The sequence below is a fragment of the Echiichthys vipera genome, assembly GCF_963691815.1.
Source record: "Echiichthys vipera genome assembly, chromosome: 2".
Lineage (NCBI taxonomy): Eukaryota > Metazoa > Chordata > Actinopteri > Perciformes > Trachinidae > Echiichthys > Echiichthys vipera.
This window is the reverse complement of record NC_139827.1, coordinates 29558122-29681048: the sequence shown is the minus strand read 5'-3', so window position 1 is coordinate 29681048 and position 122927 is coordinate 29558122. Positions and strand designations below refer to the sequence as shown.

The window sequence follows — 122927 nt, the reverse complement described above, 5'->3', positions numbered from 1 at the left end:
AAGGTCATACATGTAGCTATGATACAGGAAACATGGTTGTCTTCAAAAACAAAACTGTATTTAGAAAAACATTGACGTCTGGTTACCCTTAGAGACTTAGACTTCTCTTTATTGATCCCTTTTCCCGCAAGGAAATTGAATTTCCAGCAGCTTACAAAAACACAAGGAAGGTAGATGAGGGAGATAAACAATAACTCTTAGCTAAATAAATACAGAAAGTATATTTTTTGAAAAACAATAAACTCTTAAACATATGTATGAGGTAGATGTAAGAATACAGGTCAAATAAAAGTCACAGAAAATGAAACCAGATAGGTTAAATGTAGAGGAAATGAACAAGATAGCCTATGTATGATGACTGTATATGACAGAAATGAGCAGTAAGATTAAATGATTGCAACCCCGTGATATGTGATGTAGGCTATGATAGGTATTTCGCAAACCACACACTATAAATATGATAGAGAAGCAGAAACATAGGGGCAGTAAAGTCAGCAATTTTAATAATTTGCAAAAACATATCTCTCTCTCACACACACACACACACACACACACACACACACACACACACACACACACACACACACACACACACACACACACACACACACACACACACACACACACACACACACACACACACACACACACACACACACACACACACACACACACACACACACACACACACACACACACACACACACACACACACACACACACACACACACACACACACACACACACACACACACACACACACACACACACACACACACACACACACACACACACACACACACACACACACACACACACACACACACACACACACACACACTATATATATAAAATACGATCAACCTTGAGGACCGATATGAGCTGGAGAGCAGAAAGGAGGATGAGGAGTGGTTCAAAAGGTCAACGTTTGTGTTGGCTCTGCAAGCTATTGCTGCCACAATGACAAAAAAAGGAGATCCTTTTCATGTTAAACACAATCTGATGATAGTTGAAATTACATATGTATCTGTTATTAATACATGTCAAATTATTCTTTTCAATAGTCTGAACAAATGACACAATGGAAATGTTTACATTGTGCAATATTACATTAATTTAGAATTTAGAAGAAAGGATGCGTATCTCAGAGCGTCCTGAAATGTTTTCTGACAAATAAAACCACCAGGATTTTTCACATTGTTAGCTGTAATATAGGCTGCAGCCTCTGGGGACCAATACCATGGCTTTAAACTGTCTTATTCATGTGCACAGATAATACAATAAAAAAACATCATGATGGAAATAAAAGATGCCAGTACACTCCTCAGAGTTAATGGTTGATGGTCTCTCCCAACATACCTTTCTCACATTGGACCAAAAATAAGTTGTACAACATGAAAGCAGACACTGCAACTCATTGAACAAAAAAACAAAGTCAGACCTACAAACTCTGGAGTGGTGAAAGAGGTGACAACATAGAAAACTAAAACCCCTTATTCACTTCTACTGCCCTGGTTGACATAAAAAAGGTGACTGTAACCAAAAGGTGAGCAGTTTGCAGGTGTGCAAACGTTCCAATCAAGCAACATCGGTCCCACTGTTTCCATTACCCATGTCTACAAAACCAGACAAGGACTCAGTATGTGGATTATATTGCACATGTTAATGAACATGGCATCCAACACATAACAGTTAAACACATATTTAGTCTGATCCCCCTGGCATCTTCTCTCCAGCAGATCCAGCATCATCTCGTCAGGCCAGGCTTGGCATCCACCGAACGCAGCCACCTGCACACAAAAAAATGAGATGAAGCTATTTCACATGTTGGCATCAGTAATTTCCAAAAATTTAATTGAAAAACATCAAGCCTACCTTTGTGATGCATGTGGATGAGGGAGGGGAAAATGCAAAGTCTCTCTGAGAGGCCGATCCAAGCTGACATTGGGCAACCACCACACCACAGTGCCGCCCCTGTTGGAGGTATACTAAGAAATATAAAGTAACAATAGAATGCAGAACTGCTCTATGGGCTGAGACCGACATGTCCACTGATGAAAATACAGGCAAAAGTGCTCAAAATCAATAATGCAAACACCGAAATATGGAGTACCTCAGGGCTCCATTCTTAGCCCTCTACTCTTTTTTTGTTTCACTTCCATGAGGATGGTATTGTGCTATATGTGCCCATAAAGGCAAATGGTCACACCACTGTTTGACTGAAAAATGGATGACGCATAACTTATTTTTTCTAAGTTCTGAAAAAAAGTGAGTTACTGGGTCATTGGCTCTGATCCACAGGCATAATTTTAACAGGATTTCTTCAAAACTGTTTGATCTTGCAATGTTTGACAGCCAAGAATCTCACTGTTGCTTTTGATCCTTCTCTATCCTTTGATCTACACCTTAGAAAGTCAATAGTACTCCTTTGTGGAACTGACTAGTAGAATAGAATCTAGAAGGGAAAAAGAGAGACTGCAATTTGCAATGCGATTCAGGTCAATGGGGACAGATTCTCTTTTGTTCTATAGTTATTGAAATCAGTGATGCAGCAAACATGAAAACCATTTTTTATGAGTCTAATTAACAAGTCAGTAAAAGAATAATACAGGGACGTGGTGATTACAAAATGAGACACAAAACAAAATGAATGTGGCACAAGTGCATGTATTTTCTCATAATTCAAGTTTAATGTTTTCAAAAAATGTAAAGGTGCCATATTCTCATTAATCCAAACACTTTTTTACATTATTCCTCACATCAAGGTAAAGAGAAGATATGCAATGATGTCAGAGCAGGAAACAGAGACATAGAGTCAAAACAAACAGTTACAGCCCTCCTTTGTTAATGAGATCTTGTGTACATGCTGTAAGAGCTAGAGTCAGAGAGGCAGCAGCTCATGGAAGGTTTCTGGTATGTGCAATTAATTAAATTAAAACAGAAATGAAACAACAACATCTGATGTGAGTATCGTTATGCCCATGGCGTTAATAAAGGTCCACTCTGATATACGCAATGAAAAGTGTTAGAAAGCAAAACTGGAGTGTACAAGTGACAAAGAGTTGAGAAAGAAAGAAAAGGGAACTATAAGAGTAGTTTGGTCTGGAACTAACCAGTCAAACTATTGAAGAAATGGAGCCTCCTGTAGGAATAACCAGGTAAAGGACAGTTAGTGGTGTGATTCTAGCTTCAGAAAGTGAGAAGAGGCCGAGTAGAGAAACACACCTGCTGTGCGGGGCAGGGGGAGTGTTTACACATTTACAGGCATTTCCCCCCCCCCCACTGTTCCCAACATTCATCCTTTTACACCATCACACACACACGTTTAATAGCCCACAGTCCGAGGAGGTCCCTTATCTCACTAAAGCATTTCATGTTATTGCAGTTAATGACATACAGTTTCCACAAGTTAACCCTTGACCTTTCATGATAAGTTACAAAAACAAGCAGCTTCAGGTATGAAAAACAACACGCAGGGCCGGTATTTTGAGGTGTCCGATTCCAAAACAAGGAACAGGCCTCCGTCTTATCTTTTTTTTTTTATTATTCTTTTCGCTGTGAGCTACACTTGGTAACGATGGAAGCGCAAGAATGACTCTTGGCAATGGCGATCATTTCTGACCTCTACGGGGAGTCATCAGCGCTAACCGACCAAATAAAGTGTATTAAAAACTGTTGCATGGGTGTGTTGCATTTGGAAATGTTTGTTCAACTCACAATGTATTACAGTAGTGACCTTGAAAAAGCAGGTACGTTTCTAAGTGATGCTTACAAAGGCTAAAATGGTATTTGTTGACACATGACTCTCAAAATGGCTATATATATTTATATATATTAATGTTTAAATAATATATCTGTAAACCCAATCACCACATGAGCATGCAGTAACACACCACACTGCTTCAACCCATCAAGTATTCGTCTCCAACAGACAGTAACAAACTCCGTTCAACATTAATACAGTATTAATATGTCGTCTACTGGCGCACCGTCAAATGATAATCACAAAGTAACATTCATCCGTAATGCACACTGAAATCTACTTCATCTGAAATAAAAATATGGAGCAGATGATGGCAGCTCTGCCCAATTATATCGCAACCCATCCAAATTCTGGCATTTCATTGGTTGGGGAGCACTAGCCAATCAGTAGCACATTCACAAATCAGTGACAAGGCAAGTCCTTCACCACTTGATTTTGACCCGAGTTCCTAAATCGTGCGGACGCAGGGACATTCCAAAGGAAAATAACAAAAAAGGTGTCCAGGAGAAAATCTGGTGAGTTATTTTTGTTTTTCTCCCGACAGAATGTTTACAGAGACAAGAAAGTGAATGTTGGTGCCACAGAACTTTGTTGTTTACTGGCTCAGTTTGTCCGTTTGTCTGCCTGTGCACAACTTAAAACAAGCAGCACCCATGATCGTCCACATACATCTTAATGATAAATAGAAATGTTTTCACACAGTAGAAAGTCAAACTCGTGTTATTGCTTCTAGCGGATTTACTTCGCCAACAGTCAGACCCGGGTCAAATATTCAAATGCTTTTCAAGGTGTGATAAAGCCGGGCGGGTGGGGTTTGCCACATGAGACAATGAAATGAAAGGACAGAAAGCTCACACAGCTGAGGGGGAAAATAAGCTGAATGTTATTTTCCGCGTCAGCTGGGGACTCCGCTGCACCCTCTGCACTGTCTTGATTCAGTAAGCTCCACTCGCCCCGTAGCTCCATGACGATTGAAAGACAAATTATTTGCAGATGACCTTTGATCCAGATCCAGTTCAGAGCCTCCCCCCCTCCCCCCTCCCCTTGACCTATAAACAATTCACCAGATTGAAGAAACCCCTCTGGTAATATGGCAAACACTGTTATCTTTTTGCGTGTCATCAAACATCCGCGTGTTTGTCGGCATGGGTGGTTGTGTTTGAATGTAACAGCACGTCCAGTTTTTCAGAGAGCGCACATGAATGAGGTATGCGTCGTCTCAGCACTGTATATGTGGGTGTGAATGTAAATGCATATATGTAACAGCGCCTCCAGTGTCTTCATCCGGTCCAGGATGAAAATATTGCTTCTTCCAGCTTCTGGTGCGACAAAGGCACCGCAATTCACCTCCTGACCTTTGACATTTCCACACACATTCTGCCAACGTTCTGATTCAAACTGCTGCCCGGCAGAGATGCCAGGCACAAAAAATATATCATCTTTGTGCAAATATCAGCCCTTTAAATTGTACACACGGTTTTTAAACTTTTTGCTTCAGATTTTTTCAGATTCTTTGTCTTCTGTTTGTGCAAGCATGCTTCAGTTCCATAGAGACTAGCTGTGCAATAAGAACAGAGTCCAAAGACGACAAGGAAGGGCAGGGTGATGATGTTAGGGGGGGATTGGGATTGGGATTGGGATTGAAGTTCTCCGCTTCTACCTGGAGATCATCGAGCTGGACTGGGATTGGCTGGAAGAGGTGGTGGCGGCGCTGAGCTGAGAGAAGCCGCTGTGGCTCGACTCCAGGCTGGTCATGGAACCCCTGAGGTAACAGACAGAGAAGATGTGAGCGGACACGAACTTCACGCCCTCCGGCTCAATTCACACGTGAGTTCAACCACAGTCTGCCACTGAACAACTGAATGCTTTCTGAGGGCACGACTTGCTCATGCTCATGATGCAGAACCATGCAGCCAGATGAGGGAGATCAATTCACTCTGTGTGGCACACCACGCTCAGGCGGCAGTAACCAACATTGTATCAGGTAAAACTCTTGACCTGTGAGAGGATCAAAATGGAAAGTACAGTATTTTGCTTTAGGGGGAATTGAGGATGTTTTGTTGAGGGCAGAAGCGGATCCACTCAGGCTCACATGTGAAACCAAAGAAGCCTTTAGTGTTATGGCCTATAAAGCATGAAGCGGTTTGTTCTTTTCCCTGTCTTTTTTTACATTAATTTTACATGAATGATTTAATGTGGGAGTCTTGACAAGAGTTTACCAATATACTCTGAAGGCTGCTTGGTGCTTGTTTGGATCAAAGAGCCAATTTACTGACATACATTTTGACAATACCTTCTATCATGGCCGTGTCTATAATGTAATATACATATCTACATAAAGCATAACACATGAAAATGCACAAGGATGTTGTACCAAGCATTAAAGGGACATACAAATAGAATATTGAAAATAATATTTTGATTGAGAAGGTCAAGTATGAGAATTTCCTCTTTTGGCATGAAAGGTTAAAGTCTTACTGGAGGGCAGCGATAACCACACTCTCCATTGATTACATTCAGAGAAAGCACTTGGATGTTAACAAGGCATATCTTTAAAATGTTTGGGAGGGGCGGCCAGTGGCACAGTGTTTAGAGCAGTCGCCCCACGTTAGAAGGCTGAAGATCCTTGAGGCAGCTGCCTTGAATCTTTAAACAGTAAGAATGACTGTCCTGACACTTATTATGAAAGCTTGGTGTACAAACGATCAGGTAAAAGCTCCTCATGTTTAGCCTACGCAGGAGAAATCAGCTGTCTCTAACTCACGTGATTTGGTTGCCTAGAGTAAGGACTCTCCTCTCGCGAAATCATCAGTTGATCGTAACTTTTTCATAATGTCCTTCCTTCAGTGTTATATTTGGAGCAAATAGCTTTTGGAAAATAAGGTGTGCCAAAGTCAGTAGTCTACTGTTATTTCAATGTGTTTACATTCATCTTTTCGTGCACCAACTCTGTGGAACCGTCTGCCTCTTGACAAAGCTAAAGAACCACTTACATATGCTTCCTGAGTTGTGTTGTAGTGTTTTGTTTTTTAATTGTAATTTTACTCTGAATGTTTCTTTCTGAACTGTTCATTATTTTTATTAAATTGTTTTTAATTTTGTCGTTTTTACTATATATATAGTATATTGTATAATAATGTTGAATATTCTTTATATGTTTAGGAAAGCAGCCTTCTGAGCACCTTTGCAGAGTCATATGGTCAAATCCACAGAGAAAAGGTCTATTTGCATTACAGCAGGTTCATTACAAGTTCAAAAGCTGCCATATTGGTTATCAGTTAGTATTTCCCTCTAAATCGGTATTGGTCTTAAAGATCCCATATCTGTCGAGCCCTATTATATAGTTATGATATAAAACAGCAAAAAAACATCAGCAAACCATCACATTTGAGAAGCTGGAACCATAAATGTTTGGCATTCTTAGTTAATTCATTATTTCAAAGGATCACTCGATTATGACAATTCATTTCCGTGGACTGACTATTATTCTCTGTAGTATTATCATCATATTTGTAATGCTTGGTTGCCATTAGCTATCCTATTGCAGTGGTTCCAACAAGTAACAAGTTAAAAACAAAAGTTGTGAACTAACCGTCCTAATGCATTATGAATGCTTGGCATGTGTTCATAGACTGTGCAGGTACATTACAGACATGGCAAGATAAAGAGTTAATTCCACATTCTTAGTTCAGGTTGGTGTTTACCATATTTAGAAACTTTCATCTCACTCAGTAAGTCAACAATCAGCAAAAAAATACTGTTAAATGATACTGAAATGAGTTAGAAGTTGATCTCAAGTCTGTTTCTGAAGCCAAAGTAAAATGAAACAGCGGGTGCACTGAAAGCAAAGTGAGATTCAGTAAGTCGGTAGTAAAAATGGATGAGTGACGTAAAACAGGTGCTAATGCCAGGAAATGTCTCTGTTAGAAGGTAAAAGTGTACATATTGGTGTACACTTGGATATAAAGCAGTCGAGTCCTAGTGTGCTGAACCTTACCCAGCCTAGGATTCCTGATATTGTTAGTCATGCAGGCAGGGTGACTGAAGCCGGCAAGTAGACTGTAGTATCAGTGCAATGAGTCTTTGCTAGCAAATGCTTACAAAAGCTGGGAGTTACAACGGATGCAAACAAGCATCTTTTTGCTGCATCAGAAGCGTGACTGCTGCTCAAATTAGCTGCACTGACAATGAGCTAGTGCTAAAGGAAAAGGGGCAAACACTGAGCCACTTACAAACTCTGCACATCACAGCAAGCCGTTCTTCAGAGGAAGAAGACAGAGCGGGAGGAAAAGAGGGTTGTGACAGAAAAAGCTGGATTAAAAAAAAGGAGTCTCTGAGGGAGGGAAGCATTTCATAACTCTGGGCCTAAAAAACTCTTGATACTCTTAAGGCTCTTCATTGTGTCATTTTAGCAACATTACAGATTGAATTCATTCAAATATCAAATGTCATACGTTGCACTATGTGGTAGATTGTAGAGGGGGACTGAATATGAGCATAATCATAAAGAATAATGTTTGAAATTAAAACACAACCTCATGGTAAAACATTAAAAGAGCAAAAATATGGACACATACATACACTTCACGTATAAAGCATGGACACATATGTATGTCTTTGTCTTTCACTTGTACACACAAACTCAGTTACTCACCTGAAGTCCTCAGAGCCCAACACCTCAGTGTAGAACATGACTTTGCATTTGTGCGAGGAGACCTGCAATGTGGCCAGCACGTCGTCCACTCGGGGCAGGTTAGTGGCCGAGCAGGCCGGCATGCTGTGGAACTTCCACTGGAGGATGTAGAAACCTGGCCACCGGGTTATATGGGAGCCCTGAGGAGAAGACCAATGACATTAGAGACTAAAGCAAAAACAGCCCATAAATGACATTTAAAGTTCAAGTTCACAATCCTGGAACCTCACCTGTACACTCTCGCCCTCCTTGCAGGTGAGCGGGGACTCCACCATGCTGTAATCTTGCCCCAGAGTCCATGACTTGTCGATAAGCTGGACATTGTTGCCTACTGGGGAGGTGATGCCGTGGGCTCCCAGGGGGTCTTTACGCGGAGGCTGGGGGGCCCGCTTAGAGTGGTAGATGTTGAAAATCACGTCGCCTTTGCACATGTCAAAATCCCAGGTGATGACCGAGGAGGCGTCAATGATCTCGATCAGAAGCTGGTTGAAGGAGAGAGGGAAGGTTGGCCAGATATTGAAACTGAGACAGGAGAGAATCCCAAGAACTAAACCAAACTAAAGTGAAAGATTCCCCCTCTCTTTGCTGTTATTTTTATTAACATACATCCGTTCTTGGTGACAGGAATAATGCCAGAGCGCTATAGCTGTCTCACACTCTTTATTACAGTCATCCAGAAGAGTGGTGTACTTAGTGAAACTCTACAAGATGTAGAAGGTTTGCGTTGTGATTTGCATAGTATGACATAAAGCATGTCTTAGCTATTGTTATTCGAGTATAACTTGTTTGTTGAGCCATATTTGATTTTACGCAGTTTAAGTTGTCTTTTAGCCACATGCTAAACAAGTACATCGAAAATAGAAGAATGTAGGTTTCAAATGCAGCCTACATTCATGGAACCCCAGAAAAGATGGTGGTTGAAATACTGAAGCACCAGTGTGACAAAGAGCAGTGAGAGAAAACTGAACATCTGTTTGTGAGGATTTGAGCTCAAATAAAAATCATTGCCAGACGGGTGATTATGTATGACGAGGCAGCTCTCCCTTAGAAATCATGTAACATGATTAACTGCATGTCAGGCAGACAGATTACGTTGCAAAGCCATGCCACATTTGTTCCACATCTCAATTCATAAACCTTAAAGACGTCCACTATCAAATACAACCACTAGATGGCAGACCTGTCAACAAATCTTCCATGAGAGACATCATGCAGCTCTCAGTTGTCCTGCCCTACATACTCATTTAAAAACATCAGCACAGGCTGTCCATCTTTTCCTCTCACACTGGTGCTCTATGTTAAGCCTCACCTCATGCGGGGCTCCCTTGAAGATGCTGGCACTTTGATAAATTGTTTCGGTCCAAAGGCGGACGTCTTCATTCTCCAGCTCTTCTGCTGTGCGGTACATCGACTTGGGAACCAGGCCGCCCTCTGGTACCTCACACTGCAGAGCACACGCACAGACATATAACACATAGATTGGACCAGCAAAGGAGATCTCAATGTGAGTCGTATCATGCCTCTAAAAGTTCATATTCTGAAATGATAAGCTACAAGTTTAAATTTTCATCTGATACTCACCATACACTCTCCTGCCAGGAAGTCAGGGATGATCTCCTTGTCGATGTAGTCCACTAGCCCTCCAGGACCCTGGTAGTCATTGCCCGCGTAGATGAGGAACTTCTTGCGGGTGTTTTCATCGATGAATGGACTGACCTATGAGCAGAGGCAGATGTGGATATGCTTTATGGGCACACCAATTGGGTTGTATTCTACTTATTTAATGGCAAAAGCGTATGAATTTACAGCAATAACAAGAGCAGAGCAGGACGTGTGTGTTGGTTGTGACTGTGACATTTTCAGTCTATTCTATGCTTATTTTTAAAGTCAGTATATATTGAAAATGTATGTCTCCATTTATGAAAATGATGACCACACACTAGAAACATTTCAAATCTATATAAGCTGGTACTGTGAGAAGACTATGCCAGATGTAACCCCTCCTGGTTCTCACCAGTGTCCAGAGGACAGGGAAAACCCGGGGAGCTCTCAAGATAAGCAGCCGTCCCAGAGTCTCTGGGTAGTTGGCCTCCACGACTTCGATGATCCTCAGCAGCGCCTTGACTCCCGGCCGCCACAGGTGACGCATGTTCAGCCCCTCCAGATCTACCAGACAGGTCCAACAGCTACAGAGGACGAAGAGAGAGGATTAGAGCTAAACACACACTCGCAAACAACTGGGCCACAGCCTCTTTCTGACCACTTACCACCTGTCACCCTGAAGTGAGGCTTAAGTGGTGAAGGCAGTGCTTGCTAATTCTGGACCTCGCCCTCCCCCCTCCGCATCCTCCCTTTCCAACAATCTTGGCTGGCTGAGGGCTGTGACGTGATGGCCATTCATAGTTTGCGTGCCTTCCTGCGTGGCTCTTATCCCAGCCACCTCCTACTGTTTGAGAGGCTGCCAAATGACAGATACCATCTCCCTCTCACTCTCTCCATCGCCCTCTGAATCAGTGTACCCACTTGTGCATTCTTTCCATTTTGGGGGAAATAATTCCCTTCTGGACTAACGCATCACTGAATCCAACAAACTATGCTGCTTGGTATCCAAAAAATGACTTCATCATTTCATCTTTTACATAAAATGAATCCAGCATTTCTATTAATCTGCATCCACGTGTAAAACTTTTACTACACATTCACTTCAAAATTTACACTGATCTGGGGCTGCAACTTAAAATGATTTTTATTAGCGATATGAAATAGATAATAATTATCAGGAAGTCAGGACAGTGATTTATTTTTATTTTTTTAGATGATATTTTTTGGCCTTTTGTGCCTTAATTTTGCTAGTACAGATGGAGATTGACAGGAAATAAGAGAGAGAGAGAGAGAGAGAGAGAGAGAGAGAGAGAGAGAGAGAGAGAGAGAGAGAGAGAGAGAGAGAGAGAGAGAGAGAGAGAGAGAGAGAGAGAGAGAGAGAGAGAGAGAGAGAGAGAGAGAGAGAGAGAGAGAGAGAGAGAGAGACAGAGACAGAGAGAGAGAGAGAGAGAGACAGAGACAGAGAGAGAAGGGGGGAGGGGGTATTCACAGGTTGGAGTCGAATCCAGGCTGCTGCAGTGAGGACTTTTAGCCTCTGTATATGGGGCACCTGCTCTAACCACTGAGCCATCAGTGAATTCTGACCTATATAATTTTGTCCAATATAATATAGCATTCTTTATTCTAGCCTTTCTGGAATAGCTTCAAGAGTATGCCATCAAGCACCTCACTGAACATATTGTTTGAGCATATGGCAAAAAAGTTTATTTCAGAAAAAAAGTGAAAAATCACAAATTTCTCTGGCCCAAAGTTGTCTCCAAATTGCTTGTTTTGTCCAAATAGTGCTGCTTTTCCACTACATTGCATGGGTCTCAATTAACTGATTATTAAAATGACTGCTTATTCATTTCCCTTTGATAAACTAAATCCAGTAACTGTTTCAGCTTTAAATCAATCTGTGCTGAAGGTTTACCTGATTGGTCGACCAAACACCTTGGTGTTCTCCTCACAGCGTCTCAGACCCTCCTCATTAATAGACAGCACCTGAAATGACACAGCATGAACTCTGAGCTTATAGTAAGTGCAACATTATAAATAAGCACACTATTTATATACGTACTGTACAGAATACGTCCTGGTGTTAATACACTTGTCAGGAAATGCCAGCGTACATTATTTCCCTGAACTGTAATCCAACCACTGACCTATAAACTTGTTGACCTACATTGATACACACTGATACGTGCGAGGTGTGTTTGAGTTACGTACATGTCTGAGCAGAGACTCCTCTCCAAGAGCACGGACCAGTCCTTTGGTGTCCATCTGGCCCAACCTCAGGACGTACAAAGGACGACCATCTACAGGAGTAAAACAGACATTTACATGATATATCACACCATTTTCATAAGTGACTGTACACACTGAGAAATGCTGTCATGCTTGCCTCTGTTGATCCCATACACACACACACTTGTGGAAAGATTGAAATGGGAAGATAAACTGTTAACTGATGTGGGTACATGTGCATTTCATTTTGATATTCACTGGAGATCAACATTAGAGAACAAATTATAAATACTTGATTTATTCTGAAATACTGTTCTTTTTTATTGATGAGAATTTGTTAGATTATCTGCTGTGGCCATCCCACTGCTGCACTAGCATATTTTTTAAATAACCACGACACTTCGACAAAAATCTTTATTTTGTGAAAAGAAAAAAAAACAGTGAGCAAAATTCCATGGGGGGAGCCTAAAGCAGAAGATGGTGTTTTCCTATGCAAAGTGTGCAGGGACTGCATGTTGGTTTTATCAGGATGTGACTAGTAAGGAGTGTTTGCATGTAAGCGACATCCCTTGCTAAAAGGTATAATTAAATTATACTCATTATTGTTTAACAGGCTTTTGTTTTTATTCAGGCAAGTGAACATGAGCTTTTGAAACCTTAGTGTCAACCCCTGTATTTGGGTTACCGAGTACTGCCGACAAATTGGCTTCATGTTTAATTCACTTGAGTGCATGTGGTGTGTGTAATTTGAACCTATAAGAAACTGGAGAGGAACAGCGCAGGAATAGCCAGCTCTGACACAGCCTATATAAATCATAAGCATGTCTCTTTGTATGTGTGCACATGTGAGTTTGTAGAACGTTAAAACATTCTTTGAGTATGGCTGTAGACAAGAGCTTTTTTAGGGCTGGGACTTTAACGCGTAAATTAATCACAGAAAAAAATAATGCGACAAAAAGAATTACACAATTAATCGCAAGTTATTTTTGCACTCAGTGCGGAACGTTGCTCATTGCACGAGTTTCCCCCGTCCTCCCGTAATACCAACGCACAGGACGCAACACGCGATAAATGAAACCAATGAGAAGCGAGATGAGTTGTTGTTGGGTTCTAAAAAACGACCAAGTGGAAACATGGAAAAAGGCACGGCTGTGTATAAATTCACCTCCCACCGGAGCTCTTAAGCCTCCGCTCACACCCCAATGCTGAACATGCTGCAGCTAACGTTAGCACAGACAACGCTCCTAGGAGGGACCATCATTAGTTGATGGATCATTTTTGTTTGTTAAACTGTTTATTTTATGCCAAGGATATTATTCTAAATATTTTGGCAATGTTAGGTTTCCACTTTTCTTGACTATACCGTACCAAGCTCCATTTTATTTTTTATAATATATTAAGGCATATATCAAGATCCACTTAAATTGAAAAATGTTGCTACTTGTGTCAAATTATGATATTCAATTAATCGCGATTAATTAATTACGAAGCCTATAATTAATTAGATCAATTTTTTTAATCGTGTCCCACCACTTCTTTGTCTTTCCCCCTCTATCAGGGCCTACCTCTGTCATGGTGGTGCCAGCCACCAGTGTAGTAGTCCTGGAGGACCTGTGGTGAGCTCCAAGTCTCCAGCAGGTAGTCCACCTGGTGCTGCTTTCTCCAGGTCAGCGACTGGCAAAGGATCTCCCGTGACTTGTCCATGTTGAAGTCCCTTGCACGCAAGAAACGCAGTATGTGCTCGTCCTTTGGGATCTGGATAGTAAGAGGAGAGCGTTAAGCTCTACTCGTTTTGTGATCAAATCAAAAAAAAAACACAAAAGGGTGAGTGAGGTTTGAATCCATGTGTTTCTATATTTGTAATATGAGACAACCTGTAGTCTCTCTTTTGAGACGAAAATATCTTGCATCTACACTATGGCCATTGGAGAAAAGCCTGCACACTGTATTGACACATTAAATCGCATACAACATTGGTTAAGCCAGGATGTGACCTTCAACTTTACATCTGTTAGCTTGGTTAAAACCTCTTCTGTAGTTTTACCATGAATATAGATAACTGTATCATCAGCATACATTACGATATCACTTTTTCCACACACAAAAGGTAGAAAATGAATGTCCATGCTGAACAGGCGTGGACCTAGCATCGACCCCAGCGTCACGCCAGGTGATAACACTTAGCAGGTTAGATTCATAATAACCAATTCTGACAAGATGGGAGTGGAATGTTTAATAGCTGTCTAAAGTACTAACTAAAATACTATTCTGCATATGTCCCTGATAATGACAACATTTGGAGATGGACAGGAAGTCTTAGTCATTATACCTAAGACATGTTACTCTGCTTTATTCTATCATTTCAAAAACTGGAAAACAATTACCTTTCCCTTGTGCGTTTCCTGCAGCCATTTGCGAAGTCTGATCAGACAGCTCTCCTGCAGGGGGGTTAGGTCGCCTAGGTAACGTTTGATATAGTCTGCATCCAACTTATCTGAAAAACAAAAACACCTCCAATTAACTTACTTATAATGTTGTGCCATCAATGTCCCCTTTATACATTCAACATGCAAATAGGGTTCGCTCTCATTTTTCAATCATCTGTCTATCGGAAGAGACCTTCAGGTGTACCAGCCAGGATCTCTGGAAGGGTGTCTGGCTGGAGTGCGCTGCTGTCCTGCTTGGCTTCCTGAGAGATGCTGTCTTTGGCATCGGTGGGCAACGGGATAGAAACGGCAGTTGTGACCGCCAGTTTGGGGAGGACAGGAGGGCTGGTGACGAGGCTGGTTGGTCTGGGGAGAGGCAAGGGCAGGGAGGAGGGAGTCCAGCGTGGCACATGGGTGATCCCTTCGTCTTGTAACTCCTTCAGGTAGAACTCTATGATTTCTTTTCCCTGCGAGGAAGTGAAGAAATTTGTGAGAATTGTGGCAGAAATGGCTGAAGAGGCTCGCATTCAAGGACATTAGATTATTAAAAGCAGGTATTTGAAATACAGATCAACAATATTCATGATACTTCATCTTTATATGTACTTTATTCAAACCGAGAGAGGTTGAGCTCTGGGTGTTCATTTAGTATTTGAAGTGTCAGGTAATGAAAACTGGGAGAAAACGTAGGGACTGTATTCAACATTGCCCCTGTCCACTTAAAGGGACTATACAAGATTATCTATGCAACTACAGCATGAGACTGACGGACTGACTCATGCTGCAGAAACGTCTGATCTTCTGCTTAATCCATACAGCACCCAATATGCTGCCATTTGAAACTATTAATCTGTTGTGACTTTATGTTTCTGTGCATACACAGAAAGTACAAAGGAAACATGCATGTATGGATTAGGTGTAACACACACACACCTTTTTGATGCTGCTGGCATACTGCTTCATAGCAATCTTTTCCACGGTGCTCTCAAAGCCGAAGAAGGACTTGATGTCCAGGCTGGCGGTCTGTTCAAAACATGTCCAGTCCTCATTCTCAGGGTGAACCTGTACAAACACACACAAACACATACTGTAAAGATATGCAGAATAAGATGACAAAGTTACTATGGTAACCAAACACCCAGCTTCACCAGATGGTGACGCACACAGAGAGAAATGTTCACACTGTGCACTGTGAGTAGGTGTGTGTATGTGTGCGTGTGCGTGTGTGTGTGTGTGTGTGTGTGTGTGTGTGTGTGTGTGTGTGTGTGTGTGTGTGTGTGTGTGTGTGTGTGTGTGTGTGTGTGTGTGTGTGTGTGTGCGTCAGTCTGCACATATAAAATTAGCCAGGTTTTTACACATCAACAGTTTGGATCCATAAATACACACAACGACACACATGTTTCTGCTGTGTGGTGGAAAACTGACAAAACTGAAAAAGATTATCAGGATTAGCTGGTCAATATCGGTGAAATAAAGCAATACTATTTTCCATCTGATTCTAGCACAGCTCTGTGAAAAGGAAAACTCTAAAGATATATTTCATTTTAAAATCTGTATATCCTATAGGGATGTGCCGTGCCAATCCCAAGGATCTTTTTCTGAGCCGATCCAGGCATTTTAATATGAATTGGCATCTGCTAAAATAAATATTATCAAAATCTGTCTCTCCTCTCCTGTGTTTGATGCAGAGCGCTGCCCTCTATACTGTGAGGCTCTACACTGGAGTGATGGACTGTGTGAATGTGAAAAATAATTTTAGTCACACAGGTTGACTGTTCTGACACCCAGGGTGTCAAAATACGCAGATTCGCTAATCTCTATTGGTAAAAATGCATCAGCAGCAGATTATCAATTGCCCCTTACTGACATTAATCCCATGACTTGATGGAAGGATAAAATTTAACTTGGCTGTTGCGTGTGGTTTCTCTGCAGCTGTTGTCTGTAGTCTCTCAACGATGGCTTATGAGGATTTTTTTTTTTGTAGGACTTGGCTTTCACAGATTGCTTTGTATTAATATCAATTTAGGGGTCACTTTTTCCCAGTTAAAATTTTCTTATATCAGTAATTTAAGTTTGTTGACTTTATAGTTTTGAAAGAGGAAATTTAGTATTTGGACTAAGAAGCTCATGAAAGAATACGACGTGACAAAAAATGAATGTTTATTCAGACTATGAAAACATCAAAATGATGTTTAGAAAGAAGTTCCAAGAGTTTAATGCTTTCTGAAGGCACTGTTTTGGCAGATTCATTATCCTTAGCTACCAAAATATATCAGCTTTAGCCAGGTCCATTAGCTCAATCTAATTGAGCTGTCCGGTTACGATTAGCACTATGTGTTAAAGCACACAGTAAGAACCTCTGTGCAACCTTGGACCTAAAAGTAGCACTACAGTTAGTTGAAGGATAATAACGATGTGCTTGACCTCATTGACTCATTACATCCATTCATGAATTGGCAGATCTGAAGTCAGAGTTAAGCATACAGCACACAGAAGTGGGGCCGGGAGAAAAAAGAAAATATGCTGGTTTCAGATCAGTACACGTTGAGCCAGAATGTGATTGGACTGAATAATTCACAGAGCAACATGCTTAATTGATTTCTGTGCAGGGTAGAGATTAGAGGATACCCAAACATTGACATAGGTGTGCTGCCGGTAGCTTGCCATTCAGCCGCCAAACAACAGCTTTACGGAATGTTCGTGTTTGGTAATTTGTCTGAGGGAACAGAGCGTGTGGTTCTGTATAACCCAATGGGTTTAGAAAAACTGCTCTCTCTGGGTATATCTGTACTACAAATATACACGTCTGTGTGTGTGTGTTATAAGCTGCCTGTGGACAACAGTCTGCACTAAATGGCACAGAAATGTGTAAGTTACTGACCGAATAACAGCAGGTCTCATTGATGATGACCCTGTTGGAGAAGGTTTCATTATGTGAGTCGATGTGAAGTGTCCTCTCGTTTCGGTTCAGCGTGTTTTTCTGGATGAAGTAGACATAGTCCACACCTGCAATCTGCAAACACACACACACACACATCTCATGTTACAGGAAACTAAACTGACACCAGACACCAAAATAAGGGTACATCTTACTGCCTGATGTGCCACATACCCTTTTGAGCAGGCGCGGGGCGTCAACATCTAGGGCACAGCGGCGCTCAACCCTGGTGGCAGAACCGTCCTCATTGGTCTCCTCTTCCACCACGTCACTCGCCACAAACATGGGGATAAGGTGACAGGTGGGGAACCTGCGCTCATAGGCCTGAAAAGGGAAGCAGGAAAAGAATTGTCAGCCAACTCTGTGGTTTTCAATCTGAAAAGGTATCTTTTTGTTTTTGTGAATGAAGTAGGAAGAAAGGAGGCTTCAATAACACTTTTTTTCTCTCCCTCTCTCCCTCTCTCCATGCTGTGCAGTGGGTAGACAATAAAAACCCGACGGCTGTGCTTGATACACCTTCAATAGATCAGGGTTATTTTAGGGTGTCTACAGTATATTTGTTGTAGATTAAAATAGAGACAACCCTTTGGTCGCGTTCACATCAAGATGCGTCGGCAGGAAAACCATTGTTTTCCTATATTACAGCAGACCCGGTGTGAGCTCCTCTGCTGCACCGCAAGTCAAGTTTAAGCAGTTGTTAGACGTGCATAAAAGTTAATGTATTCTCAACTTTTCAGCACAAGGCACGTACTCGCACCGCTCGTCAATATTGCACTTGGCCCGGGCAGCCAATCATATCAAGTAAGAGCGGAGCTTTACTGTTTAACAACTTTATTCCTGTTTGATCCTGGTAAATAGGCATGCTAGCTTGCTATTTATCTGTTGGACTGTGAGAGAGCTAAAGCGTATGAGAGGGAAGGGAGAATTCATATGTCATATTGTGATAGTTTCATGTAAGCTTCTGTCTTTTGAGAGAGACAACAGCAATAGCTCAAAGTCTGCTTGAAACCATTTCTCCTCTCCGGTAATAGCAATACCATCTCTTTTCTGCAGAGCTCAACAGTTGCTTTCCAAATTTAACCAGCAATAAAAGAAAAATTATATGGCGGCTCAAGTTCCATTTTGGTTTTTAAACTATACACTTTCAAATTTAGGGAGTTTTTGCAGGTATTTAAGTTTTATAGCTGCTTCCTTAACATGTTTTTTTTTGGGTAGGGCTCTGAGACAGGATTTGGAAAAGATCTTATTTACAAAGGCTATGCTTATTTCAAAAACAGTTTCTTCCCATATGCAATAGAAACTCAACACAATATCACCTGTACAAAGCCATCCTGTGTGTGTACTGCATGTTGTCTGTGCTTCACGTTATGTTATGTACCACTCACTGTGTTCTTCCGTGCCTTATATTATATGTCTGTATGAATGGAACCAGCTAATTTGTAAATACTGTACTGAAAAAGAATTCCGCCAGCTTGGCTGTGGGGTCATGAAATAATGCTGAAAATCTTGAATCTTTAAAAAAACAAATTCAATACAGCTACAGGTTTTGTAATGCCAGCTTGTGAAAAATTAATTAGTAAAAAGTTCACGTGTTCTGTAAGAATGCAAGTGCTGGGCCCAGAGGGACGGAAGAATCTGAATAGGTGGGCAGAGAATAGCTGTGAGCAGCAAACAAAAGCTCCTTCAACATGCACTGTTCCAAACTACTCACTTGAGCTTAGCCACAGCAGACAATGGCCCAGACTCAACGAAAGCACTTTTTAATCCCTTTACAAAAAATACCTCAATACGCATTAAGAGCTGCTGTTCCCAAGGGTAACACCGTGTCTACAAATTATGTGTTCTCATGAATGCAAAATGCAGGTCTTGTGCAGAGGCCAGCCAGCTGTTATGCAACAGAGCCTCGGCTGGTGCAATGTGCAGCAGCAGCAGCACCCATTTATTCATTTTCTTTATCATCACCATTCTCCCATCTTGGATCTGATTGGCATGGTTGCAAAACTGTAATGAAGAAAACACCAGACTAGACTGCTAAGTAACAACAGGAAACTGTGATGTTCATGATACTGTGGACAGGAGATGGCCAAAGTTAGTCATAACACTGAGCTGGTCTGACACTCTTACATCACGCATAAACCAACAGGATTTCCTCATTTTAACTTGTGAAACTCCACTCTCCAGCATACGAATGCATGTATCCGAGTGAACAAACAAATGGGTGGATGATAGAGATTAAAAAAAACAAAAAAAAAAAAAAAAGACAGCATGCCTACATGAAGATTGCAGGGACATAGTGTGCAAGATCAACTACAATAGTGAGTGCTGCTCACTTTAAGGGCCGGCTAAGTCTGTGTCAGCTGAGTCTCGCTGATAAAGGAGCTGTTTACTGATACAGCTTTGAGCTCCTGCGAAAAGCATGAGAACAGTATTCACTGTTACATAAATGTGACAGCTGAGCAAAAATCTGAAGTTGGATGTTTGAACCAGAGACACAAGTTTTGAATGGTGGTTCGCCATTTGCATATTACTGTCAAAATGTGTCATCTTTATGACTAGTTCGAACACAAATCGCCTTGTTTAGAGCATTCCCCAAAATGAATCAAACAAGTGATGCGGAGGCTGAAAGGGTCAGCAGCAGCTTCAAATTCCTTGTTTGCACATCACCGAGGACCTCTCCTGGACACTAAACACGGACACAGCGAAGGCTTGCCAGCTCGCTTTTTCCTGAGAAGACTGAGAGGGTTTGGCACGAACACCCGCGTTCCTCACAGACTCCTGTAGATGCGCCGTTGAGAGCTTGCTGACGGGCTGCATCACAGTCTGGTACTGGAACTGTTCTGCCCACAGCACATCATTACAGAGAGCGGTGAAGGCGGCCTGCACGGCAAACCACTGGCAACTGTCTCCTGGCCATTCAGGACGTTTTCCACTAGCGGTGGAACACAGCATCATCAGGGACCACAGCCACCCAGCATGCAGACTGTTCTCCTCGTTAGCATCTAGCAGAGACAATACAGGAGTATGGCTGCATGCAGCACCACACTTAAGGACAGCTTTTACCACCAGACCATTAGCTTTCTGAAACATACTCCACATCGAACATCTGATTACCTGCCGTTTCCACTATTTACATAAAAAATAGTGTGCTTACTTTTATAATCAACCCTCATTGCCATATTGAATTGAATTGAATATGTATACAGTACTACATTTTAGTTATGTCATCCCATTTTATCTTGTCACTTTCTTATCGTCTTTCTATTTTATTAATGCCTTTCATTAGTATTGTCATCTTCTCTTATTAGTGCATTTTTACATTATTAATGTCATTTAATCTTTTTTATATGTTCTGCTGGGCAGACCTGTTCTTTTCTCAAGTACATTTAATTGTACCGTTGAACCTGTATTAATCTTGATATGACCAATAAAACTGAAACTTGTACTTGAAACAAGAGTAGATTTAGACTGTTTAGTATGTTGAACAGCAGCATCCGCTGTTGTTTTGTGTGAGTAGGTAGTCAGTAGAGTTCAGCTGCTCCTGGCATACCGCTGCCAGGGCTACGGAGCCACTCAGCTGCCCACTGTCCACTGACTGAGTGAATGCTGAGCTCTGTTTTTCAGCCCTGATGCTCTGGAAGACTGGGCGGAGGCTTTGTACTGCCGTCAGCACAACAAAACGGACTGTAAACATCAGTTTCACCCATTAAAAAACAACCACGCGTCAACAACAAACTCAACCACAAATGCCATGTGCAGTCAAAAACAATAGGCTTACATACTGTACAAAAACCTCAGGTTTACTTTACATGAGACAGTACACCAGAGAGGAACAAAAACCTCAGGCAGAGCCTTGTTCTGCTTGTTGAAAAAACAGACAAAACCAAACAAACAGCCTGACTTTTAGCTGCCCACTGAAAATAACCCACCGTTTAATGTTAAAAACAGGAAACGGGAAGGTCATAATACCAGGGATACCAAAAAGAGAGTGTAGGGGCATGGTGCTCGGCTACGTTATTTGTTTTTCAAAAGAGACCCAATCTGGTCACATGTGATAATCTGACTTACGTTTGTACTATGCTACTAACAATGAAAGTAAACCACCATAATTGAGTTGTACAAACTTACATCCTACAAATTTTGTCACATGAATCTCAGGAGGTGTCTCAAATTCAGTTCTTTGACTCATTGATCTACAAGGCATGTAGTAACTTTTGAAAGCATTAGCTGCACACTTTGTATTTACATAAGAACTTGTCTGAGTAATTAAACCTCAGCACATCCAGGATGTGTCAACTCACCTACTACAGGATCTAGTTTACATTCATCTCCTTTGATGCTCTATAAACCCCTCCTTCAGCCCCACGTTATGTTACGACCTGCACTGGATGCATGACTCACAATTCACCGCTAAATGCAACTAAGGTAACACAACACAATCAATATCAAAGTAATTTAGCACTTATCCAAATAATTATAAGTCTATATTGACCTAAAACTTAATGGTAAACAGTATGATGAGTGTAACAGAGTATTCCATTATTTTCTCCTTTTCCAACTTGGGGGTTGGGATACAGCCCTAGAACTCGCTGATGAATCCCTTAAATCTAACAATAATGGATCCAACATTGTAGAACATTGTCAGGTGTGCTGAAAGAGCTACAGCTCAACAACAATAAGCTGTACACCAGTGATGCTCTATTCACATCATCTAACATCCAAACCTGATTTCACCTGCCCTGTGGTCAGTCTTTGTGATATGGATGAGGCACTGATGACACATCAACAGAAAAAGACATGGTTAACAAACTCTGCCACAGTAATTATTCATATATGCTTTGCCTCAACTCTTTCCTGGAACACTTAAGAACACTAAAACAGTTAAAATGATAGAACAAAACAAAAGCTATCCAGTTTTCACGGGCTAGCTGAAACAACTGGACATGTGTAAAAAAAAGTCTCCATGGTGGTGAAATGTGTTTCTCATGAGTAACAGTTCCTGGAATTTTGCTGGAGATTGTATGTGTTTTCTAGGGGAACATGAGAAAAAATATAAAAAACAATACATGGTCACTTAATCCCTTCCTGCATACACAGATAATATTTCCCCTTTGGACAAGAGACAATTTGGATAAGGCCACAGGTATGGCAAACAAGACCTATTTTGCTCAGGAAGGGAGATTTAGGAAATCCAGGAGTTCCGAGCTCATACACAATACATTTTGAGACTGGCAAGCAGCCCAGCCATTATCTGGGTTAAAGTTATGGCACTTTAAAAAAAAAAGCAACTAGAGACAAATCTAGTAACCTTTTCTGAGACTTTGGAGGTGTTTTGGAGACTGATGTGGAAGCATGTATCACTCTGCAGATACTGTTACACTTTTCAGACCTTCTTAGCAACTTTATTTATAAAAAGCGACTAGCAACAAATTTAGCGACTTATTCAGATCATCAGGGAAAATTGAGACATATATGTTCGGCCGAATTCATTGAATGTAGAGTAATCCAACTCTACGGCCGCTGAGGTCCGTCTCTCCACTGATGTTGTTACTGTATGTGATGCCGCGGAGTTAGAAGTCAGAGGCAGGTTGAGAGGCAGGGTGATGATGCGGCTTTGCAGTCCAGACAACAACGCAAGGGGCACGTTTTTAGATCTACCCACTCTGGGACCTGGTTTCAGAAGATACCATTCTCAGGCTCCGATAACGCTGCCTCCATGTGGACGGTTGGAAAAAACTATACAAACGTTGTATGGTTACAGGAAAACGCATCCATGGTGGATGGGCCCTTAGTTCTACTTCTTAGGTGTGTTGCATCATAGATCATGCAATTTTCTTCAAGTCAATCCTGAGAGTGAGGTGAGGGCCATTCTGCTATGGTTAAAATGGAAAACCTAGGTCTCCTGGGACCAACGCTGATTGGAGAAGAGGTCCTCAGTAGCAGTGTCACATCTCTAGAGCTTATGAAATGTTGTGTAATAGAGACAACAGCCACCCAGAGGTCCGCCTCTGCTATTTTTAATCAGCTGGCTTTTCTGGTGGCTGGGAAATGGGAACATTTTGGTCAGGAGCACTTTTAAGATTAGGATACTTGATGAGGACAACTTAGAGATGATATCAAAACATACCGACAAACAAAGCACAGACAAGCTGAGACACAGCAGATCTGGCTGCATTCCGTACGCATTCGGAGGAAATTCCCAAGAAGAGTGACTAACGACAGAGTTGTATAACACTTGATGTGTTCTATTAATAGGTTCCATCATTTTTTTGTTTGTATACAGAAAAAACTACGCCTTTTGTTGGTGATGAATAAATGACAGAATGACTTACACATTTAGTCACAGTAAAAAAAAAAACAGTAATACACAGAAGAGGTATCAGCATACCATTATGTCAACAAGTGCTTCCTTAAACACTCAAAATTACCAGTATCTTTCAGTGTCACATGTCATTGATAAATGAGGCCAACTGTCAGACAACCTACAACAGGCTACATTATTTGGAGTGCTGCCACAGGCTTTCTCCGAAGCTGCTTTCTGAAGTTTCCATTTAAAAGAACCAATACACACCACCCTTGACGTCAGATACAAACAATCCTGGCTCTATGTGAGTTCTGCTGACAGGGGTGTGATGTCATTTAGCCAATGGTTTGGTGGCAAAAATCATTACAAGTTCCCACCCACCACCTCAGGCAACTCCAGGCCTTGACCTGTTGGGAACGTCATGACAGGAGTTGACATTCAATGTTCAATCCGTATAATATTTGTCGTTTGTATATCTGGAGTTGTGCAACATAATTCCCCCCGGGGATTATTAAAGTATTTCTGATTCTGAAGAACACTTGAGAGACTACTAGGCCTGCAGATTAGTGAGGCAGTGCTGCTGAATGAGAGATGTCACGTTCATTCATGAGATGTCAAAGACACACAACATGCTTCGCAAAATAATGGTCCGCAAAAGGCCTCGCTGGCACCTGTTTATGTCATTTGATGTGAATAGTTTATAGAGATTGAGGCATAAAGAATAGCAGATGGAGAGGAAAAATCCTCCTGGTTTTCATTTCAGAGAGTGAAGCTATAAACTCCAAACTAGGTCAAAGACGAGAATGAGTGGGGAGGACAAGAGGAAAGTTAGCGAGCAGGCAGTTTGAAAATTCAGTTTCTTTATACTGACTCAAATGCACAGGGAAATGTAGAGGTGAAAAAACCCACTGTTATGTGATTCCCTAAGATATCTTTATACATGAAATTTAGCAGGTTACAATTGAGATTCAGGCTAGGGGTACTAGTGATATTTATGAAGAAGCAAAAGGTATCATCCTCGGTGTAAACGTGAAATCAAGAAGAGAGAACTCTCAGTTCTGTGATTGGATTTCATATTTTAGCATATGTTTTGTCGGGATGCAAATTTTAAAGATTTTAAAGGTTTATATAAACAATGGACATAAGCCATTTACACAGTACAAATAATATAATAATATATATAAACTGCCCATTGATTTATCATTGGGGCTCACAGCTTCGCTTATTATCCTTGTCATAGTTTTGGGGGCCTGAACAATGTCAACAGGACCTCACTTTGATCCATCAGGCTTTTCAACAACACTGGTTTCGCTATGAGTCACGGCACTCTTTCAACGTGTACAAACGGAGCAATTGAATAGGGAGTCTCTCGTGAGAGCATTGGTAAAACCACTCCTATGAAAAGATCCTGTAATGTATCAAGAGTCTCCATGTCCCTGTTCTCCATTGCTGGGCCAACCAGTTCAACAGCTTTACACCGCAACGCTACAGGGATGCTGTGGACAAGGCCTCCAGTGTTTATATAGTGTAGTACTATTCTATTTGCTGTAGTTTGCTTAACATAGTATTTGCTGCACTTAATCATATTTAATGTTTTAAACTGCTGTCATCTCTAAAGAGAGATCTAGGTCAGTGTGATGGTAGGGGTTTGTCATGGTAGGGTAATCATAGCACTACCAAAAGACAGGAAAGATGCAAAGTTTCTCCAGCCATCAGGTCCGAATGCATCTGAGCTTAGGTGTAGACTGAATGTGGGGTAGGAGAGAGAACAAGCTCCTGATAGAACAAATGAAACAAAAGAGTGATTGGTCTCTGCATGCCATACCACCCACTTCTCTCCTTCTAGTGATCTCACTGCTACAGTGTGCATTGTAATGGCAGAACGTGTGAGGTTCGGCAAGCATGACTGGATATCTGTGTGCACCAGGGAATAGAAATCAGCAGGATGACCATCTGTTAGCTATCAAAAAGACATCACAGTAAGAACAAGCAATGCTGAACTAGATTTTTTCGCCGAGACATAACTCTATCAAAGTAAGCTTCAACACTGTGAGCTGCTGACACTATAATGCCAAGGACACATTTCAATGTCTGAGGACATATCTGTGAGATTCAAGTGCATTCTATCAAATCTAAATACTAGGGCTGCCCCCCGACCAAGGATTTTCTTGGTCGATCAGTGGTCATCATTTAGAGCGATTAGTCCTCCATCATATGTATATATATATATATATATATATACCCCCCCTCAGTGACTAAATGACATAACACACTAAATAAGCATTATTTTACAAGTCTTTAAGTCTGCCGCCTGTTAATGACAACAGCAAATAATTTCAGATACTAATTCTGAATGTGTCAAAAAAAGCGAGGAGACTGTGGACACGTAGCTAGACTAACGTTACTTACATGTTTAGGCAGTAGGTCATGTTCTTCGTGAACAAGTGATAGGCAAAGTTTTTTTTTTGCAAAGTTTGCATGTGACCTTCTTTGGGTCATTCTTGTTCTTTTAAATGTGATCCCATATTTTAGACATCTTTCCTGACATGATTGGCTTTTAATAGTCAACTGTCTAACCGCGATGCCAAAGGGACCTTGACCTCCATGTTAAGAAAGTGTGAGAGTGAGTGAGTGTCACGACTTCCTGTATCTGGCCCTTCAAATTGAAAGGCCCTCCAGCCTTTTAGGCCAGCCGCCAGTCACATAGATTTTCACAAGACACAGCTCCAAATGTTTGTTTTTTTCCCTACGACCAATCGACAAATGAAGCTTTGGTCAGCTAATGTTTTTTTGGTCGACCAGTGCTTGGTCAACTATTTGGAGGCAGCCCTACTAAATACAATATTGTTGTTTTCAAAAATGCTACTGATATTAACAAAACAAATAAAAATATAAATAAAAGAAGAACTTATATAGAAGAACTTAGAATATTTGTCATGTGTCATATTTTCCCTGATGTGTCCACTTGCATCCACTAACTTCAGTCCCTAAAACGGAGACATTTGGAAATGCCGCCTACACCCACATCAGTCAGTCTTATCAGTTAGGTAGGCTGACATACCTTTTATGATTTTATCCTTCTTGTGTGGGTGCTCCTTTCCCTTTGCCATGGCTTCCTCCGGTGAGGGATAATGCTCCATGTACCGCTTTGTGTCCATATTTGCTTTGCAATGACTTCAATCTACATACACGTTTTCCACCACCATTGCCGCCTTATACTCATGTGGTAATTTCAACAGCTCCATGTCGTCCTTGGTCAGAGCAAATAAATCTCTGGTCTTACTTTTCTCCATTGTTGTTCTTCCTCAAAAGTTTTTTCAATTTACACATCCATGATTTTAAACCAGAGTAACGTTAAACATTCTGCTTCCTGTTTACAGCAGCATTGGAACACCCAGTGTATGTGACTTGTCATGTGTCATGCATGTTAATATGGACGGAAATTAGTTCTGATACAGAGTTAAAACGTTTGTGGTTGGAAATAATTTTTTGTTTCAAAACACAGTTTTCAAATTTTAAAAAAAACGTTGATAAAAAATTGATAAATGATTTATTTTCTGTAGATGGTGCTCTCATATAATGTGTATCTGATCTGATGCTAACTTCCATGTACTAGTCACAAAAATGTAAAAAAAAAAACTGTTACATAGATCGTAATGCAACCACATTATGTCTTGAAACATTGAAGATGATCAACCGTTTATAACTGCACAGCCCTAGTCATCACTGTAAAGGTTCTCCACACAGGACCAAACCACTGCAGGACGAGAATTACTCATGAGCAACGAGTTAAGAGGAAACTGCAGCATTATTGATATCCTACTTTACAGTAAGGGAAAGAGAGGTGCTGGCAAAGCATATTCACTGCCAGTTCTGCCAACACTATTACAACATCCAAATAATATATTAACTGTGGCGAACCTCTTATTTCTGTAAATGCTGCTGGAGATTCCTGAGCATCTGGTTCTTTCTCTGTCTTATCACAGTAGTCCTGTGTTAACTTTTATTTGTGGGAAAATACTCTTTTTGGACAAACCTTTTATTGCCTTCAATGCACTCAAAATCAAAGTTAAAAAAAGAAGAAAAAGCTTTAATCAGCCCTACAATAAAACCACACTATCAGAAAAAACATTGCAGCAAGCATACACATACATGCAAAGACTGTCACAGGATACTGTACACACTCCTAGTAACGTCACCAAGCTGCTGCATAGATCTGAGTCATTGCGACAGTAGTATGGTTGCAGTGTAAAATATGCTAAAGGGTCATTGTGTAAGAGTATGTGCGTACACATTCATCTGTGTCTAGCAAAGCAAAGCAGGGTGGGGGAGGGGAGCTTCTGGGGCAGCATCTCGACCTTGCAGCAGAAAGAGGGTGAATGAGTGTCCTGGCGACCAGTGAATAAAATCAGCTCCAGAAATTTCTCGTAGGCTCCCAGTTTCACGAGGTAGTGTACTGCTACAGTCAGTTATTAATGCTCTTTCAAGCAGCGCGCTGGACGATAAGCTCCCCAAAGCGGGCCATAACTCTTCATTATTTTTGACTAACAGCATCCAGCAGAGTAAGTGAATTAGACACTAGAGGGGAAGCTCTGACAGATTCATTCAGAAGAGTGGATGGGAATTCTCTGAATCAGAACAGACAGGTGCGATGCTGGGAAAAGCTAATGGGAAAAGCAAACATAAACAGCTAAATCCGCAAACATTTTAATGCAATGTCCTTTGGTATTAAATCCCCCTAGAGGAGCACTGTACAAGAAGTATGAATGAAGTGTTATCATGTTTCAGTGGACCATGTTACTATGACAAGAAAGGAGGTGTGATTAAAATGACCCCATTTCTTTATTCAGGTTAGGCTGACATGGAGGTAAATCTTTGCTTGTAAATGTACGCGCCCCCGGTCGTGAGAGCATTAGATGAAATAAGCGACGACAAGCCAGCAGCTCACAGATGGATTAAAACAATAGCCCAATGAGGCTAGAATTGGCTCGCAAAAGCCTTAACCAGACCTGGCAATAAGTGGGTCAGGACATGGTGGGACAGGACGTCACCCTGGCAGGGCCATTCAGCGCTTAGCCATGCTCGACAGAGAGAAGCGGGACAGCAGTGTGAGCCAAGTTTAGAAACACTAGCTGCAGTAAACAGGCACAAAACTGAAAAATGTGCTAGGGACGACCAACGTATACACAGCTATAGGAGGCACAAGGAGCTCAAAGTAGTTCATTGTGCAAAACAGACAGACTTTGCAGATTGTACAGGATCTGAGCTCCCAGCGCCCTAGATCAAACGTAGACATTACCCCGCAGGGCTGTATGTGAGAACGCAAATGTCTGAATTGGACATCAGACAGAGTTTACCGTGCCAACATGAAACATGTAAGAGTGAAGAAGAAGGGTTATTTACACAAATGACAACAATGAAAATGTCTAACTCGAGCGACCAGATAAGCTAAGTTCAAGGAATGGCAAGAGACTTGGTTGTTGATGACCTAATTACGAACCGGCTCGGTCACTATGGTGTAATGTGTCTGGTGTCCTTCCTCCTGCATGCTCTACCCGACACCAACCCTTATCTAAATCAAACGGATATTGTTGGCTGTTCATATGAGAAAACGGCTCCGGTAACATGAACTGTTGTCTGAAAACAGCTGGGTTTCGGTGCTGTTATCTAACCAACCAACCAACCGACTGACCGACGAGCAAAACAGACAGGGATATGCACCTACTGGAACTGGAGGCATGTGCTTTCTTGCATAAAATGTTCTTATAGCTGTTTTGCATGATGAGTGCACAGATTGACTTTTATGTGTTTGCTTTCATGAACCAGTTTTTGAAAGAGACTACAGAGGAACAGAAACAAGACAGGTCAGAGCAGCAGCATAAGACACACTGGCAACGGGAATCAAAAGGCAGAACTGCTAATTACCTAGGTTTTTCCCAACAATCGACAACACTTGTGATGAAGTAGCAACACTTCAAAGATGAGGTCCCTTACCAAATCTCACGGTCTCCGTGTGACAATCAAAGTTTTTGTTCACACACTTAACTGTGTTTTAGTGCTGTTAAAATGTATTTCAGGTCAAAACATCTCGTACATACAATAACGGAACTGTGACAGAGAAATTCATGTAACCCTGGATTATAGGAAACAATCATTTTCAATAATACACTAGGGGCCTCATTAATGAGCCTTTGGTAACAACTTGTTCTTGAGCAAACAACAGGTACTATGTGTCTGAGAGGGTGTGTGCAGTGTACCCTTTCACCCCTTGCTTTCACCTGAGTTAAACAGAATGTGTAGGCCCCACAGAGAGGGAAACACTGAAATTCAGAGAATTTGAAGGTGCACAGTTGTTGCCCACAGGCTACTGGTTTGGCAGGCAGAGATTAGCCTAATAAGTGGTTTACACGGTCTGGGTCACTTTGCCTTTCCCTTTCATTCTCGTCCCTTTTGTCTGTCTTCTTGTGCCATTTCTTTATTTATTCCTGCTCTTTTTCCTCATTGTTTAGCCAACTCCTTTGAGTTTGTTCTCTTAACTTGCCTGTGAGTCTGTCCAACATAAAGTTGTACAAACAAAAACACATGATTGCTCTTTGATGACTATTTTAAAACTCACAGTATGTGGCCATGACAATATTTCATATCTTAAGTATATTTTTTTGTGTTATTGCCGGCGAGGAGAATTTAGTCCCTAAGAAGGAAATGTCCCCTGTTGTTAATGGTGCCCAGAAGGCATTACATTGGCATGGCACATCCTGTTCTTTTCCCTTTAGAAACTCCACTAGGACAGGGGCAGGACCAAAGTGCTTTGTCCTTGTGGATTAGCAACAGGCCCATACGTTTCCATGGAGCAAGTCAGGCTACGATAGGCTTTGAATCATTTAATACCCTCTCTCTGCACCATGCATACTTATTGGTGAGTTGAGGGACTTCAGATACAGTTATTGTCTTTGATGCATCAAGTTAGCAGATATTTACTATTCCAGGGTCAGCCAGTGTTTTATTCCTCTTGTGGCTACTGAAGTCATTCTTCATCTGTGCATGCGTTCAAGAAGCAACTGTCCCTTCAGGTCTGAAACAACAGCAAGAAGGACATTGTGTTGTGCTTTTGACATTCCTATGCGACTCCCTGAGGATAGACTAAAGGCTTTGAGACCGGACTGCTGCAATAATAGCAGCAACAGCACTGACAGAATTTCCTGTTGTTGAGATGCAGCAGCAGACTCAAGGGATCGCTGTGGCTGAAAAGGATTTTTTTTCAGACATTCTGCTGCTGTACTTCCTTACTTCAGTGATACAAACCAAAAAAAAAAAAAAACGGCCAACTTTGTGGAGCAATAAGAAGGCTATCAATGTCAATGATATGTGAGCGCTTGCGGGCAGCTCAAACAAACGCAGTCAGTCCACAACACTCTCATCCTTCTGAGATCTGCACTCGAGTTAACTTTATCTACAAGGGAAGTTCACAGTTTCCTACAAGGGTACATACTGTAAGTGTTGTGGTGTGTGTTTCCCTCTGAGCCATTCTAATCTAGTCAGTACATTCAGGAGCTGGCCTCCTAGTGACATGCAATTCGCAACATCAGGCATTTCTACAATAAATCACTTAGTGAGCATTACAGTGGAATCTTTAATTAAGTGGCAGGTCTAGTTCTGTCAAGTTTAGTTGTAAAGCCCTTAAGCACAAGCCAAAATCAAAACAAGTAAAGCAACAGCACTCAACCTGCTTTCTTATGTTCATAAGACGAGTGTCAAATCTGCAAAGAAGCTGGAAACACTGAGAATACTGACAATAACATGTCCAAGGCAGGGTAAAGTAACCACAGCAGAACAAAAACAGCTGAAGGGCAACTGAGATCGAAGCATGACTTTTGTAACAGTACCTGCCAGTGAGCCGGGTGGCTCTGAGAGGCCAAGTGAGGAGAGGCTGAATTTCATTTACACTAAAAGAATGCATTTAAAAGGCTTTAACGGAGGAATGTAAAGCCTCCATTTGAACCCTCGGAAGACTAAATGGGTATTTCGAAGCACTGACAGTCTCCAAACAACAGAGTCAAGTGGAGAGAGAACACCAAATTCCTCAAAGCAAATGTCAAATATAATCCCCCAACAGATGAAAGGAGGAAGCCATTACTGGCAAATATTTCAGAAGCCTCTAACAGAGGAATTGGAGGGAAGAATAACAAAGTTGAACTAAGCTATGGTTCAATGCAGTAATATGCATAATATTTAGAAGTACTCGGCATAAGGCCTAGGCATGCCTGCACAATGTGTACATATTTAATCACATGCATTGAAAAGTTAAAGTAGTCTTAATAAAATAAAGGAGGTGATTCTTGTTAACACGGCAGATTAACAGAAGCCTGTATAAATGATTCGTGGTGGTTTCAGAAGGGTTGCAAAGGTCGTTTTTACACCCGTGCTGCAATGGCAACAGACCTGCTATTAAGGAAGTGTGAGGGGGGAGACTTCACTGGGTTTTCAATAAAAAAGGACCAGCAAGTGTTGTGACACACCATTAAGTCTGCTCTGCAGTGTCTGCAAAAATACTCACTGCAGAGAAAAGTCTCAAGAAGGGAAAATAATCCAAATGCACCAAACTCTGTTAAACACTGACTGGACTGTACATTTTAACCACGTATTATTAACTCAAAACTTCACAATAGCTTCTGACCACATTACTGGTGTCTTAAACAAGTAAAAAAAAAACAAGTAAGCCTGTCCCATCTACAAAAAGCTTGTGTCATGGGTCATGTCATGCTTACAAATCATGTCAGTCTACTTTGCTATTATTACTACCCCCCCCCCCCCCCCCCTTCGGCTGCATGCTTTGACCCAGGTGTAGGTAACAGCAGTCCTCTATTTATAGCCATCCGTTTGCCCAGTGCTCAATCCAGCCTGTGCTAAGGAGATTTAGTCTTACTGCATCCTCGTTCTTGCTGGTGTAGAAAGCTGATTTCCATTTTAAGAAAACAGCACCTGCCTAGAACCTGACATGCAAAAAACGCAGGCTGTTGAAAGGAAGTAGTTCCTTACTAACTTCCTGGTGATCAGAGGTTATCTGAAATTATCAGAAGAGCAATAAAGTGTCTTTGACTGGTTAGACTGTTTGGCTGAAATGGAGAGTTGTATAATAAGGCCAGGACTCTACGGGAGTGCACTAACACCACATTACTGACAAACTGCAGCTGAGGTCAAAACACTGCTGAGTAACCATCCATCAACCGTGAGATTGTAGTTCATGATGTAGGGCGCTACAGCTTGTCAAGCTTTTCTTTACAATGTAATGAAAACAAAAACAGAGCTCACTTAAACAATACAGAGATGAGGTCTGAAAATATGTGGAGAATCTATTCTCTGATTGTCTTCCAGTGTTGTTATGAAACTACAGTAAGAAGCGACAATGTAGGGCATCAGTCAGTTTTTTACATTTGCTGGCTACTGGAGCATTTAGCCAGTTAACCTCCCAATCATCCCCTATCAGACAGCACTGGGTTAGAGACTAAGCAGCGTCGCATGGCAAACTATGTGTAGAAAAAGGGAAATTAACACAAGTTCTAAAATTTAGGGGGAGAGAACGTAGATGGGACTAGGAATGCTGTTGAAAAGACCTTTTTTTTTTTTTTTTAAAGAGAGCAAAAAGAAAGGGGAGGGACATGCAAGTCCACAGTCTCCTGCACTCAACACAGGAACTCATCCTTGAAAGCGAAGAACAACATGCAGCAAGGCGGACACTAAAATTTTTTAGAACAAATCTGAGGTAGGAGCTCAGTTTGACATGACACTGTCGTGTTGTGTATTCAGAGGGGGAGTGTGCAGATGTACAGCACCATGGTGCCACACCTCAGTGAACAAAGGGTACCTGCAGCTTTTTAAAAGTAAAGTGCAAACACTTTTCAGGCCCTTTCAAGGTCCCTAAACCAAAGCATAAAGACTTCAGATGCATTCATCGTCACATCTTAATTGTAACTATAAAATTAATTGCAAAAGGTCAGAGGACGTGTTCATTCTGAGAAAACAAACAAATATGACGATGAAGTTGTTTAATGTCAAATATTAAAATATTTTTTGTTTACATGAGTGATTGTGTAGATGAAACATCAGATTATGTTGAAAATCACCTGTTCTAATTCAAGCATATTCCTAACCTTGAAAACATAACGGATAAAATTAAGCATTATTCAAACGTTCTTTGCTTTGTACAAACCGTGTGAACATCGAACAGATCTTAAACATTGAGATGGCAGGAGGCCCGGTAGAGTAGGTTTTTTCAATAGCTCACATAACATAAGAACGTGTGTGTGGTGTGTGTCTCATGGGAATAACCTCTTGATTTACACAGTTATCCAGCTAGTTAATCCCTGGTCTGTTGTAGCAGGTTCTGCTTCTTTAATCAGAGACTTAAGCTGGGTTCATCATCATTCAGAGAGCAGCTACCCATCACCTAACCACCGTACTAGCCGTGGACATTAGAATGATGATGTGGGGAACAGGACGTAAACTGTGTGCACTGCAGTTTGACTTCAGCAACAGCATTTTGAATCTATGCGCCAATCGCATACAAGGTATATAATTCCGTGACTAACTTTGGAGGGTGACCTCTGAAGCACCCACACAACAGCATTACATAACTATGCAATATTCATGTAGACAGAGCGCTAACTAGGAATGCAGGTAAAGACACTTACCGCCATCACCAGCTCAAAGGGATGCTTGTACACCCGCACGGGTGACTGGTACTTCTGCACCATGGTGGGGATCGCAGCAACACCCACAACCTGAACCAAAAGAAGAATAAATCAGAAAAGAAACAAGGTATGATAACAGGCATTGGTGAGAAGAAAAAAAAGCTGAGATGTGAAGGGACATTTCATTCGATCTTGGCATCATCACAACAACTGTGTGCTGAGAGCCAAACTAACAGCATCATAGCTGCACCTTGTCCTACAACAGGAGAATCAGTGTGTAATTAAATAAGTGTGTGTGTGTGTGTGTGTGTGTGTGTGTGTGTGTGTGTGTGTGTGTGTGTGTGTGTGTGTGTGTGTGTGTGTGTGCGTGCGTGCGCGTGCGTGTGTTGGCAAGCAGCCCCAAGAACTATAAAACCATGTATAGTGATGGGCCGCAGAAGGGAACTCTCCTGAGCCGTGACTGAGGATGGCAGTGATCAATGGATGCAGCATGCCCAGCTCATTTATCAAACGGAGACTACACCACTGCAATGGCTTTTCACTGCAAACTACTGGGAATATAGCTAAATATATACCAACTACATATAGAATTAGGTTCATCTGGTGCCTCTGCAGATGCTCAGGTAACACATACACACAACACTTATATGTGATGATAAAAAGTCAGGTGCTGCTCATTCTTTATTATGTAAACAGCACATGGAGTGGAGGCTAGAGAACAGGGGGACACAGAGTAAAAAACATGAAACACTTGAACATAAACAGTTAGACGACAAATGCACATGTTTTACTCAAAACTATGTGCAAAGTGAGGATTGAACTCTAGGTTCTGTTTGTTCAACGTGCTGATACATGTCTGTGACTCCTGCAATGCTGCGATGGGAACAGGGCTGCAAGTACAGTAGAGGTGTGAGCTCGTGTCCCAGCACTACTTAGAGAGGGATCAGGGCAGGCAGACTAATAATAACCGGGGTAGGACTAACAGAACACGAACCACAGTATTCCTCTATGTCTAACGTTTGCTACAACAATGCATAATTACCGTCATGCTTCAGGATCTGTCAGCAAAATCAAAGAGACGTGAGAACAAGAGCATGTCTTTAGGATGTGCTGAGGTCTCAGTTGGCACACTGTCAGACACGCAAAAAGGAATCAGCTAAAACGTTTCTAACAGTTGTAACCGAGCCAAATCACGTTTTGAATATTCACATGTACTAATGTCTACATGGGTTGAAATGAAAAGTAAAACATAACATCACATATTGTTATTTTCACCCCCTTTATAGTGGTGACATAATAACAGTGCTGGCTAACGGAGACTAGCCCGCAAGCTAACTGTTAGCGGTAACTTTACAAACCGCTGTAAACTTGACATGAAATGTCATAACTGGTGCTCACCTGTGATTCGAAAAACTACAGAAAGCTGGGCTTATTCAGTCTGGTTAGTCGCGGTTTCCTCTGAAATGGATATCCGAGCGAACTGTTGCCATTCCCCTCCTCGGCTCTTCAGCTCGCCGGGTCCGGGTGTTGAGCCAGAAGCCAGAAGCTAACGAGTTAGCTTTGATGTTCTAGCTGCCCAGGAAGCTAACAAGCCAACCGTGGGATAAATCCTCCTCACAGCTCGACACTGACGGGCATAACAGCAGCGAGAGACTAAAGGCTCCCGTGTGAAATCACGCCTAAATGGATGAAGTGTCGGCACATTAGGACAGTCTCCCTCCCTCTCTCTCTCTCCTCCTCTCTCGTGCCTGTGATACTGTAGCTCCTCCCCCTTTTTCGGCACAGTTTTTTTCCACCTCCCGGGGCCACTGCCATGGAACTCCACTGCCTGCCCGCATCTGTTCATTCAACTGAAGCACACACACCAGAGCACATTCATCTATGAGCAGAGCAAATAGTCCTACATTCAACGTAGCCTCCACCGCAAGTCACGTCTTTTTGTTTCTCATCAGAAAATGTACCATTAATTACGCCTTTCATTTAATTTTTCATTTTATTGCGTTATTTAAAACAGGGACAGTAGGCTACTATACAATAAATGATCAGATATAGCCTCGCTCAATGCTTATTTTACCATATTAGATAGATAGATCTCAGTTTGTACATGTTAATGACACATCCTTTATACACACTAAAGTCAGTCACGGAGCCCCACAGGGTTCTGTCCTTGGACCAGTTCTATTCTCCTTATATATGCTTCCCCTTAGGAAATATTATAAGGAAGCACTCCATAAATTTGAATTGTTATGCTGATGATACACAATTATATTTGTCGATCAAACCAGAAGAAACCGATCCGTTAGCTAAACTTCAAATGTGCATTAAGGAAATAAAAAGCTGGATGACCTGCAATTTTCTGATGTTAAACTCAGATACAACTGAAGTCATTGTACTTGGCCCCAAACGCCTCCGAAACTCAATAGCTAAAGATAGTGTTACTCTGGATGATGTTGTGTTGTCCTCCAGCACCACAGTAAGGAATCTGGGTGTTATTTTTGATCAGGATATGTCCTTCGATTCTCACATAAAACACGACAAGGACTGCATGTTTTCACCTGCGTAATATTGTGAAAATTAGGAACATTGTGTCTCAGAAAGATGCAGAAAAACTAGTCCATGCATTTGTTACTTCTAGGCTGGACTACTGCAACTCCTTATTATCAGGCTGCTCCAATACGTATGTTAAGAGTCTCCAGTTGGCCCAAAATGCTGCAGCTCGTGTACTAACTAAAACCAATCAAACAGATCATATTTCTCCTGTATTAGCTTCTCTGCACTGGCTACATGTAAAATCTAGAATAGAATTTAAAATCCTTCTCCTTACGTACAAAGCTCTTATTGGTCAGGCTCCATCGTATCTTAAAGAGCTCATAGTACCGTATTACCTGACTAGATCTCTGCGCTCTGAGAATGCAGGGCTACTTGTCGGTCCTAGAGTCTCCAAAAGTAGAATGGGAGGCAGAGCCTTCAGCTACCAAGCTCCTCTCCTGTGGAACAAACTCCCAAATGTTATTCGGGAGGCAGACACTGTCCCCATATTTAAGAGTAAACTGAAAACTTTCCTTTTTGATAAAGCTTACAGCTAGGGCTTACGAGCCCTTAACAATGTTGTTATTTTTAAGCTGATTTTGTTCAGCTTTATGATGCTGCTATAGGCCTAGTCTGCCGGGGGATAATCATTTTCCTGATACTCTGACCATCTCCTCCTCTCCGTCTGTTTCATTCATGTCTCATCAATGCATGTTACTAATTCAGCTTCTTCCCCTGAAGTGTTTGTGCTTTGTCGTATCTCAGGTCTCTGCTGATCGTGGTGGTGCCTGCCGCCGTGGTCCTGCATGACGCTTCCTGCTACTTCTATAACTATTAGTCATATATAATGTCACTAGTCTAATAAATTATAAAATTTTAGCCATAAAAACACCATCAGTGGTTTGTCTCACTGTATCGTAGCTGCTATTGTCGCTACTCATCACTGATCATGTTTGCCACCATAATTATTATCATTTTCATATTCTGTCACCTTAGCTGTGCTTGTTTCTACTATTCTGCTATATTAACCGCCATAACATATAAGTCATATTCACATTACTATAGATATTGTTATAGTTACTTTTGCTCTTGGTTGCTTGCATCTCTGGAAGTGTCTCTGTCTCTCTGTCTTCGTATCTGTCCTTGTCTCTCTCTGTCCATCTGTCTGTCTTTTCTCTCTCTCTTCTTTTCTTCCTCTCCAACCGGTGCAGACAGATGTCCGTCCTCCACAGAGCTGGGTCTGTCTGACGTTCCTGTCTGTTATAGGGAAAGTTTTCGTTGCCACCGTACTCTACGGGGGAATTGTTGGGTCTATGTTTATCATAAATAAGTCATAGAGTGTGGTCTTTACCTACTCTGTAAAGTGTCCTGAGATAACTTTTGTTATGACTTGGCACTATAAATAAAATTGAATTGAATTGAATATTTTGTCCCTGGGTGTGTATATAATGCACATACTACAATACAATACACCTGTAGGACAGAGCAGTGAATATGAATGATCAGATACAACCCAACATGACCCATTTTAAACTGACTAAAACTAATACTCTCTTTAATTGTCTTGTATTGATAGCATGCTCACTGTTTTGTTGCTCTTATTGAAAAAGCGGTTGGAGCAAATTTGGTTGAAGAATGTTTTATATAACAGTTTTCCTTTGGTGGTGGTCTTGTTTTGCCAAGAGCTGAATACATTGTTTCAGGGTTGGAGAGGCTAAACCATGCAGTATTTAATAAAGTGAACAGATATAAGTCATAGACAAAAACAATGTAAGGCTCAAAAAGTTGTATTTTTTTCGATAATGTTATAAGTAATGTGCACAGTTTATTTGTATTTTATTTTGAAACCAGATCACAGCAGTCACCGTTAATACCATGTCTCCCAATGTTGTGTGTCTGTTGCCCACATATGACCACATATGCATGCATAGCCGCATATTTATTGCCATAAGGGGGGAATTATGTTGAACTTGAGAGTGGATAATAGTGGAAAGGATATTCTGAGTGAGCATGGACAGAAGTGGGGGATACTTTAAATTGACCTGCTGCATGGGCTACTTAAAGGGCCACTCCATCTATTTAGAGCTTTCATAAAGTCGGAAAAAATCACTGGACACACATTTTAAAAGAAGAAGAAGAAGAAGAAGAAGAAGAAGAAGAAGAAGAAGAAGAAGATGATGAAGAAGATGAAGAAGAAGAAGAAGAAGAAGAAGAAGAAGAAGAAGAAGAAGAATGGTCCATGTGGAAGCATCAGAAGCCAAGATATCATTCATTTAAACCCGCCAAACCTACATATCCCATGTTACAACCAATTTCATTACTCCAGTTTGTGACATAGGATTTCTGTTGAAAACTATGCCTGTGTCTCCAGCCTGAAATGACAAGCAAACTGATGTGTAAATGTGTATGGTAATGACATGCGTCTTTTTTGGGGCAGTGTTGTTGGTGTCATCTAACCTCAAAAGTGTGTGATCTTGGCAGGATGCCAAACCCCCAAATAACGTGTAAATGGATACTGCCATTGGAATGTGATAGTTACTGTATCACTGACATGTCAAACGAGCTTTAAGTGCTGATCCTATGAACCACACTGGAAACCCAAGACCTCTGGTGTCGTAAAAAAAAAAAAAAAAATAAACTGGAGTCAAGTGGGAAAAAAACATGATGAAAAAAACTATCACTAATTCAAGAACAATGAAATGAAATAAACTAAATTAAATTAAATGAAGTGTAAAACACACAACCCATCTAAGTGGTTCTACAATTTACTTCTGTGTGTGTGTGTGTGTGTGTGTGTGTGTGTGTGTGTGTGTGTGTGTGTGTGTGTGTGTGTGTGTGTGTGTGTGTGTGTGTCTGGACTTGTGTGGCATGTTTAGTTCACAGAGATAAATACAGTTAAATACCCTCACATCCTAATTATGTAAGAGGGTTAGCAGTGATGGCGGTGGATGATAGCATTTAGGCGATTGTGTTTCAAAGGGCAGTTGAGTTTGTACAGCTGACACCACACCAAACATTACAGAACAACAGCACTTATTAAAATGTCACATAATGTCTGGCTGCAGAATGTATTGGCGGAGGAAGTGGTAGATTGAGAATCCATAATAACAAAGTTATATACCGTGAGAATAGGGTGTGTAAGTAAATATCACAGCTTTTGCTCAGACTGAATCAAGGTCATGACTAAAAGTCATAATGTTGTGTATTGTTCAGTGGTTCAGCAAGGGGGAATTTCACCAGTATAGGCAAAAACAGAACATATCAAGGCAAATACTAAGGTACTGATACATTCTAGCTTAATTTACAGCTAGGTATTTATTCCTCACATTGTAATCCTCCTTCCTCGTATTACCTGCAACAGGGAAATATATCATCAGGTGAAGCGTGTGTGACCCATTTCTCTGCCCTCTTTCCTTCTGGAAGTCTTGTGCTCTGTGTGCTTGTTGTTGGGGATGGTTCACAGTCTATGGAGAAGGCTTAAAAAGACTTAAGACTATTCAAGTACGGATCGATATTTCTCGATAACAATCATTTTTAGAACAAAACATGACGCAGAAGCAGATGCTTGTATGTTTTTGCCGATTGGCTGTGCAGATTTTGATCAGGAGTATTTATTTTTTACTGAAAAAGACAATAGCATCTCAGGCAGAAATATTGACATGCCACAGCAGATCCATCACTCAAGTGCAGACAACAGAAAAGATTGTGTTAGTTTGGAAAAATACATGCTACTGCATTACTTGAGAGGATCTAACTTGGATATGCAGTGTCCTCTACTGGACAATGGCTGCACTTACAACAAATTGCAATTGAGGACGCACAAAAGGCAAAAAAACGGACTATTCCAAAATCCTGATGTTTTAGCCACAATATGTGCTCTATATACTATATTTGTATACACATGCACAGACAGGACCTATATACATGCAACAAATGGAGCGATGTTAGAGCGAGGGGGCTGCCAGTGACCAGGAGATGAACTGGCACCTCCAGCCACCAGTCCACACTCCATTCATGGTCCACACAGGGACTCAAACCAGCAACCCTCTGGTTCCTAGCCCAGTCACCTATGGACTGAGCTACTACCATGACACAGGCCTAGATTAGTGAGTGTGCTCCAGTATCTCTTTAAAGAAAAGGTTGGGAACTACAGCAGTAGGGTGCCCTAAAATGGAGAAAATGTGATGAATTGCCCTCTAGAGCGCCCAAAACGCAATAAAACATGATGCAGTGCCATATAGACTGCCCATGCTAGAAAACCTTTGGTTCACAGGCGTCCCACCACATGCAGTCCACCACTGACTCAGTCTCTTGGCATTGTATTTTCTAGTGAGTATGTTAGCATTTAGCTCAAAACACCATCTGCATGGCTGTAGATTGTTTGAACATTCAACAAATAGAGCATATTACAGGTCGACTTGCATAAAATTCGTTTAAGCTCCAGCACTATGAAATGGCCCCTCTCTCACTGTCAGGTCAGCGAAGACTGTACCACATATCCGATTGCTTTCTTGATCAGTCCATCAATACTTTTGTCTATAAAATGTCAGCAAATGTATGGTCTGTATAATTTCCCTTAGCTTTAGGTGACCTCTTCAAATGGCATGTTTAGTCAACAGTCCAAAAATACATTTAAAACTCTTCAGTTTACCCTCATATATCACAGAGAAGCATCACATTCTCACAAACTAATCGATTCGTCGATTAATCATTGCAGCTCTGCAGTCAATGCACATTTTCAATTTATTTGATTTCAGTACCCTAAAAAGCCACCAGAGGGCCTCATCAAAACAAGACAGAAATGTAACATCCTGTAGCTTCATACAACTAATTTGTTTTTTAATAAAATGAAAAACATGTTCATGCATCATTTGAAGTTCACTTTGAAGTTACTTAGAGAATCAGATTCGGCACAAAAAGCTGTTTTGAATCAAGTAGTTGACAATCCTATTTTTAAATGTGCATACTGTATGTAGGTACAATACGTAGAGTGCTGCAGTGGCATCAGTAACTTGTTGTCCACTTATATTTTACCATCAGGCAACAACTGACATTGACGGCATCATGCCTCACTGAGACACAGAAATATCTGCAGGTGTGTACAGGCAGAGAGCAGCATGAGCGCAGGAAGTGGTTTTCAGAGTCTGACAAACCGATTTCAGCAGGAAGTGCAGCCCTGTTTCAACAGGAAACTGATCTTAACAGTCAGTAGTCCATACACCCACAGGTATCTGATAACAGGATGCTGTTACTCTTTTACTTATAGACTGATCTGACCATGGAATTAATAATGTGTTCAAAATCATACTTAATATGAATTCTGCTAGACAGGAGGACAGCATAAAAGATAGTCCCTTGTTATTTATTACAGACAGAGGGGGGAGTAACGGTTATAAATGAATTGCATTATCCTTCATTTAAATGATCTCAGAATGTAAAACCACATTTCTCATGCTCAAAGTGTGACAGACTAAATTACTCAAGAACTGACAGACAAGCAGGTTTCCTTTGAGCAGAAGTTAGAGCTGAACACAATTCACAGATGTGTTTGAGTCTGGTTGCTGTGCAAATACAAGGCTGAATTCTTCAAATCACCAATCATCATGGGGTTAAGAAGAAGACATCAGAGAGAAAACCTTAGGTCTCAAAGCAGAACAGGAAGTAAAGAAGAACGGAAGTATTAGGTGAAAACATGGCACGCAGAAACACGTAGAGAGATCCCTGTAAATAGGTTAACTTTTCAGTGGCACTTGATGAGGAAGCAAGTGCTCTGTGGGTTACAGGATTCAGGCGCTGCAACAAAGCAACCCCAGACAGAGCAGCTACTCGCATGCTGTTTGCGGATAACGTTTTGCAAGACAGGAAGCGAAAGAAGCAGAGAGAGATAGAGAGAAAGAGAGAGAAAAATCTACCAGTGAAGGAACGGACTACATTGTCATCCTTAGCACTCACAAGAGTCTGCAAGACAACAGTAAATCAGAGGGTAAACAGGTGACGTCTCCTATGAAGGTATTTGTATTCTAATTTAGTTTGATGCGTCCTTGAGGAGAGAGAAAACTTGAGTCACACAGCCTAAAAATCTGAAATGGGCACTGAGGATAAAGATTTAGAGCCTGCAGCTCAACAACCGCCAAAGGACCAAGGATCACCGGAGAAGGAAAAGGAATCTCCTGTTGAGACCGCCCAAGGACAAACGTATGAGACCACCGACCCCCTCAACACATACAAGTGGCATACAGGCTCCAAGGGAGCGCTCAATGAAGTGAAAGAAGACAGTGAAGGAGGAGCAGCTTCTTCAACATCTACAATCGATAAGATTCAAAAGGCCTCCACCAACAAATGGAGCAAGATGCAGAACTGGCGCAAGGCCCTGAGTGAAGACCCTGGAGACAAACATTCATCCAGTGGGAAAGGTGGAGAGGGAGCCAAGCCAGATAAAGGTGGCAGAAAGAATCCGTTCAGAAGGGCCTTGTCTGAGCCTCCTGGGGCACTATTTGCAGCCATGTCCCCTTCCTCCAGCTCTGCCAGCTCAGGTCATGCAGCATCATCATCAGCTGCTACAGAGGCCTCGGGGGTCTCCTCCACAGACCCTTCACAGAGAGGAGGCGGAGGGGCGCTCTTCAAAAAGTACCTGAGGACTGTGTCCCAGAAGCTCAAAAGGCCCAGGCTGCATAGTCGCAACAGTACGCCAACATTACTGCAAGGTACTGCCACCTAATCTGAAAGTCTATATATATAGTATAGTAGTATATACTAACTTTTATTAAATGTATTGCTCAGTCAATTCCATGTTTAATATTAGTACAGTAGTTGGAATGATGTGTTAAATACATCATATGAAGATAAAATGTGACTAACATTTTGTTTACACATAGCAAAATGGTTACCCCATGTGGTTCAAGCATGATTTCCTTTTACTGTATGTAGGACCATTTGGTGGCACACTGACAGTAGGTGGGGTATATGTGTATTACTGTAAAGAGTATTTCAGCTTCTCGTGCCATATTAGACAAACTCAGTAATAAAAGACAACTTAAAAAGAGCTGGCAAACTTGAAATAAGAGGACCTGAAGGAGGAACTCCAAGACAGCTGCACTTAATTGAAGATTCTAAGTGTAACTTATCTATCTACTTATAAAAGCTACAGTTATGGTTAAATTCAGTCAATTTGGAGATAAATGGAAAACATACTTTGAAAAATCTCTAGTTAAAACTTTTTCAAGCAAAAGAGCAGATCTCAGAAAAGCCAAAGGAACTTAAAAGAAATATTAGAAGTACCAAACATCAGTGGGGTACAATATCATTGAATTTTTAAACAATTTAAACCAACTTTACTAACACCTCAATTAAATGTCATACTGTTTATTTAGTTTACAGGGTTTACAGTGTGATCAAGCCTGACCACTGTACAGAAGGATATGCATCAGGGGTAATCTTAAGAGGCAACCAGTCTTTCCAACAAATGATTTACACACAGAGTTCTGTGAATGTGAAGCAAGAGTAAAGATCCTAAGCAAGGCCCAACCCTACCCCTAATGTATGTGAATGAACATAACTGAGACTAAAGTATCAACAACAGCTGGTTTTTAAACACAGAAATCAAGTGTCTATTTTATGCAGATGATCTTGCCTTTTTCTCTCACCATGAAAAAGACTTCAGCAGAACACAGACCTTCTTTTTCAGTACTGTTTGACTCTCAAGTTGAACATGACAATGACAAAACAACTGTTTTAATTTTTTTTGTTTGTTTTTTTTAATTTACAAACCACTCTCATGAGAAACTTCTTCTCTGCTGAGAAGGAACTCAAAACTAAAGCAATATATATTTAAGCAATAGCTCACGACAGGCTGTAGTATGTTGGGATTATATCACTGCTAACAGCGTTGTTCGACTCGACGCAAAGTGAAATTTAAACATGTTCATTCTCCTCAAATTTATTGCTTGGTACCTGATTTGGTTGGTTTTAGTGAATCTTTTCGTGCTATACTGATCGTGATATAAACTTTTAGCAGATGCTATTTGGTGTCAGTAGCCAACAATGCTATTAACACCCATTTTTTTTGCCTAAACCTAACCATGTAGACCTACCATGTAGTTTTGATTTCTAAACCTAACCATGTAGTTTTGATTTCTAAACCAAACCATGTAGTTTTGAGTTCTAAACCTAACCATGTAGTTTTGATTTCTAAACCTAACCATGTAGACCTACCATGTAGTTTTGATTTCTAAACCTAACCGTGTAGTTTTGATTTCTAAACCTAACCATGTAGTTTTGATCTCTAAACCTAACCATGTAGATTTGATTTCTAAACCTAACCATGTAGTTTTGATTTCTAAACCTAACCATGTAGTCTTGAGTTCTAAACCTAACCATGTAGTTTTGATTTCTAAACCTAATCATGTAGTTTTGATTTCTAAACCTAACCATGTAGATTTGATTTCTAAACCTAACCATGTAGATTTGATTTCTAAACCTAACCATGTAGTTTTGGTTTCTAAACCTAACCATGTAGTTTTGATTTCTAAACCTAACCATGAAGATTTGATTTCTAAACCTAACCATGTAGTTTTGATTTCTAAACCTAACCATGTAGTTTTGATTTCTAAACCTAACTCAGTAGTTTTGATTTCTAAACCTAACCATGTAGTCTTGATTTCTAAACCTAACCATGTAGTTTTGATTTCTAAACCTAACTCAGTAGTTTTGATTTCTAAACCTAACCATGTAGTTGTGTTGCCTAAACCTAACTAAGTTGTTTGGATTACTAAATCCAACCATGTTAGCTACCTAACCATGAGCAACAGTGCCAGGCTACTACAACTTCTACCCATTACCTCTACCTGCTGCTGGACGATTTTGCCACGAAGGAAATTAATGTCAGCTCCAAGACAGAGCTTTGGCTTTAGCCTTTGGTTAGCAACAGTACCGCCTCCAAATAAAGCCAGCACAAACAGATCTGCCAGGGATCATAGCGTTAAAGGTTCTAACAGAAAGTTTGCTGATCCAGAGCGGAGGGGAATCGTTCTACAATTAGATCTAGATAGCTGTGACTTGTGCCTGGCTGTATCTGAAGTGCTACTATTTATATTGATCATAGCTTTTATTTCATTGCTACTTGCATTTACTTAATTGTTTTTATTAGTCTACACATCATTGTACTTGTAACAAGAAATGTAAAACATCACACCAATCAAGCTTATTAAAAAGGAGAACACTTCAATTTAAAGTACTGTGAAAATACATGTTGAAGGATGTGTACATGAAAAAAATTACAGAGGAACCACAGGATGTGTGAAGCTCATCCTGGTGTGTCATGAAAAGAGAGCGATAGCATCAGTTATCCTGGCAACTGCACAAATGGGAGTGGTCATGTGCTGTGAGAGATAAGTGCGATCAAGCCATAATGACCAAAACTAAGAAACAAACCAAGGCCAGCGTGTGCCTGAAATCATGTTCCTGCAGTATTCATACTTTATTTTACTATAGCTGATAGTTGGTTAGCCAGTGATAAATGATGTGATAAATTATATATCACAATTGAATAATATTCTTGGTGTGGAAAATCAGGCTGCAATGGTGTCAATTCAGTTAGCTACATGGTGATTTATATCAATTTGTGTGTGTGTGCGTGTGTGCGTGTGTGCCTGTGTGCGTGTGTGCGTGTGTGTGTGTGTGTGTGTGTGTGTGTGTGTGTGTGTGTGTGTGTGTGGGTTTGTGTTTACGCATGTGTTTGTTCGGCAGATGTGGGTGAGGTTGAACTGACACCCACTAAACTCCCAAGACTCCAATGGGCCCCACCTCAGGAGGTGCCCTTATGGGACATTAGCAACTGCATGCTTGAAGAAGGACAAATTCTCATTTCCCCAGATGAAGAGGTACAAACACACATACAAACCACTCACCAACTTTCCATGGTTTACCAAAAAATAAACGTGTGTCTGTGTTTGTGTGTTTCTCAGCCAATGATGTGGACCCGAAACCGTGTCAGCAGCTGCCTGTCCAACCTCAGCATGCAGAACCTTGTAGATATCGACACAGGTTATTACATCACAAATGCAGAGACACACGCACACGCGCGCACACACACACACACACACACACACACACACACACACACACATAGAACACAGACGGAGTAGAATGGGAATGGAGTGGACACTAAGCCAACCCATAGGGAATTTAGACAAGCATGACCGCCAACTACTGACATCACAGCAACACTTAGTGTGATTCTGCAGTCAGTCACAGAGGAAATAACTGAATGTTTATGCGTGCGAGTGACTGTCAAATTACTTCCTCTACATTTTTTGGGGAAGATAACATCTTGCCTGGGTATTCTTATAGTCCAATGAGAGCTTGTAGTGAGAGACGGGGCATACTCAGTATCTGCTTACAGTCAACTCTGAAGAAGTAGAAGAAGTAGAAGTCGTTATTGTCATTGTGGCAGAGCAACAACGAGATTGGCCGTTTTGCTTAGAAGAAGCTGTACAGCGGACGTGGCCGATCCTGTATTGTTTTTGGCTTGTTGGCTCAGTGTCACCATGAACATATGTTAATGAAGAGAGGAGGACAATGTTAAAGGAACAAAGATCGAAGTAACAAGACTGTGGCGCACCTCCAGACTAAATGATGGGATTTAGGCGCTGGATTGTCTGTGGTGGGGATTTTGGTAAGCACAAAGTGCAGAAAATCTGTCGGACTGTAAATTGTATACGTCTTTATTTATTTATTTGACTTTAGAGATATCCTTGCTTTATAATTGAAGGGTTAAAATATTACTATAAAGACAAATCAGGGGAAAACATGACAGAATGAGATTTTCTAATTTTATCTTCTGCAAAGCTTTAAAGGCGTTTCAGTAATAAGAATGTCTGCTAACGTATACACCATTAGGAAACTTTACTTAGATGACTGCAAGTCCAGCTGAATACCACATCCTGTACGGCCTAATCTGAAAGTATTTGCTAATATTACAGCTTTGTCTATTGTTTTGATAGTCTAGTCTGCGGGAATTAATGCAGACACTGAATTTTTAGCAAAGGGTTTGAACTCAGAGAGTGCCAATTAACCATTTGGTTTGGATGTTTGAGGCCTGAAAACTAATTATTCATATTCAAAGTAATGACCTTAAATGCAAAGAAACTATATTTATATGTGTATAATAACCTTGGCTAAACTAAGAAATGTTAACAAGAATACTAAACCATTTTCAGGTCATTGTCAATATCAAAGTGTTTATTCATTGTCATAAAAGTGTTAATTTATTCCTGATACTCAGAATGTAGCCCTGACCATGTGGGGTCACCAGGTGGCCCTCGACCAAAGAATCAAGATGGCGGTGTGAGGGTGAGTATTGTACACACCAGAGATAACAATCTGTCTGCTATCCGTTCATTTCCTGTTGATGTAATATATAATTGCCCTGTTACACCATGCTTGCCTTCTTCTCCCTTAGGCACTGATCAAACGACGTCTTGAGAACAAGGCCAAGAGGAATAGCAACACCCAACCTAACCCTATAGGACTAAACAAAGGAAGCAGGTAAAGTACACATTTTAATGTCTGTGAAGGTACTCGATAACTCAGACTTGACATGAAACCTAAAATATAAGGCTTTAGTGCAGATGTAAAGTTTTGATTTACGGCCTATCAATATTGGGTTTACTTGTACCTCTGTGTGGCGGGTTGTGGGTTATTAACAAGAGTCAAGAGCCACATCAGTGAGGCATGCTTAAGTTAATTTAATTCATTTTAATTTGATTTATAGTGCAAAATCAAAACAACAGTTATCTCAAGACATGTTACATATAGAATAGGTCTTGACCACACTATGACTTATTTATGATTTAAAGAAACCCAACAATTCATCCATGAGCAAACATCAACACTACCTGACCATGCCCTAACTATAAGCTTTATCAAAGAGGAAAGTTTTGAGTTTACTCTTAAATGTGGAGATGGCGTCTGCCTCCTGAACAACACTTAGGAGTTGGTTCCAGAGGAGAGGAGCTTGGTAGCTGAAGGCTCTGCCTCCCATTCTACTTTTAGAGACTCTAGGAACAACAAGTAGCCCTGCATTCTCAGAGCGCAGAGATCTAGTCGGGTAATACGGTACTGTGAGCTCTTTAAGATACGATGGAGCCTGACCAATAAGAGCTTTGAAGGTAAGAAGAAGGATTTTAAATGCTATTCTAGATTTTACAGGTAGCCATGCAAAGAAGCTAATACAGGAGAAATATGATCTGTTTGATTGGTTTTAGTTAGTACAAGAGCTGCAATGAAAACTTATGGAGTGCTTTATATATTTCTTACAAGAAGCATATATAAGGTGAATAGAATTGGTCTAAGGACAGAACCCTGTGGGTCTCCATGACTGACCTTGATGTACATGGAGGATTCGTCATTAATATGTACAAACTAAGATCGATCTGATAAATAAGACTCAGACCAGCTTAATGTTGTACCTTTAATACCAATTAGATGCTACAGTCCCTGTCACAGGATGGGATAAAACAATTACAGAGTCCTTCGTCTGAAGCTGTTAGAAGGCCATTAGTATTTTTACCAGTGCTCCAATGCTATGATGTGCTCTAAATCCTGACTGGAAATCTCAAATAAACTATTATTATGTGGAGAGTCACACAACTGACTTGCTGATAAAGACATTTTGAGCATATCTTGTACAGGGGTGCCAACTACGAGTAATACATCTTTAAGTAACCTAGTTGGGATGAGGTCTAAGAGACAGGTGGATGACTTGGATGACAAAATCATTATGGCTAGTTAACAGGTTTGTTTACAGACAGCTACAACCTCTGGGGATCTTGAGTGTCTGTAGAAAATGGCCCGGTAATCAAAGTTATCTCTACAAGGCCTCCTTTTTCAATTTACCACAATGACAAGGAAGACAAGATTCGGATCTATCAATACATAAATCATGTACATATATTCATGTACCTTTCATAGTATAAGCAGTGTGTGAATGTTCTACATAGAACTAAAGTCCCATGGGGCTCACCATGGTTATTACAGTATGTGACACATTTTTATCATTTCCATTTGGACTGACTTTTTCTACTTTGATAATTTCTAAGGCACTATGGTTCCCGGGAGTCTGTGTCAATTCCAGTCAGTGCAGTGGGGAGTCTAGATCTGAGTGCAGACACCAGCACTGTCATCAGGCCGGTCCACAGCTCCATTTTGGGGGAGAAATACTGCTTTGAGGTACACCTTGACTTCTGCATTATGTCTATGATACTACACTCCTCAAGGAGCATGACACAGTGCCCTCTACTGTGTTGAAAAAAGAAGCTTTCCATCCCCATAAGGCTAACATGGTCCTGTTGGTTCCAATGTAGGTGATAAACTCTGAGAACACCCACTGCTTTGGATGCTCCTCAGCTGCGGAACGAGATCGTTGGATTGAAGACCTGAGAAGGGCCGCCCAGCCCAACAAGGTAAACATTTAGCCTTTTGTTCCAAAAAAAGGTGTTGTGCAAAATCAGAATCCCAATTCAAAGAGCTAAATCTAATTTTTCACAGGATAACATCGAGCGCACAGAGAACTTCCTGAGTCTGTGGGTGAATGAAGCTAAGGATCTGCTACCCAAACGGAGTTATTACTGTGAAGTACACCTGGACGGGACCCTGTTCGCCCGCACCAGCAGCCGAGCTGTTGGCAAGCCATCTAACCGCTCCAGCCTGGCAGGTGACAACTCTACTGGCTCTTCAGGAGGCCTGGGAGCCAGTGGAGGTGCTGCTGGAGGGTGTCAGTTATTCTGGGGTGAATTCTTTGAGCTAGACAACCTGCCATGTGTCTCCCAAATCACACTGCACCTCTTCCGCGAAGAAGACCCCAAGAAAAAGCGTCACTCCCGAGATGAATCCAGCCTGCACCCACTGGGCAGTGTGGCCATACCTTTAGAAGAGATCCGAGGGAGGACCTATCAGGAGAAGTGGTATCCCATTACTCCATACAAGGTGTCAGGCACAGTGGGAAACAAAGAACTGATGGGGCCACAGGCTTCGCTGCGCATAAAGGCCCGTTTTCAGAATTTGCAAGTGCTGCCCATGGAGAAATACAAAGAGTTTGCTGAGTATGTGACGGTAGATTATGTGGAAATGTGCAGAAACCTGGAGCCACTTCTGAATGTGAAGGAGAAGGAGGAGCTGGCAGGAGCTCTGGTCCATGTACTGCAAAGCATTGGCAAAGCCAAGGTGGAGTCTCAAAAAATAAATTTAAGCAAACTGCATCATAATATGATTTCAAAAACACAAAACAAAGGAATGATCAGATGAGTTTTCTTACCTGAATGTGTATTCCTCAGGAGTTCCTCCTTGATCTGGGCAGTGCAGAGGTGGAGCGTCTTGGAGAGAGGGAGGCACTGATCTTCAGAGAGAACACATTGGCCACTAAAGCAATAGATGAATATATGAAGCTGGTTGGCCAAAAGTACCTCATTGTCACATTAGGTATGTAAGCTTAGTGGTAAAGTTGATCAGTATAGGGTAGTGCTTTGTTTTCACCTGACACCGTGCTTTCTTTTTCACTGTAGGGGACTTTATCAACCGCCTTTATGCCTTGGCGGAGAACTCTGAAGTTGACCCTCGTAAATGCCCTGCATCTGAATTGTCCAACAACCAGAAGCACTTGATGGAAGCCTGCGAGGAGGTGGTGCAGAAGATTATTGAGACCCATGGGTGAGAGAAGAGAAGAAAAAATTCTGTTTCGGCCAGTAGTAGTGTTTGAGCTGATTAAAAAGTCCAATTCCCAAAGCTGATGCTTGATTTGTCTCTTGCTTTCAGACCCTTCCCTGAAGAGTTAAACAAGATTTTTTCAAGCTGGGTTGAGCTGTGTGAAGACCAGGGCAGACCAGAGATTGGCCAGCGTCTCATATCTGCCTCCCTCTTCCTTCGATTCTTATGTCCTGCTATCCTCAGTCCTTCTCTTTTTGGTCTGACACAGCCGTATCCGGAGCCTAATACCCTGCGTACCCTCACCTTAACTGCCAAAGTAATCCAGAATCTGGCTAATTTCACCCTGTAAGTGGCTTCTTATCTGCTTCAAAATCCATTGAGAATGAAGTATCTTCTTAGTTTACCTGAATATTTTGTTTTGATTCAGGTTTGGAGAGAAGGAGGAGTACATGATCTTTATGAATGAATTCCTGCAGCAGCACTGGGACGGAATGAGGGGTTTTCTACAAACAGTTTCAAATCTAGACACAGAAATCCCAATGTCTTCCTTTGATGGCTATGTGGATCTGCCCCTGCGCTTGGCTGTGCTCCATGGCCTTCTGGTAGACATCATCTATCAGAGGGACCAGGTAGGACAGAAAACCAACGAGTCCAGTATGGTAGTTAGTTGTGACCGTTTGTGTAACTCCCAAAGTATTTAACATTTGTGTATACATTCATTTTAAGCTTGTGTATGATTGTATACAATAGTAGTCAGCACACTGGGTAGTACTATGACACACCTAAGAGGACAAGTCTCCAAATGCCTGATAAAAAAATGTGAGGTGTATCCAAATATGGATATTGGTTTGGATGTTTCATTTAAATCTGCCAGACTAGTTGTCTTATCCATGCAAGGTATCAAGCTATAGAAGTTTAAAAAGTATACTAAATGGGGCCTAACATGTAGCTTGTTTCTCCCTCAGGACACAGTTGAAAAGCTGCACCCTCTACCTTTGATTCTGAACCAGATAACAGAGTCACTGGGCCCTGAAGCACATCGGATCATAATTAGCAGGTATGTTGAAGGCCTATGTCTTATTTGACTTGTCAGCAACTTGTGATGTATTACGAACTTGAACAACTTGGTGTTGTTACATGTTACTTAAACAGGCTCTGTCTTGCAGCCAAATAGGACAAGCCAAGCCTGTGTATGTTCCTCCTAAAGACTTGGGCAAGTACAGCCCTCACCAATCATCCCTCCAGCAGCTTCCTGTGGACTCCAAAGGCCTACGAGATGGGTATGATAGTTGTATGTCTGTTCTGTACCAATGACTCATCAACTCATCTATCCATTTATCCATTTAATATCTGCCACTTATCCAGTATGGCATGTGGCTACAATGCAGGTAGGTCATAATTTGTAACCAGATTCTGGGTCGGCCCATGGGTCTCCTCTCAGTTTGACCTGCCCAGAATAATTCCACATTTAGTGTCAGGGAGACATCCTAATCAGATGCCTGAATAATTCATTTTAACCGGTCTTCTCAATAGCTGTTCACTCTATCCACTCCCATGTGTTCACAGCCTTATTCTTTCTGTCAATACCCAAAGCTCATGACCCTGCATGGAGGTTAGAAGTAGATCAATTGGTAATTAGGGCCTCATCAGACAGTGTAACAATCACCTTGGATGCTAGAATGAGGGATATGCCCCATATGCAAAATAAGTAACATTTCACTCAATAAGTCTGTGGTAAGTAAAAGGTTTAACACATATTATCAATAGACAATAGTGACTGCCAGGTATCCTTAATGCCTAGTCACACTACACGACTTTAGGCCTGATTTTCCAATCGCAGACAAAAGTCACAGATCAGAAGCTAATCAGCATTGGCTTGGCACTCCCAACACTTTGTGTGATCTGTTCAAAGAAGTAGGCCAAGAGGTTGCCAATGCATTGCAGATGCATCCCAGATATCCTGCAGGCTTAATATCTAGACCTACGGGGGGTGGTCTGTCGGGGAGATACAGCCAATAAGAGTGTAATACAAGCGTTGAGGAGAAACCTGGAGGAGGGGTCGACTGCAACGATCAGGAGTAGGAACTTTAATGTATGTGTTTCATTTGCAACACTGACCAAAGTTGTTGTTGCACCTAGGGTGAGCAGGCTATAAAAAGTAACATGTGGATACGTGGTTATTATATATACATGGTGACTACACTCACTAACCCTTCTTTTCTTTTTCTTCTTTGTGTGAAAAAGTGTGGGACCCCTTGTCTCTGGTCAGTACAGCGAACTTAAGACTTGGAAAGTCACGTAGGGGGAATGGCTTTACTGATGTGTTGATTACATATATACACATACACATACAGTACAGTGCAGATATGGGCTGGTTTAACCAGCTAACCTGATTTGAGAATTTTCCAAATGCCATTAATGGATTGTACTGTTACTTAAATAATAATAATAATAATAATAATAATAATAATAATAATAATATAATAATACACTTTATTTATTGGTGCCTTTCAAACACCCATGGTCACCTTAAATGTTAAAAAACAGAAACAAAACCAAAAAATATATTAAATACAATAGCACATATAAATACATACACATAAAGATACATTTATTATGTATGAATATTAATATCATTAATGAATACATTCATTTATTCCATCTACAGGGATTCCAAGACTCGGAGGAAGCCTGTCACCAGAACTCAGAGTGCTCCACATAGACGTCCTGGTCAGGCAAAACATACCATGAAGAGGCAGACAAGTTCTGAAACTCTGCCGATAGCTGACGATGAACAAGAGATGGAGACCAACCAACCAGTTATCACATTACCAAATACTGTGAGTACAAAGAGGAACTATCAACCGCTCTTGGCTATTTTGGCCACCCTGCTCACCAGATCATGAGTTCATGCCACTGCTATAAGTACTGCGATAAATACTTCGCCTTTTTCTAGTTGACCATCTTGAAATAATGCATTTTATAGTAATAAAGTTTGTTAACACAGAAATAGTGTGACATTCCGTGGTTAATTAGAATGTATCAGTAAGATATCTCCTTTGTTTCAGCGTGCCAGTATTAAACGTCAACCTGCACCAGTTCCATGGATTAAAGTCAGCCACAACAGGGAGTCAAGCGAGACGAAGACTGAGAATGAGCAGTTCAACGTACTAGATAGGGTATGTCAAATCTGCAACCCACTAAGGTGACCCAAATATGGCTGTAGGGTGTAAGATTTCATTATTACATTTCATAAAACGCACAGGGTAGGGAATCTGGCAGCCTTTCTGTGTAGAGTTTGCATATTTTCCTCCTGCATGCGTGTTTTTTTAATTTATTTTTTATTCACAGTGCCCTCCAAAAACCTGCAGGTTAGGTTAATCGGTGCCTCTAGTTTGTCTGTAGGTGTGAATGTGAACACTAATGGTTGTTGGCCCTGTGATTGACTGGCGACCTGTCCAGGCCGTAACGTGCCTCTTGCCCATTGTCAGCTGGGCTCGGCCCCTGTGACGCTCTAAAGAATAAGGATTTAGCTGATGGAAGGAAATTTCATTAAATATCAAATTGTCATTCACATACCAGCATGCTCAAGAGCTATCAGAGCTTCGGCTTGGGATAGATCAGGTGACAGAGCGTGAGCTGGACATGGCGAAGCGCCTGGAGGACTTCATTATCCAAAGCCAGGACCAGAATGCAATGCTGCAGGCTGAGGTGAGCGAGCTCCAGAATCAACTGGCTATGCGAGAAGAGCAGCTCGCCAGCGCCACCTTCAGGTAAGATAGTAGAGCTAAAGAGTGATGTGCATGTTCTATTTGCCAGGAAACGTGTTCAGCTTTCAAACTAAGAATATTGAATTTTGACAGCATTGTTTGTTTATTATGCACATGTGTATTAACTCTACATACTAGTACTACTAGTCCACATTCTGTAACTTTAATTTGTCTCATAAAGATTAAAGTGGTTGATACTTCAAATTGGATTGGGTGTAGAGAGAAGTAGTTAGTGTTGTGTTCTAATTGTTATTACTAATTATCAGTAAAGGATTAGATTTGTTCATATATATAATTTATTTTGGTCTTCTTGCCAACATGAGCATCTCTGTGTCTGTCACAGGCTGGGTGTGATTGAGGAGGAGAGGGAAGAAGATGAGAGGAAGCTAGGTTTTGCCATTGCAGCAGCCGAGCGAATGAACGTACTGGTAAGAAAGACACAAAAAAGCCAACTATCAGACCTCATTAAAGGGATAGTTCACCTCATAATTCAGTTTGTATTTACTCAACCCCATGTCAGTCAAAAATGCATTGAACGTTGTACAACCAATCTCACTGTAGTGTGTAGCTCCTCACTATATAAAGCCTCACTTGTAACTATTGAGTTTATCACGGATTTTGCAGCTTCAAGGTGAAGAGCAAGTATTATGTAGCTGAATATTTGTACGGTTTGTGTGATGTAACGCTAGTTTGGAGTCCTACAATCAAAATTAAATCAATTTAAGAGAGTGTTTGGCCTTATATATACGTTTGACCTGACTTGTTGAGTAGGTGATGAACTAATCTCAATTTTGGAGTTTACTATCACTTCCTGTTCACGCAAAAGGATTCAGGGAACAGTAAATGCAGGCTTTATTTCTGACACACTGTTTCACCTTAAGACAGAGCGATAAACAAACAGGCTACAAAACTCTAAGCTCCGTCAGTTCGGACGAGGGAATAAACACAAAACTAATGTGGCAAGAAACATCACACAAACAAACACTGCAAGAGGAGAAAAAACTAGGGCACAATGAAAATAAACTAGCTCCTCATGCTGACCTGAAAACTTTAAGAAACCAAAAAAAAAAAAGAGGTAAACAAGGAAACAGAAAAGTAAGTAATAATGAGACTCAAGACAAGGCTGTGGTAATGGCTGGAGGTACACGATGAGACAACAAGACAGGGGAAGACAGGACTATACACACATGAGGGAGGGAGACACAGGTGGACACAATCAGGTAATCAGGGAACACAGCAGACCGGAGATACAGGAGGAAGGGCAAGTGACCTGAAACAGAGGAGGATTACTTTTCAAAATAAAACCTGAATCTCACGAGACAAAAAACCCAAGACAGCACACCTCTCACCACGGTGTGACACACATTAATTGCACCTTTCCCATAATACTAAGGCATTCACTATTTGACTAAGAGTTTATTTCTTACTGTTTATTGTTTTTTTTTATACTTTCTGTATTAATTTAGCTAAGAGTTTATAGATCTTATACCGTATTTTTTTTATACTTCCTTTGTGTCTTTTGTAAGCTGCTGGAATATCAATTTCCTTGCGAGAGTCATCCCAAAGGAACAGTGAAGAGAAGTCTAAGTTTAAGTCTAAGTCTTTGGAGTTTATGTGGGAGAACCCCCTTTAAGGACAGTGTAAAGCAGTTGAATTGTATGAATGGCTGGATAAAAATATATAGATGGTTGTTTGTACGTGCTGACAGGAGGAGCAGTTTGCAGACCTGCTGAAGGACCTAAACCAGCTCAGCGAGGCCTACAACAGTGACCAAAACAACGTACAGCATCCGGAAAAGCCAAGCATCAACAGCAACTGAACTCTGACAGTAAAGAGGTTTACAGCTGCAGTATCACGTTTTTGTGTAAATACATACTGAGTTCATGTGGAAGCCACTGCCTGAAGGCACGGTTATGGTTTCTTGAACGGGTGGAGGTTTATTTTATGAACATCAATGGATGTGAGTGTGAAAACGTCACTTGAGGAAAACATGAAACCTACAAGATTTGTCTGCATTTTAGCTTTTGTTGCATCTCTCAGCTGTCTTTGACTTGTGAACCTTTCTCATAATAATTGAATAAAAAATAGTGTATCTCTCAGAACACTCTGCAGTGAGTTATTGTAAGTGCAGCGGTGTTAGAACAACCACTCGGCTACTTCACTTCAGTATAGTTTAGATGTTTCTATGTGGATTGTGCAAATATGACTGTAAAGGTGCTCGGAAGGCTGCTTTCCTAAAGAAATAATTCTATGAAAGAATATTTAAATTCTTATACATACAGCGTAGGCTATTACAGAAAATAAAGAAGAAATAAAGAAAAATAGATAACTTAATAAATATCACTACTGTATGTTCAGTATCAGTCAACTGCTGACGTCATCCTGCTTGACAACCTATGAAATGAGAGGATTTCTAACTCACCCCAAGCATTGTTTTTTTGCATTATATATTCTGTAAAACTGAGTTTTCATAGTGGTGCTTATCAGACCACCTATACGCCAGTGTGACATATCTGTAATAGGCTAACAACTTGGATGGCAGGAGCATGGCCAATGAGGTTCTGATTAAAGTCACAAAGGCTCACAAAGTTCTTAGCTCTACATTTTTAGATAGGCCAACAGTGATATTTTTAGCTAACTCCTTAAATTTAAATCATTTAGAAATTGCAAGTACTTCCAGCCGGGGCGGCACGGTGATGTGGTGTGCTGGTCAGCACTCTCGCCTCACAGCAAGAGGGGCCCTTCTGTGTGGAGTTTGAATGTTCTCCCCGTGTCTGCATGGGTTTTCTCTGGGTTCTCTGGTTCATTGATGACTCTAAATTGCCCGTAGGTGTGAATGTGAGCGTGAATGGTTGTCTGTCTCTGTTTCTCTCTATGTGCCCTGCCATAGACTGGCGTCCTGTCCAGGTGTTCCCAGCCTCACGCCCTATGTCAGCTGGGATCGGCTCCAGCTGACATTGGGCGTGATAGTGCCCGATAGGGACAAGAGGTTGGGTTCCGGGTTTGAAGGCCTTACAAGGAATGCTGCAAACAGCACAGAATAAATGAATGAGAGTCATTCTGAACTTGGGTCATAGGTCTCATATAGGTAGGTCACAATGTACTGAGCTCAACTGGCTCCCTGTAGAGTCTGATGTTAATATGTCTTGCTGAATATGATCCCTAAAATATTGTTTGGTAGTGTCCAACATATTTTGTCGTGTCTTATTACTAAGGTAAAGGATACACACAATGTTTGCACCTGTGGCAGTATACCAGATCTGTGTCCATATGAATTTAAGACATCTTCAGGGAAAGGAGCCTTTGCCTTTACAGGGGAAGTTCAGTGGAACAATTTAGATCGGCAATTTAAAGTCATTTTCAGCCTGAACTCTTTTAAAAGAGAATCAAGGCATGAGGCCAGCTACGGTTTCCATTTTTATTTTTATTTTAAGATCAATGTTTTTATTGATTATCATACGCTCTGTATGAGTGTAATGTCTGTCTTGTCCCGATGTTTTGTGTTCAGGACCACAATGGAAATAAGCCCTGGACTTTATCAAATCCAAATAATCAGGCCTTTTTATCAGACCTCTGACCTATATATCAGTCTGGCTCTAATATTGAGTACCTCTAACAAGAGGTGAGTTAAAATATGTTTCCCATATGTTTCTTTCTAATTCAACTGAATAAATAAATGAATAAAGGTACGGACAGCACTCCGAGTTTACTGATTTATTCAGTTGTCACACAATGTTTCAGGCCAGATGCCCGTCATCGGAATGCATTGGTAATTACTAACCTGCACAGGTGTGCTCAATGAAAGACCTCAACATCAGCGCATACTACCAGCAGAGGGAACTCTAATCTCACTTAACATTCACAGCTTAAGTGAAGGAACCTATAGAAACAGACAAAACACAGAAGCTGTTAACTCCTCCTCTTGGATGAGAAGTGAAACGTCTTCTCAGACAAATAACCCAGTCCAGTTGCTTTTGACTGAAGTTGTTTTGGGGATAACGACGACCTGGACAAATGAGAGCATTCACAGACTTATTTCTAATTCTAATAAAAGTGAAAATCTTAAATGAGCGTCTTTCTTGTGTAAACATTAAACATAGTTGTTCAGTGTAAATAAACATCTTTTTTCCCCCACACTTTTGTTAGAAAGCCCCCAAGATTTCAATGTCCGTTGTATGGGACCCAAATGGATAGGAAAAAAATGACTCTCAGAATTATGATAATAATGATTTTCAATTTTCAAACCAAAACATATCAGTAGTCTATTATTTATAGAATTGATTTCTCTTTCACACAGAAGAGTTGGTGAAGTGGAAAGTAGACAGCCAAAAAAAAGGATGTAAAGTAGGGAAGAAAGGTAAAGTGGGCGTTCTTGTACCACAACAGTGAGAGCTCCAGAAATCAGTACGGACTTCTCCAAACACACACTCAACAGGACACACACACACACACACAGCTGACAGTGCGGTGCACTCATGACTCAGCACCCCGCGCAGCATCTTTGATGAAACTAAAGCAGAACGTCATCAGTCGGAGTGAGTTACCCTGCATCTGCGCCTGCATTTCTTAAACACGAGGACTCCAGGTATTGTGGGAGAACTATCTTGTCTTTTTATTATTATTATTATTATTATTATGAGTTGCCTGTTCATGCTTTTTAAATGTATGAAACCTGAACGTCGAACTCGGCGTCGCGTTGAACGTTCAAACGTCGTCTTAAGGCAGACTACGTAGCCTAACATTTAACCTGTAAATGCGTCACCCTGACAGTCCCGTTTCACACGGTGGTTTAGCTAACTAAAAAGTGACTTCTGGGGTGTAAATGCAATCGTCAGAGGTAAAAAGGAGAACGAAACTGAACTGGTAAATGAACTACATCACCCACGGGCTTCCCACTGCTTTCGCCTGTACGGTGTGATGACGTTTGTAGTCTCGTGAGGACGCCCGTTAGAAATAACCTGTTTAAAGACACGTACGGACTTTAGATGCCGCCGTAGAACAGCGTGAGACCCGTTAAACCCGTGTTTACCACAGACCTTATTTAAGGCAGAGAACCACTCAAACAAAAAACATGACTTCGAGACAGGCGAAGGCTCGGGGCCAGAGGAAACCAAAGCCGTTTACTTTCGTTTCCATGTTAAGTTTCGTTTCTCCCTCACAGCCACGGCGCTGAAGTTGGCTTTTGATTCGTAGCAACCGACGCGCCAGTTAAGGGGAAAGTTAAGGGGAAGTTCACTTGCATTATACTGAGCGACTTCTCAGACTCTCTCTGCTCCTCTTACTGTTGTGAAAGCCTGGTACACATTTAAGGTAACGCAGGAATTAGTCTGGGACTTTTCTTAATGACACACACACACACACACACACACACACACACACACACACACACACACACACACACACACACACACACACACTCTCTCTCACAATCACTCACTCACTCTCACACACACACACATCACACACACACACTCTCTCTCACAATCACTGTCACACAGACACTCACTCACTATCACTCTCACACACACAGACACACACGTAGCCCACATTTGACCAGGACCAGAATCTAAACCACTATGCGTACCATTGTCAAACCTGCACTAGATTATCCCAGAGAGGCTAAAATTGATTTTAAACAGTTTCGGACTTGTGAAAGCTTTATTTTATTTGTTAAAATTCAAATAACATAGACTGAACAGCCCCCCATCGTAGTTAAATGAAACATGGCGGACCCACAGATCCTGATCGGTTACGTGGGGGAAGCCATTTTAAACGGCCTAATTCATCAGCCACAGCGAGAAGAGGATTTATCAAAACACAAACGGTAAATAATATACTGTATGTTTTTATAGATCATGAATAGTAGATTTTTTAAAGGACAAAAGAGAAAGCTGATATTTCTGTTTTAGCTACATAAGCTTGGTCTACCCTAATCTGAAGCACATTATCTTCCCTACCTGCTCGAAAACAGTGTTGCCCTCTGCCAAGTTGAAAAGGTCAAAGGTTATCTCATCTCGTCAACTCGTGTATTAAAACATTCTACCAGTTTCCCAGTGTAAATTACCACATGAGGGGGTATTCGTGTGCACTTTTCACATCAGAATTTGGTACTTATCCGTTTTCCATAGGACGTGGAGGCTCCAATAGACCACATTAGACTAGGTCTATACGTAGACTTTATACCCTTAGTTATGTCACTATAGGCCTGGTCTGCCGCAGGACTTCCCATGATACACTGAGCTTCTATCTCCTTTTCTCTGGCTCCGTTCACACTGCAGGTCTTAATGCACAATCTCGCCTTTTGGTTCGTCTGTTAACATTACGTCTTTAAATGTGGCCTGTCTACGGATCGCTGTGTGAACAGCTCACGCTCCTGAAGTGACCCGCATGTACAGTTGATCATTGATGACATCACACAAAAACGGTGTTTACAGATGCGAACATGGCGACGGTATTGTAGGACTTCATGGCTAAAGCTTCACCTCACTCTTCCTCCACTGGCTGCCTGCTTCTCTGCGCAGCTCAGAAGGAAGTCAAAGTCACCACACCACCATGTCGCCCCCTGCTCAAGTATGAGGAAAATTATTTCTCTGCACTGTAGGAGTGGTCACAGAGCCATTTTTCAGCATGAAGCCAATAAATTGTGGGTTGAAAAAGTTTGCCCCCATGAAAAAATGTAATGCCCCCTCTTAAATGTTTTCCTGCTGCTGGGTCTGCCATGAGGTCACTGTAGCATGCGTTTTTTTCAACAATTGGGCCATTTACTGTAGTTGTGTGTGTAATTGTTATTGCTGTGCCCACCACCACCTGCTCACCTCAGAAATCAATGGTCGTTAGTTTTTGCATTTTCATAAATGGAACAAAGCTCTCACAAGAAACCTGCGCCTCTCTGGGGGAACTAGTTTCGGTTTAAGGGTTTCATTCTGAACCTGGCTCAATGCAGTCTGCATGTGAAATCTACTTTTTTGCATTGTCATGAATGCAACTGGGATCGGCTCCAGCCCCCCGTGACCCCGACAGGGACAAGCGGTTGAAGATGAATGAATTAATGAATGAGCAAAGCTTTCAGCTTAGCAATGTCAGTTATGTTTCCTTTAACCTTCCCCCTAACTGGCGGATCGGAGGTTACGCATCTGAAACTAACTTCAGCGTCTTCTCAGAGCCTCAGTCGCCGTTTCATCATGGCCGAAATGGTCGAGAGCCACCTTTCTCTGTTGAGTCTGGAGGATGAGCTGACCTGCAGCATCTGTCTGAGTACCTTCGACTGCCCGGTGACCATCCCCTGCGGACACAACTTCTGCCAGGACTGCCTCCTCGCCACCTGGAAGGACTCCTACAGCTGTCCTCAGTGTCGGACCCACTTCGCAACCAAACCGGAGCTGAGGAAAAACACGGTCCTCGGCACCGTCGTGGACGCCTTCAACTTGAGGACGAATAAGAGCGAGTCCGGCCCGAAGGCAGAGGAGCGCGAAGCCGAGACCCAGGATGGCGTTCGCTGTGACACGTGTATGGAGGCAGAAGCGTCCCAGACCTGCTTCACCTGCATGGCCTCCTACTGCGAGGAGCACCTGCGGCCTCACCGGGAAAACCCGACTTTCCGTCTCCACCAGCTGGGCGAGCCTGTCGGCGACCTGTCGGAGCGCATCTGCCCGGACCACCACAAGCTGATGGAGCTCTTCTGCTGCCAGCACGAACGTCCCATCTGCAGCCTCTGCCTCCAGCAAGTCCACAAAGGCTGCTCCTTCTTGTCCCCTGAGGAGCAGAGGAACCTGAAAGAGGTGTGTGTGTGTGTGTGTGTGTGTGTGTGTCACAATGAAGACAGTTTCAGCCGAGCAGGATGCATTGTTGGATGTGAGCACTTGTGAAATACAACTGTGTGTCTGTCTGAATTAATGGAATGTATCTGTTTGTATGTTTGTAGTCTGAGCTGAGAGTCAAGCTGAGTTTGCTGGACGGGAAGATTACGAAGAATGAGACCACTATATCCCAGATGAGCGACCTGCAGGACAAGCTAAAGGTAACCCTTGACATTTCCTGTATTCATAAAAAAAAGTGCCAGAAAAGAAGCTTGAATTAAGACAAATATAATATAATTCCTGTTAATTTGAAATCCATATCACTGAAATTTTGCATTGTAAGGTATTTCTGTTATCTTGTCTAAGCCCTGTATTACCTACTGAACTATGGCTCATGTCATGATCCTCCCCCAGGACTCAGCGGCCAACAGAAAGAAGGCTTTGGCAGCCGAGTATCAGCAGATGCGTGACATGTTGGCCCGAGAGGAGCGCGACGCTCTGAATGCAGTGGACCGTGAGCTGGAGAGTGGTCAGACCAAATTTAAGGGTCTCTTGAAGAAGTTCACTGAGAACATTGATAGTATGAGCAAAGCTAAAGATGATGTCCACAGTCTGCTGAGTCAGTCCCAAACTCTGGCCTTTCTACAGGTGAGACAACTGTGCAGAGGCGTTTCTAGAGTCTGTTAGGGGCCGAGCCAAAAATTCACCGGGGGGCCCCCGCGAACCAGAGTTCATCACCATTACGTTGTAAATAACCTGACACAAACAAAAATTGGGAAACGTAAAAAAAAAAAATGTAACTTCCAAAGTGCACATGTTATTAATTTTCAGAGTTATGTATTTTCAAATAATGAAGATTAAAAAAACTTGTAAGTCAAGCATATTGTGGGAGTGGTGGCCTAAAGATTAGAGAAGCAAGTTTGTGACAACAGGGTTGCCGGTTCAATCCCCTGGACTGGCAGGATAAATATGGGTGGGGAAGTGAACTAGCAGCACTTGCTCCTTCCTCCATTACCACCACTGAGGTGCCCCTGAGCAAGGCCCATAACCCCAACCGCTCCGGTAGAGCTGCTCAGTAGCGAGCAGAGCAAACTGCAAAAGTCAGGTGGGGTCTCATTAGGGAGGTCATGTCTCCCTACTGTCATTGTAAACTTTGGGTTAGGGGGATCCACAGCCCTCGCTCAGTGCAAAAGTCCCCAAAGCTAATATGAGGCTAAAGCAGCCGTCTAAGTTATTTTAAATGATTTGTCTTTGTATAACATTCCCTCTTGCTTGCATGGGAACTGCATTAAAAAAAACAAAAAACGGAAGTCAGATGAGATGAGCACCACTCTCCAGCGGAAGCAAGGTTGGGCCGGTTCGTGTGAGCTAACTAACCCGATTTACTACTGTTGGCACTGTTGCTGTTAACACTCCCCATTTTCTCAACCCTGCGTCTCCCTTTGTGAGCCACTGGTCAGTAGTAACCTCCGTTTAAGCTCGATAACCACAGAAAGCAGCAGTAAGTAGCCAGTGGGAGAACCGTTGCTGTTTGCTTGCAGCATGCCACAATTATGGCACAGCTATCCCCATGTTCGTTTGTCATGTCCAAGGAGAAAGCTGCGTGTAGCCCAGACTGAATTTTGTTCAGTATTTCGAGTAAAGCACTTTTAAGACCACACATGTGACAGCACAATTCATATATACAGGAGAGGGGATGACTGAAAAAAACATTAAAAGTATAGCTTCATCTTGATTGTTTTGAATCAAACCTTGTTCCATCAAGAAAACAACATGTGTTCCTCTGCTCACAGGCTTCAGTCAACCTGCCCCCGGCCGTGAACTTTGACCCTCACACGCCTCGAATCAACCTGGACTCCAAGAAGATGACGGCAGCTCAGGCCTTTTGTGCTGCCCTAAAGGAGCATCTGACAGAGCTCCTTAAACAGCCTGTTGAGGCCAGACTGCTGATGCTTAAACCAGGTGAATGTGCAGATTCATTATGAGTGGAAGATTTTACATTTGTATAATGGGTCGTATCCAGTTTTAGTTGCAGAACTTAACACTGGCATCGTTTGATTTGGTGAGTTTGGTTCGTGGAAAATACTGGAGATGAAATCAAATGCTGTGTTTTGTGGTGGTGGGATACGCAAACCAGGGCTCTGACTTAACGTAACCACCTGAAGCCGTCCCGAAATACACTTTTTAACAAGCTTGGGGTAAAGGCTGCCCGTCCCAGTGATGAAATGATTGATTCCATAATCAAAAGTGATGTGTGGCATGAATAAAATGCCACGGAAATGATTTAAATTATACATTAGCTCACATATAATGAAAACACGTTAGGCTACATATTCATAAACTAATTCATATTGTATACATTTACATCATAAATCAACATTGTGTGCACATGTGAGAAGGCCACCTGTTTGGTGTGCTACAATGGAGAGAGAGAGAGTGTGGTTGGAGTTCCTTTCTTAGTCTTTTGTGTGATTCGTTTTTCCGGTTGGTTGGAGAGGTCTTTTCTTCGTCCCCAACCGGTGCAGACAGATGTCCGTCCTCCACAGAGCTGGGTCTGTCTGACGTTCCTGTCTGTTATAGGGAAGGTTTTCAACGCCACCGTACTCTACGGGGGAATTGTTGGGTCTATGTAAATCATAAATAAGTCATAGAGTGTGGTCTATACCTACTCTGTAAAGTGTCCTGAGATAACTTTTGTTATGATTTGGCACTATAAATAAAATAAAATTTGATTGAATTGAATTGGTGGCACCAGAACATGTAAAATTCCACCATCACTTCAGACGCCACTGTAACTGCGTCACATCTGCAGTTCATCTTCTCGCTGTGTAGCTCTCACGACAACCTTGTCAGAGATTAATGTTACGGTTAAGGTGTACCAGTTAAATTTAAAGAGGCTTTATTGGCATAAAAGTTCAAGAGCAATGTTGTCAAAGCATCAAAATACAATTTGTCCAAGTACTTTCTTGCGACCACTCCCAAATGTATTATTACGCTCCCAGCCTTATTGTGACCGACTGGGATATTCAGGGCGACTGTGGATCAGCAGGTTAAACAGGTAGCTCCAGGGTTGGCAGTTTGTTCTATAGCTCCTCCTCCTCCTCACATGTGGCAGTGTCCTTGATGAAAACACCCAAATGTGTGTGTGTGTGTGTGTGTGTGTGTGTGTGTGTGTGTGTGTGTGTGTGTGTGTGTGTGTGTGTGTGTGTGTGTGTGTGTGTGTGTGTGTGTGTGTGTGTGTGTGTGTGTGTGTGTGTGTGTGTGTGTGTGTGTGTGTGTGTGTGTGTGTGTGTGTGTGTGTGTGTGTGTGTGTGTGTGTGTGTGTGTTAGTGTGTGTGTTAGTGTGTGTGTGTGTGTGTGTGTGTGTGTGTGTGTGTGTGTGTGTGTGTTTTATTTGACAACACCAGTAATAATGCTTCACCTGAAGACTGTCATCACATACAGTGTTTCCCATACATAGACCAATGTGTTGCGCTGCGCCACAGAATCAATACTGAGCACCACAAATTGATTCCGTTTTTTGGGGGGAATTTTGAAATACTGTTCCGTTAATTCATCTCCACATAGCACTCTTTCTCCCTGTCATTCTTGTTCTCACACACACACAGATGGAGAGAGAGAGAGAGATGTGCACCTCACTGCAGCCTGCTTGTGTGCTGATGGCCTACGGTGTGTGCGCACAGTTTCGCTCTAACTTCTGGTTGGTGCTGAAATATGAGCTAGGGATGTAACGATGCATCTTGAGACAGTTAAAATTGATTGAAATGTGTGACAATTTAAATTGGTTGAGATGAAAAATAAAGAAGATGCTACTATCTACCTTGTTTGCTTAGGGTTCTCCGTCAGTCTCTCAAGATGGCGCAGCCGCAGCACGACACGCTGGTCTGTTTTATCGGTTTATGCGCTGTCAGTAAGACAGGCTGGCAGCAGTGCGGAGAAAGTTATAACGTAACTCATTTCAGGAATAGCTCAGTAAGCTACGGAGGCTAGCCTGTGTGTATGTGTGCAGAAGAAGAGAGACGGAGGATGAAGTCAGAGCAGACAGCTGTAGCTGCTGATGGTCGGAGAAGAAATAAGCAGTTAAGTTTTAGTAAATGTTTCATATTTGCTGACTGACGCTGGTGTGTTTCTGTGAACAGCGCCTCTGCTAACAGAATGGTATTCATCATGTGAATAACCTGTTCTCTGTGCTCATGTAAACACCATATCCTGAATCTGATCATAAGCCTCATACACTGGATACTCATGTCCATGTAAACGCACTCATTTGTGAATGTGCAGAGATCTCAGCTCCTGAAAATATAGATATGCTGATATTCGTAAAAAACATCTAAATTCCTAACTACTGTAGGGTTTTGTAGGCTATTCCTAACACAGGCAAAGCCTTAGTTTCTTTGTTTTTAATTCAATTCAATAGCTTTTGTTATTTAAACAAATATAAATGTTCCGTTTAACTTTTACAAAGAAAAGTAACTGTGCACTGTTGCAGTTTATACCTCAGAAATAATCATTCTTAAACTTGAAGAAGAGAATAGCCTATTTATTTGTAGACTGTATCACTTTTTGTTAAAAACATCATATTGTGAACTCAGTATCGTGTTTCTAATCCCATGGTGAGTTGAGTCAGTGTATCCTTCCATCAGAGATGGCAAGTTACGAAGTACAAATACTTTGTTACTGTACTTAAGTATAATTTATTTTTCGGACAACTTTTTACTTTTACTCAGTAAATTTTAACACGATTATCGTTACTTTCTACTCCTTACATTTCCCAAAAAGGCTTGTTACTCTGTAAAACAAACAAAAACATTTATTTATTGTTTTTGGCGCTGTGACATATGCACTGTGTTTGCTACAGGCTCCCGCCTGCCATCTTGAGAGAGGCACGGCAGAGACACGTCAGCCTGTAGCCTGCGTTTACAGGCTCCCATCCGCCATCTTGAGAGAGGCACGACAGAGACACGGCTGTCTGTCCTTCAGTAAATCAGATTGATGATTTTAAGACCCAAGAGGGCTAAGCTATGTTCCAAGAGCTTTGAAAACCTATTTCTCTTAACCCTAACCCTAACAAACAATTTTGGTACATTAGTTTTCCCTGCCTTCACATTAGACTTGCCTAAAGGGATGGGATGATGTAGTGTAGAGATGAAGATGGGGGTCTAGTATGTGTTATAGTAGTAATATTGTTGCCTGATGTGCAATTCAAAAGGTTGATTAACAGTTGGACCTACCATAATAATTTGTAACACCACAGTTTAGAAGCCAATCCTGGTCCAAAGTTTAATGTTCAGAAGTGTGATGTGTGAACCTGACGTGTACAATACAAATGCCTACAATTGACTATGGTATAGTACATTAGGATACATCTTGTGTTTGTTCAAACAATGACATTGATTAAATGGATTCCATATAAATTATCGTGGGGTTATTAGCTTTGCAGTGAATTGTGCAAAATACATACTTTTTACTTTTTAGAATGCTTTTTGAGTAAATTTCAGAGCCCGTACTTTTTACTTTTACTTGAATGAATATTTGGATCAGTACTTTCACTTTGACTTAAGTTGTTTTTTACACAGGTAGTTTTACTTCTACTCAAGTAAAGCATTGGGGTACTTTTGCCATCTCTGCCTTCCATCCCTACTGATCAGTCTGTTAAACTGTGTTTAATAACAGGCTTCTGGTCCAGCTGCAGTATTGTTATTGTAGCCCCTACCCCTCAAAAGGTCTCCGTACGGCCCTGCCCCACACATTGCTACCTGCTCTGTGGAAAACACTGCATGCACCTGCAGATCTTCAAGGATTAAATAACACAAAAAATCCCACAGGCTCATTTCCACTATAATAAATAAAAGAAAGTCCTATTCCAGTTCTCTCTAGCCTGCTTAATAGTTAACTTCAATGACTTTCAGAGATACTGGCAGTTTATTCTGAAATGATTCCTTTACTGTGTAAAGTGCTATATAAATGCAGTCCGTTTACCATTTACAGGTGAAAAATCAGTTCCTGGCTCAGCACCTGCAAGTTCTGAAAGTACTGGATCTCAGCCAGAATCTGGTATGTTCATCTCTATGAAGGTTTTATCTAAACACAGTAGCATCTAGCCAACATGTACCTCCAACATGTACCTCCAACATGTACCTAAAATGAGATATCTGCTTATGTGTATGATAAACATATACACACAAGCATCTGCACATGCTGTAACACACCTCTCAATGTGATAAAACACTTATGGGTGCACTAAATGGCTTCTCATTTCACCCTCTGTTTCAGAAGTAACCAAGCCTCAAAAGCAGAAAAAAACCCCGAGGTCCCACAGTCCTGGCCGTCCACCCATCCAGCCATCATTCCGGCCACCTCCACCTTTTGGTATGATGTCACATGGAAACCACTATCCACCCATGCATCCAGGCGGCTTCTGTAGGCCTCGATTTATGCCAAGTAAGTAAGATGTAGATGTACAGTCACAATGAGGGGACAGCGGCACATCTTCACCGCGTCTTCTGCTAGTGTGTGTCATCAGAAACAATTATAAGTGGGAAACTTTACAGCTGAAGATGCATTAGGAAGGTAAAGTGAAGCCAATATGTCAATCTTTGTTGCAGATAATAATGCTGGCATTCTTGGTAAGTTGGTTCATGGTGGAATTGGTGGAAACAGAAATCAAGAAATCACAACAATAGTTCTGATATCTTCGCCCTTTGGCTCAGGGGCCCCAAATATAGAGGCCGAAAGTCCTTAACGCAGTGGCCCTGTCCTATATATAAATAAAGGCGTGAAAAGGCCCAAAAAATAATCTAAAAAAGATAATTATATATAAATATGTAGTCTTCCCATCCACCAAACTCATTTATTCACTGGAGATCAGAATTAGAGAACAAGGTATTCATTCTTTTCCTTTTTTTAAAGATGTTTTTTTGGGCAGTTTTTCAAGCCTTTATTGTACAGGACAGACAGGAAATGGGGTGAGAGAGAGAGAGGGGGGGAGACGTGCAGCAAATGGCCGCTGGTCGGAGTCGAACCCGCGTTTGCTGCCCCGAGGACCTTCAGCCTCTTTACATGGGGCGACTGCTTGGAATTTGAAAATTTGGAAAACAGTAACCACTGTGTCAGAAGATTTCAACAATGTTTTCTTCTCTAGGATTCAAAAATGAACAGGAAGTGTAGAGGCCACAGCTTTGAATGACTTCAGCACATCTGCACCCACAGGACTCTACACTTTCTATTGATTTATTGAATTCTATAGAAGAAAACATTGTTGAAATCTTCTCTTCTGACACAGTGGTTACTGCTCTCTCACTTTTTTCCCCCCACAAAATAAAGGATTCTGTTGAAGTGCTTTGGTTATTTAAACAAAACATGCTAATACAGCATGTCCTAATAAATCAAGGATTAATCATTTCTTCTCTTATTTTGATCTCCAGTGTATATCTCCTCAAATTTGGGCTGGCTCGTGTGTTGTTGTGGTATTGGGGGTGGCTGGTTAAAGTCATGTTGATCAAAAGACTAATGTAATGCCACTATCTGACATGTTCTCAGGAGCTCATGGGGGATTTGCTCCTTTCCACCCTGGACCATACATGGAATCCGGTACGTTCATTTGTCGAACACAAATGCGTTTTATGTGTAATGTGTCAAATGTCAATCGTCTGTGAAAATGTAAATCATTTTAAGATACATGGCAGTTGATTGTGTTCAAGCATAAAAAGCCTTTTCCCGTCTCAGAGCCGCAGGGGACAGGTCCAGGTTTTCACCCCAAAGCAGGCCCAAAGAAGAAACCTCAAAGTAAGGAAATGTCTATTTATAATCACACTAATAGATAACACTCAGTTACCATTAGCTACATCTAGCTGAAACTCACCCACTCTAATGCAACAAGCCCTACATTCATTTAGGTTGCAATGTTTAGTTTGCCGAAGTGTTGATTCAACTTAATGGTCGTTGTGAAGGCTGAAGTCTACAGGTGCTATTGAACTCTAGTGGGTTATTCTGAGACATGTATAATATTTTGCCCACCCAGTTTATGTCAATAAGGTAAGACTCTCCTATAATGTGTTACTGCCTCTACCAGGCCTGTGTGTGGTGTAAGAACTGTAGTCCTTTTCACGCACTGCAAACCTGCCGTTATCTAGCAAAGCTGTATGTAAGAATGCAAATGTCTGTATCGGTTGGATCAGACATTGAACAGACTTTACCGTGCCCGCTCCCTATTAACAGTGAGTAGGTTCACACCGAGATTCTGTAACAGCACCGTGATGAGGGCAAGAGATGGTGGACTAATTGCATGCAATGTTCCTGTAAGTTATTATTAACATAGCCTACTCTGAACACTTCTTTTTGAATTTTTGACCTGCCTGTGGGTCGACTCACGTTAACTATTTTGTTGTTCGTCCTGCCAGCTTTCCCTTTCACACAGACGTCGGCTCTTCGCCGTAACGGCTCTGTGACTACCTCCGTTATCGGCTCAGAGGCGTAACGGATTTGTCCCTAATTCCGTCTCTGTTCCTTTTATACTGTACTGTGGGGCATAATAAAGGCACAATAAACCAGCAACGACAAGACAGTATGAAAGGGTCCAGTGAATGAGTGGGTGTATTGATGACGTTTCTATCATACATCAGCAAAGAAAATAAACGTGAGGATGAAGGAGGGTGATTTACATGCAGACGGCAACAAAAATGTCAAACTGGAGAGATGAGGAGATTTGGGATTTTGTGTCTGTAAGGGCTGACACCGTAATCATCAGACAAAGTGGTTGTTCCGTGACCAAATTACGAACCTACCATTAGCCTGATGTGCTACGTGTGTGAAAGGGAAACTTTAGACAATGTCCGCGCCTGATTTGTCAGACATTGTCCGTAGGTCACATGAGAAAAGGGCTTATGTTTTAATGAATGCATGTGGATTGCAATTGCCTGTCAGAATTACCATTGCAGTTGCTTAACTAACATACTATGTTTTTTTATTTTTTTATCTTAAGAACAAAAACCTCCCCAAGCCACAGAGGACAAAATGGGAAATAAGAGTCGGTCTCAATCAACGGAAAACCTGTTTGAGTCCAGTCGGAGGGAAAATCCCAGAGGCTCTACTCCTGTGGCTGATTCTAAAGGTAGACACAATCCACCATCTATTAAAAGAAGCGCTCCACCGATTTCAGTATGACAACATTGTCGGACTCATGATCAGAAACTGAATTGCTAACACAAATCCTGGGTGCCCATCTTAAAACTGTGGGAATTAGTTTGATCTTCTGTCTTGCTGGGTTAAGATGTGCGTTTGAGAGTTTGTAGGTCCTTTGCAGCAACGTCCATATTTCAAGCATTGTCTTCCGTCATGGCTACAACTTTGTATTCTGTCCTGTTCTGTTCTTTATAAAACTTTTTCACATATACATGTATACTCCCCAAAAACATATAATCCTTGGAGTTCCCTTGATTTTTAATACAAACTTTTTATCCCTGAGCCCACTGACGCATGTATTTCTTGTCTTCTGCTGTAGAAACGTCTGACATTCCTCCAAATATAACATCTGCGGAAAAAAGAGCCGAACTTCTGAAATGTAAGTGTATGAGTGTAGCAGGTATCTTCCCCTCAAATGCAAAAGGCAACCATGTTTATTTGAACGGCCTTTTTATTCTGTCCTTACCAGATGGCACGGTGCTCACTTTGGATCCAAAGACGGCCCACAAACGCATCATTCTAAGTGAGGGCTTCACCAAGGCCTCTGTGTCAGATGAACACAAAGAGTACCCCGACTGCCCTGAACGCTTCGCTGTCTGCTCCCAGGTGCTCACCTCCAAGGGTTTCTCTCGAGGCCGCCACTACTGGGAAGTCCGACTGAGCAGCAGCAACTTCATCGGCGTAGGCTTAGCTTACAGCAGCATTGACCGCAAAGGTCCCACCAGTAGACTGGGCCGCAACGCACAGTCCTGGTGTGTCGAGTGGTTTAACGTCAAGCTGTCAGCTTGGTATAACAGCAGTGAGACTGTGCTGGTCAATCCCAATCCAAAGCGCGTAGGTGTGCTGTTGGATTGTGAGGAGGGCACTGCTACGTTCTATAACGTGACAGACCGAGCATATCCCTTCCACACCTTTGTGTTCCCCTTTGCTCAAGCTGTGTATCCAGCTTTCTGGATTTTCTCAAGTGGCTCGTCCATAGCTTTGTGCAAGCTTCAGGCATGAGGAGCATATGGGACACACGTACACAGTCAGCTCTTTGCTCTAATCACCATCACCAAATCTACAAAAAGAATACTAATAGTTGTTCTTTATATAGCCAATCTCTGCTTTAAAACCAAAACAAATGAAGGAATTGATGGTTTCTCCGCTAAAACAAAGCTGGTTTTTCAACACAAAAGCAAAATGCCTTGTGTTTTTAAGTAAATAGCTGCATTCTAAGTGATTGAGATGCACATACGCGTCCCACTCACTTCATGTATTTAATGTTTTGATGGCAAAAAATGATCAGAATAAATAATCTGCCATTTTGCCTTTTTTAACTCAAAGAAATGAATGCAAAACGAATACAGCAAGTGATCCACTATATAAATAAAAAGTCAGTCACCTTCAGGCGGTGGCCTTGATGGGATGAAGCGGGGTTTTCCTTGTTTCAGTTTTGAGATTTGAGCTAGTTCCTCCTCCGCTACGATTATAACACATCACGCACTCTGTGCACTTACTGTAAACAAGTGTGTGCTAATGTGTCTCCTGTATTGTGAATGTGACTGGATAAAGAAGTGACTTAATGACATCACTCTCCAGCATATGTCGGTACAGTGTGTTCATATGAAGTCTGCATATGAATAATGTTGTTGGAGTGTAGCTCTTAAAGTGATACAGCTGGGTGATAGGGCAACAGTTTCTTCATGATATGGATCATCTCTGGTGACCTTAAAGATTTCCTACAATCCCCAATCAATCCAGCTTTTGATACCAACACAATAGCATGTGGTTGACCTTGTTAAACTGGGTTGTAAGTTCCTAGAAGATTGGTGCGAACGACCGTATTACTATGGTGTGATTGGCTAACCTGACTCCCAGAGGGAGTGATTTGCATGATTCTCATTTGCTCTACACATCCATCTGGGAAGTCTCATTTGGAGATTTTTTGGGAAGGGGTGAAAATTCTGGTTGCTGATTGGGTAAACCATTTGTCTATCACCAACATACAGGTCAAATCAACCAATCGGATCAACGAAGCGTATGACGTTGAGGCAAAGTTCAGAAAGTAAACATGTCGGTAAAGGATATTTGCCGTTTGTGTAATGCAAATTTACGGATAATTGGCACAATTTCAAGTGCCCGGTCCATATTCAACAGAAGGATCCAAGAGAAAAAAAGCGTTAGCGATAGCTGCGCTCATCTCATCCGTGAAAGCACTTAAATCCGCCTAAAAACCAACGCTGATTGGTTCGGTCGCTTGGTAAACGGCTCCAAATTTTCTCCGTTGCACGTTACCGGACTGATCTGCGAGTAAAATACAATGGACCTCGCAAGATCAGGGTGGTCTCAGGAGGCTATTGATTGGCTGTTCAATGCGGACAAGCAGTTTACCCTGCGGACAATGTACTGAACCATTTTATCATTGACTATAGCGTTCAAATCACCCAGCCCTGTATCGTCACTTCCTCAACTCTTTGAATGATTTGGCTGATGAGAAGAGAAGTCATATAGACTCTGTTTTCATCCAGATCTGATAGTCTCTTCTTTTTCCTGATTATTTTTGTGGCTTCATTTCAGTTCAAGCCAGGAAATAATGGAGAGAGACAAGGATGACATGTAGCAATGGTCCTTGGCCCAATTTGAACCTTGGATGTCATGCTTGCATGGTGTGCCCCAGAGAAATTAAATGTAATTCCACATCTGTCGGGCGCAGTAAACAGACAAGCCATCAGAATGCTCTGGTGGCTTTTGGTAAAGTGGAAGAAAAGGTAATCTAGTTTCACGGGTGTTAATTATTTGTTTTGATACAAAGTTTGTCCCGGCTTGTAAGATGTTTGCGAAAGCGTGCTAGTGACAATAGTTACAATGGCTCATTTCTGTGGCACCACAGGAGTGCACATCAGTGGTTGGTCAGTGTGCATATGATCACTTTTAATCTTACCACGATCATGCTCTCGCAGGCGCTAATAGGTGTGGGTATATGGGTGTCTACGATCGGTCTACACAGCACTCGCTAGCGTAACAGTGAAGATGGTGGTTTGAATATGGTTCTCTTTGTTCTTTTTTACAAAGATACTAACTTCACTGCATTCAAGGCGTTCAGTAGACACTCATCTGGAGGGATGTAACTGAAAAGCTGGCTCATGTGCACACTTGACTGCTGGGTTGAATTAATTGGTTCACTGTTGGTTAAAAGAAAAGAAAAGGGGAACTGAGGCATTTCCGGCAATGTTTTTTCAGGGTTTTTTTTAGGTTGCATGCAGATATTTAAAAGTACATTATAGCACTGTATATATGTCTGAACCTACATCGTGAAATCTGCGGTTTTCACTATCAACACAATGGATAATTGTGGTTTGGGACACATTGTTAAAAAAAATATTAAGAGTTTTCCCATACCATAATGAGTGGCCAAGTACGATGATTGTGTTGACACTGGTTTACTCTTACTACCAAACTTAAACACCGTAACAGGTGTGTCTATGTCTGAGTTCGGTTGATGCAACATTTTACTTTGTTGCTTACGTCTTCCTTTGTACTTGTAACATACTGTACATGAAAGCTCATCTGCAGACACCAGTGGCTTTGAGATCATTTTCTTTGTTTGCTGAATTGTTCTTTGCTTCCAGTGCATGGGGTTTTACTCAAACTGTGTGAAGTTAACCTCTAACCAACCTTTGTCTAATGCTCCAAGTTTGGTGGTTGTTTTCAGTGAACCCAGCATTAATATATAATATTCAAATTCTAAATATCATTGATGATTTAGTCTGTGAATACAAATGGACCAATTATTGCTGTTAATAAAATATTTTCTTTCAGGCACTCTGTTTCCATTTTTAAGAAGCCACCAGTGGTTAAAGAGAAACCCAATGTTTTAGGAAATTCTCTTTTGCTTTGGCCTGAACTGGGCTCAACAGACAAAATCTTTATCAACCACGAGTGTCTCAGTCAGGTGTTCCTTGTAATCTGTATTTATTTCTCAAAATGAGTTTATGTAAGTAGAGTTATAATAATAATAATAATAATAACTTGTTTAGCACCTTTTAAAAACAGCAGTTTACAAAGTGCTTTGACAGCGCAAATCAAAATACGCATACTATATATATATATATATATATATATAGTATAAACGAGAAAAATAAGAATAATAATGGTGAAATCCAGTAGGGTACAACATAACCGTATTTACACAGCATTGTATTGAAAGAAGGGGCATCATTAATGGAAAAAGGAAATTATTATTATTATTAGCTTATGGTGCTTGCAAAGAAAGATAAAAAGACGACATCACAGGAAGGCAGGTCTATAAAAATGAGTTTTAAGAAGTGACTTAAAAGAGGATACTGATTCAGCAAGCCTTTTCTCTGCGGGTAGGTCGTTCCAAAGCCTCAGGTTTTGAGCCTCGGCCTTAGAACAGTAAAGAGACCCGCAGCAAACAGGCTCATATGGGGTACGCGTGTGTGTGATGTATTCTGGGGCTAGACCTTGGCAACCCTTAAAAGTGATCAGTAAAACCTTAAAAATCTGTTCTAAAACGTACAGGGAGCCAGTGGAGTGAGACTAAAATTGGGGTGATGTGATGTCGTCTGGTAAAACCAGTGAGAAGCCTGGCTGCTGAGTTTTGTACCAGCTGGAGGCGGCAGAGGGATTCTTCGTTGATGCCAGTTAGGAGGGAGTTACAGTATTCTAGATCGGAGAATATGAGGGTTGGGACTACTTTTTCTAGGTCTGACTGTGATGGAATATTTTAGATTTTAGAGATGGTTCTGATGTGGTTCTGATTATCTAGCTATAACTGGTAGACGGTGTAGGAGATTTGTCTTGTTAAATGAACAATGAGCTTGATGTACAAATGTTTTATCTTTCTCTTATTAACCATCCCCCATGCTTCAGGTAGCTGTCGGTGGGGTGGGGGAATACCATGGTGAATCTTGTGCACAACACAGCTGGTTACTTTACATCCAGGTGTATTTACGGTGGAGAAAGCAAATTAGAGAACAAAGTATTAAAAATTGATTTAATCTGAAACACTGTTATTTTTTTATTGTTTAAAATTTGATAAAAATAGTCACTGTGGCTATACCACTGCTGTACTAGCATGTTTTTTTAAATAACCAAGGAACTTCAACAAAACCTTTTTTTGTGTGAAAAGGACGCGCACACGCCTCCTTCATGCTGCACACCAGCTCTGTATGTAGTGGGATCAAGGTGCAGATGGAGATGGGTGGCTTAAGTGTAATAAGGTATTCTTATGTCTGCATTATTACCGTTCAACATAAATCTAACTTTTAAATTAGGTGATAACCAGAAACTGACATGCACTCACTCTGTGGTTGAGCACATTTGATATACTGAAAGAAAGGCTGGCGGCAGATCTTACACTGGAGAGCAAAATTAGAGAACAAAGGATTAATACTTGATTTATTATGAAATGAGCAAACCATTGTGTCAAAAGGGAACATTTCAACAATGTTTTCTTGGGGCTATAAGATTCAAAAATGAACAAGAAGTGCAGAGGCCACAGCTTTGAATGACTTCAGCACATCTGCGGCCACAGGACATCACTAGTTTCTCACAGTGCTCTGGTTTGATCCTGGACAATTCTTCTTCACTCCCTTCCACAGTTCAGTAACTGTAGTGGGTTTTTCTTAGACATTACTGTGTTGCTGGGGATTTTCCAGAGATTCTCTATGGGGTTTAGATCTGCACTCTGACCCTTTAAAGTTTAACTGATTCTTGAGGCACTTTGGGTTCAGTCGGTTCCAGTCCAACGCCGAACATAATGCTCAAATCAGACCCAAATATAATGAAATGTCATGTCATGGTTTGGGGATGTTTTCTGCTCTTGTACAGCTACATGGCAAGGTGGATGAAAATGTTTGTGAACCTCCTTCAGCAACATCCGATCCCTTCACTGCAACTGTCTCCCATTCAGCTTGAACATTGAAACAATGAAATGGCCAGCACAGATTCCAGATCTAAACCCCATAGAGAATCTCTGGAAAATCCTTGGTGACAAAGTAATGGCTAGGAAACCCACTACAGTGTCAGTTACCGAACTGTGGAAGAGACTGCAAGAAGAATGGACCAAGACCAAACCATAGACTGTATAAAAAATGGATGTAGCCTCTCTTCACTACAGCACCATGCCACCTCAAATGTAATGGCAGACGATAGCTAAACCATCATCTTTAATGTGTAGCGGGTCCCGGCTAGGCCGCTGACCGATAGATAATCCTGACTGGAAACACAGGACAGCAATAAGTGAGACGGGACCACAACTGCTCGTTCTCCAAATCGTTCGGATTATGAGCCTCCCTTCCGCGACGCACTGTAAAGAGTCCCAGTTACGCTGCAGGTAGGTGCTGCCAACCGGTGTCCGCTTCCCGTAACTTCAAGCCATTGTGTGTTTCTCTTTCTTAGTCTTAAGGAGCAGAATAAAATAATAAAGTAAAATGATGCAAGAGCCATAAACCAAAGAGTGGAATTGAAACAATAATGGCTCAACAAATCACTTTTGTGAGTATCACAAATGCATTGCAACAGGATTTCACTTTCTCAGAGTTAATGAGGCGTGACGAAGTATCGGATGTGGCTCAAGCAAGTTCCAAGTCATTTTTTTGGGTCGAGTAGAGTCCTTAGTGAAGGCTGGTCAAGTCAGTTTAGGGCACATCAAACTCCACTTTTGCCAGTTAAACAGGACATAATCAGGGCAAAGGGGTTGTATTTAATTTCTTAATTAAACATATGTGTCTTGGGCATTACATGAACAGAACCAATCAGTGTCATCTCCCAATTCCTTTAAAACCCAGGAACAGCTGGTGCATTGCTATTTAAACAGCAGATTCAAACTCAAGATACATTTTTCTATATTTGAGTTGAGCTGTAGAAAATATAGAGATGTCACAATACTTGAATTTCAAAGTCAATACAGATACTCCATACCAGTTTTGATACCGCAGGGAGAAAATGACAAAAAAAAGGGCAGAATAAAAATGAAAACACTACAAACATCAATAACAGCCCTTTTAAAAGAAACGTTGTCTGACGTAGTGAAAATAAGAAAGAAAACACAACTGTAGGATGCACATATGACACATGTTCAAATTCCATCAAGGAAGTTAAACCTTGGATCCAGTTGGTGAATCAGTTGTTGTTAGTCAGGTTTCTCCACAGTGTAAACAGAGATCTGGTTCATGCTAATGTATTCAGATACACTCCTGATAATCTTCTGTGTTTCTGACTTGGCTCCTTATTATCGCTGCTGATTAAAAAGAATCGGTACAGTAGCTGCCACTGTTTCTGTCTCGCCGCTGGTTGACTTTTCAGACACGTCATTGTGTCTTCCTGTTAAGTTAAAGTCTTGACGTGCATTTTTAGTATCGATTATTATATATATAGAGTATGGATTTATTTTTTGGACAACCTTAAGGCCAGAATGATTAAAATTAAAAATGCTTGAAACATGTGAAATGAGTCCAGAATATAAATTTATTTTCGGAAAATTACACACGCGCACACACACACACACACACACACACACACACACACACACACACACACACACACACACACACACCCCATTTAGACTCATAAATTTCCAACTATAACCTTAACCATACCCTTAACCTTAACAACTGACCCAAAAATCAGCTGTTTTTTTTGGGGGGGGGGGGGGGACGTAGCTTTTACCCCAAACAAACCTGCTCTCAAATGTCCTGGCTATTAAGATTAGCTAGCTATAGACTGTATTTCACTGGGCATGTCTTAGGCTACCCATCAGTCATGTTTTTAGGATTTAAATGATGATTAATCTGAATGTTTTATGCATCATCATTTATTGTACCTTTCTATTTCATGTGACTTGTGAGTCTGTGTTTACTCAGAAATACCTGCAACTATCCAACTTCCTTTGTGCAATATGAGACCCAACTGCCTCCTGAAGTGTTGTTGGCCCTGCCCTGTCGTCGTGACAATACAGTTTAGGAGAGAGAGAGAGAGAGAGAGAGAGAGAGAGAGAGACTGACTCAACTCAACATTGTGTCCAGCTCATTGACTCACCTGTTGCCCTTTACTGTGAAGAGAAAGAGAGAGGGAGGGAGATGCACGAACATTAAAGGTATGTGGGGTCAAATAAATCATTGGACTACTTCGTGTAGCTCGTGTTAACAGACGTGCGTAAGAACACGTCTGTAGTTTAGCTGCGACTCAGCAAAGTAAGCTAGTAGTAAGCCTGGGCTCTATCTGAACGGCATTTTAACGGTGAGGGAATTGGTGTCCAATATAAACATAGCTAACAGTTTTACCTGGGGGCCCGGACATTCGTCAAGCAAGGGGCTTTGTCAAGTGAGGGACTTGTGTCAAGTGAGGGCCTTGTGCTCCAGGTCTGCAGCTGGATACTATTGGGACATTCACACGTTAAGTTTCGTTTCTCCCTCAGAGCCTCAGTCGCCGTTTCATCATGGCCGAAATGGTCGAGAGCCACCTTTCTCTGTTGAGTCTGGAGGATGAGCTGACCTGCAGCATCTGTCTGAGTACCTTCGACTGCCCGGTGACCATCCCCTGCGGACACAACTTCTGCCAGGACTGCCTCCTCGCCACCTGGAAGGACTCCTACAGCTGTCCTCAGTGTCGGACCCACTTCGCCACCAAACCGGAGCTGAGGAAAAACACGGTCCTCGGCACCGTCGTGGACGCCTTCAACTTGAGGACGAATAAGAGCGAGTCCGGCCCGAAGGCAGAGGAGCGCGAAGCCGAGACCCAGGATGGCGTTCGCTGTGACACGTGTATGGAGGCAGAAGCGTCCCAGACCTGCTTCACCTGCATGGCCTCCTACTGCGAGGAGCACCTGCGGCCTCACCGGGAAAACCCGACTTTCCGTCTCCACCAGCTGGGCGAGCCTGTCGGCGACCTGTCGGAGCGCATCTGCCCGGACCACCACAAGCTGATGGAGCTCTTCTGCTGCCAGCACGAACGTCCCATCTGCAGCCTCTGCCTCCAGCAAGTCCACAAAGGCTGCTCCTTCTTGTCCCCTGAGGAGCAGAGGAACCTGAAAGAGGTCTGTCTGTGTGTATGTGTGTGTGTGTGTGTGTGTGTGTGTGTGTGTGTGTGCTTTTTTGTAAGGGGTAGGGCCCTCCGAGAACAAATTTTTTTTTTTACATAATTCAGTCTCTCAACCAGTGTATTCACCCATTTTTTAATTCATGTTAAGCCCACACCACAGCAACTTCCTGGTTGCACAAAAGAGCAGTTTCTCATTGACCCCCATGTTAAACAGGCCGTTTTCACAGCATAATGAAACTTTTTTAAGGCCTGGTACAAAAAAACATTCTAGTCTGTATGTTTAGGTCATATCTTCATGACAATATTGAGGGAGGTGAATTTTTTTGTACCAGGCTTGTTTTTATTTTATTGGAGGTTAAAGTTTATGAATAATTAGGGGCATGGTCTCTTGAGTCTGGCCCTCACTTCTCCTCAGAGTTATACGTCAGCCAGATAGACGTATAACTCTGTAAACGTCAGCCAGATGGAGTATCTCCCTCCCCCCAACGTCACATACGTCAAAGTCTGACGAGATGGCGACTCCCGTAGGCGAGTACGAGTGGATCAAGTTGAGAGAACGGACCTCGACGGGTATGCTACGTCCATTTTTTATACAGTCTATTGTTATGACACTAATTACAAACAAAAATAACTTTTAAATCTAGGCTTTCCAGATTCATCCTGTCTCTAGTCAAGTCACAAGTCTTTAACTTTCAAGTTGAGTCTCAATCCATCCATTTTCTGCCAAGTCAAGTTGCAAGTCATCAAACAGTGACTTGAGTCACCTTAGGTCCAAATCTCAAGTCACATCTTTGTCTGTTGGCACAAGATATAACCTTTTAATTAGGGAGCATAAGAGTGCTAAGGTAAGGTGCTTTCCTTACCTTTGACCAGAGTCAAAAAAATCATAAACATATAAGTTAATTAGTAAGTGGATGACATAAAAAATAAAAAAAAATACTGATCTTTGAGTCATATAACATTAGACTGTATATTTTAGCAACATAAAAACACTTTAATTGTAAGAAGGTGACGCTTTATGCTGCCATTTAAAGTATAATATAGTATAGTATAGTAGTAGTATAAAGTATATTGCAGGAATAATACAGATAGTGTACATTCATTCATTCATTCATCTTCAACCGCTTATCCCGGGGTCGGGGTCGCGGGGGGGCTGGAGCCGATCCCAGCTGACATCAGGCGTGAGGCGGGGTACACCCTGGACAGGACGCCAGTCTATCACAGGGCACATAGAGACGGACAGAGACAGACAACCATTCACACCTACAGGCAATTTTTTTTTTAGAGACACCAATTAACCTAACACGTGCATGTCTTTGGACTGTGGGAGGAAACCGGAGAACCCGGAGAAAACCCACGCATACACAGGGAGAAGATGCAATTATTCTCTATGTGCTGAAGCTGTGTTCTTTATCTGTCTTTGTAGTCTGACCTCAGAGAAAAGTTGGGTTTGCTGAACGCCAAGATTGAGAAGACAGAGACTGTCATGTTTCAGATGAATGACGTGCAGAGCAAGCTGAAGGTATATCCATCTATGCATTTCCTGCTTTTCACAACAATGGGAAACCGATAGTGATTCATATACAAAGGAAAATGTCATGGCAATTCCATCATGTCAAGTTTCTCTATCCATTTCCTTGTTCCTGTATTTATAATGGCTTCCTCGTGGTTCCTTGCCTAGGACGCAGCAACCACAAAGAAGACAGCATTAGCAGCCGTGTATCAGCAGATGCGGGATATGTTGGCCCAGGAAGAACGTGAGACCCAACACGTGGTGGACCGTGAACTGGAAATTGGCCAGACGAAACTTCGAGAGCACATGAAGAGATCAACTGTGAATGCTGACAAGATGACAAAAGCTAGAGAAGTTGTCAACACTCTGCTGAGTCAATCCCAAACCATGGGCTTCCTACAGGTGGGGTGAACCTTGTCACGGGCAGATGGAGTAGGGGAGGGGAAATTGAGCTTTAGCCTTAGACAAATGTGACAGAATAGATAAAAACAGAGAGAGATCACAACTAAATTGGAGGAAAGGAAGAGGAAAGTGGTTTCAATAGTGTATACAATTGAAATATTTTCATTTATTTAAAGGACCCCTCTTCACTTGAGACAGCATGGCTGAGAAAAGATCTAGGAATTGACCTGTATAACCGTAAAGGGAATGAGTTGAACTGCCATTGAAAAGGTACCCCCATGGTTAGTCCTCTCTGTTTCCATGCAGGCAAGTCGATGGTTCCCGTATTGATTTTAAACATAGGGTTATCATGCCAGATAAGGGTGGACAGAAGGAGGTATTTTGAGGTTGATTATGTCCACCAGGCAGTGAGAGTAGTATTTAAAGTGTTATATTTGAAGCAGCTGTGGGTTTTGACTGTTTTCTCTATGAATGCAATATGTCGAATGGGAAGATCCTTACAGATGGTCTGTTCAATATCAAGCCAGGCAGACGGAGTGGTTTGTCCGGTGTCGGATATATTGAAGCTGTTGGGAAAAATGCTTTCATTTTGATCGCAACTACAAACCTGTAAAGTTTTGTGACTGCATATTACACAGTCGTGACATAATCTGTCCACAGTCAGACAGATAAACACCTGGCAAAGTATTAAAAACCACCTCTGTCGTAATTCCTACTACAGTAGGTGTCTCCAGGACCCATTTTGCCATGGTGACACGACTTGGGGAAAAAACACTTTCCGTTATAGGGGTGTGACGAGACCCTCAGCTCACAAGACGGTACACGATATTTAAATCACGAGAACGAGATAAGATTTTAACACCGTTTTTAGCTTTCAGTATTTTATTGACAGTGTGTTTGCTTTCTAGGAGAGAGCTGTGGTGTTGCTGCAGGTGTCTTTGCATAGTGCTCGTGTTAAGGGGGTGTCAGGCACTCACACCTGTAGTGTATAGACCCCCCCTGTGTCCGTTTGTGGATTACCTTCCTTGCTCGTCAATGAATCAGTTAAACACTGTTGATTTCTTCCCATGGAGCCGACATAAAAACTATTTTTGTTAAGTAAATGTCTGTCAGTCAGCTGGTGAACGTGGGTTATCCAGCAGCTGTCACTCAGCTCAGGAGCTGCTGACAGACGGCAGAAACCAAACGGTTCTTCCAACTCCTCATATACGGAGGCTTCGGGTCCTTTAGGTGCAGACACTGAACATATAACTTGTAGCCTGATGCTAAAGAAACCACAGGGGCGGCCCACGTGTTACGTGTTTGTGTTACAGGGTTACTATCTACTTACAGGGCTTACATATTGTTTGTGTCTTATCTGTCGCTCATTCATCCACTTACATATTGATATCGCAAGACAAGTTCTCACCTTGACGAGAAATATCATCAACATCGCAAGATCTTGTGGGACAATATCTTGTCACACCCGTACCCCATTAATAATTATTTCCCCCCTTTTTTCCTCACAGGCTTCATATAACTTGCCTAAAGCTGTAAATTTTGACCCTCACACGCCTCGAATCAGCCTGGACTCCAAAAAGGTGATAGCAACACAGGCCTTTTGTGCTGTCCTGAAGGAGCATCTGACAGAGCTCCTTAAACAGCCTGTTGAGGCCAGACTGCTGATACTTAAACCAGGTGAATGTCCAAGTACATTATGAGAGAGATATTTTACATTTGGATATGTATTATGAAATTATAATGAAGTCAATCATGTCCAATTTTGTTGCAGAACTGAAGACTTTCATTGCTGCATCTGGTGAGTTTGTGTTGTGAGAAATATGGATATTAAATTAAACATTGACTTTATTGATGCTTTGTGGTGGTGGGATATGGGAGTATGTCAAATGTTTCCATTGTATAATCATTGTACCTGGTTTGTTCTAAATGTATTTAATTTACCGTTCACAGATGGACGAGAAAATCTTGGCTCAGCACCTACAGGTTCGGAAAGTACTGGATCTCAGCCAGAATCTGGTATGTTCATCCCTATGGAGGTTTTTTCTAAATACAGTGGTACCTAGCCAACATGTACCTACAATAGAATATCTGCACATATGTATCATCAACACTATACTATAACACTAACACTATACTAAAAAATCATTCAATCTAATACCTCTCTGTCAGGCATATACGTGCTTTTATAGGGTGAACAAAATGCCAATTTGACAAGCATTTTGTTACACACCACTCTTAAAGGTTCTGTGTACAGTATAACTTAACGTTACAAAGCAACCAACCGAGCGTACAGGGCTTTGAGAATCACTGCATTAGCTGATAGAGTGATTTGCAACAGAAAGGTATGCGTTATTCTAAATATGATTTTAATTTATTTTATAGTAGCCTGGAAACCATACAAATCTGCCAAATTCATGTTTCATTCATTCTGGCAGATAGGTCTGACCCTTCTCCCATACGTACATATTTCCAGCCATCCTGGCCCTGTGCGGACCAATCACAACCATTTATCTCATGCGGGGTTTAAGACAATGACTGATAGCGTCACGATCCAGTCTGCAGGTCCATTCAGTGCAGTTTTTCAGTCTCACGAAACTCCAATTGATCAAACTGCCAAACTAGACAGCGCTGATCAAATGTTACTTGATATTCTGTTAGCGTATTGCCTATTTCTTGCACAAAATGTTTTCAGAAACACATTTTAGTGTACTGTTTAGCTGTAATTTAAAAACTTTTTTTGACCTTGCAGCCATTGTTTTCAACTGACCAAGCACCACCGTTTTGACCAATTGGTAGTAGGTCAAGTTACTTGCTAATTGTAATTGTGATTAGCAGTGAAACTTCCGATTGGTCTGGTGATGCTAAGCTAATTTTACAGCATTCTATCAACATGATGCCAGTCAATCATGTTCAGTCTCACTGTTTTGACCAACACTTGCCTGTGCCTACGGAGTGCGAGCACATGACCAAGAGCAACAGGATGCTGACAGCAGATTACTTAACTGCCACCAGTGCTGCTAATAACAAGGGATTTCATGGTATGACAGAGAGAACCTTGAACACTGTTATAAAACCTTTACCGTGCATTCACACCAAAATCGATGGAGGCGATGAAAGCGTCAAGCTACCATTCGAAATCAATGTACATGACGCGATGACACCGTTGTCAGAAATGTGACAAATGTGAGCAAACAAAGTGATACTCACATTCAGGGCGATTTAATCTCCTCCATGCTCCCGGTGTGAATGCACGGTTATGGGTGCACAAAATATCTTCTCATTTTACCTTTTTCTGTTTCAGAAGTAACTAAGCCTCAAAAGAATAAAAGACCGCCCAGATCCCACAGTCCTCGTCGACCACCCATCCAGCCTTTATTCCAGCCAGTTCCTGTACCTATTTATCCTTTTATGGGGTCACAAGGAGGCTGGAATAGACCCCCGTATGTCTCTTATAGGAGTCCTCCATTTATGCCAGGACAAAATACAAGTAAGTAAGATATAAACATACAATCTGACACACAATATCAAATTGTTATATTGATCATAACAGCTTGATTACAGTAGGATTGTCATGTCAAAGTCGATATCGATACCCAGGAAAATACTCGATACTCAAAACCATTTTCAATACCGCATCAAAAGGTCAAAGGGCGTTCTATGCTGTACAGCTTGTAAAGTGAGAGGCTGCTTTACTCTTGGTTTTGCATCTGCACAGGTCAAGTTTATGTGACCAAAACAGAAAATCCTGACCATCTTTAGGTGTGCTTTTTCTGTGTTCTGTTTTTCAAACCTGATACTTTGTCATGTCAGGCATATCATGTAAGCTGGTCAGTGGCAAATAATCGCTGGAGTTTGGCGTGGGTTTTTTCTAATGTTATGAATGAGTATTTACCATGAAGGTGGTGGCCCAGTATTTATCATGAAGGTGGTGGCCCAGTGCACACGTAGGTTGGTGCGTAATTCTTGGATGTTTTCCCTGTAGCATGGCATTACAAGCCTGGACAGTAGATTCTGTAAATACTCAAACAATCAATATATGTGTATACTGTGAAATTGCAAAATGTAATGTAGCAGAGTTTTTAAATATAATTTATAAATACTGAAGAAGGAGCTGGTATGAGGCAGGAAAACAGTAGAGTTGGAGCAGTGACAAGGACAACAGAATAAGCCTTCCAAATGTGTAAATGTCTTTCTTAAAGATTGTATCCATTTACCAAATTAGCATCACATGTTTGAGAGTTTGCTCAAATTACCACGTAGATGTTGACTTGAGGGACATTTGTGCTTGTACGAGTAAAAATGCTTTCATATGATATGAATGTGGCCCGAGCTGTGTTTGAAGTTTGAAGTGTGAGTTCACCCGAATTACAGAAAAATGTATTTTCATACTTGAGATGAGGTTGAACTTTCAAATATTTGTCTCTTAAGATTTCTGCTGCCAGTCCAATATAATTGAGCTAAATGTTCGTGGTGCTCACAACATTGAAAAATAACAGAGACCGATATCAGAAGATAGATAACAGAAGTGTAAATAAAGCTGTGTTTGACTTTGTTTGTCAATTGGCTGAACAATAACCAGTTGTCAGTGTAGCGTTGAATAATATGGTAACATTTAGTAGTAAGGTCAAAGTAGACGTGAGGCTAACAAGAATTAAGTACGGCTAAAACCTGCATTAACTTGTTTTTGATCACTTGTGGGCAACAACAAAAAGCTTTGAAAACAGTGACATACTTTCACCTTATGGCAAATGTGTTAGCCCACAGTTACATATTTACATATTCGGCAGACATAGAGCAACATTATCATTAATTTGCGGTACTTGTGTGTTTTTTTCCGAGTGGTGTTGTCAAACCCAGTACTGTCTCTCTGTTCATTAAAGACAGGGCAGGCACAGGTTAGAGCGAGAACAGGCACCCTCTTGGACACCATAAGCGTTTACTTTGTTTACATGTAAATATATTGTCAACATCTACATTTAAAAGAGCAAACGGTTTGGGGATTTGTTCAGGTCTCAACGTCCTGATCTCGAGGTGGACCAGATCCAGGTTTTTATGGTTTTTTCATTAGAAATGGCTACCTACTGTGCCTGGAGAACAATGTTGACGGGAACGTTGAGAGTGAACCAAAAGGTAGAGTTTGCCAAACCAAAACAATGAGCCAAAAGAAGCTGATACTCTGTAGAGAGCAGAGGGGGACTGCAGATTTGCATGAATTATCTGGGGGTTCATCATTATGAGTGTGACACTGAGATCACAAAGTGGTTTGATCCATTGTTGATGCTGACATATTGATTATAGCAGCTTTAAGGTATCTTGTCATGAACAGAGTGTACGACAAGTGGACATTTGTATCAATCATGGTTTAATAAATAATGTACCTTACCCATAGACTCTATATGGTTGTGCCACTGGCCATATACATTTGTGTTTGAATTTGAACCGTGTTCTATGAGCATTTGTGAAATTTACCTTTAAAAATGACATTTTTTAATTTGACCCTTTTTTTAATTGAAGTCGTCACTATAATCAGAATCAGAAAACCTTTAATGTCCCGCAGACGGGGAAATTCTTTTGTCACAGCAGCAACAGAGTATTACAAAATAAGATTAAAAATAGCAAAAAGAAGCAATAAAGTTAAATTTAAAAAGGGAAGAAATAGAAATAGACATATATACATATTCACATGATATAGTGCAGTTGTTATTGTTTTGTTTGTTTTGTTATAATATAATATGGAGTGAATAAATATGAGTAAATATGTCCAAATAGTGCAAAAAAACAAACAGAAGTGACCATAGTACAGGCGTATTGCACAGTGCAGGGTACAGGATGAGGTCAATAGTCTATTGGGAGCAGTGCTGATTGTAAAGTCTGACAGCAGCTCCAGGTATTTGCAGGGGGCTAGTTTGCAATGCGGTTGTTTTACTAGAAATGTTCTGATTTAGATTTCACATCAGTTTAGCTTGCTCAATCATTTCCATGTGTCACAGGTGTAGCACCTGCGTGGGCAGCATTTACCAAGGGAACCGTAGAGCTGCAGTGCCAAGGACTGAAGTTCACAGGGAACATTCAAATACAAACAACTGTTTAGAGCCCTTCTCATACTGTAGACTAACACTAACTGAATTACCTGTGTGCCAAGACTCTGAAGGTGAGTTGCATTTGTAATTGTGGCTTCACAAGCAACTTTATAAGAAGACCAAGTTTCATAATAACTACAAATTCTGTTGCCACTGTACTTTAGCTTGATATAAGTCAATTCAATTTGAGAATATTAGAATAGAGAAATGACAGTTTTTCAAGGAGCCCAACTCACTAAAACATTTTCGTATATTTCCTTCAGAACAAGAGAAAACGCCCCCCAACGCTCCAGGAAGAAAATAAGCCAAGTGGGAAAGGATCTGATTCCACCAACAAAGACAATCCCTGTCATCCACAACCGAATTAAAACATGACCAAAATATACAAGTGGTGGTAATGTGCAGATTATCAGGGAATGGCAGTGGTGGACCCTCAGGCCAGCAAGGCCTTCTCTGCTGGCCTAAACATAATCAGGAATATATTTTTAAAATATATATTCTTTCCACAAATATGTATTAAATTGTTCCCCATAGTCTATACTCTTCATTTCATAGCTTTCCTAAGTTGGTTGCTCTGCTTCCAGCCCCAGGTCGAGATCTGGGGGGGGGGGGCGTTTGAGTTTTTATCCAATCATTATTCAGCTATCATGTGTTGCCAGGGTCCCAAATCTGCCCTTACGCCTGCAGAAGCAAGATTGCAGGCGCATGGTAGCTTAAAGTCAATGATAACGGACCTGTGGCATTAACCAATCAGCGTCAAGTTGGGTTCACTGGGGCCTGCTAGCAGGCCTACAGCGTCATCGCGTGCACGTCTTCTGATTGGATACGCGATAGAGAGAGGCAGAGCTATGCAGAGCTATGCAGAGCTATGCAAAGCAGACCTGAGCACAAATGTCAATGTGATAAACGGGAAATAAGGACATTTCTAATTTGTGTAGCGCGAGTTGTTTTAGTTTATTCAACCCACAATGGCTGAAGGAGGCGAAGATAACGATTTGATCGCAGATTTAATTAAAACGCCATTCTCTAGAAAAACTTTTCAAGATAAGCTAGACACTGTAAAGAGAGGCCGTCCGGCCCTGATGCTAGCAAGCCTGACTCAGCATTATTCAAACACACTTGATCTGAGTGAGTACAAAGCACTTTATGTTTTATTAGATTTGTATGCATTTTCCCCATTTTATTAAGTCATGTTAAATAAATATTAAAAACCTAAGTTGGCAAATATTCTGTAAATTGTTTAGTTTTCCTTTGTGTGATATATAATGGCGCTTGAGCCCGTGGTGGAATACATGGAGCAAATGAACGTGACAGTGTAGCTTATAGTTGAGTTATTTTTGTATTTGAGTTGGGGACTTTTGCAGCTTTCTTTATTTAGTTAAGTTAATATTATTGTTAAAAAATATATTAACGAGTGTTTCTGTGACGCTGCTTCGGCTGCGACTTGATTGGTTGGTTGATTGAATTGATTTGACAGTGCGCTCTGCGCTGTTTTGTGAACAAACTTGTTAAAGCTCATACTGTTGGTGGAGTGAATCAAACTCAGTAGAGTAATATAACTCTGTTGTACTTGACTATATGTTAAGGTGATGCAACGCCCAGTTGTACTGTGTTTTGTTCTAAATGCATAATGTGTAGAGCCATGGCATCATAATGATGGTTTTAAGAGGTGGATTAAGCCTGGTAGGGCACCGCTGCAGGCGCAGGTCTGAAATGCACGGCGCGCCACTGGGGAATGGCACTATTTGATGTTTAAATAAACAGCATACACACACATATACGGAGAGCATGTGAGACATGGTGGCACAGTGAAATATAAGACAATGAGATACTTGGTACAGAGTTGGAGATGGCGTCACTATACTTGTTGCTGTGCATTCCTATCTGTACCTGCTGTTCCCAAAGTAACACCACCACTTTTTGAAGGAATATAAGTTAAGATAAATCTCAATGAAAATAAACATCTTGCTATTGGTATCTACAGTGGCGATCAAAACAACTAACACACCTAACACATTCTTGATTTATTTTGAAATACTGTTATTTTTTAGTGTTCATAGTTTGATCGAATATCTGCTGTGGCTATACCACTGCTGCACTTCAACAAAAGCCTTTATTTGTGGAAAAACACAGTGAGCTAAATTAGAGAACAGTAACCTATGGTATAAGAAAGTGTTCTCTAATTTTGATCGCTGCTTTTTTCACAAAATAAAGGTCGACAAATGACAGTATTTAAAGTATTCATAATTTGTTCTCTAATTTTGATCTCCCGTGTATATGTTTTTGACCATGAGGACATATTTCTGTGTAAATGATTGAATGTGGTATCATATCAGTTGCTTTGAAATAATTGGTAAGTAACTTGGTCACTTGTTACACTGGTCAATGATTAACACATCCCAATATAATGATGTCAGTGTGATGGTTTTATTCTACCCTACAGGAGCGTGTGGCTGCTGTGACTTCTGACCAGGAGTCATCAGCAGTTCTTTTCCATTTATAATGTAACTTAATTAAAACACAGAGACGCGTGGCTTAAATATGAAAATATTTATGGGAATGTCTTCAAATCCAAAACGTAATTTCATTACATTCAGTTCAATCGGAATCCGTAATAACTATCTCCCCAAACCTTCTTTACCACTCTTTTTGTAAACAGTGTTTTACATGATTGTTACCAATAAAGGCTTATTTTCTCCCAGACACAGTTTCTGTATCCATTCCTGTTTAGCAGAGGTCACATGAGATTTCCTTTTAGGACCATGTCATAGTCAAAATGAAATGATCATGTTTTCTGCACATTCTTATCAGCCTTTAGGGTTCTCTTATTTGTTTCATAGACATTTGACTGCAAAATAAAAGTAGGTATATTCAAATATATGATTAATAATTAAAGCATTTGGTTACACACAACACAGTGAAATTTGCCTTGATAAATTGGAACTATATAAATACTGTTCTATATCTGCCAAGCAAATAATAATAATAATAATAATAATAATAATAATGGATAGTAGATGGACAGGTTTGAAACGGGAACATTAAAAACAACAAGTAACATCAGTCATGTCCTTCTACCCCTAACAAAAATGCCAGGAAATACAAGTATTGGATAGTTTAAAAATGGAGGGACCACTGCTATTATTAAATCCTAACCCACTGGTGGGGAACAACCAGTGGTACAGTTGATGATGAGGTGTGTACTACTAGGTAGATGGGTAGGTTACAGAGGTGGAAGCGGATATACTCTCCTATATTTTCCAATGTTTTTTGGCTGATAGGTGGGTAAACTGTATACAGCTAGAAAAAGAGGTGAGCATACCTGCGTATACCCTCCACTACGCCACTGGGCAAAACATTTCAATGATAGCGCCAGAAAAAAGGCCATGTTTCATGAATCAGAAGGGTTACCCTCCACTCATCTTATCAGGCTCAGCCGTACACTGCCAACTTTCATTAGGCCGAAGCTGCTTTTAGGTTTTTGTTCTGGCCACTTGGGGGCATAACTCCACAACAAGCTGAACATCCCACACGTGACATATTATGGCATTATTAAGTTGCTATGTCACATTTCTTAGCAAACAAAAGCCGACGTATGCATCCAGCAGTCACAGGGCGACATTAGCATTCATTTGAAGTCATGTTTATGGCAACCTGACAACTGTTTAGTACAATGTTCACTCTTTTGGTAGCTCCTGAGGAAAATTTCTAGCTCTTTAGCCCCCTACTAGCACATTAGGTTGCCACTAGCCGGTTGCTGCTTTGTTGGTGTGCCGTCAGTGCTGGACACATGACAGCTGTGGGATTATCAGAGCTCTTTCACTGAAATCAGTTTCCTGCTTTTGCTGGCATCAACGTTGACCAGAGCGATGACCAAAACAGTGAAGCTGTAAAACCAAAACTATTAAAGATGCTAAAGCACTCCGTAAATCTGAGGGGAACTTAAAAACGTAATGACCCATTTCACATTAGTGATTGTATCCATTGTTAATATACATATATTTATGAGTGAAGCTTTAACCTGTTTTACAAACATCTGTATTTAGGTCCAAGCTAATATTTAGCATGTTAGCATGCTATCTAACATTAGTCTCAAACTACAGCTGAGGCTGAGAGAAATTCAGTCAGTAGGCTAGTTTTGGAGTCAAGAACTTCAGTGTTTGACAAGCACAATTATGACCTGTTGGTGGCGCTAACTTAATAAAAATGTTAGAATTAATTCCCATTCTCAATATCTGTACCAGATGTACACGATTCATCAAACAGTTATCAAGGTATGTCACTCTGAAACAGTGTTTTGAATGAGTCATGCTGCTAGCGTGACTTATACCTGCCAATGAACCATTTACGCAAATTCAGTGCAACACAACACCCATACGCAACTCTGGTAAACATGGATGATAAGGTACGGGATCAAACAAGTACCCTTGAGCAAGAAGACATTCACCAAACAAATAGAGGGTGATGAAACCGCAAGGCTTGGTTACCTGCCAAGGAGGTGCATATAAGCATAGGCATCACACGGCTAAAAACTGATCCCTGTTCAGCCTTATGAGCAGCAAGTTGGGTTCAGGTTCATAAAACAGCATAAACTAACATTCTACAGACATCTCTGATATGGCTGAGAGCAACAGGCAACCACTTTGGGATAAACAGGACCACCTCAAATGGTAAAATGAATCTTCCTACAAGTAGGCTAATGGACAGACAGAAACAAATGACCTCTTGCGCACATTATGCACATTACAGGAAAGATGCAACCAGCAAAACTCAACAGTCACCTGGACGCTACACAGAGAAGTACATGCAAGTAACTGATGGTATTAGAGGTTTAAGTAGAAGACCAACTCTACTTGACCTGTTTACAGAAAATACTGTCTTTAGTCTGCCACCTTGTGGTGCCTATTTGGTAAACCACAAATGAATAAATGGAAGAGGATTACTTTAACGATGTAAAATAACAACGTGGGGCAGCTTAATTTCATCAGCAGTTGTGACAAACGGCAGTGACGTCAAAGGTCAACGTTATGGTTTCATGTACATAACCTACATCCTAAGCAGTGTAAGGTATTCATCAGTGTAAGTGCCAAAACAGTGCAACAAAAATATGTAAACAGAAGAAACTATGTAAAGAGGAGGGAAAATTAAAGTTATACATCTAGGCAAACTCAATCCTCTGAACAGTTACTTGGCGGTATTTTCAAAATAAAAGTCAGGCTGTTTCCTGTAGCTCTTACAGGAAAGTTAAATGTGATTTCAGAACGGTATCTTAGTACAATCTAGCAATTTGGCGTGCTACTTGAAACGGCATCATGAAGTAAAAAAAAAAACAACATCAGTGATTGACAACACATTGCAGTTGTAACGGAGTCCTTGCTCCATCGAGATTCAGAGCCTTAGGTGACACACACACACACTCACAAGACACTTAAAAACTACCAACATTGCCATTAGGAGCCTAAAAGGAGAATTTAACGGGTATTCTGTGCCGTTTAATATTTCACACATACAAAATGTGTTTGTTTGTGCTCTTTCTGGAGTCAAAAAAAAAAAGAAGCCCCCTGCCAAGCCCCCACTTCACAATCGTGTGGCAGTACTGTTTTTTCCTTGCCTAATATCAGAATTATCAACTCATTCACGCCATTTCCATTAGTTAACGTGGTGGAGTGGGCGGATCAAAAGGTCTGGACCCAGGCAAGTTCTTTCTTATATTAATGTTAATTAATATATTAATATTCATCACCTGCTGCTGATTTAGACATAGCTTTTTGGGGGTTTGGTCACTTGAACCTGGGAAGCTTGTTAAAAATGGCTCCCTGCTCCCTGCAGGGCTACACTGTAAATACAGTATACTCAATCCAGTATAGTTGACTATATGGCACAAGGGATCAGTGCAAATAACGTAATCTTTCTCAACAACATTAACCGTCTCCTGACCGACTCACCTGTGGAGAGGGAACTGCCTGAGGTTACAATTTACAGGGAGTGTTGAGATAAAAGACCCAATGAACTCATCTCACCAGCCCATTTCTAAACGAACCTTTCTAACCCCTGTGAGCACTCTGAAAACACATGAAATGATTTCACAGGAAAATTAAAACATCTGATCTCATCAGCGTGATTTAGGATAAAGTGTGTTCAGAGATGTTAAAGGAGGGTGACTAAGTGCCGTTGCAGATAAGGGATTAATAGAAACTGGGCTGCAGAAAGAAGTCAGAAGCTAAAATAAGAGGAGCTGCAGATCACATGTGGTCTGGGCTGGGTCATGCACGAGCGGAGGCCGGCCCCGGGGGCCTGGGTGAGTCGTGAGGGGTGGGGCTCTCCGTCTCGGAGGCGCTGGATTCATCGTCGTCGTCGTCATCGTCCGTCTGCTCGGCGCTGTGGTACAGCATGAGAGCCTGGGTCTTATGGGTGATGGTGATGGTGCAGGGACCCTGGGCCCACGGCTCCCCGTCCACCTGCATGGGCATCTTTGAGCTCTTGAGAACCAGCTGCAGAGGGACAAAAAAAAACTAAAGATGAGTATGAGAGTACTCGTATCTGGTCAAAAATGGTGATTGCTCGCTGTTGTTTTTTTTCTCTATATTTTTATTTGGCAACAGAAGGTTGCCATGGTTACACCCAAGTTTACCCATTCCTTTACCTTATGCTACAGGTAGCTGTTATCCACCTGAGGGATAACGACAACCCTTGGCGTCTATTATCTCATTCGCAGGCTCCAGACTCAGCTGCAGCGTAGAAGATAACGCTCACCGTCACTCCGTAATACTCCGTTACACTTTGTAACATTCCGTTAACACTCCGTAACACTCTGTTACACTCCGTAACATTCCGTTAACATTCTGTAACACTCTGTTACACTCCGTCACACTTTGTTACACTCCGTCACACTTTGTTACACTCCGTAACACTCTGTTACACTCCGTAACACTCTGTTACACTCTGTAACACTCCGTTACACTCTGTTACACTCTGTTACACTTTGTAACATTCGGTTAACACTCCGTATCACTCCGTAACATTCCGTTAACATTCTGTAACACTCTGTTACACTCCGTTACACTCGGTATCACTCTGTCACACTCCGTAACACTCTGTAACACTCCGCTACACTCCGCTACACTCTGTAACACTCTGTAACACTCCGTTAACACTCCGTATCACTCCATAACATTCCGTTAACATTCTGTAACACTCTGTTACACTCCGTAACACTCTGTTACACTCGGTATCACTCTGTAACACTCTGTAACACTCCATTACACTCCAGTATCACTCCGTTACACTCCTGTAACACTCCATAACACTCCACAACACTCCATAACACTCCATAACACTCCATAACACTCCATAACACTCCATAACACTCCATAACACTCCATAACACTCCATAACACTCCATAACACTCTGCATTTCCTAGCTGGTGTGAATTCTTAATGTCATGCTTATGCATTACCGCCACTTAGATGTTAGCACATCTCCTCTTGCTGTCTTGGTCCACCTTCTAGTATAAGAATCTGAAACTTCACACATTACTTTGTGTTGATGACTCTTCTGTTCTCCTTAATCAAGAATAAATAAACTCCTTTCAGCATAAGACATACGGGACTCTGGCACTTTGAATTCTTTTCTGGCATCACATCAAAATTCCTCCCTGAACACTGACCATCTGATTGGTAAAACCTTCAGGGGCTGCAGGTAGCCAGACAAAAAGCTCACTTCTTGGAGTGATAAAAAAACAGAAAGAAAAAAAAGAAAACTGTCATCCTTCTCCTCTGCAATTTTTTATAACTATTTAATTTCCATTAGGATTTACATTCATAATAATAATAATAATCGCTAAAAGTCTCGTATAGATAAAGACGGTTGCATTTGATGCAGTACTCATTTTGGTTCAAGATGCAAGTATATGATCTATGTAATCAGGTCTCCATCAGTGGATCTAGATGTAATATCATTTTCAGTGGGGTTAGGCCATTAGTAACGCAGAAGGTAATACAACATTTCTGATTCTTTTGACTGCCATATTATGGAAGGCTGAAGACCAATTTCCTCATAACGTGTCATTTGGTAATCTGATACGAATGCCAACAAATGGTTTCACAAAATGTATTTTCTTTTTTAACCCTGAGTTTTTTGGTCCCGCACTTATGACATCAAACCTAAACCCTACCTTAGCATTAATGTTTTTGATAACCCTGTACATAACTATGTAAAGTATTCAAATAGTAGTCAAATTCTTTTTCCTTGTTGTGCTTCCTGGGGTTGTCATGGTCACTCAGGCTGCAGTGCTAAATAGCCATTGTTGCTGAGGGGTTTAAGATTACCATGTAAAGAGCAGAGTGAGGTGGAAACAGGCAAAGGATATGAGCACATGCACGAGAGCGTATGCTTAATCAGATTAGTTTAAAATTAGATTCTCATGTGCTGTGACGAGGCAAATGGCAGTGAGAACTAATTCAAGACCCTCATTGTGTTTCTCCTTATCCACTTATTGAGGTAAACAGGAAGCAGTGGCAGAACCGTGTGTTTGTGCGTGTGCGTCATGGTCTCACCCTGACAGTGTGGGCCTGTCCCAGCCTTACAGGATTGGCCAGCTTGACCTGAATCTGAGCACAGTGGAAAGAACCAAACACACCCACCACCTCCAGCAGACCATCATCCAGCCTGCAGAATGAGACAAGAAACATCGCTGCTGCTCACTGTCAGTTGCCACGGTAACCCATAAACAACAACTAGGGATGAATTTCCTCTTCCTCATGTTACAGTAATAATCATCTGTAACTGTCCTGTTTGTGCAGGTCTTACCGTGTGGGGGGGCAGGGTTCATCCCCCATGCCCTCCCAGAGTCTGCAGCCCCCGCCCCAGTAGCCAATGTTACAAACTATGATGCCCTCCAGACTTGGCAGGGCCACCCTCTCCCCATCCAGCTCCAACTGCAGTAGGAACACACACACACACACACACACACACACACACACACACACACACACACACACACACACACACACACACACACACACACACACACACACACACACACACACACACACACACACACACACACACACACACACACACACACACACACACACACACACACACACACACACACACACACACACACACACACACACACACACACACACACACACACACACACACACACACACACACACACACACACACACACACACACGTTGCTTAGCATAGGGCAATATGACAAAAATCTCATATCATGGTTTAGGTCATTTCATATCCCCTTAATGATATATATCACCATATGGCATTTTTTTGTAAATCAAGTGTATATGTACAGTATAATACCCAGATTAGATTTAGAGCTGGACCCGAACATTCAAATATTCTTTCATTGGGAAGGTACTCGAGTTTCATTTTCAGTATTTGTTTTTTAAATAAAAAAAAATATATTTATACTTTTTTTTTCTTCATGTAGGCTATAAATAAAGGCAAACCGCTAATTACGTTTTCCAAGTATATTCTTTGACTATTTTTTATTTTATTTTTTTAATTGCACTGTTAAGGTGTGGCAATAATAACACCTCTCATTCTGGTTGGCAGCGTGTGACACTGACGGTAGCGGGTCCCCCTGAGTCCAGTGCTGAGTGATGTGATTTCCGATTTCTGATACGGTCATCTTATTAAAAGTATTGCTACTTCAACATAAATGTGTTTTGTTTGTACCTTACTTTGACAATAACTGATGGTATATTTAGAAATGCAGTTTCACTTTCACGGCGCTGTGTCAGACTGTTGGATTGAACGTCTATAATGAGTGTAGCAGTAGGTGCAGTTTCATGACGAGTGTTAGTAGTGCTGTTGATGACATCATGTTATGAGCAGATATTCACTGTTGGTTATTACAGAATATCAAAGCTCAAAGATCGCTCAAAGATCGCTACTTCCACTGAAACACTGCAGCCTGTGCATGTCAGAGACACAGAGCCACGTTATGCCTGAGTGTGTGTGTGTGTCGTGCGTCTGGTGTGTGTAACAGTTGTTCTCTGGTGACTTAATGAAGAGAGAAACACAGTCTATGGCCGCGTGTAGGCCTAATAACGCACGGAGGGACACCTTTCAGATTTAGCCTGTAAAGTGCATGACTGATGACACTGCAAGATAAACGATGGAGCAAATTATGAAACGATAGACGTTTTTCTATCCTCCTATGATACATATCGTCATATTGCATAGCCCTTGCTTAGCATGGCATAAAGACTGGAGGAGGGAAGAAATGGCTAGTTGAAAAATAGTTCTACCAGTGTTTAATGCTGCCTTTTATTAAAGCAAATAACAATTCCCAACACTGCACTGTAACTTGTATTCTTGTTTTTATAATTGTCTTATTTTATTTGAGCTTGTTTTTATTTTATTTTCTCTATCTTGACTTTTCTGAATTGCTCTTTAAAGTTTCATGTAGAGCACTTTGAATTGTGCTATATAAATAAACCTGCCTTGTCTGCTTCCAGTCTTTATGCTAACTTTACCCTGGCTGTGTGCTCTGGGTATTTCATTCACAATCAAGCATTGTGGAGAAAAGATCAAACAGCTGCACATTCACAAGCAAGCTCAGACAGAATATAAAAAACATTGTTCTAATTTTATCACTGCCGTTTTTTCCCAGCCACATTCAAGCAAGAAAGTCAAGAGAGAAGGAAGTCCCAGTCATTTAAGTCAGCAGTCTGCGATTCTCAACCACAGTGAAAACCTTTGGCATGAAGCATCTTCACACGCACAAAGCTACTGTACCTCAATCCTCTTATCCAGATCCTTACATTCCTGCACTAAACAGTCTTTGGTGCCATACAGGAAATACACAGTCTGAGGGGAAAAAAACAAACAGAAAAGTAAACATTAACAAAAAGCACTTTGTTTCCCTGGTGTTTCTCACAATGACGAGACAGACGGACAGCACATTCAGAGGTCTCCTTTGGATCAATGCGCTAATTCAAATTCAGTCAAAACATTCAGGATTTATGTATTCAAATGAGGAGTTTCTAACTCACCTTGTTGATGATGCGACTGGAGAAGAAGGAGGGTGTTTTCTCACGGTGTGTGTGGAAGTTGAGCGCCATCAGAGCATCAGGCCCCACAGAGAAGTAGTTGTTCATGGACAGAACCTGAGGAGGATGTGAGGTATACTGTATGTGTTATATGTCTAGCTGAGTGTGTCAGTGGGCCTGGCTCACAACATATCAGCAGGTAACAATGAGACTGCATATTGATTAGAAGAATAACAAGAGATCAAACTCACCTTTGGTTTACGGAAGTAGAGGCCTTTTGAAGCCACCTGCACTTTCCACCTGAAAATGATTATGTAGGAAATTAGCAGGATAACTAACATTTTAGAAATACAGACGGACATGAATGCAGTTCTAATGATGAAAAATACTGAATCCTTCTTTTCATTAGTTATTGTTGCCTTAAGTTTGAGTTTACAAATACTTGAACCAACGTTACAATGTCATGTGTTCATATTAAATGTGGCCAAAGCTTCAAATAATGAGGTAAACACATGTGAAAGAAATCCGTGTCAGCAAAACGCTCAGATTTTATATCGTTCTGAACACTCTGCTTTCTACCCTCGGCTCGAGGTGACGTGAATCCGTCTCAGATTCCTTTATATGGTCATCTGCTCCAGGCACGCTCCTGCAGTGATTACATTTTACATTACACTGCTACATGTAGCTGCATCCAAACAGCAGGGAAAGCTGTAATCTGGCGGATGTTGTTCATTTCTCCCCAGCTGGAACATGTCCAGTTGTGTGGCTTTTGGTTTAGAAGTCTTTGCTGGAGATTTTTCACAGTAGAAAGTGCTTTTTGAACATTAAAGCATGTAAACATGCTCTAGTAGAAACTCAAAATACAAGTCTGAACCTGAAAATGAGCATAATATGGGACCTTTTAAGTGTAATTCTGGCGCAAAATCATCCCATGATCCCATCATGTCTTTGTCGGCACTTAATATAAGCCATCGAGACAGTTTTTTTCGTGTAACAACTATTAACAGAGAAATCAGGGAGAGTTGCTTACAGCCGGACGTGGCTAACACTGATTAGCTCGGGGCATTCAAGGGAAGGCATTCAACCACTAATACTGCTCAAAATAACACCAAACCCCTGCAGTAGCATAAGAAGAGTCCTTACACATTAACCGAAGAATCAATGGGCTCCTTCCTTTTGGATTGACTTTGGTAATCCACTTGAATGGACTTTACTATGAGGCCAGTAGGTAAGTCTTTAAAACACTCTTTTAATACACTCCAGGTTCTTTAACTGTGTTGTTGGTGCTTTGTTTTATGTGTAAGGACTCTTATCATGCTACTGCAGAGGTTTGGTGTTATTTTGAGCAGTTTTAGTGGTTAAAAAAGACCTTTTAATGCCTTCAGTGCATTGCCCCGAGCTAATCAGTGTTAGCCACGTCCAGCTGTTAGCCACTCTCCCGGATTTCTCTGTTAAAAGTTCATATACAAAAAGAAATGCCTTGATGGCTTATCTGATGTATGTAAATGCAAAAAAAGACCATGGGATGATTTTGTGCCAGAATTACTCTTTAAAGGTTTGGATCACCCACTCAGGGGTTTTCAGTCACTCTGGCTGATTAGACCACTGCTTGGGTTACAGGTGGGCGGAGCTTTGATTGGAATTTATGAGGTCATAATTGTCTGTCTACCACTAAGAATGATAAAGATGTACTTTGTCCCGCCTTAGCAGGTGAAACAGAGCCAACTGGAGACTCTCAATGCCACTCAATCAGTCTATACACATCCAAGCAATCCTGAGAAGAGGTCAAATAAACCAGATTAAATGGAAACACCTGGGTGTGTGTGTTCAGAGGCTTTCATGCCAGCACATTCTTCACAAAAACACCCCTCAGCATATCGGAAGATCTTCTACAGCTACTATACGGAACTTGTACTTAACGAAACAGAAATATTTCTAAGCTGATGGATTGACATCATGCTGTGGAACGCTTGTTCCCAAAGCAAAGAGCACCTCACCTGTCCATTTTGACCACCTCGGCATCAAGGATGTTACGCAGAACCTGTTCCACAGGGATCTCTCCAGCGTACCCGGCACCCCAGCCCAAAGTGTTGGAAAGGTCATTTCCTGTCCCCAGGGGCAGGATAGTGACTCTTGGCATGAACTGGTCTTGGCCCTGATACAGGAGAACAGAAGAGCAGCAGGTGTGTTATTTAAGGTTGAATATTTAGAATCTTTATTAAAAGATATATATATATACATATATATATTTTTTTTAAATAATACACCCACGTGGCGTTTTCGAATAAAAGTATCGCTTTTCCATTAAAGGAAATATATATTTAGTCTGAATTAATATTTAAAATTTCTTTTTGACAGGTTTGACAATGACTGTCTGTCGTGTTCTGTTTATATTGTAGCAGCCAATAGCGGCCGGCATTGCGGGTTGCCAGGGTTGTCTGTTGTTTGGTGCGGCTACTGTAGTCTGGCACTGGGTGAAATGGAGAAAAACGAGAGTCAATCTAGGCCAAGCATTCACTCAATGGACTGAGATAAAGGAGTTCAACCGCATTAAAATGCACGCTGAAATGGCTACGTTTCTCCTTCGGTAAGCTAACTTTCATGTTTACTTAGCTGTAACGGCTTGTTTTTTTACTTGTTTTTATTGTGCAATTTGCCGGAGGGGATGGGTTCAAACAGGCTCAAACGGACTCCAGTCTCCTGTAAGCTACTGGGCCGGGTCTGATGAACATGACAACCCGACTGCTAGAATTCTTTTTTGTTTTTGTGACTATGATCTTGAAACACTAGATGGCGGTGTTCTGCTCATTCTCCATATCCAACCTTTCACCAGGCAAATGAAGTGGCGGTACACAGGTGGATAAATTGTAAGGAAATTCCTTCTCATAGCTCAGAGACGGTCCTATCTCACCTTCAGCTTCATAGTATCAACAGCATCCAGCACCCAGCCCACTGTGCCGTCACCCCCACACACCAGCACCCGCACACTGCCGGGGGGCAGCAGGGTGCACAGCTGGAGGGCTTTGGAGGGAGTCAGCTCAGACAGGTCAAACACCTGGAGGAGAGACAAAAGACAGGATTAAATCATGTTTTGTGCTGAAACTGACATCTCGACTGATCCCCTGGCTTTAAAAAAGGGATGCCATCTAAAGGGAGAGTTAAAGGATGATTTGGTCTCACTGAAGATAACATAAGAGAAGCCCCAGCCTCACCTGCACAGGATTCAGAACACTGCGAAATTCTCCCAGCAGAGCCTCCCCCATGTTGTTACCGCTACGTGTGTTCGCCAAGACTAACACTGGAGTCCAGCCACTGCCACAGGAAGACGCCAGCTACAGAAACCCACACATATATTGCTTAACACAACTCTGGAACACCACATTAAAAAACCTACAGTACGAGCACACTGCGGTCCCAAGCAACCCAGTCATATCTGCAGCACCTTGCTGTACTCGTCGGGGTGTCTGCGGCGGAGCTTGTTGACACAGTAGAGGTAGTGAGGAGGGATGATGAGGCTGTGGAACTCGCCCAGATCGCACTGATTTAAATCCGTCAGGCTGTCAATGCAGTCATCGTGCACTACGGTCTGACACCACACACACCTGAAGGCAGAGGGACACATTGTTGTTAGAAAAGCAGGAAAATACACAGAAGCAATTCCTGCGGAAGGAAGGAAGGAAGCAAGAGCATGTATTAACTGCAGGGGTGCAGGTCCATCTCTGACACTGACCTCTGAAGCTGTGATGCTGTCATTAGGATTAGCCGAGTCATTTATCAGACAATGTGAGATTATGTCAGCTCTCAGAGAGCAGCGGCAGTCCATTAGATGAAATTAAAGACAGGTTAGAATAAAACCCCATTATGGTATGACAACCTAAGATTTTACAGGCATGATAGTATGTACTAGTGATGGACTGATACATTCGACCGGCCGATGTTGTGGGCCAATAGTTGCGTTTTTTAGGTGTCTCAGTATCGGCTGATGCAGGCTGCAGGGTTTGCCGATAGTTTTTACCCGGCATTATTTTCAGACAGGCGTCCACAGGCAGCTCTATGTTGATGGAGATGCCTTTTTTAAGTTCAATAAATGTTCCCTTTTTTAAAAATTGAGACTTGTAATCATCACTGTGTCATGTTTATGATGTAAATTGAGCGAGCAAAAGTAGTATCGGCTCCACATATCAAGAAATTCGGCAGCCCGTAATGGTCATCTGCTAAGGCTGATGAAAAAAGAAAATGGTATGGGCATCGGCCCTTAAACATCCATATGGTCGATCACTAGTATGTAACCATCTATTTGACAAATAATGCCATGGAGTTCTCCATGTGTGCAAATACCATATGATTTACACTCTCACAAAAGACTTGATAATGGACAAGACAAGTGTGGCCAGTGCCCTGGGGCCTCAGACTACCAGGGGTCCGCAAAACATTATCTGACCACTAGGGTCCCTAACTAAGGGTGCCTAACTTTGCACTTATACAGAAACAAACGTGCCCAGGTGCTTCACGACACACACACACACACGCACGCTACCTGAAGTCGCAGAGCTTCGGTTGGGTCCCACACTGCTGTTTGCATACTGCGCAGTAGCTGGCGAGGGGGACGTTTCCGCGGACCCAGCGATGTCCCATGCCTCCGCCGGGGCCAGCGGGGGCCATGATCTCCTTGCACTGTAGGCTTCGGTCGGCCCGGCGCAGGCACTGCTCGTCGGCGCACACTCCGCAGCAGTCGCAGAAAGCCCCTTGGAGGATGTGCTGGGAGCAGACGCAGCAGTAGGTGGGCTTGTTGAACAGGTCCGTGTAGTGCCAGCCGTGCTTGCTCTTGCGAAAGAAATCCTTCATGTGCGTTTTCCGCTTGGAGCGCTGCGCGCTGCACCACAGGGTGATGATGACCGGCACGATGACGGCCAGAGAGGTCCAGAACAGCAGCGTCCACTCCTCCCGAGAGCCGCAGTCGTCGCGTACCTCGTCCCCCTCCTTGTACATCGCAGCTGGACGGGTGGTGGTGCCTGATGCTAATGGGCGGAAATTAGAGAAGAGCAGAGCTGCGGTGTGTTAGCGACAGGGACGCACGCCACCTTTCCCCCGCGACACGCATGTTCACGGACACTCACGGGACCCTTGTTCTGATAGCAGCTTCGATCTCAACATTTGGATGGGGACTAGCTATAAACAAGAGGACAGCGGTGTGACGCCGAGCCAATGAGCTACCTCGCTACCTTAGCTTCGTCAGAGAGTATTTGAGTGTCAAGATAAGTCCGTTTACCAGTCAAGGGAAAAGATTAGCAACACTATAATCATAAAACTAGCCTACTCTATTGAAGGTTAAAGTCATGTATTCAATTTTTTTAAGCTGCATTGGAAAAGTATTAGTAATATAAAATGTAGCTGACCCGAGGCATTAATAAACAAACCTTTTTCTTGCAGAATGGTCCATGTCTGTGGTGGAAGAAATACTCAGATCCTCTTTGTAATGAAGAGTTTCAATACAGCATTGTAAAAATACTCTGTCTCACTGGTGTGCACTCATGGCCCAATTGTTGAAAAATGTGTGCTAAAGTGCCCCCTGGAAGCCAAAACACATACTAAAGTACGCTATTGGGAGCCAAAACATGTGCTAAAGTGTACTCTAGGAGTCCAAATGTGTGCTATAGTGTCCTATAGGAGCCAAAACGCATTCTACAGTGCCCTCTAGCAGCCAAAATGGATGCTAAAGTGCCCGCTACGAAATTAAATTGATGCTAAAGTGTTGGAGCCAAAATGTGTGCTTGAGGCGCACTCACACTGTCCGTCCCTACCGTGCCAACGCACGTTTCACAGCTTAAGTCTAGTTCGCTTGACCAGTGTGAGTGCAACCGCGATGACGTCAATCAATGCGTGTGACGTGTTACGGCGTGATGATGTATAGGCAGCAAGAAGCATTATGCCGAGGCCCAGGTAGTGTGAGTACACACAGGCCTAGGGGGGGGGGAGAGGGCGCCTTAAGTGCTCTATAGGAGTCAAAACGTGTGCTAAAGTGCCCTCTTCAGTGGCGAGGACACGCTATGTGCCCTTTTTTTCCTTTTCAAAAAGTCTGATTAGCCTACATAAATACAAGTCCTTAATTAGAAATATGACTTCATGTTGGAGAACACAGGTTTTACATACATATTCTGCAGAGAAATGTCCCTGTGGCTGATACATTGCTGTATGATTAGATTTCCGATCATGACGCATGAGCAGCATTATACTGTTGTGTTTCCAACCTAGGGTTCAGGCCCATCCAAACGGTGAAAAGATAAATCTGGGATGATTAAATAAGTCTCTCCAAATAATGATAATTAAAAAAGACTGGATCAAATGTGAGACATTTCCGTTTTATTTCCCGTTTGAACGAACACGGAAGTAACACAGAGCACCTCTCGCCGTTTCTATCATCTCTGATTCTGACCGCTGCTGCTGCTGCACACGCATGCGCTCTGCGCTGCACCGTGAGCTCATGGCGTGTTAGATAATCACATTGAGGGAACAAAAAGCTTTCTCTGCCAAAGGAATTAATCAAAGCAACATTATCATTAAAGTGCGCACACTAGGCTACTGGAGGCGCATGCGCAATGCACCGGGGGAAGCTAGAAGTAGTGGAATCGGTGACAATGACGCACAATGACGTATTTACCCATACGTCACTGGCAGTGCTGTGATCCTGCGTATGGATAAATACATAAATGGTCTGATGCGCTCTTAGTATATTTTGTCAATCAATAATTAAGTTGATGGGGGGGGGGGGGGGGGGATTCTCTGGTGATTAGTAACAAGTAAATCCATAACAATAAAAATAAATGAGCTGATATTTTGAAATAAGATAAAGCGTGTATGATTCTTGCAATGTGGCCAATGTTAATGATGATAATAACACAACAAAATCAACCATGGTGTTAAAGCAAACTGATGCACTGAAACATGAGATCCATGTTATGAACTGTTTTACCCTCTTTGCCCCCAAGTTCCCATAAATCCCTACTCCAGTGCTGAAATAATAGGCTATTCATGTGTGCTTATTAGTGGTTATTTGATTAAAGACAACTTTATCATAAATATACAAACGACATGAGACAGAGTTCCTATCGCAAAACTTTTTTCTCCTCATTTATAGTTTCATTATAGTTTCAAATGAACAAACAACATGACATTACAATCTTACAATAGACCAACAGAAGCAGGTGCATACAAATATATAACAAATGATAAATAATGAACTAATTAAGTGCTAGGCTTTGTTTGTAAATCATATTCTTTTTTCATCCGAACAAGTTTTATTACATTTTTTTTTTCACGACATTAAAAGTTTTAAAACAGAAAGTAACCGTGCAGCTAATAACAGGAAATGTCTTAAGATTTACTTTAGTGGTGCAAATCCACCCACCTACATGATCATGGATGGATAGATAGATAGATAGATAGATAGATAGATAGATAGATAGATAGATACATACATACATACATACATACATAGATACATAGATAAATCGAAACATAGATAGATACATAGATACATAGATAGATAGATAGATAGATAGATACATACATACATAAATAGATAGATAGATAGATAGATACATAGATAGATAGATAGATAGATAGATAGATACATACATACATACATACATAGATAGATAGATAGATAGATAGATAGATAGATAGATAGATAGATAGATAGATAGATAGATAGATACATACATAGATAGATAGATAGATACATAGATAGATAGATAGATAGATAGATAGATAGATAGATAGATACATACATACATAGATAGATAGATAGATAGATAGATAGATAGATAGATAGATACATACATACATAGATAGATAGATAGATAGATAGATAGATAGATAGATAGATAGATAGATAGATAGATAGATAGATACATACATAGATAGATAGATAGATAGATACATACATAGATAGATAGATAGATACATACATAGATAGATAGATAGATACATAGATAGATAGATAGATAGATAGATAGATAGATAGATACATACATACATAGATAGATAGATAGATAGATAGATAGATAGATAGATAGATAGATACATACATACATAGATAGATAGATAGATAGATAGATAGATAGATAGATAGATACATACATACATAGATAGATAGATAGATAGATACATACATAGATAGATAGATAGATAGATACATACATAGATAGATAGATAGATAGATACATAGATAGATAGATAGATAGATAGATAGATAGATAGATAGATAGATACATACATACATACATACATAGATAGATAGATAGATAGATAGATAGATAGATAGATAGATAGATAGATAGATACATACATAGATAGATAGATAGATAGATACATACATAGATAGATAGATAGATACATACATAGATAGATAGATAGATACATACATACATACATACATACATACATAGATAGATAGATAGATACATACATAGATAGATAGATAGATACATACATAGATAGATAGATACATACATACATACATACATACATACATAGATAGATAGATAGATAGATAGATACAAACATAGATAGATAGATAGATAGATAGATACATACATAGATAGATAGATAGATAGATAGATAGATAGATAGATAGATACATAGATAGATAGATAGATAGATAGATAGATAGATAGATAGATAGATAGATAGATATCACAAAGAGATCATCACTTATTGAAACGGCTCTAACAGCCTCAAATGCATCACCAATCTTCGACATTGGCTGTGTTTGCATCGCCATCTAGTGGACAGCACCCCACTTTCTTCAGCAGACCTCATACAGCAAGTGCTTTGCTGCTGCCAATTGCTCCTTCAAAATCCGTTTGGAACTTGAGAACGGTAATATGATATTATATATTATATTTCTATGTAAGTAAATGTATCATCATTAATGGTTATTTATTTTTAATCTCTTCTCAGTAGCATGAGCCGGTAATAATAATAATAATAATAAATACATTTTATTTACCTTCCAAGACCCTCAACATCACATATCAGTAATAAAACATACAACAAGCACCAATGCGCCAGTAACACACAATTAAACGTGTAATAAGCAACAAAGTAAAGTACAACAAGTTAAAAATTGATATAAAATAAGATGCAATTATTGAGAATTGAGAAGCCAGTCTAATTGAAATAGCAGGGGTGTGAAATGTTCGGTGGACTTTGAGTGTGTGTGATTAAAGGTTTGTTGGGGATGCCTTCCAGGCAGAGAGTTTTCACAGATGGAAAAGACAATCCGGTAGACATTGTTTATATGATTGGAGAAAGAAAGGGCCTATTGTTCAAGTTAACTTTTGTGGTTGAAAAGAAGTATAGCACTCTGGATCCAATTTAATTTTTTATAGTATAGTTTTGGCCCTCTGGCCTTCTTATGGATCAACATTGCAAAATAAGATAAAAATGCACTGATGTTATATAGGCCTATAGTTCACACCCAGTTGCACATCGAATGGAAATCAGACAATCAAAGTTGTGCGTTTCTTTTAAGTGACAAAAAACTGCAGCCATAGGAAGTTAAAACATGAGCTCTAGATGAACATCATTAATACTTTCATCTGCGTATCCAATATATATAGCTACTTTACAGAAAACATCTCAAGTCATAATCCATATTTAATCCACAAGGTCTTCAAACGATAGATCCAGTACTGCTTCCTCCTGGGAAGTAAAATATCCAAATGACGCCTCTCTCAATCTCAATATACTGTATCTGTAAGAGGAAAGAGGATGGTAAGGGTTGGATTTGCCACTGGATTTAACGCATAATAGTGCTTTTATGTCTAGCAATACAAGTTTTAGGTGCTCTACTCATCTTAGCAACACAATTTTGTGTGAGACATGATGATCTCTTTTATCGGGATCTTTTTACCACTTTTAAACTGTTCAAGATAACACCAAGGCTCTAACCGGTGTGGAGTCTGGTAATGGGGAGTGCCCAGATATTGATTTCTGAGACAATGAGGAGTAGTTTGGTTGTATTATTGCTGAGCTTGAGGTAGTTGTTACCTTATTTATACATCATGAAGACCGGCAGTGAGAGCGCTGGAGGGGAGACTAGAGCTGGGCTTAGTGGACACATAAAGCCGTGTATCGTCAGCATAACAATGAAAATGAATATCATGTTGCTGAAAAATATAGGAGGTAGATAGAGGAAGGTGGTAGATAATGAACTGGAGTGGCCCCAGCACTGAACCCTGTGGCTCCCCGCCCAGTAGTTCAGCAGGCTGTTATCATGCTTTTTTTTTCATGCATTTAACAAAAAGTATTGCAGTGTATATTCCACATATTTATTTTGTGTGTATTCAACGTATTGAAAGCAGGGTTCATTTCCCCTTGCCATTAATGTCCCAGACGTACTAAGCCAAATCACAAACCTTTTTCCGAACCCTAACCGTCACTTTTTGCAGGCTAAAACCGGTCACATGATAGTAGTTTTGGTTGGCCTAAACCTCACCAACACCGAAAGCAACCGTCACCATCTCATGGTCTACTTCCGTTCACCGTTTCATAAGATATGATACAAATATTTGTGCAGAGCTTTTTCGTATGATGTCCTACTAACCTGTTAAAGAGAACATTTTGAGTTCAGTGTGTTTATGAAGTGCAGAAGATAAACAAGTCAATGTAATTAAAGTGCTGAGATCTTTTGGGTTAACATGTCTGATGTTGCGGTACGGCATGATGTGACGCACCCTTTACTGAGAGTAGGTTGGTGATGAATAACGTAGCTTTGTGGTCTGAGATGGGTAGTTCAGCAGAGGTGATGTTATAAAGTGTGATGCTGGAACAGCAAGGACATGCCTCTAGGTGTGGATCGTAATGTTGACATATTGTGTCACGGTCGAAGCACATTGCATTAAAAATGATGAGTCAAAATATTGCCAGTATTGTCAGAATGGAAATAAAATCGCCCATTGGGATGATATTATGATTCCTCGCTCTAACAGTGGCTGAGAGTTCATTGATGAAATACTGAATGGCATTGGTGATCCGTACAGAACAATAAGGTTGGTGTATGTTCACAGAGCACCTTATCTGGTAGAGATAGTGATATATTAGTCTTATGTTCTTGTGATAGATCAGTGCGAGGCCACTGCCCCTGCCCAAAGAACAGCGTTTACATATGTAAACACAGCGGAACTGCTGAATTTACCTGCAGAAATTCCTCACAGGTTTCTGTGAGACAAAGAAATGAAGTCATGTGACATGTGGTAGATGACGTGCAGGAGGAGGAGAATTCCCCCTTCAGGACCCTCTGGCCTCTGAGGAACCTCAGAGCAGAGAAGACTCAGGCAGGAAAAAGGTGCAGAAGATGACGAAGCTGGTGGTGATTTTGCTCTGCCTGGTGCTGCTGACCCTCTACACAGGTAGGAAACTCTCAGGGATTCACCTGAAGAGAGCAGTGGTCTGTCACAATGAATCGTGGGGTTATATCTGAATCCAAAGAACATCCTTTTCTACTGCAGAGTGAGTAAGTCAGTGCATTCAGGTCAGTTAGGTAAAGCCAAACGAGAGAATGATGATCTTATTTAGGAAAGTCTTGCATGGATTTAGTGCATCTTGTTTTGCTGTAGTTGCATGACTAGCTATATTTAGATCCTGTAAATATGTGAATATTATTTTGTTTGCATTTCCAGTTGCATTTAATGTCAGCATGTATTCTTGCTTTGAACACGATAAACTGCTCTAAATCCAGAATGGGTGTTGTGTTTGAATGTAAAATGCTGTTTCAGGAGAGCGCCTGGTTATCTCGAGACTCAAAAGACATGAGCCTGGTTATTTTTAAAAACACGGACAAACAAGATTGTGTGAAATTTCACAACAGCTAATTTTTCTGAAAATCAAAAATCTGTCTTTCTTAATGGGATAGCTGGAGAATGTGAGTGTTGTTGCCACGTTGCTCAGAGGACCCAGGCAGCAGCAGCAGCAGCAGCAGCAGCAGCAGCAGCAGCAGCAGCAGCAGCAGCAGCTCTGTGTTGACAGAGCCTGGTTCATTCACAGCAGCTCACTCTGGCAGGAGAGGAAGAGAGAGCCAGTCTGGAGGCCTGCTGGGGTCACGTGCTGCATGGGCCTGGCTCCCCGGGGAGTGAGGAGGATGAATGGGCACTTTGTAACCTTCCACCAAATACCTTGCCTCCCAATACAGGCCTGGCTGCGTTAGAGAGAGAGAGACAGAGAGCCCTCGCTCTGCAGAGGCGTGTGTGTGTGTGTGCGTGTGTGTGTGTGTGTGTGTGTGTGTGTGTGCGTGTGTGTGCAGCTCCCTTGGGGCTTGCATTAGGGAATAAACAGCCTCACATGGACTAGCTAAACAGATCAGGTCAGCCACAGCTCACCAGCAGCAGATAGTGTTGAGCGGTTGATTCATGGGTCTGAACACAACTTTCAGTGAGAGGAATGTTATCCTGATACCCAGCAACCAAGCAAGCAGCTGTTGTGTTCCGGAAAAACAAAATAACAGGCAGAGGTTGAACTGAGAATAGACAACAGGGACGTGAACACAATTACAATCTTGTTCTTTTATCTCTTTCTGTGCACGACTGCATCTTTTCTTTCCCAGCACCAGCAGAAGAATTGCGTGTGTGTTTTCACATGACTGAAGAGTAAACATTTGATGTATTTGCAGTCAAACTCTTATCTCTCTCTCTCTCCCTCAGATGCCAACCCTATCATCAAGGAGAGCTTCGCTAAGCAGCTTCTCCGCAGCAAGAGGCAGGAACGGTCAATGAAGGCAGGCCACCCTGATGAGCCAATGAGGGTAAGGTTCATTCACAGCAAAGTGCACATACACTGACTTGATTATTGACTATTGATCATACTGTAGCTTTATTTTCCCTTTCCTATAACAGGCACCATAAACAACACTGTTATGTAGCTGTGAGAAATGATTAAGACACTGAAAGGGTTCGGTAATGTTTTTGTCAACGCTAATTCCTCATATGAAGCATCCTTTTAACAGTTCATAAATGCTTCAAACACCACACATAGACAATCATAAAATGTGACCTAAAGCATGCATTAAGTGTATTATACTGGTTCACTTAATGTCATGAATCACTCATTGGGCCTATCTGTTAATTAGAGATGCTTCATATGGGGAAGACAGGAAAATCAATAAACACTTAAGAAAGTCCTTATATCTGCTAAAAATTACATTATACTGTAATATAACCAATTTATTAAGTGTTATTAATATGATATATTCTCTTTATAAATGCTCAATGGGGGTACAGCATTGTGACTCTTCTGGTTTATGTGATATATGTACACACCACAACAGTATCTTTTCAAAACCTATTTTATGGTTTAACAATTTAAAAAAGAAACTAATAATAAAAAAACAAATCATATAAATACAAATAATTTTAAAAAAACACACAAAAAACAGAGATTTTGTGGAGGAACATCATTTATAATTCAAATTCTAACATGAACTCAATTAGAAGTGTATTACATAATAGTTACTGTGGGATAAGGGCATTAAGCTGAGCACATTTAGTTTTGTTTTAGTTTATTTAATGAGCTGAGCATTACTGACAATCGATCCTGGTTGACTTTCTCTATAAAATGTTGAGCCCACAAAGTTCATATATTTGTTTAAAAACTGTTTTTCAATACTAGATATATTTTAAAAGTCTTTCGTGCCATGCACACAAAGTGCCTAACCCTCAGGGGTTGCGGTGTTCAAACAATTCATTATTTTTCCTTCAGTTAGAAAGTTCTTTTGGCTTGGCTTTCATAAACAAAATCGTGTGGCTTGACAAATAAATCTGCCACAAAAAAGTTCCCTTCCTGAAGCACTAACTCAAGGTTTTCATAGTCAGCAGCCAAAACACGTCATCATAAATGGAGTCAAAAAGTCAAAACCCGGATGTTTTTGTAGACTGAAGACGAATCATTTAGCCCGCAAGGGAAATTCAATTTCTTCACTCTGTTATTATTATTATACAGGTTACACACACACAGGCCCGAAATACACACGAATGTACAAACAGGACCTATATACATGCAATTAATGGAGAGATGCCAATGGCTCAGCGCCCCTGAGCAGTTGGGGGTTCGGTGCCTTGCTCAACAGCACCTCGGCAGTGCCCAGGAGACAAACTGGCACCTCTTCGGCCACCAGTCCACGCTCCATTCATGGTCCACACAGGGACTCGAAGCTTAACAACAAACAAGTACAGCGCGTGTCCTCATCCGTGTAGCATTAAACCTTCTGTTCCTGAGCATAACTGTCTACAGGGGGATCTTTGTCTTTTGTTTAAATTATATTCACACAAAGTTCTACGTTGTAGCTTTTTTCACGAGACAATAACTTTATTATTTTGGTTACCAACAGACCATTTTTCTCTGGAGAAGCAAATTGCTGCAATGAATGATACGTTGTTCCAATAAAATAAGGATTTCAATCATGCGAAATGTCCCAATTAAGTATCTTTTTAGTGAGTCTCTGATCACAGGTATAGTCCAAAGCAAATACAAAGTCATCCAGTTATCTGTCTAATGCTTTGAATGCATCTGTTCATTATCGCATATCCCTCTGTAATTTCACTCCTTGCTGTGTATTGTGCTGCTGCTGAAATAAAAAAAATGAAAGCAGGGGGATAAATAGCTTTGAGTCAGCATGATTCTCCTCTTCAACGTTCACTTTCTTTTGTGTAAATGTGGGTAACATCCCCAGTTACTGATGTTTCAATCAGCGTACTGCTCTTTCCTGCAGGAGCATCTGCTCCACATGCAGGCTCTGGATCAGAGGGCCCAGGAGACCAACCTGGAGAACTGGCTGAACCCCCACTGCTACCCTCGCTGTGACAGGAACTATGGCTACCCTGTCTGATGATGGTGAGGACAGATGTCCCCACATGTCTCCACTCTCACCTCACACCCCAAATGCACACCGTAGGCTACATGAACACAGTGCTGTGCACACACACCAACAGAGGGCATCATTCTTTTTTACACCAAACATTTGGATTATCATTTCATACCTAATGTGTGTTTTCAACCTTTCAAGTCGACAAAGAAGAAATTCCCACTTCAAGATCTATTTATTCTAATGTCTTTATTGCCTTTTACCTATTTCTATGTTGGTACAGAGAGAAACCTCAGACACCTGTCAAACTGTTTCTGTGTCACACTCATGTAAACAAAGTCTCATTTAAAACACAATAAACAGTATTTCACTGTTGACAGACAGTTCATTTAAACTTTGGGGTACTTTTGAATGGAGCCAGATCAGCTGCTTACCCCAAAAATAAATGATTTCACATTTATAAGCTTTCTGTTTACATAAAAAAAGAAGAGTAAATGAGTAAAAGCAAAGACCTGTTTCACAGAAAATGTTTGACCGCCTGATCATTTTAACTGTTCTTTACCCTTTTCTCCTCACAGTGAAGGGCCACAGGTGACAAAAAGGACTCAACAATGACAACTCTTGGACAATAAAAAGATGGACGCTCTCTCTTTCTTGAAATATGACCATGTGAAGAATAAATGGTCATGCATATAATCTTAACTAAGTGGCTAACTGTTAACAGTAGCTTCTACATTTCTTTTCTTGTGTATCATGTATCATCAAAGTGAAATAAATATTTGAATATCTCAAATAAAAAAAACGCATGCGCCTATACTGGGAAACAATGATTGTGTTATTTTTTTTTTTTTGATTTTATTTGATTAGTATTATTACTAGTTCTATCATTGGTATGTATTGGTATTGGTAGGATAGTGGTGAGAACGAAGGCCACAGAGTTGAGTGTATTTGCCTGGCGGAGATGAGATGCTCCTGGCTTTAGTCAGTGACAGAGGGGATTTACCATCTAATCTAACTGAGGAGCCGGTGACCTCGCAGCGAGAAAACCAATCTATTTTTACCAGGCATGGTTGTGCATCTAACTTTGGTCCAGTGACACTTTTTGGAGCTGCCTTTGAGAAGAGAGCCGGCTCACGTATAGTGTTTCCGGTGAGTTCTTTTCTTCATAACCGACAATACGGCCGACTAAAGCAGTATACTCACCATACTACACCAAAACAGCTTTAAAAGAGGATTGCATCAAACACAGAGAACTCCACACTGCAAGGGATCGTTCATAAAGTTACCCATCACAGACAGACGAGCACAATACCTGCGTCATGAATGCATGGGTCATACAAGAGTCTAGTGTTACGCATGGCATGATGGTGGGGATAGGCCTGCAGAAAAACAAAAATGCATGGCAAAAATAGCACATTTTCATGTTGTTTCACAAATCGGGTTTTCGGGTGAGCTAATTGTATTGGCTCCTGTACTCTCACCCACGCTGCAGGGCTCTAATCAAAGTGTTCCAGCGCAGCGGCCAGTGTGTTTCGTTTCTGCGCTGAGGGACGGCGCGTGTTTACGGGTTAAGATGTCGCCCCGCACGCGAAGCTCATCGGACGCGCACAGGTAGACCCGCTGCGTCATCAACAGTGTCGCGGTCAAACTAGTCCCTGCACACTCGGGAGAGGCGGCGCGGGCCTTTACAGGTAAGAAGAAGTATTTTAAAGTTCCCTGGAATATGAAGGCTATTCTAAAAGCCCATGCACACTAGCGTAGGTTTTAATGCCGCGGAGTGTGGCATTGATTCATTTATTGTACCTATAATAAATATTTAACAAATAAAGGAAATTGCTGCTTGTTCTGAAATGAATGTATTGGATACGATTCGGAATAATAATAATTAAAAAAAAAAAGAATGAAGGCCTACAAGAATATAGCGGTTGGGGCCTATAATGGATAGCTGCTTTAGGCATAAAGTGTATTGGCCATTTATTCAAGAGTGAACTTTAAGTGGCGTGTAAAAAGTATCGGCTCGAAACGCAAATTAAAGTAAAAGATGCACAGAAAGTGTATGGGTGTACGGAGGGGAAAAAACATTTTGATGCGAATCTGAGCAGAAATGAGTGTAGGCCCGCTGCAGCTGACTTGTATTATCTTACAAAAGGCCTTTACCTTCTGCTGCGTTCAGCCCAAGGGACCCTTTATTTAGCTCGAGAACAGTTTTCTCATAGTTTTTCCAATTACCTACAACAGAAAAGTAGGCATTAAATATAAACAATAAATTAAAAAAAAAAATCCCAACAGTTTAGAGGGTGGCCCGAAGGCTTAATTGCGTGTTTGATCAAATCCAAGATTTCCTTTAGGGGTTAAGCAGGAAAACACAACAAAATGAGATATGTCAAAGGATTTATTGGAAAGCGTCTAAAAAGCAAATTGACACCAACTCTGTGATGATCTTCTTACATGAAGGCTTTATGAACGTTTTCTATGAAAATGCAAAATGTACCAAAGGTACATGAAAAAACGTTGTTATACACACACAACTTGGGAAACCGTGTTGCATTTATTCATTTATCTACAATTAGAAATGTTAGAGACATTACATTACAAATTCTGAAACAAACTCGGTCTTCGAATATACAACACAAACGGATGATTTCTTAATACTTTTGAATTCAAAGTGCTTGAGTACATTTTTAAATATCTTCCCTGCTGAATTAAACAGGGCATGTTTAGTCTAATTGCTTCAAATTATAGAGAAATATTCAATCCACAGACTGAATTTTATATCTAAACCTCGCCTCATTCAACATAATTCGCTAGCTTGAGCTCAGGCTGGAAGATACGAGCGTGAAAAAAATACTTTCTAGTTAGTTACAATTGCAAAATAGTAAAATTCACAAGCTCTGTACAGAACGTAGGCAGCTGCTGCAAAGGAAACTCGTTCATGATAACCAATGCAAGATGTGAAATGGACTTCATTTGATTTGGTCAATACATTAAACAGATGTCCAACTTTATAATATATACACATATATGCACATTATGTATTTTTGCTTTTATACATTACATACAAAAACGGCTTCAGAATGATTCTGATGCGAGTCAGAGAAAACAAAAGCGTGGCGTAAAGACATCAAGCGATCATCTTTTGTCTTTGAAGAAGCCTTTAGAAGTGCTGCTCTCCTTAATGGTCACGGTCAGGAAGTTGGTGGTCACGTCCGTCACTAAGACCTTTTCCACGTTGCCGATAGAGGGCCTCCACGCCACTTCGTCCGAGCCCACGTCGAGCCTGGTTGGGGACGGCCTGTCCAAGAAGTAAGGCTTCTCCATCAGTGGGAGCTCGGCAGGGCGACTCAGGCTCGGGCCCATTTTGGACTGGTGCTTGAAATGTACGGGTGCCAGGTAGGTGGAGCTGTCCTTAGTCCTGTGCGTGTCCAGGGCTGTTCTGTGTGGATGCAGGCTGCGGTCTGAGTAGAGCTGCTTGTAGGAGCTTCCGTCGGAGATTCCCCGGTTGTGTGTGTGGTGATGGTGGTGGTGATAGTGGTGGTGTTTATGACCGTGGATCTCTGGATGTCTGTGGGCCACTTTGATCAGCCTCATCTCTTCCCCCCCACGGAGCTTAGCCAGTTTGTGAGGGCTGTGGCTCACCTGCTCCTCTGCTCTCCTCTTGTGGGGTTCGGCGGCAGCAGGGCTGCAGCTGCTGTCCTTGAAGCGTGGCTTGGGCTTTGGGCCTCTTTTTTTGGGCATGTGGGTGCTTCCGTCTGGACCGATTTGCTGGAGGGAAGGCTGCTGGTACTCACGGGGGCTCAGTTCTGGAGGTCGGACACGTACGCTTTCTCCACGGTTGACAGTACTGGGTGGGAAGATGGTGGGAACTACGGCTCTAAGGCCCTCTCTGGCCCTGGGGGTGACAACCGGCTCTGGGGTCGGGTAGGTGATGTGCATCCCTCGGACATCATCACCCCTGAACTCATAGGACTTGGCTTTAACTTTAGCCTGAGCCTATTAGAGGATAAGAAAATGAGAAAGTCATTATTTAAAATTGTATTAAAATGACACTTGTCTAATCCAGTTCATTTATTTCTTAGTTGACTAATAGACCTTTTCCACATCAGCTATTTTAACTGGTGGTAGTAGTAGGACAGCCATGACAGTGAGGCTAGGAGGCCCGGACCCTGAAACCTGAGCAGCTAAATGGAATTCAGCAATCATTCATTTTATGATTCACACCTGCTCTTTTTACTGTAACATGGGAGAGAAGGCTATTACACTAAATACGTCTAACATTTCAAAAAGGTGCATGAAAGTGAGCATGTATGGAGATGCAAACATGGAGGCTATGGCATTAACAACTACAAGCAGCTGCTGTCAGGCCGCATTATTTATTAGTGGAATTCCACTGCCCTATTTTTAAAACCAGGCCTGTCAACGGAGATTCAGGTATTTAGTTCAAGATAACCTGCCGGCCATTAAGCACATTTCACGGTCGGTTGTCCTGAAAAGCTGAACCATCTTGCTGACCACACCAGGCTTCGTGCTTCACTCAACGATTTCATTCGCACAGGACGGGAACGATTCACTAAATGAACGTCGGATGAAACGAATTTTAATAAAACATTTCGAGCAATACGCTTCAACGGCAACTTGCACACAGTAATGGCTGTTTGTTTACGGTACTCCATACCCTTTGGCATGTCAACAGCTAATGGGGAACTATAACCTAATACACAAGCTGGACATCCGGAATTAGCATCATTAATCAGCCCCGCGCATTTAGGGGGAATGCAATGGAGGTCGAAATGACTTCACGAGACATTTTCAAAAACAGATATATTATATAGACAGTGTTGTTAGTCAGTATGGAAACCTATTTAAATTCGACGTGATGCACGGGCGTGTTATTAAGGGCGAGGCGTCAACTCGTTCAAAAAAAATAAACTAAAAACGAAACATCGCTGCTGAATTTACCTTGAGCAGAAATGTCTTGGGTTTAGGTCCTCTCTTTTTGGGCCCGTACAGCTCCCGTTCACGCTCCCTGAGAAAGACACCCGTGTTGAGTGTCACGGGAGCAAAGTGCACCGAGGACACCGTATATTTATTTGACGTGTTAACATTGACGGGCTCTGCCCATAAGGGCCAGCCCAGACATCTTACCTCTGCTCGAAAGCGGCAAACAGGCGGGAGTCCAAAATATTCTCCTCTGGCTCCCAAGTGCTGTATCTGTGAGGGGAAAGCATTGGCGTTATAAGAAATAGAGGAAGCAAGCGGCTGACACACTGCGCGGGGATGGCCGTAGCCTTAGCCTGCGAGCTAAAAGTCTCCATCGTGCTATAATCCGGCTGCTTCGCTAGCCGCAGCGAGCTAACGACAGCCACAGCCGAGACAGTACGGGCACCACGGCCGCGGGTTGAACACATGCGAGAGACACAATGTAGAAGGACTTACTTGGGAGACCAGCCCTTCCATTTCACAAGGTATTCAATCCGACCCTGCGTGCCATCAGAAAAACACACAGAAATGACTTCATTAGCTTGCGGGGCAACAGTAGTATTAGAGAGCACTACATCCAACGCTCTCCCGCATACCTTCCTTATCCTCCGTTTGATGATAGACTCGGCAGCGAACACCCTCTCCCCGACGGCAGACAGCTCCATGTTTACTCCAGTGCTACCTCCCGTTAGCTCGGTGGACGCTAACGTTAGCAGAGCAGACCTTTTTCTCCAGTCCCAGGCAGCCACTCTGAATTCCCGACAGACCATAATACTCCCGAACAGAATGGACGTCAGCGCAATTTTTTACTGCGTTGCTAAGGAACCGCAGTCGGTGGAACCTCCAGAAGGACGCCCATTGGTCGAGCCGTTGCTACGTGCTCGGGGTTGCTAAGTGAGGGGAGGAGCGTGCGCCTGTGTGAATTCTTTCGGGGGGGGAGATGGTGGCTTTTTTCCCCCCCGCGCGCGGCGAGTGAATCATTTCGCACAAGTTATGTGAGATATTAAAAAAAAAACACACGTGGCGTCAAAAGCTGTGCGGTTATAGGCGCGCCACAGTTTCGTCGAGCAAACAGAGCAACCAGGAAATAACAATGTCGTTTGATTTACGCGACAGCGCGAGACATACAAGAGGCATCCCTCGTTTTCGTTAAGTCTATTCAGCGCATCAGCTAATGTAGCACAGTAGGCCTGAACAGCACACGTTATTATAGGCCTGTTAGTGTATACGCACACGAGCTGTGGTAGTCTGCGGGAAGTCGTTGCAGCGTAGCTACCGCCCGCACGCATTCATTTGGTTTGTCAGTGCGGGCCGAGCACAGGAGATCCACGCACTGTTCCATCCTGTCAGGCAAAACCACAGGCTGTCTGTCCGTTAGTCACGCACTGTAAAATAAAATGAACTTAAATCGGATGAATTGTCAGGATTTCTGTCATTGGCTTGGCCATTGTGTGATACGTCTTTGAAATGTAAGGAAAATGAAACATATCATAATAAAGCAAGGAGATAACAGCTGGTGCATGTAGGCTAAATATCTGGGCAGGACAACTTTTCATAAGAGATTTATCCGCCGGCTCCACCTCTGTATACACTTTCTGATCGATCTTTTCAATTAAACATTAACAGGCGACGGTGTGCTTTGTTATTCTTCTAAACCATTCACAGCTTTTGTGTCGTCATGTTTGTGTTCTGCTACTAGATGAGATCGCTCAACCAAAATGTTCTGCAAATGCCGAAATAATCATGGTCCATTGTATTTAATGCACCAGCCAACACAATAAGAGAGCCAGAAACGAATCAAAGGAAACAGCAGAGAAAGGTAAATACTATTTTAGTGTTTTTAACCCTAAAACTTTGATCAAAATAAGATAAAATACAAATAATAAAATGAAAGCCCACGCTTCAGCACAATCCTAATAGTGACTTGAAAACCCTGATGACTCAGATCCGTTTTTTTGCTCAGTCTGTATTTTATAATCCACAGGCACGCATGCTATATTTTTCGCGAAATAATAACATGAGCCCAAATAAAAAACTAAAACTAAAGGCAGACAATAGGCAACTATAAATACATTTCATTTATCGACATACATACGAATAAAGCCTAATAATAAACTTTATTAATAAAGGTTAATGATGATAATAATAATACAAAAAAATAACTCGATAGCAACACATCTATCGGTTTTATGAAAATAGGAAAGTTACAGCTCAATAATAATACAGGTCAATTGACCAGGCTATGAAAAAAATGAATTGGAGAAAAAAAAATCACAACCCTCTTTATATTAGTTTATTGTCTGATGTAAGTGTATAAAACGTATTTTTGTCAGATCTTTGAACTATTCATTTATTCATTCATGAACAAAACCCCGACTCATAACGCGACGTCATCACGCTGATTACTGATTTTTGA

The 122927-nt window shown here is 41.5% G+C and overlaps 7 protein-coding genes across 12 annotated transcripts; 4 read left to right on the top strand and 3 right to left on the bottom strand.

Annotated features, from left to right (window-relative positions):
* Nucleotides 1–2715: 2715 nt before the first annotated feature.
* LOC310960720 (SEC14-like protein 1) lies at nucleotides 2716–36295 on the bottom strand. Its single transcript, XM_083932494.1, has 16 exons — nucleotides 36036–36295; nucleotides 34638–34727; nucleotides 17823–17972; nucleotides 17592–17723; nucleotides 15644–15772; nucleotides 14904–15177; nucleotides 14669–14778; nucleotides 13850–14039; nucleotides 12267–12355; nucleotides 11971–12041; nucleotides 10471–10642; nucleotides 10038–10172; nucleotides 9766–9900; nucleotides 8687–8938; nucleotides 8418–8596; nucleotides 2716–5525 (listed from the first exon to the last, which is right to left on the bottom strand). Exons 2-16 carry the CDS (start codon nucleotides 34698–34700, stop codon nucleotides 5420–5422), a joined length of 2187 nt encoding a protein of 728 aa, XP_083788620.1. The 5' UTR covers nucleotides 34701–34727; nucleotides 36036–36295; the 3' UTR covers nucleotides 2716–5419.
* Nucleotides 36296–43103: 6808 nt separating this feature from the next.
* rasal3 (RAS protein activator like 3) lies at nucleotides 43104–57724 on the top strand. Of its 2 annotated transcripts, XM_083928746.1 has the most exons (19): nucleotides 43104–43870; nucleotides 46911–47044; nucleotides 47129–47207; nucleotides 48448–48515; nucleotides 48625–48710; nucleotides 50264–50393; nucleotides 50528–50626; nucleotides 50712–51386; nucleotides 51497–51641; nucleotides 51725–51869; nucleotides 51975–52211; nucleotides 52294–52495; nucleotides 52832–52923; nucleotides 53033–53146; nucleotides 54535–54706; nucleotides 54935–55045; nucleotides 55449–55639; nucleotides 55980–56064; nucleotides 57345–57724. In XM_083928746.1, exons 1-19 carry the CDS (start codon nucleotides 43252–43254, stop codon nucleotides 57453–57455), a joined length of 3495 nt encoding a protein of 1164 aa, XP_083784872.1. In that variant the 5' UTR covers nucleotides 43104–43251; the 3' UTR covers nucleotides 57456–57724. The 2 variants fall into 2 exon arrangements, with proteins under 2 accessions (XP_083784872.1, XP_083784873.1); XM_083928747.1 differs by lacking the exons at nucleotides 43104–43870; nucleotides 46911–47044; nucleotides 47129–47207 and adding an exon at nucleotides 47683–47838.
* A 2395-nt stretch (nucleotides 57725–60119) lies between these two features.
* On the top strand, nucleotides 60120–76416 carry trim25 (tripartite motif containing 25). 3 transcript variants are annotated; one of them, XM_083928767.1, is made up of 13 exons: nucleotides 60120–60221; nucleotides 62797–63414; nucleotides 63558–63653; nucleotides 63847–64080; nucleotides 65226–65394; nucleotides 69421–69486; nucleotides 69709–69873; nucleotides 70038–70058; nucleotides 70972–71022; nucleotides 71158–71217; nucleotides 72413–72541; nucleotides 72932–72991; nucleotides 73082–76416. In XM_083928767.1, exons 2-13 carry the CDS (start codon nucleotides 62818–62820, stop codon nucleotides 73612–73614), a joined length of 2181 nt encoding a protein of 726 aa, XP_083784893.1. In that variant the 5' UTR covers nucleotides 60120–60221; nucleotides 62797–62817; the 3' UTR covers nucleotides 73615–76416. The 3 variants fall into 3 exon arrangements, with proteins under 3 accessions (XP_083784893.1, XP_083784892.1, XP_083784894.1); XM_083928766.1 differs by having other exon boundaries at nucleotides 69706–69873; XM_083928768.1 differs by lacking the exon at nucleotides 70038–70058 and having other exon boundaries at nucleotides 69706–69873.
* Nucleotides 76417–80602: 4186 nt separating this feature from the next.
* LOC310958021 (E3 ubiquitin/ISG15 ligase TRIM25-like) lies at nucleotides 80603–92353 on the top strand. 2 transcript variants are annotated; one of them, XM_083928809.1, is made up of 9 exons: nucleotides 80603–80713; nucleotides 81035–81652; nucleotides 83084–83179; nucleotides 83339–83572; nucleotides 85081–85249; nucleotides 85344–85370; nucleotides 85523–85588; nucleotides 86877–87059; nucleotides 89916–92353. In XM_083928809.1, exons 2-9 carry the CDS (start codon nucleotides 81056–81058, stop codon nucleotides 89954–89956), a joined length of 1413 nt encoding a protein of 470 aa, XP_083784935.1. In that variant the 5' UTR covers nucleotides 80603–80713; nucleotides 81035–81055; the 3' UTR covers nucleotides 89957–92353. The 2 variants fall into 2 exon arrangements, with proteins under 2 accessions (XP_083784935.1, XP_083784934.1); XM_083928808.1 differs by having other exon boundaries at nucleotides 86874–87059.
* Nucleotides 92354–92469: 116 nt separating this feature from the next.
* On the bottom strand, nucleotides 92470–105888 carry dgke (diacylglycerol kinase, epsilon). Its single transcript, XM_083928796.1, has 11 exons — nucleotides 105215–105888; nucleotides 104120–104279; nucleotides 103890–104009; nucleotides 103589–103732; nucleotides 102675–102832; nucleotides 100929–100977; nucleotides 100681–100794; nucleotides 100424–100495; nucleotides 98462–98589; nucleotides 98209–98320; nucleotides 92470–96143 (listed from the first exon to the last, which is right to left on the bottom strand). The coding sequence occupies exons 1-11, from the start codon at nucleotides 105664–105666 to the stop codon at nucleotides 95916–95918; spliced, it is 1737 nt and encodes a 578-aa protein (XP_083784922.1). The 5' UTR covers nucleotides 105667–105888; the 3' UTR covers nucleotides 92470–95915.
* A 6128-nt stretch (nucleotides 105889–112016) lies between these two features.
* On the top strand, nucleotides 112017–116249 carry cUnh17orf67 (chromosome Un C17orf67 homolog). Its single transcript, XM_083928848.1, has 4 exons — nucleotides 112017–112091; nucleotides 113379–113479; nucleotides 115442–115563; nucleotides 116113–116249. The coding sequence occupies exons 1-3, from the start codon at nucleotides 112037–112039 to the stop codon at nucleotides 115556–115558; spliced, it is 273 nt and encodes a 90-aa protein (XP_083784974.1). The 5' UTR covers nucleotides 112017–112036; the 3' UTR covers nucleotides 115559–115563; nucleotides 116113–116249.
* Nucleotides 116250–117994: 1745 nt separating this feature from the next.
* On the bottom strand, nucleotides 117995–121264 carry cbx8b (chromobox homolog 8b; the record flags this gene model as incomplete). Of its 2 annotated transcripts, XM_083928828.1 has the most annotated exons (5): nucleotides 117995–119524; nucleotides 120491–120557; nucleotides 120677–120742; nucleotides 120968–121011; nucleotides 121108–121264. In XM_083928828.1, the coding sequence occupies 5 exons, from the start codon at nucleotides 121174–121176 to the stop codon at nucleotides 118664–118666; spliced, it is 1107 nt and encodes a 368-aa protein (XP_083784954.1). In that variant the 3' UTR covers nucleotides 117995–118663. The 2 variants fall into 2 exon arrangements, with proteins under 2 accessions (XP_083784954.1, XP_083784955.1); XM_083928829.1 differs by having other exon boundaries at nucleotides 120968–121176.
* Between the last annotated feature and the right edge of the window lie 1663 nt (nucleotides 121265–122927).

Coding starts and splice junctions, on each gene's coding strand:
- cUnh17orf67 (XM_083928848.1), top strand. CDS start 112,037: ATGACGAAGCTGGTGGTGATTTTGCTCTGCCTGGTGCTGCTGACCCTC. Junction 112,092..113,378: donor GCTGCTGACCCTCTACACAG/GTAGGAAACTCT, acceptor TCTCTCCCTCAG/ATGCCAACCCTATCATCAAG. Junction 113,480..115,441: donor ACCCTGATGAGCCAATGAGG/GTAAGGTTCATT, acceptor TCTTTCCTGCAG/GAGCATCTGCTCCACATGCA.
- dgke (XM_083928796.1), bottom strand. CDS start 105,666: ATGTACAAGGAGGGGGACGAGGTACGCGACGACTGCGGCTCTCGGGAG. Junction 102,833..103,588: donor TTGATACTATGAAGCTGAAG/GTGAGATAGGAC, acceptor CTCCTGTATCAG/GGCCAAGACCAGTTCATGCC. Junction 100,978..102,674: donor GAGGTGGTCAAAATGGACAG/GTGAGGTGCTCT, acceptor AATCATTTTCAG/GTGGAAAGTGCAGGTGGCTT.
- LOC310960720 (XM_083932494.1), bottom strand. CDS start 34,700: ATGGTGCAGAAGTACCAGTCACCCGTGCGGGTGTACAAGCATCCCTTT. Junction 17,973..34,637: donor CCTTTGAGCTGGTGATGGCG/GTAAGTGTCTTT, acceptor TTCCCTTTTCAG/GCCTATGAGCGCAGGTTCCC. Junction 9,901..10,037: donor TCCTGGCAGGAGAGTGTATG/GTGAGTATCAGA, acceptor TGTGCTCTGCAG/TGTGAGGTACCAGAGGGCGG.
- LOC310958021 (XM_083928808.1), top strand. CDS start 81,056: ATGGCCGAAATGGTCGAGAGCCACCTTTCTCTGTTGAGTCTGGAGGAT. Junction 85,250..85,343: donor ACTGCTGATACTTAAACCAG/GTGAATGTCCAA, acceptor ATTTTGTTGCAG/AACTGAAGACTTTCATTGCT. Junction 87,060..89,915: donor TATGCCAGGACAAAATACAA/GTAAGTAAGATA, acceptor TATTTCCTTCAG/AACAAGAGAAAACGCCCCCC.
- trim25 (XM_083928766.1), top strand. CDS start 62,818: ATGGCCGAAATGGTCGAGAGCCACCTTTCTCTGTTGAGTCTGGAGGAT. Junction 70,059..70,971: donor TAATAATGCTGGCATTCTTG/GTAAGTTGGTTC, acceptor ACATGTTCTCAG/GAGCTCATGGGGGATTTGCT. Junction 72,992..73,081: donor AAGAGCCGAACTTCTGAAAT/GTAAGTGTATGA, acceptor TGTCCTTACCAG/ATGGCACGGTGCTCACTTTG.
- rasal3 (XM_083928746.1), top strand. CDS start 43,252: ATGGGCACTGAGGATAAAGATTTAGAGCCTGCAGCTCAACAACCGCCA. Junction 53,147..54,534: donor TCCAAAGGCCTACGAGATGG/GTATGATAGTTG, acceptor TTCCATCTACAG/GGATTCCAAGACTCGGAGGA. Junction 55,640..55,979: donor CTCGCCAGCGCCACCTTCAG/GTAAGATAGTAG, acceptor TGTCTGTCACAG/GCTGGGTGTGATTGAGGAGG.